Here is a 144,179-nt window from a genome sequence, read left to right on the forward strand (position 1 = left end):
TGTTTTGCTAGTACTTAAATTTACTTACAACTATTCTTAATTGTTCTTAGCCCAAAAGGCAAGGCCATAGAGTAAAGACAAGTGTGAAGACATGTGTCACACAAGCTTTGAAGTGTCTCACCACTTGTTGCTCTTTGCACTAAGTCTCTCTTTCATGAATAAAAACATCTCATTTTCTCTCATTCTATATGAGTTTTTCTTACTGTAGACTATGACTCCCATATTTGTATATGCATGTGTGTATGTACATTTTCTACATTATCTTGTGAGAGTAAGAAATTCATCTCACTTTCAAATTGATTATAATTGATCTCATTCCCTAACGGACTAGGGTTGAGTAGATATACATTCCTTTCGGAGGTTGTTCCAATCTTTAGCCTTAAACTTATCTCCATTTCTTGTATATTTCAAGGGCTATTGATCATCTTATCATACTCAACTTCAAGTATTCTTTTCTTTTAATTTTTCTAGATGGTTAAGCATAAAAAATAAGAGTCTTATAATTGTAAGCATAGTACATTGTTTGGGGTGCTTACAATGGTATTAGAGCTTTGGTGTGATCCTCACCCAATATTGGTCATGCTTAAACTCTATATTTACTTGTTTTTAACCCTTGCATTGAGTATTTAAGCATGTTTTTCTTAAATTTTGAATGGAAGAGTCGAGTATTATCCTTCAAGCCATTCAAAGTTTTAAAGAGAAGAATTAGCATATTCTTGAGCAATTTCTTGAACTAGAAAGAGTTTAGAAGCCCAAAGAATTCAAAGAAAGAAACCCATCTACTTCAAGGAGACAAAGCCATAGCAATAAAACGAGTGGATCAAAAAGCTGAGGGGTGTGTGTGTGTGTGTGTGTGTGTGTGTGTGTGTGTGTGTGTGTGTGTGTGTGTGTGTGTGTGTGTGTGTGTGTGTGTGTGTGTGTGTGTGTGTGTGTGTGTGTGTGTGTCCATACATACATATGTGTACATGTACATAGACACATACATACATACATGTGTGTATGTGATTATTTATTGTTATGGATTAAATAAAAAATCTCATTCTACTTCAAGATAAAGAAAGAGGTTGTATCAAATCCCATCATCTTCTTCAAAGTTGTCCAATGCCTTTTATGATGGACCCTCATCAAGTGATGAAGGGTCACACCCTTCTCATGGGAGACCCCATCATCAACAAAGGCATCGCCATTCTTCACCCTTGTCTCCATCTTCATCCCCATCAACCACTTCAGTATCTTCAACCTCAAGGGTGTGGATGAAGACATAAGATAAAAGACCAAGTCATTAACTTCTCTTTAAATAGGAAAAATTAAACATTTCATGAAATCATGATCATCTTTTTAAGTTTATTCATCAATTGCAACACTTGTATGATCATTACAAGTATAAAGGAAAAAAAAACATTAAGTTTGTAGCTTTACATTTGATTGACCTAACCCACACTTGATGGATGAAGCTGGAATATGATCATGCTACCCCAAAATTGTGGAGGTCCCTTGGTTGCATGATAGAAGGCCAACTGCTTCCTATTCATTTCAAAAGAAATGTGAAAATGGAATGAATTAGCTCTAGCAACAAAGAAATGAGTCATTTGATGACTACACATAGAGGTTTTGGGAGTTAACTTTAAAGGTTTGACATTCCAAGAGAATGAGTAGCTCTTAAAATTTAAGAAAGTTCCAAGATAGGTTGGATTTTAAACTTTGTTGTACTCTTAATCATTACCATTTTTCTACTCAAGGAACTCATCGACCATGCTAAGACATAGGAAATTAAGCATATTGGCTACAAATCATTCCAAAAGAATGATAAGAAGAGAGTGGCTAATCATGAAGAATATTCAGTCTCAAAAAGAAGGATAAAATAAATGAAGTTTCCTACTGAATTGATCTTCTTGATCATTAAAATATATATAGCACTTTCTATGTAAGTTTTCTTAAGCATTAGATCCTTAGAAGTTGAAAAAAGAGAACAACTATTGGAATTTGGATAGATTTTGTTTCACAAGGATTGAACAACAAAAAGTGGCATTGTGAAATGAACATTGCTTCCAAAGTTCAAAGATCTATCCACAATTGATGCATAATGGATTGACAAAAAATTTCTGGATGATTACCCAAACATTCTTTAGCCATATTAAGAAGATGTTCAGCTAAGGATATCTAAATAAAAGATAGAGTGTTGAGTAGTCCTCACAGGTTATACATGCAGTGGATTAGAAGAAAGATAGTACACGCTTTCACCTACATGAGCCGACTAGGGGCATGTGAGTAGAATCAAGCATAGCACGTGCAGAAAGGATTCAAGCCCTAAAATGTTGGCTAGATCCGACAAATAGATCATCACAATTAGCAAGATGGTATGATTATGAAAAGTTCATATAATGTACATATGTAGGAGAAAGTTTAAAATGCACACGAGTTTGCATGGAAAACCCATCTAAGGATTCTAATACTATTTTTTTAATGCACTTGAAACCCATATTGGGGGCCCTAAATTTTAGGGGATTCTTAAATTTTGGGTGCCTCAAATTGGCCTAAAAATGTTAGTCCTAAAAAATAGGAATGACATTCTAAAAGTAGCATCTCTTCTAGTAGTACTTACTAAATTTGGTTGTTTCTATTTTTTATAATTATTAGTTCAAAAATGAAGGCCATAGAGATGGATATATGTGATCTAAACTCAAGCATATAGGGTCAAACTCACATGTGGAAAGGATTAATGCCTTGAAATTTGTGGGCTAGATTTGCCAAATAAATAGTCAAAATTTTAGCAAGATGCTATGATCATGAAAATTTTATACAATGTGCATATGTAGGTCAAAAATTCAACATGCGCATAACATTGCATGAAAAGCTCATATGAGGATTCTACCGCTCCTTTTTAATGTACTCAAAAAGTACTTTCATATGATATGTTGTGAGATCCCTAACATTAGGAGCCTCAAATTAGTCTAAAAATGTTAGTCTTAAAGAATATGAATGAAAATCAAAAACTAGTATGTGTTCTGGTAGTGCTTGTTGAATTTGATTGTTTCTATCATTGATGATTCTGAGCAAAAAACGAGGGTCATAAATAAGAGACTTGTCTTGTCTACTCCACTTTTTCTCTTTACAATAAGTATCCCTTCCTCCTATAAAAATATCTCACTTCTTAAAATTCTACATCAATTTTCCTTGCTATAAACTCATATATAGTAGCTTAAGATAGTCGAAAGTTGGTCCCAGCCATCTCCATCATCATCCTCTACTCCCTCATTGTCAAGTTTCTCAATTTACCCCTTTCACTCACTATTGTATTAAAGATGATGGTCTTGTAAATTCATCATACATCATGCTTTTCCAAAGTTCGTCTTCCATTACAAGATCAAGAAGTCATATCAATGTACTATTGACCAATAATGGAGAAAGGCTAATTTTTTCTCTTCTCCTACTTTCATCTTTTAAGGAAAACCATATTTTATTTCATGGTGAGTATATGCATGTGATACATGTGTGCAAACACATATTCTACATGACCTTCTAAAAGTAAGAAATACTTCTTACTCTCAAGCTAATTATAATTGAGCTCGTTTCCTTTGGTTTAGCAAAAATATGCAAATACATCCCTCCATGCCCATCTTCAAACCTCACCTTTTGTTCATTTCTTGTATGTTTCAATGGGCTATAGTCATCTAAATCATCTTTGTATTCAACTTCAAGCACTCCCTCTTTCAATTTTCTTGAATCATTAAGCCTAAAAAATAAGATAATATTAACATTGCAAGAATATTGTGTTATTTTGGGAAGTTTTATGTTTACTTACATATTTTTGGTTGCTTGTCTCAAGAGGAAGTGGTGGGGCTTACTGGTCCAAGCTCTAAGAGACACCACAAAAAACAGAATTATGGATACGAGAGCAGGAGTTAGTGTACGCAGTACTCCAAGACAAGGGTAAACCACCTATTGAGAATGTTAGGTTCCTGTCACCCTAGACAATGGAATGAAAGTGCGTCCATTTGGAGTATTAAAGAACTGGTCATCGAAGATAGTAGGAATCCAATTCTATGTGACTTTATAGTCATGTTGAAGGGAGTGGACTATGACATCTTGTTAGACTGGCCTTGGATGCGCAACGCAAGGGTCGCAGAAGACTAGGGTAACTATCTAATCTTCTTAGACAATCGAACAGAGGCAGTAAAGTAAGCCTATGTAATGTGAGGTTATCTTAGTGAATAGGGTGCTCTTTGAGTCAAAGTCTCAAATCTTGGGTTATGGCCATACATGTAGCTACCATAGCATATATCAATCCATCAATCTTATAAATGCATAAGGTTTCATAGTCATTTCAACCTTTTTCTTGTCTTATAGATGCATAAGGTATCATTGTCATTTCAACCTTTTTTTTCAACTCTAGCCTTCCCCCTCTCCATATTGAAAGCTTATAAACCCATTTTCATGGTAATGCATTCTTAACTTTGGGCAACTGAACCAAACCCCAAGTGGCATTCTTGATCAAGCAATCCATCTATGATTGCATATCCTTTTTCCACCTATGACTATCACCCCTAGACATAGCATAATAACAACATGAATGCTTTTCACAATGTATTACCATGACATAATCTAGAGATGGAGTATAGCAGATTGTAGATCTCACAAACAATATCCTATCTCTCTTGAATCATCATATCCAAGAAAAATGCATTTCCTTGATGTACAATCAAGCTTGTTCCTCTTATCCTTAGAAATGTGCATATAGGTTCAAAGTCAAACACATATAAGCTGTCATAAAAGGGTTTCTTTCCAAACCACACCTCTTTATGAATCTTTCTATCTAATGGTTGGCTATGTGATCTATTGATGAATTGTTATTTTAGCAACTTTGGTCCAAAAACCATATGTCAGAACAACATTAGATATCATGCTCTGAAACCTTTCTTGTATGGCCTATTCATCTTTTTTATATACCATTTTGAGCTGAGTTTTTAGGAATAGTCAACTTCCTCTTGACACCTTGCATCTCATAAAATTTCTAAACGGAGAAGTATACTTTCCACAACTACCAATGCACAAGCATTTGAGTTTCTAGTCTAAGTGATTCCCTACATAATCTAAAAATGTCACAAGTGCATCAAATGTATCACTTTTTTGCAAATAGGATAAGCCCAAACTTTTCTTGTAGCATCATCCGTAGCAGTGATAAAGCATGATTTTTTTTCCAATGACAATGTAGGCATAGGCCCGCACACATCACTGTGAACTAACTACATGGGTTAAGACGTCTTATGACCAACAATTAGGACAACTTAGTTTGCTTCCCATATGTCAAAGCCATATTTTTGCTTATGACATTCCTTGCAAGTTGGGATATTTTTAGAAGTGCTATTAGCAATCAACACTTATTGTGTCTAATTTCAGATGTTGAGAGGAGCTTTCTTACTAAAGATATCAATAAAAAATTTAGGTACTAAAGATTCTAGTGCACTTATGCAAGAGGGAGGTATATACAAGAAGAAAATCTCTAGAAAGAGGAAGCTTTAGAAGTAGATCTTGTATAAGGATGGATGCAATGATGGTGATACCTTATATGTATCTACTCTTAGTAATGCATTTCTTGTTGCTACTATTGATTGTTTATCATAGAATTGGATCCTTGACACAAGAGCATTCTTTTATGTTACTTCACATAGGAAGTGGTTTGCTTCTTATGATGTAGGCAGAAAAGGATGTGCTTGTTTGGGCAATGACCATGCATGTAACATTGTTGGAGTGGGAGATGTGCATCTATCACTTGTTGATGGTTCTTCCTTTTTGCACAAGAATGTGTGATATGTGCTGGATCTAAAAAATAGCTTGATCAACATTGGGACAATTACATGAATATAGATACCATCTTCTCTTTTATAGTCATTCGTGGAAGATTTGCAAAGAGTCTCTTATTAGTGTATGAGGGACAAAGTCTAGCACTTTATAATCCTTGCATGTGTCTAGTGTAAAGGATCATATTACAGCTATGACTAAGCAACCATCTATATCTCTTTGGCATCATTGTTTAGGTCACATATCTATGACAAGAATGAGAAATCTTTCTTGTTTGTAGTACGTTCCTTCTTTTAACCTTTTAGAATTTGAGATGTGTTAGCATTATATTCTCAAAAGCAATATTTTGAGCTAACTACTTTTTGGAAATAATTTTATACTCATTTGAGTGGTTAGATAGATGTCACATCTTCTAGACAAAGCTCAATGAGCTTTTTCAACCAATGAACTTCTGCACAAAATTTAATGAGCTTTTTCAGCCAATACACTTGAGATGCAACACCTTCTTTTTCATAGAGGTTATAGAGCTTTTCTATACTATATGCACCACCATCTATTTCATTTACATTAAAATGCATTGCTTAGTGAGCTACAAATGAAAGTAGCACACAAAAGCTCATCCATTTCATCCTACACATCTCTACCTATGCCTTTAGGCTTTATGGCTTCACATTTAATGGGCTTAACATGTTTATTTTGCAACAAAACATTATACATATGTTCCTTCTAATAGAAGAAGCTAGTATTATCCAACTTCTCAATGCTAAATAGTATATTTTTCAAAGCCAGCCACGATAACCAATAAAGAAACCAAGAAGCAACCAAAGTAATATCAATTGCACCAACAAGAAGACCAACAAAGCTTTAGGCTTAGTGCCACAACAATAGCCAACCAATGGAAAACACAATGGCAAATAGTCAAATTCTGATACCCAAAAAGTGGTCCAAACAATATGGAGAACATCCTCTCATACCACTCAATCAAAATTGGGAGGCACTAAAGCTTCATACCAAGCCATAACAATCCAAGATTCTATTTCTTCTTCTTCTCCCTACCTATTTCAAATTAAATCAAGCCATGTGCTTAAACAAGAAGCAATCCCCAATTTCATCACGGAAGTTGATCCCCTAGTTCTAAAAGACAAGTTGCCCCTGTGCTTAAGAAGCCCTCATGCTTGCATACATCAATACATGAACCAACTCTCTTCTCGAGAAATGCCAAACCCCAATAAATTTTCATTTTTTCTAGCTACTATTAATTATCAATACACTTCTAAATCGGACTATGGAAGTCCCAAAATTTAGCCTCAATGGCTCCTTAATTAAAGCATCTATTTTACGCAAATCAGGGAGCTTGGTTGATGGGATGTATATCTCATTTGAATTTGGAGAACAAGCATTTATGTTGTGGTAAACCCTTATGCATCATGCTCGTAGCTAAAACCATGAGCTACCACACATGATGCTTTGATACCAATTAAGGAAGCAATAGGTTGTAAAGTCACAAGAGAGAGAGAGAGAGAGAGAGAGAGAGAGAGAGAGAGAGAGAGAGAGAGAGAGAACATGTGAGCTTTTTTTGGATACTCAATTACCATTTTCTTCATCATATTCACTTATATAGGAATGTACATTGTGCATACATACAAGGGGTGCCATCCCAAACGTTGGCTATTGGTCTTTTCTCCAACATGATATGTGCATAGTATTTATGTAACATCACTAAAAATAAGATGGCAAGGTTATGAAATGTGTATTTATTTATCGTAGTCTTGAAAGCAAAGGTTACATGTTATATCATCCAAATTAAGCATACTTTTTTAGTCAAATGTGATGTCATCTTTGTGGAATGCCCACCCAACCTTTAGCCCCATTGGCCTTTACCTCGACATGGCTTATGCATAGTACTTGTGCAATATTACCAAAATGAGGATGACAAGGTTGTGAAATGTAAGTTTGTTGGTTGCAATTTTCAAAGGTTACATGTTATGTCATCCAAATTAAATGTATTGTGGTCAATTATGATGTCATCTTTGTGGAACACATTATGCAACCTTTACTTTCATGTACAAAGGATATCCATATACACTTACATAAAAAATATGATACATTTTTGCCTCTTTTGAGTGGTGGATAGTCAAATTTAGCACCAAATAAGGCAATTTATAATCATATTTAGGTTTCTAATAAGTCCCTAGATTAGACTATTTTTTTAAACGTATTGTGGTCAATTATGATGCCAGTGGAACACATTATTCAACCTTTACTTTCATGTACAAAGGATATCCATATACACTTACACAAAAAATATGACACATTTTTGCCTCTTTTGAGTGGTGGATAGTCAAATGTAGCACCAAATAAGGCAAGTTATAATAATATTTAAGTTTCTAATAAGTCCCTAGATTATTCTATTTTTTAGGCACATGTAGATTATGTGCTCCTTAATGGGAAAGTAAAGATTGAAGGCTCAAGACCATGCCAAAATGGTTTGATACAAACATTACATGATAGTAAATTGGATGCAACTTAGTCTAATCATACCCATTGTTGCTTTCAATACATGTGATAAGGATGGGCCCACTCCTTTTGAAAAGACATTAAATTTAGAATATTCAACTACTACTATGCAATCTAAGTATGATGTATTGTCAAGAATGGCACTTAGTTATTGTGTGATTTTCCTTGTGGCAAAGAGACCATTGTTACTAAGTAGCTTTATAAGGTGAAATATAAGCTAAATATTTGTGTTTATCACTATAAGGCTAAAATGTGACAAAAGCTATGCTTGACTTTAATGAGACATTTTCTCCCACGTGTTGTATGATAACAATTCATAGTATTTTATGCATTAGCAGCTCAAAAGTCATATTGGTTCAAGTTACCGGTTCGAGTTACATCGTCTTAGCTTGGATAGATTGCCACCCTTAGAATTCCCTTGATGCAACTCACTCTATGCCACTCAAAGATTGGCAAATCAAACATGATCTCAATGAGATGATATGAGTGCATGGTTGATAGTGGTATATTAGTTGGGTATCAATATGGCCTTCCGTCAAGAGCATCTTTCATATACTACAGCCACCATTGACTTTACTATTTTTACAAGACATGGACACCCACTTTTCTCATGGGATCTAATGTGCCATTCGTCAACTCCACACCTCTTCATACCAAGTGAATTTGAGGCTAGCAAATATAGATTTGCACCTCTCGAGGAGAGCATATATGGGATTTGTCAACTTGAGCCAAAAACAAATGCATTACATTTACTGACATCCAACATATTACAATTTTCAAAGATGTCTTCATTCTCTTTAGTACCAAATTTGAGCCATTGTCAAGGATATTGTAGCTACACTAATCAATGATACCTACGTCGCTCTCTCCTTGATAGTACCAAGGTGTCTTCAAAGTAATCTCAACCTACATTTGAAAAAAATACTAAAGAGACCCTAGCACAACACCATTCTGCGTCTATAGAAGGGATGTTAATTGATCAAGCAATCTAGCTTAGCCAATCCATATCTCCTCAATTATTTTAACCCATGTGCTACCAATACATGCATAGGAGAATACATAAGACTGATGCAAAAGAGGGTAAGCTAACTTTTACATTATGAATCTTCAACATCTTAATCCTCACATGAAAAGAAGAATTACTAGCATTTAATCAACAAAGCATCATAATTATGTTTGTGTAAGGTGCCAATAAGACCACATAAATGCTCAACCCATAATGAATTAAGTTTTCATGTTTTATTGATAGCATATCTCAAACTCCTTAAATTCCACTACTCAAATAAACCTTCCTCTCCACTATCACAAGGATTATTCCACATTATATAGACTTTGGCATACATATGTAAACATACATAGCCATAGAGCCTAGTTCCAATATAAACTTAAGCGTTGCTATAAAGTAATGCTTTAGAAAGGCTTGGAGGGTTGTTTCAATGTCAAAATTAATTTTCAAAATTGACTTGATAACAATTCATGGCTCAACAAAATAAGCTAACAAGCCAACAATTAAATTGATTGGGCCAATCCATCACCCAAGTGATCATCAACCAAAACTTATTAATTTTTAATTAATGTCAAATTTCGAGCTAATGAATGCTCAAGTTGAATTAATTAATCAATACTAATTCTAAGGGAATGCATATTAATTTTTAATTAATATCAATTCCAAGCTAATGAGTGCTCAAGATTAATTAATTCATTCATGTCAATTCAAAGCTAATGCATGCTCAAGATCACTTAGATGATAAACTAGCTAATGAGTACTCAAGATCATTTGGATTGTAAGTTGCAATAAGCAATAAGCAATCATGCAATTGCGTATTGATTTATCCAAAATCGAACTTCACTCATAAAATATTTATAGCAGAAAAGAAATAAACCAGGGGTATCAAGAAAATCCTGGAGACATTGGTCCTTAAATCACTGAAATAAAATTACATTTCATTCTCATGCTGATGGAGGTTTCCTTCAAAAAAACTAAGCTTACCTCTTTAAATTTATAACATACATGAAATATGTGCAGGTCTACTTTCAATCTTTGATTTTCCTTTTAAAAGCACATGAGATCATTTAGGCACACATTGTTGTAACCCCTGATATAAGGCTTACAGCAGTCTCCAGCAGAAATGTAAACCTTGTACAGCCCTTAATGGCAGACCCGAACCTGAAGTCGGTGTATGTACTTTCCACATTTGGGGTGCAACAGAGAGCATCCAAGAAATAGTATGCATAGCCAACTATTGATGTAAATGATATTTCGCATTTGAAGATGTGTTGAGCTTGTCAAATACCTCCCAGTGGGAACTACCTCAATTATGCTCGAGACAGTACACCCTTTGAGCTGTCACAGAATAGCAGTGTACGTATTGTTATTAGAACCTATGAAGTTTTTACAAGTTGGATATTCAAATGCAACAGAAATTATCAGTGATCACCAACTACCTTGGAACACTTCCCTTCCTTCGCAGATCATATTCTGTAGCCTTGCGCAAAGCTCTTGCAAATGCTTTGAAGCAAGCCTCAATGATATGGTGTGAATTTTTTCCTGACAACTATTAACAAATTCAAAACAAGAGATTCAGGACTATATGGACCATTCTCACCTGGCATGCCTTGTAGAAAAGAATTATCACAAGCATTGCCTTACAAGTACCTTTCTTATGTGGAGTGTCATTCCAGAAGTGTTAACTAGTGACTGAAAGAAATGTTCAACAAGCTGAAAAACAAGAAACCAACTGGGTCATGACCTTGGTAAACCTTGCACGATATTGCAACCTTTAAGTATCTTGTTTTTTTATGTTCAAGTGTTGCTGACCATAAGTTAAGAGGAACTATTAAAGCAGCAAGCTCTCTGGACCCCACAATGAAGGATTCTTAAAGAAGTTTATCCTTGCTTACTTGTGTGTCATAGGTGCCAACTCTTTCTGTTGGGATATCCAAATCACATGCAAGATAGGGACGCCCTGACAAATCCTGCACCCAAAACGTTGATTAGGGGCAATGCCAATGAGCTTTTCTTTCTTTCTTTTTAAAGTATTATCTATCAACTGTTGTATTTTGCAGATAGAACATGAAAGTACCAGAATATTTCCATATACACTCCACAGGACGAAAAAGAACAGCTTCAACATTAAAAGAAAAGAACTTCCAGCTTGATCAAAAAGACTTTCATTAATCAAATCCAGAAAAAGGACCCAAACTCACAAGTGCAACTCTCAGCAGTGCAAATGTGTAGCTCAACATTGTTATGGAAAGCACTGTGTTCAAGAGAAGTAACAAGAAAACTACAAGCTCTCCACTCGCCATTCACTCCAAAAATGTGGACAAAGCCAGCCAAAGTTCTCTTCCCCTTGACCTTCAGAATATCAAGGCAATTAATCAATAAATATGGAACCCTGTGGACAACACTACTTGATAACAAAAGACAGACATCGCATTTGTACTCAAGCTGTAAGAATCAGGTATATATTTACTAGGTTCAAAGTTCCACTTGTATTTCATATTCAGGATGATTAGGTGTGTACTTCTGTTCAAGCTATATATCTGACGTGTATTTGTGTTCAAGTTACAAGAAACAGCCAGAAATTGAGTAGATTAAAAGCTCCCAGTTGCATTTCATATCCAGAATGAACTCTCAACAGGCAGGAAAGGCTTTAGGTATAACCATGTGCCTTGAACTTGCATGGAAGGCCTAAGGTAACTGAACAATCCCATGTGTACCACAGTTTTAAATCTTTATCAAGGAGATGCAAAACATTCAGCACATAGCATTCAAAATGTGAAATGAGAGCACCTTATTACAACAAAAAGCTCGAAACACACAATATTACAAATACATACACACTCGCCCTTCACTTTTTATCCAAAAAATTTACTCTATACGGGGCAACACTAGGTGTGAAATGTTAGAATTTACCAATTCTATGGGGAGTGCCCAATGTTTTAGTTGTTTAGTTTGCAGCGTGAACACAACTAGAGTAATAAGTTGTGTCACTATACTGAGTTGGTTGACTCCATTTGAGTTGCAGGTCAGGCCTACCTTAGACCCAAGTTGTACCTTCATTCCATCACTTTTCAGTTCTACAAGTACACTCTCCATTTTCAGCTCTCACACACTCTACCGTTCACTCCCTCATTTCTCTCTCCTCCATAGCTGGCGGATTCCAAACAAGTGCCATCAGCCAGTGCCACTTCGCCAAGGTCGTACTACTGCCAGCCAGCTCGTCAGCCCGGGGAGGAGTGAGAAGGTTCCACCAGATCCGCCCAAGAAGTAGCTGTTGTAGCACAGCCAGCTCTTGAGAAGGATAGGGAGGAGCTGCCCAGTGCCAGCCCCGCCAGGCTTTCGCACCTGTGTAGGCTCTTGCCTGCACTGCCACCTGGCACACCTCTTGTCCACCACCACCTGTGCTGTCCACAGCACCGCTTGCACCCAGCTGCACCCCCGCCAACTGCTGTACAGCGCCTCCATCAGCTGCACCAGCTCCACCCGCATCCTGCCCTTGCTGCCAGCTTTGCCACCTTGCACTACCCTATCCAGCCAGCCACCACCTCTAACAGTGCACCCACCTCACCACCACACTCCTCAAGGAGGAATCACCATCCAAAAATTTTGGGCTTTTGCCCAATTGGAGCTCAGGAGGACAAGTTAAATGGCACCAACTACCCCTTGTGGAGTTTCATGGTATGAAACCTTCTTGTTACAAAGGATCTTTGGGATCGAGTCGACGGTGATTTTCAAAGATCGGGAGAGCTTGCACCTAAAATACCTCAGCGCAGTGCTAGAGGACAGCCAACTGCCCTTGCTACTGGCTCTGCTCCTCCTACAGTTGATCAAAGGAGATGGGATTCAAAGGATGCACATCCTTTGTCATTGATTGCTTTGTCAATCAGGAGAGCGATTATACCTCATATTCAGTCATACAAGACCCCTAAAACAGCTTGGGATGTCTTGAAGAGCATGTTTGCAGCTCAAAATGAAGCCAAAATCTCTTACTTGCAAAGAGAATCGGCTAATGTACATATTGGATGAGGGTGACAGCATGAAAAATCACCTTACACACTTCCACGGCTTAGGTGAGCAGATGCTGAATATTGATGAGGTTATTTTGGATGCAAAAATGATAAATATCACTCTAAATTCACTTCCAGAGTCTTTATCTTCAGTTCCACACCTCGCTGAATTTATCTTCTTTTTTTTGTGGTGGTTGTCATGGGGAAGCGGAAGGAGCAACTTGGGGGGGGGAGGACCCCTTACATTCGTGAAGTTAGAGGACTTCTTGTTACAAGAGGAACTGTCCCAATAGGCAGCAAGCTGGAAAATCAGAAAACTGGGGAGATTATAAAGGAAAGAAGCTCAAAACATCAATGGGATTGGTGCCCCATGTTGTTAGTGATCAACCCAATGATGATGCTACTAAGTTGTGCAAAGCATGGGGCAAAATTAGGGATCAGCATGCATTGATTTTCTTTGATAATGGTGCACGAGCCAACTTCATCTCTGTTGACATGGCCACCTGTCTAGACATCAGAGAGGATGAGATGGGACCCATGGGGGAAGTTGGAATGGCATGTAAAGGCCATGCAGAGCCTGTCACACCGCTCATTGAAAAGCTTCGGTTGCACATACAAGGATATGTGGACAGCAAAGAGTTCTTCATTGCTCCAGTTGAGGGTTGTGATATATTACTTGGTAAGCCATGGTATCACCGTATGCATGCAGTGATTGATTCTCGTTTTAAAAAAATCACTATTCAGCATAAGGGAAAGGTACTCACACTAGATGTAAAGTTGAAAGGTGAATCTATCCCTATTATATCTGTAGCTATCATTTCTAAAGTAATGAAAAATCATCTTTCAGCATACTTGGTTTTTACAAAGGATAAAGATGATAGTGAGAATGTTGGAAACATGTCTAAGTTAAAGAAGGATCGCATTCATTTCTGAAAATGTATGTTGATTGCTTCTCTCAGTCACTTCTCGAACTACCGCGTGAAAGACACGAATATCATGGCATAGATCTTATCCCTGGATGTAGCCCACCTAATAAGCCACCCTACAGAGTCAATGCAGCCCAACAGGAGGAGATTATGACCCAGGTAAATGAGCTACTAGAAAAAGGGTTGATTCAGCCCAGCTCGTCTCCTTTTTATTCTCTAGTGCTTTTGGTGCAGAAAAAGGATGGTTCATGGCATATGTGCATTGATTATTGTGCTCTGAACAAGATCACAATAAAGAATCGCTTTCCAATTCCTCGTATCAATAATGTTATAGATAGATTGCAAGGGGTAGCCATATTTAGTTGTATAGATTTGAAAAGTGGGTATCATCATATACGCATTAGACCAAAAGATGTGCCTAAGACAGCTTTTAGGACATCTTTTGGATTGTATGAGCTTCTTGTTATACATTTGGACTTACGAATGCTCCTATCACTTTTAATCGGATGATGGATCGTATCTTCATGCCACATAGAGGATTTATGGGCACTTTCTTTGATGACATGATTGTCTATTCAAAGAACGAGGCGGAGCATAGAAAACACTTGGATATTGTGTTCAATGAGTTGTGTGACCATAGGTTGGTTATCAATGACAAGAAAAGTGAATTCTTCTTGCATGAAATCCACTTTTTGGGACATATTGTATCGGCTGATGGTATTCGCATGGACCCTGCAAAGGTTGAAGCAATACGATCATGGTCACCTTTGAGAAATGTGCATGCGATCCGTAGCTTCTTGGGTTTATGTTTCTACGACATGAAGTATATACGTGGGTTTCCTGACATTGCATCTCCATTGCATGCCTTGCAGAAGAAGGATATGCCATTTAGATGGATAGCAGTGGAAATTTCAGCATTTGAAAAGTTGAAGGAAAAGATGACTTCAGATCATGTACTTATGTTGCCCGATCTAAGAAAGTCATTCATAGTTCAATATGATGCATGTGGTAACAGCATTGGGGCTGTTCTTATGCAGGACAGCCGAGTTGTGGCTTATGAGAGCCGAATTCTCCATGGTGCAGAAAAAGAATTTGCAGGTCTATGAGAAAGAGCTCTTGGCTATAAATCATGAACTGTCTACCTGGAAACATTATTTGTTGGGGGCTGATTTTACAGTGCGGATTGACCATCAAACTTTGAGGTACTTTTTGACACAGACAAAGTTGTCAAAGAAGCATATGAGATGGGAGTTGGGAATAAAGGCCTTGTACCTTTTAAATATGCTCGAGTGTGAACACACCCTTAGAACTTGTACTTACACATATATATCTATCTAAAAACCTAAAGGTACACACTCATCATTGTACCTACAAACGGGCTCACTCTCTACTATGCTCTCTCTCACTCTCTCTATCTCGATCTTCGTGCCTAAACGGTCCCTACAAACTGCAATTATAATGTGATCCTTTTGTATGCTGATGTAGAGAGTGCTCTAGTTATGAAAGAGATGAATCAGCACAACAATGCATCCAATAAGTCTTCTAGTGCTTTGCATACTAGGGGTAGATCATAGCAAAAGGGAAAATATGATGGCAAGGGACGCAATAAATCACGTGGCAAAGATGTTGAATGCTATCATTGTGGCAAGAAGGATCACTTTAAACGTGACTGCTACAAATGGAAGAAAGAGAAAGGAAAAGGCAAGAAGACACATGATAGCAAGGAAGAGAAGAAGAACAATCAACCTAAGAAGAGCAATGTAAAAATTGAAGAGATGAATGTAGTCACTCATAACAGTGACAATGGGAGTGATGTACTCTTTGTCTCTTCACACTTTGATGCACATGCTTTACTTGCAGATACAGATGATGACATGCATACCTGGATTCTCGATTCAGGTGCTTCCTTTCATGTCACCCCTCGTCGTGAGTGGTTCTCCGCTTATACAGAGGGTCGACATGGTGTTGTCCATCTTGGGGACAACTATGCATGTAAGATTGCAGGTATTGACAGTGTGCAGTTACAGTTTCAACATGGCTCTGTCTTTACACTTCAACATGTACGGCATGTACCTTAGATCAAGAAGAGCTTGATTAGCACAAGGAGACTAGATTATGATGGTTTTCATACCACCTTTGGTGATGGAAAATGAAAGATCTGTAAGGGATCTAGGGTTATTGCCAGAGGTTGCAAGAGTGATACTTTGTATCCACTTCATGTATCTAGTGTGTGTGACCATGTTGTTGCCATGACCGAGCAGCCAACCGTTTCATTGTGGCATGGCCGGTTGGGACACATGAATCAAACAGGAATGAAAGTGCTTTCTCGTTTGGGTTACTTACCTTGTCTTCATTATGCTGATTTTGAGCATTGTGATCATTGTATTTATGGCAAAAATGCACAAGCATCTCACAAAAAGTTTCTTTCTTTGAAATCTTCTTCTCTAGAGTTAGTACATTTGGATGTATATCAAATGCCAAGATTATCTTTAGGGGGAAAGAAATATTTTGTCACCTTTGTCAATGATGCTACACGAAAAGTATGGGTTTACCCTATTCATAGCAAGAATGAAGTGCTTGACAAGTTTAAAAATTTCTTGGCATTGGCTGAAAATCAGACAAATAAGACATTTAAGTGTCTTCGCTCTGACAATGGTGGGTAATATGTGTCTAAGGCCTTTCACGCATTTTGTGACAACAAAGGGATAAAGAGGGAGCTCACTGCCCCTCATAATCCGCCCCAAAATGGAGTTGCAAAGCGTGTGAATTGGACCATACAGGATAAGGTCCATACGATGTTGTCTCATGCTGCATTACCCCATGATTTTTTTGCAGAGGCTGTTGTGACAGCCATTCACTTCATTGATTGGTCACCAAACAGGTCTTTTTGGTTTGGGGGGGGGGGGGGGGGGTTGGGGTGGAGCCAAAGTCATGTAAATGCATTTTCCGATGATATTGTGATGAGCATGAAATGGGGTATAGATTGTGGGATCCCGAGAAAAGGAAAGTAGTACGTAGCAATGACGTTATCTTCTAGGAAGATCGCATACACAAACAGCCCGAGAAGACTGAGGAGGTCCGTAGGGTTGTATTTCGAGAAGAAATACATTTTGGACAACAAAATGTGCCCGTTGTACAACAGCAAATACCTGCTGTAAATGAACCTGTAAATGCAGAAAATGATGCTGGAAATGATCAGCCAGCTATTGCCCATGAAAATGAGCCATTACATGTGCAAGAACAACCAAGACAGCAAGCTGTTAATGCTAATTTGCAGGCTGAAATGCCAGGACAGCATGCTGAAAATGAAAATTTGTAGGAACAACCAGCAAACAATGACCATTGGGTTAGAAGATCGTCTAGGGCTACTAGACAACCTGACAGATTTATTCTTGGTGCAATTAATGTGCCTGATTATGTCATATTGACATATTGTGATAAACAGTCTTGCTTCAAGGAAGCAATGGATTGACAAAACAGCAAGAAATGGTATAAAGCCATGTTGTCAGAGATGGAATCTCTTTTAAAAAATGGTACTTGGGACTTGGTGCAATTGCCTAAAGGGCAAAAAACCCTTCCATGCAAATGGGTTTACAAGATGAAGGTCACTTCTGGTTCCTCACCAAAGTACAAAGTAAGATTGGTTGCAAAGGGGTACAAGCAGGAGCATGGAATTGACTTTGATGAGATTCTCTCTCCTCTAGTCAAGATGACTACATTGAGAACCATTTTGGGCTTGGTTGCAGTTGAGGATATGGAGCTTATACAGATGGATGTAAAGACTGCGTTGTTACATGGTGATCTGCATGAAGACATATATATGTAGCAACTTTAAGAGTTTGTTGAACAAGGGAAGGAAAAAATTGTATGTAAACTCAAAAAGAGTTTGTATGGGCTGAAATAAGCACCAAGAGATCACTGCTTGTACACCAAGAAGGCAGAAAATGGCAGTCTGATTATCTTGGTTTTGTATGTTGATGACATGCTGATTGCTGGCAAGGATACTCATGCCTTGGATTCATTGAAGCAAATTCTTCATGGCAGCTTTAACATGAAGGATCTTGGTGATGCAAGTCACATTCTTGGCATGCGAATACTTAGAGATAGATCGAAAGGCTTTATCTATCGCAGCACGAGTATATCTCCAAAGTTTTGCAGTGTTTCAATATGGAAAGGGGAAAACAATTGGGGTTCCATTGCCTCCATATGTAAAACTCGGTGCAGATGACAGCCCTACATGTGATGATGAGAAGGATGAAATGGCCAAGATACCATATGCTTCAACTGTTGGCAGTTTGATGTATGCTATGGTTGCTACACGTCCTAACATTGCCTTTGCAATGGGAGTGGTTAGCAGATACATGGCAACCCCTAGCAAGAAGCATTGGGATGCAATGTAAGGTATTCTGAGATACCTCAAAGGCACAAAGGAGTTATGCATCTGCTTTGGAAAGCATAAGGCGGACTATGCTGGTCATGCGGACTGCAAGAAGTCCACTTCTGGGTATGTGTTTACTTTCACAAGAGGAGCAATCTCTTGGATCTCTAGGCTACAAAAGTGTGTTGCATTGTCTACTACAGAGGCAAAGTATGTGGTTGCCACTGAGGCATGCAAGGAGACTTTATGGCTTTCACGTCCGGTGGGAGAGCTTGGCATCACAGAGTTACCTGTTCTCCATTGTGAAAGTTAGAGTGCTATCATGCTAGCACAAAATCCTGCATTTCATGCAAAGACAAAGCACATACAGGTGAAGTACCACTTCATTAGAGATGTACTTGACAGCAAGAGTATTGAGCTTGTCAAAGTGCATACAGATGATAACCCTACAGACGACCTCACAAAGGGTCTTCCAGCAAAGCGGTTTGCTCATTGCCAAAACAGACGATGGGAGTTGGATAGATATATGCATTTCAACTTTGTACATACCTAGACTTAGCTGATTCTTTTCTCCTCTTAAGGCACATTGCCTTTAGGTGGGAGGTTGTTGGGAATAAAAACCTCGTGCCTTTTAAATGTGCTCAAGTGTGAACACACCCTTAGCACTTGTACTTACACAAATATATCTATCTAAAAACCTAAAGGTACACACTCGTCATTGTACCTACAAATGGGCTCACTCTCTACTCTACTCTCTCTCACTCACTCTCTCTTGATCTCCGTGCCTAACCGGTCCCTACACTGGGCAAATTTTCTCTCTATGTTTCATTTTCAAATTGTACATATTGATGGTAAAAATAATGTTGTGGCTGATGCACTGTCAAGTAAGACACAAATTTCAACTGTCAGCATGGTTTATCACACTGAGTTGGATACCATGAAAGAGTAATATGTTGCTGATTCGGGCTTTGCTAATGTTTATGATCAGCTTTGCAATGGCCAAAGGCACGAACGCTTTGTGCTAAGAGATAAATTTCTGATAATGCATGGATGACTATGTGTCACAAAGCAGTTAAGGCCTAGAGTTATTACGGAAAGTCATGTTGCTCCATATACAGGACTCAGAGGTATTGATGCCACGGTCAAGACAGTGGAGTATTTCTTTTATTAGCCACCTTTGAGGCATGATATAGAACAGTTTGTTAAGACATGCATCGTATACCAAAAGATAAAGCATGATAGACAAAAGATGCCAGGTTTATTGTAGCCCTTGCCTATTCCAGATAGGCCTTGGTAGAGCATTGCAATGGACTTTATTTTTTAGCTTCCTAAGACACCTATAGGGAATGATGGGATATGGACCATCATCTACAAGTTTAACAAACAAACCCATTTCATTCCGGTGAGGAAGAAAATAAAGGATGATCATATGGCACGATTGTTTTTGCAGTTCATCTTTAAGTATCATGGTATGCCAGAGTCGATCATTAAAGTCTTGTTTGAGAATATGGGTATCATGCTGAAATTCTCATCATCCTTCCATCCGCAGATAGATAGTCAATCTAAGGAAGCAAATTCCAGAGTATTAGATCTTTTGAGGTGCTATGTTTTAGACCACAAGACTCAGTGGAAGTAGTATTTGCCCTTGGTTGAGTTTGCTTACAACAACATAGTGCATAGTTCGACGGGCAAAGCTCTATTTGAGGTGGTTGAGGGTGGCAAGAAGGTACCACCTATTATGCACACTAAGGATAAGATCTTTAAGGCCGATCGTTATGTGTACAAAGATAAAATATGCACTTCAAAGATTGCAAGAAAAGCAAAAGAGGACAGCTGATCGCCATAGACGTGCTTTGCAGTTTGCAGAGGGTGATTATGTATTGCTGCGTTTTGAAAAGGCAAGACTGAAAAAGATGAAAGGAAGAGAAAGATTGTATCCGAAGTTGAGTATGAGATACTATGGGCCCTTCCACATATTGGAGAAGATCAGTGATGTGGCATATCGGCTGAAATTACCTCCACATTAGCGAATACACAATGCCTTTCATGTCAATTTGTTGAGACCTTTACATGGTGATGTGCCAGAGGATATGTCTGCTGAAATTCAGCCTGAGGTTGAGAAGCTAGATGAGATTTTGATACTTGAGCAGATTTTGGCACATAAGGAAAGAAAGGTCAAAGGTAAAGTTTCCAGGAGATACTTGGTAAAATTTCAAAATTATTTACCAATGGATGCCAAATGGATGGAAGAGGATGACTTTAGTTCGAGCTTCGTCACGTTCAACAGAGCAAGTGTCCGGAGTATTGCTTGATGCTCAAGGGGGAGGTAGCAATTCCCCTCCTCTTGTTATGGACAGCTCTTGTATGTAGTGGATCTGGGATGTATTCAGCATGCATCCAAGGTATTGCGCTGACAATATGTTTGCCGTGAGATCACTACTTAGTGTACTAGTCACTGTGAGATGTATGCAGATGAGTATGAGTTTCACCCAGGCACTGGAAATATACTTTTGCATTAACTTATGATCAGTTTAGCATAAATTTTGCCTCAATTTTGAGACAAAAAATTCTGATCAGTTTCAGCTTAATTTTTTATCAGCTTGAGAACCATTTATGGTCGCTTTTTGGATCAGCTGTGCATCAGTTTTTGCACTAATTGCTTGTCAGTTTTTGCAATGAGTTTGTGATCAGTTTGGGGTCACATTTGCAGCAGTTTGTGATCGGTTCTCAGATCAACAGGTGATCAGTTTATGATCAAATTATGCTTAGTTTTTAATGGTTTATATCTAGTTCCATGGACAACAATACATGTTATGATGCCATTGATGTTTTAGCCATGGTTTATGCTTGGTTACGCTATGCTATGGGTTGGTTTTGCCAGATGAGTTAAGCTCATGAGAAATTAGACATGTCACATGATAATCTGACAATGTTTTTGAGATTCTTTGTGAGTCTTATGCTATGTTATGTTGGCTGGTAATCTTCAGCATATGTTGGGCATAGAAATGGTTGAAGAACAGTGCGCAATGTTGTGTTGACTATGATGCCCTATGGAAATTCCAGTGTAGTACTTTGCTTTTAATGCATTTGGCAGTGCAATCGAGGACGATTGCAAGGATTTCAATAGGGAGGGCTGTCATGAGGACATGTATTTTTGAAACCTCACTTAATATGTGGATTAATTTTTAATCAAATGATTAAGTAAATATTGCACATATAAGGTGCAGCTAGGGTTAAAGTAAATTAAGCCTCGGACCCAAAGAAATTACAGGATGTCAAAGGCAAAAGTTGCTATAAGTTATGTCGCATAGGTACTTGGTGGTATCCGGTGCCAATGGTTGGCCTAGGTCATCCATTTGGCCATAAGTGTCAGTTGGTGACACTAGAGAAGTGGTGTTTAATGGTACCTAACACCAATCTAATGGTCAAAGATGACGTAGAGACACTAAGGAATGGAAATTGCCTAGCCAATTTAATTACTGGTCAGTCAGATTATTTTTCAAGGCACCGAAATAATTATTAGATTAATTTTCAGTATTTAAAGGATGAAAATTAATATTTAATTATGAAAAATGCTGGAAAAACCATTTGAAAAGGTTTCCATTTGTCAAAAATGCCCATACAAGATTGAAAGACGTCCTTAGAGATTGGAGAGAGGCATTTCTATAAATTCAGCCTGCAAGAGAGAGGGAGGGGAGACATTGGAGGATCTTCTGAGGCAGCCAGGGGCAGAAGAAGACCAATCAACAACAGGAGACAACATCCATAGGCTGTTGAGGCACGACAGCAACAATAAATGACTGATTTTCTTCAATTCTTTGCATCTACATGCTGTTGTGTGACAGAGCAACAGCTGCACTTGACTGATTTTTAGTCATTCTTCATGACAAAACTCTAAATTTTCTCTCTCTATAGCTTTCCCTCTCATCTCCCAGCCATTTCTTAGTCTTGCTCTCCGAAGATCTCAGCATTTGGACCCTTGGAGGCTGAGAAATTGCAAATTTCTCTACTATAAACCCTAATTTACAATAGAAATTAGGGTTTACCAACAACTTTGGGAAGCATGCCAGAAATTAGAAGCTGCAAGACTTGGATTCAACAAGACTAAAGATGAATTTCAGTTGAATTCAGGTGGAGGACTAGCCAACCATTGAATTTGGGGCATTTCCATCGCCTATCAAGTGGGTGAAGGCCAATTGAGTGTCCAAATCAAGGGGAAAAATAGATTGAAGACTTGCTAGTCACTTTGGACAACAAAGGGAGTTGAAATACCGAAAGGGATTGGGAGAATCCCATTGTAAGTCAACTTTTTCTTCAATAAAGCTAAAGAAATACCGAAAGGGGCGCCAATTTTGGGGCCAATCAAGTGTGCATTGTCTAAGATCAGTAGGTAAATTTGTATTTTCAGATTTGCATTATATTGTTTGCTGCTGTAATTAAGTTGTAATCAAGGATTTACCACCCTATTCGAGGAAAAATGCTGGTTTCATAGAGCCTCTGCCACTATAGGTGGTGCTCCCAATTCGACCCTCACGATCTCGTGTAGTGTTGATGGTTTACTCATGAACAGCCGAGAGATCATCATCACCAGGGGATGTTCAAACTGCTCCTATCCTTCGTATCTCTCCTCCCCTTCGGGCAATGGCTGATCTTGTGTGGTTCGCCATGTATGGTAGAGGCTAGACCCCCATATAGAAGTGCCAATGTGACCAAGGTATCAAAGAGTCATAGCTTCGTCCGAGGTTCCTAAAATTGTAGACGTGCACATTGGCTTTCCATAGATCCCAGGGCAACGTAGCCACGTGCCAGTCTTCCGCCGTGGCCTTCCTTAGGGTGAATCTCGGCCCTGAGAATGTGATCCCCAGGTAAACATATTTTTGAACCACCTCGACTATATCCTCTTCGTATTTGAAGTGGAGAACTGATCGGGGGATCCATTGGGTGGATGTAGTGAATACCATGATCTTGGTTTTCCCCAGGTTCAATGTGAGATCCCTAACCTAGCAAAAGGTCCGTAATGCGTTTAGGTGGCGCTGCAGTCCCTCCAGCGTGCTAGAGAGGATAACTATATCATCTGCATATAGTAGCATGGATATCAGTGTCCACCCCATGCAGGACCCCTCCCCTCCTGTAGTGACATATTAGGCACGAAGATCGAGATAGCAGGTGTTCGTTGTGCGCAGAGAGACAGAGAGAGTGAGAGAGAGCACAACAGAGTGTAAGCACATTTGTAGGTACAATGACGAGAGTGTACCTTTAGGTTTTTAGATAGATATATATGTGTAAGTACAAGTGTTAAGGATGTGTTCACACGCAAGCACATTTAAAGGCATGAGGCCTTTATTCCCAACAACCTCCCACCTAAAGGCAATGTGCCTTAAGAGCAGAAAAGAATCAGCTAAGTCTAGTATGTACAAAGCTGAAATGCATATATCTATCCAACTCCCATCATCTGTCGGCAATGAGCAAACCGCTCTGCTAAAAGACCCTTCGTGAGAAGGTCTACAGGATTATCATCTGTATGCACTTTGACAAGCTCAATGCTCTTGCTATCAAGTACATCTCTAATGAAGTGATACTTCACCTGTATCTGCTTTGTCTTTGCATGAAAGGCAGGATTCCGTGCTAGCATGATAGCACTTTGACTTTCACAATGGAGAACAAGTAACTTTGTGATGCCAAGCTCTCCCACCGGACATGAAAGCCATAAAGCCTCCTTGCATGCCTCAGTGGCAGCCACATACTTTGCCTCTCTAGTAGACAATGCAACACACTTTTGTAGCCTGGAGATCCAAGAGACTGCTCCTCTTGTGAAAGTAAACACATACCCAGAAGTGGACTTCTTGCAGTCCGCGTGACCAGCATAGTCTGCATCCGTAAAGCCAACAACAGATGCCTTATGCTTTCCAAAGCAGATGCACAACTCCTTTGTGCCTTTGAGGTATCTCATAATACCTTACACTGCATCCCAATGCTTGTTGCCAGGGGTTGCCATGTATCTGCTAACCACTCTCACTGCAAAGGTAATGTCAGGACGTGTAGCAACCATAGCATACATCAAACTGCCAACAGCTGAAGCATATGGTATCTTGGCCATTTCATTCTTCTCATCATCACATGTAGGGCTGTCATCTGCACTGAGTTTTACATATGGAGGCAATGGAACCCCAATTGTTTTCCCCTTTCCATATTGAAACACTGCAAAACTTTGGAGATATACTCGTGCTGCGATAGATAAAGCCTTTCGATCTATCTCTAAGTATTCGCATGCCAAGAATGTGACTTGCATCACCAAGATCCTTCATGTCAAAGCTGCCATGAAGAATTTGCTTCAATGAATCCAAGGCATGAGTATCCTTGCCAGCAATCAGCATGTCATCAACATACAAAACCAAGATAATCAGACTGTCATTTTCTACTTTCTTGTGTACAAGCAGTGATCTCTTGGTGCTTATTTCAGCCCATACAAACTCTTTTTGAGTTTACATACAATTTTTTCCTTCCCTTGTTCAACAAACTCTTAAAGTTGCTGCATATATATGTCTTCATTCAGTTCACCATGTAAAAACGCAGTCTTTACATCCATCTGTATAAGCTCCATATCCTCAACTGCAACCAAGCCCAAAATGGTTCTCAATGTAGTCATCTTGACTAGAGGAGAGAGAATCTCATCAAAGTCAATTCCATGCTCCTGCTTGTACCCCTTTGCAAACAATCTTACTTTGTACTTTGGTGAGAAACCAAAAGTGACCTTCGTCTTGTAAACCCATTTGCATGGAAGTGTTTTCTGCCCTTTAGGCAACTGCACCAAGTCCCAAGTGTCATTTTTCTCAAGAGATTCCATCTCTGAGAACATGGCTTTATACCATTTCTTGCTGTCCTGTCTGTCCATTGCTTCCTTGAAGCAAGATGGTTTACCACAGTTTGTCAACATGACATATTGAGCCACATTATTTGCACCAGAAACAAATCTATCAGGTTGTCTAGTAGCCCTAGACCATCTCCTAACCCAATGATCATTGTTTGATGGCTGTTCCTACAAATTTCCATTTTCAGCATGTTGTCCTGGCATTTCAGCCTACAAATCAGCATTAATAGCTTGCTCTCCTGGCTGTTCCTGCGTATGTAGTGGCTCATTATCATGGGCAATAGCTGGCTGATCATTTACAGCATCATTTTCTGCATTTACAGGTTCATTTACAGCAGGTATTTGCTGCTGTACAACGGGCACATTTTGTTGTCCAAAAGGTATTTCTTCCCGGAATACAACCCTACGGACCACCTCAGTCTTTTCGAGTTGTTTGTGCATGTGATCTTCCCGGAAGATAACATCATTGCCGCATACTACTTTCCTTTTCTCGGGATCCCACAATTTATACCCCATTTCACCCTCGTCACCATATCCTAGGAAAATGCATTTACAGGACTTTGGCTCAAGTTTGCTGCGTTTTTCTTTATGAATGTGCACAAAAGCCTCGCAGTCAAACACCTTCAGGTGAGCATATGAAGGTGGCTTGCGCGACCACGCTTCCTGGGAAACTCCCCCCCCCCCAAAAGACCTATTTGGTGACCAATTAATTAAGTAAACGGCTGTCATAACAGCCTCTCCCCAAAAACCATGGGGTAATGCAACATGAGACAACATCGTACGGACCTTATCCTGTATTGTCCGATTCATATGCTCTGCAACTCCATTTTGGGGTGGATTATGAGGGGTAGTGAGCATCGTACGGACCTTATCCTGTATTGTCCGATTCATATGCTCTGCAACTCCATTTTGGGGTGGATTATGAGGGGCAGTGAGCTCTCTCTTTATCCCTTTGCTGTCACAAAATGCCTTAAAGCCCTTGGACACACATTCCCCACCATTGTCAGAGCGAAGACACTTAAATGTCTTATCTGTTTGATTTTTAACCAATGCTAAGAATATTTTGAGCTTCTCAAGCACTTCATCCTTACTACGAATAGGATAAACCCATACCTTTTGTGTAGCATCGTCGACAAAGGTGACAAAATATTTCTTTCCTCCTAAAGATAATCCTGGCATCTGACATACATCTGAATATACAACTCTAGAGGAGAAGATTTCAAAAAAATAGACATTTTATGAGACGTCTGTGCATGTTTACCATAAATACAATGATCACAATGATCAAAATCAGCATAACGAAGACAAGGCAAGTAACCTAAACAACAAAGCACTTTCATTCATGTTTGACTCATGTGTCCCAACCGGCCATGCCACAAAGAAACGCTTGGCTGCTCGGTTACGGCAACAACATAGTCATGCACACTAGATACATGAAGTGGATACAAAGTCTCACGCTTGCAACCTCTTGCAATCACTCTAGATCCCCTACAGATCTTCCATTTTCCATCACCAAAGGTGGTATGAAAACCATCATCATCTAGCTACCCTGTGCTAATTAAGCTCTTCCAATCATTCTTGAGGGCATGAGCTGAGGTACATGCCATACATGCTGAAGTGTAAAGACAGAGCCATGCTGAAACTGTAACTGCACACTGCCAATACCTGCAATCTCACATGCATAGTTATCCCCAAGATGGACAACACCATGTCGACTCCCTATATAGGCAGAGAACCACTCACGATGAGGGGTGACATGAAAGGAAGCACCTAAATCGAGAATCCATGTATGCATGTCATCATTTGTATCTGCAAGTAAAGCATGTGCACCAAAGTGCCAAGAGACAAAGAGTACGTCACTCCCACTATCACTATCATGAGTGACTACATTTACCTCTTCAATTTTTACGCTACTCGTCTTAGGCTGACTGTCCTTTTTCACTTCCTTGCTATCATCTATCTTCTTGTCCTTTCCTTTCTCTTTCTTCCATTTATAGCAATCACGTTTAAAGTGACCCTTCTTGCCACAATGATAGCATTCAACATCTTTGCCACGAGATTTACTGTGTCCCTTGCTATCAGATTTGCCTTTCTGTTGTGATCTACCCCTAGTATGCAAAGCACTGGAAGACTGACTGGATGCATTGTTCTGTCGATTCATTTCTTCCATAAGTAGAGCACTCTCTACATCAACATACAAAAGGATCACATTAGAATTGCTCATAGCAGTCCTGAATGTATCCCAACTCTCTAGTAGAGTGCAAAGCAAGAGGTAGCCTTAAATTCCTCATCAATCATGAACTTCAAGGCAATCAGCTAGCTGAAAATGGAATTAAACTCACTCAAGTGAGTAGACATTGCTGTACCCTCTTTCATACGCAAATCGATAAGCTTTTTCAGCCAATACACTTTGCTTGTAACACTCTTCTGTGCATACAGTTCTTCCAGTCTAGTCCATATAGCATATGCAAAATCCAAACCTTCAATGTTGAACAGCAAAGCATCAGAAATCAATCACTCTATGGTTGAGCGTGCAAGCTCGTTTTACTCGTCCCAATTGTCCTATTCCATATCTGCGGGCTTTGCCCCTTGTGTTTTGATCGGCTTTGCCTGCTTCTTTTGCAGCAGGATATTATAGCGCTACTTTTGCCAAACTGCAAAGTTATGTGCTCCTGGTATAAAATTTGACATGAACAGTCAAAAGCCCCAAAATTTTTGTGCTCAAAGCATCAACCACACATCTACATTTTCTCTGTCATGCATAAAACATGCCAATTTTGCCAAAATAGAGCAATTTCAACAAAGCCCCCGAATTTTACCAAGTGTTGATGTCCAAATTGCATGGAATTCAACCTGCATGTACATAAAATGACCAAATGCTACACAGATTTTGCCCAAACTGCAAAACCCCCAAATTACACGGGGTCCAATGTGCATCAATGTCGAGAAATTGGGTAAATTTCAGGCCAATTTGTACATGTACATGAAAAGCCCCAAATGTCGAGGACAAAATGTCACAAAATTCCTGCAATTTTGAGACAAATGACCTTGCTCTGCATCACAATCCCCAAAAAAAAGCCCCAAATTTTCGGGCCAAAACATGCACAAATCTGAATTTTGTGCTTATGCACGTGAATCCCTGTCAAGCCAAGGGAAAATTCAAGAAGAATTGTAAAGAAAAAAAAACAAACTTGTGGCCCCGTTGACCTGCCTGCGACATGATTGAAGCCCCACCAACTGCCCGTCAAACTTGCATTACCTGGAAAAACCCCCGTTGACTGTCGCAATAACTGGAGTTTGTGACCCCGTTGACCTGCCTACGACGTGACTGGAGCTTGCCATCGCGTTGCAAAAAAGGCGCTGCCCGATGCCATGCCTACAGCTCTCGCCAGTCCACGTAGGTCCAATGCGTGGTTGCCGGGGGAGGGCCCGCCTTTTGTCGGAAGCTACTGCCAATCAGTCACTAACCTGTCACGCACTTAAAAGCTGTCGCCTAGTTCACGCCTGCTTGCCAGGTCAGGAAACGACCTGTCGTCTGTCTGGAGAAGACGTTTTTAACCTACACCTGCACCTTGGAACTATTGGCTAACAAAAAACGTGACCTATTGACCTGCACGAACTCCGGGAAGTACAAATGCCCCAACCATAGCTCTGATACCAATTTGTAGTGACGGGTTAGGCACGAAGATCAAGACAACAAGTGTTCGTTGTGCACGGAGAGACAAAGAGAGTGAGAGAGAGCAAAGCAGAGAGTGAGCATGTATGTAGGTACAATGAAGAGAGTGTACCTTTAGGTTTTTAGATAGATATATATGTATAAGTACAAGTGCTAAGGGTGTGTTCATACCCGAGCACATTTAAAGGCACAAGGGCTTTATTCCCAACACCTCCAAGTTTGTCTACATAATATGATATCTTGTCGATGTGGAGCCCGAACAGGGTGGGGGAGAGGGGGCATCCCTGCTTTACCCCAATAGTGCTAATAATCTCCTCTGACAGCCCTCCCGGTGCTCGAACCCATCCAGTGACAGACTTGTATAGAGCCAGGATTCCCCATCTCATCTCTGCCAGGACTTCGAGCGCCTACAGTCTCTGCATGAGTCGACTCGGGAAACTGTATCAAAGGCCTTGCGGGAGTCCACAAAGGAGTAGTACACCCGCTTTCCCTATGCCCTATTCTCTTCAATGATGGCTCAGAGTGTAAGGATGTGGTCAAGTGTAGAGTAGCCTCTCCTAAAGCCGGCTTGCCCCTGTGCCCGATGTTGGTGTGTCTCCGCCTATTTGCTTAGCTCATGCTCCAGGATGGATCCGCCCTAGGAATAGCTCGTAAAACTCGTGCTCTAGCCTGGATAGATATGCCCGCTTCTTCCTTCACACTAGGCGACGAAAGATCATGAGAGCTTGGCAGTGTGTGTATTTCCCTTCAGCTTCCCCCTGTTGGAGGCGGAGGCAGGTTTCCCTGCATTCCTCGTCGTACAAGCTATTCCGCGCGGCATTCTTGCTAGGAGGGGTGGAGTGGAGGTGTGTGTGGGGGAAGTACGCAACGGCTAATGTGTGGAGGGTCCTGGCCAGTTGTGTAGTGAAACCCTCCAAGGGTGTGTGTGGATCCATCTCTTGTAGGCTCCAATACATATGATCTGAGTAGGCACCTGCCGTCGTCCTGTTGAAGTGGTATCTGGGACTCTTTGAGGATTGCTCACTAGGGAAGTTCCCTCGTAATCACATCTTATGCTAAATTGGAGGTATGTGTGATCTACGGCTACCGCCAGTGGACGTGGTGAGATGCTGAAGGCCTGTATATCCGATATCAAGGCAAGCGGCCCTAACAGGTAGTCCACTGTGCTACCTCCTCCTCCCGAGCCTCTAGATACATGCTTATGTGAAAAGCATGTGAGTGCATCAGATCTAGGCCATCTGGCCAGGTCGTTAAGGATGGCTAGTCCGTATGCCCCTCCTAGTGCTAGTAAATAGTCTCTATACTCTGTACAATCCGCTGTGTCCTGTAATGTCCCGTCTGATCCCCAACTCCTCTAGTGCCAGCTCTTTGTACATGTGGTCTTCGCTCTCAAAGAAGGGGACTTAGCTCTGCGCTATGCAGGCATTGAAGTCCCCTGTCAGCAAGACGTCTCCTATGCTCAAGTAGTGCATGATATCCTCATATAGTGGTAGGTACGGGGACAGCCCTCCTGGTATCCCATACAGGGAATTTGCCAGGGTGAAGTAGCATACTGCGACATATATGTCCCGTGGGCGGTTTTTATGTATCCTGATCCACATGAAACAGGCTTCATTGTTCCTCTTCATGACTTGTACGATGTGCTGGAGAGAGAGAGAGAGAGAGAGAGAGAGAGAGAAGAGTTGACACCATGTTGAGAGGGGAACCCGCCTCTCCCCCTTTACAGGAATTAATTGAAACAAACCACAACACTAAGTGTCTGAACTACATACAAAAGGGCTAATTTGCTACAATTCTAAAAATTAGAGTTTTGAAATCCTAATTTCCACATACTCTGAGCAATAAGCCGTTTTTCTTCTTTAGTGCTTGGATTAGATCAAGCTAAGTAGAAAGTGCTTCTTAGGTGAGAGATAGATAGGAGAGTACAAAGCATGTGGCTAAAATTTTAGCATGAGAGCTTATTCAAAATGAAAGAGAAACCTCCAATATATAGGTGCACGACTTGGATGCTCAAAAGAGGAAAATAGAGACTACAAATGACAAGTGTTATTGAAAATGACAAGTGTAGGGACACTTGTCTCTTCAAAATGACACGTCCTATTCTAGATGCCACATGTCACTTTTCTAGAGAAAAAAGATTCTAAATCTCTCAAATGGTTAAGAATTTGAGATTGCCATTGAAGACAATATTGTTCCTTGCGAAATTCTATATCCTTTGGTGCAAACAGAATTTCCACTTGAATAACTTTCAAAAATAGTAACCTCCTAAATTTTAGGAGTTACTAAATTCAAATTCTAGAGAGCTTAATCATATAAGTTCACCAATTCATGGTTATTTCTTTGATCATGAGCATTTGATTTCACTTTCTGAAACCATATTACTGATGGCCCACGAGAAGGTTGCATAGCCACTAATCCTAGTGGTCTTCTGCATGAAGCACCATGCCTTGCTGGCCTTGGAGTCCATGTTGTTGGATCCACTGTTGTATTTGGCATCCTCCTGGCATGTGAAGTGGCTATGCGGTCAAGTAACTCCTACCTTATCTCAATTGATACATTGGTGCAAAAACGCACCTCTTTTCCCTCATGTAGAAGATGGGCTCTCACTTTATTAGCCCCACTAGTGCGAGTATAAGAGCAAAGTTTGCATTTCCAAGGGCGAGCCCCTCCACCTCTCAATGGCGCACCCCTGCATCTACCTCATCCCACCATGACCAAGTAGTGCTTCGACTTCGTCCAATTGTTGACGAAGTACCTGCTGAGGATGATGAAGACCCCATAGATGTCAATGCTGCCATCTATATAAAAGTGGCAAATAATCAGTAATGTTCAATGAAATTGCAGAAATTTGCAGCCAAAATTTCAACATGCATGTATTAAATGTTTGCTGAAAATGCCCGAACTTTGGTGCTACTTCAGCCTGCGTTCCTTTTACTGAAAATGCCACAAATTTAGGGCATTCCGGCCTACATTCCCTTATTGAAAATGCCCCAAAATTTGGCATATTTTCAGCTCCCAAATTTGGGGCAATGACTAATTCAAAATGCCACCAATTTGGGGCATTCCATTCCCTTGCTGAAAATGCCCCAAAATTTGGTGCATTTTCAGCTCCCAAATTTGGGGCAATGACTGATTCAAAATGCCCCAAATTTGGGGGCTCTTTTAGATCTTGGGATGATGGATCCCAATGCCCCAAATTTGGGGACATTGCAGCCAAATTTGGGCACCAATCCTTGAGAAAGCCCCAAATTTTGGGGCAACTGCCAACAATTGATCCAAAATGCCGCAAATTTGGGGAGATAATGGTCCTACTGAACAAAAATCAGTGCTAAGTAGACAAACACTTTGGTTGGTGCTTTATACGAGATTCCTCACCTAAACGCGGGAGTCGAGAGCCAAGCAGGAAGGGCAGGCGGGACACGCGGGAGCAGGCGAGGTAGGCAGGAGCAGCATGCGAGGCAAGTGGGACAGGTGGGAGAGGCGAGGCAAGTGAGAGACAGGAGAGGCGGGAATCGTCGGGCCACCAACGAATCGCGACCCTAAACAGCCCCCAGCCAATGACTTTTTTTTTTATGTCCATTGTTGGAATGGCCGTTCCAAACAAGGAATGGCCCTGGAATGGCCAGGAAACAACCCAGAACGGGAGGGAATGGGACATGGAACGGGCTGGGACGTTGCGCCAACATTTCTTGGGCTCGGACCTCCCGGAACGAGTTAATCCGTTCCTATGTGCCAGAATGGCCGTTCCCTATCTCTATGGTTTACTTGCTTAAGCAAAAAAGTGAGGCATTGGACATCTTTAAAAGGTTTTATGCATTTGTTAGTACTCAAAAGGGCTTAAAATTAAAATGCATAAGATCAGACAATGGGGGAGAGTATGTATCTAAAGATTTCAATAAGTTTTGCAATGTCAATGGGATTAAACGAGAGCTAACACCTCCTTATAATCTATCATCTAATGGTGTGGCTGAGCGAATGAATGAGGTCATTGATATTCCTTTGGATGTGGATCCATTGCCTAATAACACAGATCATTGGGTGAGAAGGTCTACACGTGTCAGGAGACCTATACAGAGGTTTGATCCCTCTTTGGACTACATTTTACTCACAGATGAGGGTGACTCACATATAAAGAGGCATTATCATGTGAGTTAAAGAAAAAATGGGAGCTAGCTATGCACAAAGAAATAAAGTCATTGTATCAAAATGATAATTGGAATTTGGTTCCATTGCCCAAAGAGGAGAAAGCTATTCCTAACAAATGGGTCTATAAAATCAAGTGTGAGGATGGCAAATCCAAATACAAAGCCAGGCTAATGGCTAAGGGCTATACACAGAAAGAGGAGATTGGCTTTCAAGAAGTCTTTTCACCTGTTGTCATAATGACCACTCGTCGGGTGTTATTTGCTATCGTAGCATCTATGGATCTTGAACTTGATCAGATGAATGTTAGAACTGCATTGCTGCATGGTGATTTAGAAGATGAGATGTACATGAAACAGCCAGAAGGCTTTGTTATGCCAAGAAAGGAGCACTTGGTATGTAGGCTTAAGAGAAGCTTGTATGGTTTAAAACAGGCTCCTAGACAGTGGTATAAAAAGTTTGATGCTTTCATGCTCACATGGGTTTATATATAAAGAAGGCTGATGATGGAAGTCTTATTATACTTGTGCTTTATGTGGATGATATGCTTATTGCTGGTAAGCATTAAAGCCAGGTTAAAGCACTAAAAGACAGTTGAATTCCGGCTTTTTCCATGAAGGACTTGGGTTCAGCTGAAGACATTTTGGGCATGCGTGTAGCAAGATATAGAAAGCAAAGGCCCTTATTTCTCTCACAAGAAAAGTAAATCGGCAAAGTTCTTGATCGTCAAATCCTAGCAAAGCACATTGGGAAGCAGTGAAATGCATCGTCCGGTACCTTGAGGGCACACAAAGAAAATGTATTTACGGAAAGGGTACGTTAGATCTACACAAGTATTGTGATGCAGACATGGCAGGTGACTTGGATACTCGCAAGTCTACTAGTAGATATATTTTTACTTTGACTAGTGGGACCATTTCTCAATGCCCTAGATTGCAAAAGATAGTAGCACTTTCTACCACTCAGGCTGAATATATTTCAGCAACTAAAGCTTCAAAAGAAGCTATTAGGCTTGGTCATTTGATCAAGGATTTTGAGCTGCCCACCAAAACACACATACTTGGAAATGATAGCCAGAGTGATGTATGCCTCACTAAGAATGTCATGTTTCATGCACGTACCAAACATATTGATGTGCAGTATCACTTTATCAGATAAGTTCTGGATAATGGCCTAATAACACTGACTAAGATCAAAACACAGGATAAACCTATAGATGCTCTCACTAAAAGTCTTGCAAAGGCTCAACATGAGCATTCCATTCGGCTAGTGGGAGTTGGTTAAAGGTTCGTTTAAGGGGGAGGTTATTGGGTATAAAGGCCCTTACACTACTCCTGTGTATATTTTATTTACACATGTGAACAAACCCTTGCGGATGTAAGTGTACCATACCCTAAGTATAAATACATTATTTTATTCTATGTACCACACTGATATACCCCCATCTCTTGACTCTTCACTCTCTCATTACGCTGCACAACTGAACACACCTCGATTGTGCACACTACCTAAGTGCTTCCTCCCGCACCCTTCATGAAAGGCAAATGATCACTAGTTGTTGCGGGAGCTAAGCACAGTCCTTGGATGCCAAGAGGTGGACCAAGGCTGCAAATGCAAATGCCTCAGGCATGTGAGCTAACGACTAATGAGATAGAGCTCAGCAGGTGAAGGAGCAGCCACTAAGAGGGTAAACACAGCTTGCGAAGGCCTGTCAATCCAAAAATGCAAGTACCTGGGGCTACAAAAACTGACTCCAAGTGTGGAGGTGACACCAAGCAAGAAGATGATGGTGCCTTGCTAGGGAAGGTGACACCACATGTGGAGGTCTCCAAGCTACCAAATGCAAATGCTAATGGCGCTAGAAGAGAGAGAGCTGACACCTTTGGTGGAGATGATGACACTAGGTAGGGGTAGGGGAAGCTTAGAACGCAAAGGCTTGATAATGTGGAACAGGATGCTTGGAGCAAAGGGTAAAGATGGAGTAGGCAACCACAAAACTTTAACTGCAATGTCCTCCAAAAGGGGTGTGAGCAGTAGGGGAGAGGCTAGAGAGAGAAGGGAAGGGATCCGATGATGAAAGAAGAGTCATGAAGAGTGCATTGGTGGTGGAGAATGAATGAAAAGGTGACCTATTTATAGCCCTCAACTATCTAGGGTGGCACACCACTAAGTGGGGCCCCACTGATAAAATGTCCTCCAGAAGGGTGTGAGCAGCACAAGAGAGACTAGAGAGAGAAGGAAAGGATATTTCATGACCGAAGAAGAGTCGCGAAGAGTGTGGGTGGTGGTGGTGAATGAATGAAGCAGCAGCCTACTTATAGGCCTCAACTATCTAGGGTGGTGCACCACTAAGTGGGTGCCCACTAATAAAATGCCCAAAATGAGAGTGCTAGCACTTTTTGGGGCTATTAGTGTGAAACACTAACTGAAGTGAAGAAACAAAAGTAGTTTCTCAACAAGTGGGCACCGAACTTGCGTCCCAATCAAAGGGCCTAACAAGCCCATCCTCAAGCCTAGGAGCCAGCAACATGGCAAGGCACAACCACGTCCCAAGAATTCATGTCCCATACTACCAGCCTATACCGTCCCCCCATTGCGCAAATACATCAACCTATGGGCCAAGAGTCCGAGAGGTAGTGATCACACAATGATGTGTATAATTGTGTCCTATACATAGGACTCAACTTCCATGATCCTAAAGTACCCGTAGTGCATTTGCTTTAGGTTACTTTAATAAACATTGTGACCATCACTACTAATGCCCATTCAGATATCCAAGGATGTTGCAAGTGTCAAAGTGAAGCAATGCAGAAGCGAATGACCGAGACACAGAGTGAACAGAGAGAGAAGAGAGAGAGAGAAAGAGACAGTGAAACGCAGAAATCTACAGTGAAGAATGTTGTATAAGGATACAGAATTATACATGGGTGTAGAGAGAATATCTACGTATGTCTCCACCTTGAAGATCTCAGTCTCCGTCAGCCCCAAGAGCAATCTCCACAATCTGCAGCCTGAAATCTGTGAGAGACAACTGACCAAGACTACTGAAAACACAGCCTGTTTATAGGCTGAAAATAATGCTTGAAAATGATCAGGTCGGGGACTGCTGCAGCACTCCAACTTCTGCCACGTGACAGCTGGCCGACTGCCTGCCACCTGGCACCTGCCTGCATGGTCCTGTGTGCCTGTCCAGGTGATGACTCATTGGATGCGTAATGCAAGGGAAAAAGAGAAGAATATGGAGAGTGAAGGAAGGCACACGCATGAACTATGTAAAATGATGAATGTACATAGGGGAAATATAGAATAGTGAATTTATGTATGACTGAGGAAGCATATAGGCAAAAGTGATACTCGAAGGACTACATTTCACTCCCTTTATAGTGCAGATCCCTTCTAGGTGCTACTGCTTGATCAGCCAGGATAGTGAAGTCATCCCCGAGCTCTACACCATTGTATCAGCATGATGATTCATTCAACATGATTCAATGTTCATCATTCTTCATTCATCATTTTCTTCACTGTTTCTGAGTTTCTCTGTCTTGATGCTTGTTTTACTCTCTGTGTTTCTCCTCACAAATCCTACAATTTCTCAATATGGTATTAGAGCATACCATTTCGTCTCTAGACACACCAAGCCTCTATTGTCCCTCTAGCTCATACTTGGTTTACTACTATCCTTTCGATTTAGTAGAGCAGCCATAGTACTATTACGCAAAGTTGCTCCTACCAGGTGTGATGAGGGAATACTCCAAAATTTAGTTGCCATTTTAAGCAATGTATTTGGCAAGATCTAGGGATATGTGTAGCCTAGAACCTTTGAAGATGGTGTCCTAGGTTTCATAAAGAGTCCTTTGGTATTGGTGAGATTGTGTGTCTAGCTACATATTGGGGCAAGCCACCCATATCGAGGGTGGACCACATAATACATTTTCCATTATTTTTGTATTTTCTCTTATTGACCATATTTGTAGCCACTGGAAGATGAAGGACAACAGTAGAGGGAGTAAAACATTGTCTTCAGGAGTTGTTAGAGATGAAGGATATGCTGAAATCACTCCGGATGACAGCTGATGTCAAGACGGCTGACAGGCAGCCAGCTTGAGAAGAAAACGCAAGAATCTTAGTGAAGATCTCTCCGGTGCCTGTTATGCAACCGTTTAGGAGCGAAGAAGACTCAAAATCGTAAGTATCTTATGTAGGGCTGATAAAGAGCATGCAACTTGCTGTAGATGGCCTAAATCTGCTGCAAATGGAGCATCTATAAAGTGGATGATGGCTAGGAACTATTGCCTGAGTGTTGGGGTGGCAGCAAGAGCTGAAAACACACAATAACAATGAAGATGTTCTGCTGTACCAGTCAACGGAGGAGTGAAACCAGCAAACACAGCAATGAAAAAATGATGAAGAACAGGTTGCAAAGTTATGTGGACTCAAACCACAGCAATCTGGAATATGTCTAGAGCTGATGGCGACGTGAAGAAGACCTCCAAAACAAAGCCACCTTACTGGTAAGGCATCACGATCAGCTAGACAACATCACAAACTGAAATTAGACTGCTAAGGCTGAAGGTGTGATGGGGGAATGAGGAAAAATGAATGACAGTAAGTGTAGGGGTTCCATGCCCTATTTATAGGTAGATGAAATGTCTAGGATGGTGCCCTATTCTCTCAGATGATGCCCAAAAAGTAATAAATGATACAAATAAAGCCTTTTTGGAGCTGTAAATGGAAACCAGAATAGGAAGTAATGGAATAAAATGAAATTAATGACCACTAATCTCAACAATATAGCCCACAAATCAAACCCTCTGAAAGGGTAGAGGCTAAGAGACAAATGGAGGAGGCAAACAGGATTGAAAAACAATATATTGGGATAATGGGGGATGAGAGCAAAGGAAAGGAAGGAACTTCAGAGGGGCAAAGCAGGTAAGGAGAAGGCTGAAGGTATAGAGAAAGGCAGGCAAACAGGAACAGCAAAGAGAAAGAGATGAATGGCAAACAGGAACACCTTTTATAATTTAAATTTCGCAAATACAGGAATCAACCTCAAACTTGAAATTGTGTAATGTGTTATCATGGGTTTGTGTCTCAATTCCTGATGTTTTCCTCCAAATAGCAAAAATTTTATTATTGTATCAGAATCTGTTTTCATATCAATGCGATAAATGTCCTGTCAATCTGCAGAGCAACTCTTAATTTTATAGAAGCAGCCTAGTTCTACACTGTAATTCTATAATAAATAAGAATAATGCCAGTCTAAAGATTTATAATTGAAGTACAGTCTTACTATTTACATTCTGTACATGCAGTCACAACTTGAAGACAACTGCAAGGAAGAAAGAATCAAGGAAGATAGTGTACTTACCAGTACAACATGAACCAGAGCTTCATCAAGTGGTGCAGCAAAATCTCCAAACCTTGAAATTCCCTTTCTGTCTCCAAGAGCTTGCAAGAGGGCCTACAATCTCTGACTAATCAGCTTACGAAGAAAATTACAAAAATGAACTTCAAAAACTTAGCAAGGGCTTACTGTTCCAAGAGCCAATGCAACATCTTCATTTGTATGATGATCATCTATATGCAAATCACCTTTTGCCCTCACAGTTAGATCAAAAAGTCCATGTGATGCAAGTTGCTGTAAAATGTTAGGAATGAATTAGCTCTCTCTCTCTCTCTCTCTCTCTCTCTCTTTGTGGGCACATGCTTGTGATATCCCTGTACCAACGTTGACTCATTTTCAATAGAGCAGTTTGTGAGCAATTTCCAACTAGCTGGTCAGACCATACAATGGTACCGCTATTTAAGAGCAGCGATCCTATGGTACCCAATAATTGCATGACCATCATGATTGGCCACATGCTGGCTAAGATATACGGATCTTTTGTTGAGCAAGCCCTAAGCAACTGAGCTGAGATGCATGCATGAAATCAACAAGTCGATATGGTTTCACAAGGAAACAATATATTGCTGTTTTTTGGATTTCTGAAAGGCATTTGATATAGTGCCACGTGCCAGCCTCATGAGGAGGCTACAGAATATCAGTGTCCCCAAGGAGATACAATGGATTAACTATGCTCCATAGAGGACAGTGATAGGTATAGTATGAACCGGAGGCATAGCCACAAGGGACGCAAGCCCGGAACACAGGGACACCATCCCACTAGAAATGCGCCTTTGGTGGCTAGGAAAGAACCAAGTGGTGCAAACAATGCAGCATCCTATTTTTTGAGAGAGCTAGGCCATCAAGTAACCTTTTGTGAGAATCTCATCCAAGAGAAGAAGCAATTTCTTGAGCAAAAGACTATAGAGCATGATGCCATTTCAACACAGAGAGGATCATGACCAATGGCATTAGATCCATATTCATGGCACTCACATTGTTGATGCATCTAGCAAACTAAGCTCAGCTAGGACATCATGCCTTGCAACTCCCACTACAAGCAACATAGGTGGTGGTTCTTTTGAGATACCTAGCAACTCTACAACACCCACAATGACACGTACTAAGCAGACCACTCTTGATGCACATATAGATGTCACAAAAAGTAGAATGCAAACATGGCAATGGCAAGTTTTTTTTTTACCATGATCATATTTCTTTTAATGCAGCCAGGTTTGAATACTTTAATAAATTAAAAACTGCAAAAATAGAACTAAAAACAAACCTTCATTTTGGGAAAGGGTGGTAATGACTTGATTTAACACTAATTACAGCAAGTAAAAAATTCACAAAAACTGAATTTGAAATGTTACCAATCAATCTTGGATAGCCAACACCCAATTGGCCCCTCTTGCAATATTTCATTAACTTGTATTGCAAATGGTCCGAAGTACACAGAGATTCTTCAATCTCCTTTGCTGTCCAAATGCCCCTTGTTGTCAATAATGACCACCAAATCTTCAAACCAATTGGCCCCTTGGTTTGCTCAAGGACTAGCCTTCAAAACACTCCTTGGATGGCAAACTTAGCCAAAAATCTGAAGTTGGCTAGCCGGCCTCTTGGGTTCTAGTGAAATCGCCCAATTTCAACCTCTGAAATTCAAGTACTAGGCCTACAAACCCAAGCACACTTCCTAGGGTGGCTGTCAAACTGTAATCCTTGCTATAAATTAGGGGTTACAACAAAGATTCTTCAAAATCTCCAACTCCAATGGTTGAAACTACTAGAATTTGCTTGGTTGGAGGATATGAAAGAATGATGAAGAGAGAGAAATGTCAGACTTCCATTACAAGAAATGAAAGAAATCATTTGTCGTCTTATCTAGACAACCAAGAAAGCTATCACAAACTGCTAGAACACACCAAAAAAGTTGTCATTGCTCTCCTCTGGCTATTGCTTGCTGCCATTTGGTCTCTCGCGATTGTTCCCTGCTCCAATAGCTGCTCTAGATGGTCAAGGTCTGTCCCAAACTGCTGGTGACCAGCTACATCAGCTTTGTCTCTCCCCCTCAACTTCACCAAGCCAAAATAAGCTCTTCCCACAACCTTCTCCTGACTTGCATGGGCAAGTTTAGCCAAGTGGCAGCCTTCCTAATCCAATTTCTAAAAATTTCCAGCTTCATTAAATTAAATTTCAGAATTTTAATGCTGAAAGTTACTTTAATAATTAATTATTGCCCAAAAAAATAATTAGACCAACAAACAATTAAATTAGCTAGGCCAATTTGCATCCAAGTATTCCTGATATTCATTACGCCTTGAACTAGAATTAATTAGTTATTTGCTGCGGAGTTCCTAATGTCACTTCACACCTATTGGCATTACTAGCTAATAAATTGGTCTAGACCAAAATCTATCAACAAGTACCTCTTAGAATCTATCCAAGACTATTTGTTATAGCTTTTGCCTTTGGTACCAACCAATATCTCAAGGTCCCTGGCCTAATATCATGAAAGCATACATATTTATAGAAAGTTTTAGGCACCCAAATTAGGGTTTTGCAACTCGGACACAGTAACTCTCTATAATCGCGTTTTCTTTTTTAATAAGAAATGTTATTCATTAATTAAGCATCTTTGGGATTGTTTAAGTCAAGCTAATGCATTTTTAGCTTAACACCCCCTCTCAAGCCCGAAACTAAGCCATGAGAAAATAAGTGTTTGATATATATTTTTTCTTTTACCCCAAGGCATCTCACCCCAAAGCAGCGGGGGCATCAAGTAAAGAGTGCACATCGGTTGCCCAGTGACCTACCAAGACTACAAAGGCAATGGTTGTCTTACCAAGGGAGCCTAAGTGATCACCCCAAAGAGACCAAGGCATTGGACCAAGGGTCCACGTCCATTGCCCAAGGACCTACTAAGTCCTGCAAAGGTGGATAGAGTCAACAATGGACATTTTGACTTTTTTTTTTTTAAGGGCTCCTGGTGTGATTGGTTTAAAAGATTTAGCAACACAATCCCACACACTACTAGGATAAGTATCAAGGGATTCCTAAGTGTGTACTTTTGTGCCAATCATATAGAGAATATATAGAGAGAAAACCAAGATGGAAAAGCAAGCAAGACAAGCAAAGCCACCATACAAGCATAGAAAAAGATTGCCTTTGGAGACTGCCATGTGCAATGCCACTATTATGGTAGATCCAGAGTTAACCACTCCAAGGGTAACTGAAAAGGGATAAATGCACACAAATGCATGTTTATATGAACAAAATGCAAATGCAAATATTCATGCTAGTGCAAAATGCAATGCAACGTTGTCACTACAACAGTGCCCTCGCTGGGAAATTATTCACTTGCCCGAGCTCCCTTGTACAATCATATCATCCCGATAGTAGGAATGAAGTTACAAACGTCTATAATATACAATACATAATAAATAAATCTCCAAACGTAAAAAGTTGTAAATATCATCACTATCACTATCAAGAGAAGGAAACGGTGCCCTCTCAAACTGGAAGGAAAAGTAAGAGGAAGTATCATCTCCCCGTCAATCGGAAGAAGTAGAGGAGAATGTACCCAAGCTGATTCATGGTAGAAGTCACTATAGAACCGACTGGTTGACCGCCTCAATCAAAATATCTACAAAATTATCGCTTGACGGCACAAATTCTAGGCAAATGGTACCTAGCTCAACCTGCTCTTTGGTGAAATGATAATGAACCACCACATGCTGTGTCCAAGGGGTGATAATAGAATTGATCTCAAGGGCAATGGCACTCTGGTTATCACAGTAGACAACTGTAAGCAACTCGTATGGAAACTGTAATGCAGCCAACAAGTGCTCAAATAGATGGCCTTCATAGTACCATCGAAAAGAGCTCAATACTCTTCCTCGGCCATGGAAGTTACCACCGTCTCCTACTTACGGCTGGCCCAAGATATGGGTACCATGCCCAAGGTGTAGAGGTAGGCGCTATGGGAACGTTGGGATCAAGATCTCCTACCCAATCAGAATCAATATACCCCTACAAGCATAAACCATGACTAGTCCAAATTAATTGGTACGCCGCAAATATCTTAACACACCAAGACAAGCAATCCAATGAGATATTCTAAGTGCATTAAAATATTGACTAAGCAAACTAACTAAGAATGCAAGATCTGGCCTAGTATGAATTAACCAGAGTAATTTCCCTACAATAGAATAATAGATATGAGTATCAAAAGACTTACCCAAGGTATCCTTGTGCAAATAGATAAGTGGAATCTAGAGACGTGGCCATTGGTTCTCTTTGGTCAATGCAATATTGTTCCACGAGCTATAGGGCGTACTTTTTCTGTGACAGAAAGATGCTTTCCTCGGATCTAACAATCTCCATCCCTAAGAAATAAGATAGCAATCCTAAGTGTATCACCTCGAAGGTAGCACAAAGTTGTGCCTTAATTTCTACCTCCATCCCTAAGAAATAAGATAGCAATCCTAAGTGTATCACCTCGAAGGTAGCGCAAAGTTGTGCCTTAATTTCTACTAGAGCCTCAAAATCTGAGCCAATGAGTAGTATATTATCAACATATAGCAAGATATAGTTGACCCCACGCTACTGGTATGCACATACAGATTTGGATCATAGGGGATAGAATGGTATCCATGAGTCCATAAGAACACATCCATCCTATGGTACCAAGACCTCAGCGCTTGCTTCAATCCATAAAGAGCTTTCTGCAAGCAGAATACCTTATCAATCCGATCAGCGGAAAAAAAGCCAAGAGGTTGCTCCACATAAACTTCCTCCTCCAAATAACCATTGAGAAATGCACGTTTGATGTCCATCTGATAGTTCGGTCAACCGTAGTGATGGCAAGCACAACCAACAGACAAAAGAATGTCAACCGAGCAATATTAAACTGTAGCTTGTAACTTGGATCCTTACTCTTTTTCTTTCCATGCTATTTCACATCCTACTTTTCTCGAGATATATCCTCCAGTACATGCTCGCACTTGAATTGAAGCTTTAGGCTACTTTGAGGCTTTCTAGGTGTTACCCTTTTTTAAGTCCCTATATTATCTTCATCTCTCTTTCTTATATCCTCCACAATTACATCTATATTTTGCAACTTAGTCAAATAAGCATAAACTATGAAAAGAGATCCAAGAGATTCTCTTAAAGAACTCAAATACACACTTTGTTTATAATTTCTTGATGCTTATCACTTTAGCACATACATTACTGCTTTGAGATGGATCATCAATAGTGAAGAGTATCACATACATGCATTGTCCTTCACTACTACTGAAATGAAATGCATTGCACGCACAAAAGATACCTATTTTTGGAATGATGTGCGTCAGATTGATGCCATGGAGCAACATGTGATAGATTTGGTAAGACTTGGTGATAGCATACAGCCATATATTGGAAAGGTCTATGACCTAATGGATAGAATGATTGAGTAGCATAAACCTTTTTTCCTTTTGATGATAATGATCAGAATGGTTTGATGGTAGAGAGAGATGAGGAGATACGTCATGGTCACCGAGTACAGGGGACGAGAAACAGGGGATGTAAGGTGGAGGGTAGAGGTAGGGAGGGCTAGAATCTAAAAACTATATGTTTTCAGATATATTAAAATACTCTACAAAGAAACTAAACAAACATGATACCACAATTCAAAAACCTTCTTAAAATGTCACATAAAAGTTAAAACAATACATGAGTCATGAAACTTGAAATTTAAATGAACAGTGAATATTTAGATTGAAGAGTAGAAATAACAATGCCAAATGATGAGACTGAGAAATGCTATTTGATATAAAGGCTACAACTAAACAATAAACAACGAATAATGAGTACTCAAATTGAAGACTGGAAAATTTTGTACAAACTAAGAAACAGTGCATTTAGTGGACTGAAGACTATAAGAAACAATGCAAACCCTATGACGTGGTATCCCCCATATCTCATTGCTCTCCTCCCGTGCCGTGTCTCCTTGTGTGACCAACCATTGCATGGAAACACACCCTTTTCAAGTCGTATTGGAGATGGGTCCCACGTTTTGGGACAGCATCCCTATGATTCACACCTACATCCCCTAGGACTATGACATACATATATTATGTGTAACACGGTGGAGTGGTTATTATTCTCCTATGCATACAAATGCATTGTGTTGAATCCGGAGTTTCAAGTTTGCCATCAAAATAGAGATATTGAGGCAGTAGCCAGCTGGATGGCAAATCTTAAACAAGTAAATCCTTGACTTATACAACAGACACAAAATCAAAGATAGTCTTTCAAAGTACAAAATTCAACTTACAAAATTCAACATAGCATGTATGGTTGTGTGAATACAGAGCATGACAAACGTAGAGTCGAGATTGCCTTATGGTGGGAGTGTTATGAATCCGAAGGACCTAAGTTGCAAATATTGGCTTCCAATATTTTGAGTTCTGTTGTGAGCTCCTCTTGTTTGCGACAATTATGGAGCTCTTCTTCACGCATTGCTTCAAAAAAGCAGAATTGTTTGGGTGTACATAAAGCAACTGACTTGGTATTTATCAGTGTCAATTTACGCATATTGAAAAAGAGCATGATATGCACATACATATCCATTTGTGGCATGGAAGAAGCAACAACAAAAGAAGTAATAACAAGCTAAGTATGGCTAGCAAGAAGATCCTAAGGATGATGTTTATTTAAGACATGAGATGTGTGACAAATCTTTTGTATATCAATTGTTACAAAGACATATTGGCTCAATGATTCCAAATTAATTTGATGCTCATGTACTTTGAAAGGCAATTTGTATTATTTAAGTGTTTAAAATATGATTGCATATTCATCTTTCTATCTAAGGGTGGTCAATGGCCAAAACGCCCTATAATTATACTTGGGTCGTCATTGACAAGATGTCCAAGAGAAATTAAAAGTTTAGTCGAGTAGTCAAATTGACCAAAAAGCTCAAATGACTAAGACTTTTACGCTCAAATAGTCACATTGACTAGAAGCCCATATAATGAGTGGTTTCAGAAAGTGAAACCAAATGTATTGAAGATAGAAATGGCAGCTCCAAACTCAGCACACAGAGTGAATAGTGGAGAGAGAGAGAGAGAGAGAGAGAATGTGTGTGTATGTGTGTAGACTCAGCTCGACACACGATTCATTCACTAGTATGTAAGACAAGTACAAAGTACAACCCTTAGACCTTAGGGTTGTATAAGTGCCTTAAGGTGCGTTCACACCCAAAAGTGCGGTAAGTGACAGAGCTATGTAATATAAACACACAAATAGAGAATGATGTAATTGGGAGAAAACACCTCTCTTAATAGAGAGTAAAAAGTGCCCCAGTTCCTACTATGGATCACCAACACTCCTATGTAAGCATAGGCGTGAGTCAAACACAACAAATCCCCCTAGAGTGAAAAGTGATCAGTATACAAGGATCATCCACCAAAGGAGATCAAATTTAAAGCATTGCGAAATGCTTCAAATTTATTGTGAGAAAGAGCCTTGGTGAAGATGTCTGCCACATTGTTGTTGGTAGGATGATAGACAAGGCAGATATCCCCTACACGTAGTCTCTCTCTGACAAAGTGATAGTGGATCTCTATGTGTTTCATGCATGCATGAAACACTTGTCGGAAAATTACACCCAGCTATGGAGGAGAGAAAAGAGAGACAATGAGAGTGTGCTGAAGCAAAAGAGTAGAGTATACTTGTTGAGCTGAAACAATGAGAATGAAAGGTACAAGATAGGTCTAAGATAGACCTAAGCTCTAACTCAATTAGAGTTAATCGACTCTAACTCTAACTCTTAAGAGTGGTGACACAACTTATAACTTTAGTTGTGTTCACACTAAGAACTAAAAAAGAACCTAAGACTAAAACATTAAGCATTGCCCATAGAATTAGCAATTTCTAACACTCCCCTACAATGTCAATGTGGTAAAGTACAGGAATGATCAATCACCAAAGGGTAGGTAAGTTTAAGGACTTGCGAAAAGCCTCAAACTTCTCACGAGGTTGTGCCTTGGTGAAAATGTCTACAACATTTTCATATGTAGAAACATACATCAAGCTGATCTCTCCTACATAGCATCTCTCTCTGACATAATGGTAATGCACCTCAATATGTTTCATGCTAGCATGAAACATAGGATTCCGTGCCACTACAATAGCACTCTGACTATCAGAAAGAATAAGTATAGGACCCTCCAATGGTAAATGTCGATCAGTCAACAATCTACGCATACACACTCCATTGTTGCCGAGAAGGCTTCCCTATACTCAACCTCACAGGACAAGATAGCCACTGTAGGCTGTTTCTTGCTTAGCTATGAGATGCATGAACGGCCTTTAAAAAAACAATGTCCATTACTAGACTGCCTAGTGTCTGCATCACCATCCCAATCTGAATCACTCTAAGCCTGTAATTACAAGTCTCCCGCCCCCCAGGAAATAATAATGCATCTGACTGTGTACCTTGCAAATATCTGAAGATCTACTTAACAGCTTGTCAATGTATAGTCCATGCCACATGGGCTATGTATATACCTACTCCCCTGAGATACTACATACTAAATGTCACGGCATATGTTGCAAAGATAAATAAGACAGCCAACAGCCTAGTTGTAAATTGCAATATCGAATATCTCTTCAATATCATGCATAGACAGCTTTAAGCTTGGCTCCGTAGGAGTGCACATAGGTTTGCAATCTTGCATGTTAAACCTATGTAACAGCTTATCCACATATTGTGACTGTGACATGACGATACCATGCTGATCTTGGGTGAACTGAATCCCCAAATAATAGTGTAGCCAACCCATATCTAACATAGTAAATGCATATTTTAATTCAACCTTAAAATCTGCAGTTTTTGCTTCTGAAGGTCCAATGACCAGCATATCACCTACATAAAAAATGATAATCAACAAGTCTCCCCCTTCATTCTTAATGTATAGTGGGAGCAGTTGGACTGTTTTTGAACCCCTTGTTGGCCAAATATGCATCAATTTTAGAGTGTCATGCACGAGAAGCCTGTTTGAGACCATGAAGAGCTTTGTTTAGCTCGCATACCATGTGTCCTTTCTCCTTCACCACAAACCCTGGAGGTTGTGACACATAAACAGCCTCATGCAAATCCCCATTCAAAAATGGTGTCTTAATGTCCAACTGATGTACCTTCCAACCATAATTTGCAGCCATAACAATTACACATCTCATTGTACTCATACCGGATGCAAGAGCAAAAGCCTCTTCATAATCTATGCCCTTCTTCTGCGCATAGCCTTTTGCTACCAACTGTGCTTTTGTATACCTGTCAATGGTACCATCAGCCTTGCATTTGAGTTTAAAAATCCATTTTGTGCCTGTGGCCTTCTTGCCAAGTGGTAAATCCACAAGATCCCATGTAGAGTTAGTAGCAATAGAGTGTAACTCATCTTGCATGGCCTACATCCAATGTACATCTTGCTGAGCTTTGCCCAAGGAAGTAGACTTTGTAAAGAAATACTCTGATACAAAAACACAAATAACAATCGTACGACAAAGCAAAGACTAATAAAATAACACAATTAGGGATAGGGTAACTTAGAGACAATGAGCACAAAAAATAACTGAAGTGATATAATTGCTAAAAATACAATGCCCATGCAGTAAACACACTATGCAGTGAATGAATACTCAACCTCGAACTCCTATATCTCAAGGATCAAGGCAAGGGTGTGAGCTAGAGAGTGTCGTACTTTGAACAAATCCCGAATTGCAACAAGGCAACCTCTGGATGTCGAACACCAACAAACGCAGCAGTGAGAAGCTGGATTTGATACAGAGGGTAGTCAAGAGAGAGAATATCCAGTAAACGCGGGCTGATGAGAGAAAAAATAGCCAAACGCAAGCTACAAAAAACTGGCGACAGTAGAAGAGAGAGAACATCTGTCAAATGCACATTGCATAGCCTGCGACAGCCTGCAGGAGCTGGGCGACAACTGGAGGAGAGGGAAAACTACCAAACGACAACTACAACAACTAGGTGACAGCTTGCAGGAAGCAAATGCAGGGCTGTGATGACGTGGCAGGCTTTACGGCAACAAGTCTGTGCAAAAACAACAATCGCCTAGCTAGGATCAACTCCAAACCATGTGAAGAGGACTAGAAATCAAGCGCCAACTGATGGAGACAACTATGGACAGCTTCGGCTGAGATGTCCTCCGCGAATGGGGTGTGGGCAGCAAGCTAAAACACTTGAAATCTGCAAAAACGAGATTGAGGGCTAAATGGAGGGTAGCATACTTATTTATAGAAAGTTTGGCATAGTTGCGGAAAACGTCGGAACAAGAACGGAAACAAGAACAGAAACGGAAACGGGAATGTTAATTTTTAGAAGGGGTGAAACGGGAACGGGAACACCACGTCATCAATGAGATACGAGGGGTTCATATTGCATAGTATTCTACTTAAAAAGATTCTAAGACTTGCAAGAAAACTTAATTTATCAATACTGACATATTGAAGAACTTAAAGCTGAAGGTTGAAACTTGGAATATATAGAATGGAAACATCTTTCTAAATTTATAATGAAGGGAAGGCCAAACTTACAAAAGATCAAAGATAAAAAGGCTGAGTTTAAACATCAAGAACTAAAAGCGAAATACAAATGACATGTCAAGAAGAAGCAAAAAGAAAATACAAATACATCAAACATCTATCTCATCTAGAATCTCTTCCTCTTCGTCATCCTCATTAATTTCATTATCTTGATTCTCTTCATCAGCATCCTCCTCCTCTTCATCTTCAACTTCTTGCATGGAGCCTGGATTGTTTTCATCTTTATGAAATCCAATATAAAGATCACGAGTATACTCGGATTTCATCTTTGTTAGCAAACGCAAGTTTGCATTAACAAAGACTAAATCATCAGCCTTCTGAGTGCCTAGCCTGTTTCTCTTCTTGGTGTGTATATGACTAAATGTGCTCCAAAGTCTTTCAAGTGCAGAATATGCACAAACTTGGCTTAAGATTTTGATAGCCAAGTTTTACAGCTTTGGAGAATCAACTCCATAGTTCTCCCACCATGTAACTGCACCTACATGGAATCTACAACAGTCCAAAATAATGTATAGTTAGAAAAGTTGTATTAAAACTTTATATAAATTGAAAATCTAAGCAATTTTGTGAATTACCTGTCTCATTGCGCATCAGGCCAGCCAAACATGCCTTCTTTGTTGCAGTAGTTAGCGAGTTGAAATTTGATTTTTCCACGTTCCTCAAGACTTGCCACCAATTTCTGAAGCGTGGTATTCCGGCCTCAAGTTACTTCAGCATCCGACTGGAGTTGCTTTCCCTTGTGTTGGAACTCACGATCCAAATTGTAAGTAGCACAATGAAGTGTTGAGTAGTATTGGTTCCATCTGCTGACTGCAAGCTCCTCAATTTCTTGTTTCTTGGGTGGAGCAAGATTAAGAGCACGGATGTTTTCAATGAGACGATCCATTGCTTCATGCACTTTACCGATATACGATACATCACCATCCACTTGCCACAAGAGATTTACCATGGGTAAGCATAGAAGAAGCAATTGCTTTGCTTCCTCCCAATACTCATCTTGGGTTACCGTTGTCTTGGGTTACCGTTGTGTAGCACAACTGGCCCAAAGCTGACTTTGAAGTAGACCATGATGCCCAAGATGGACTAGCGACCAGTTGTTTTAAAGCTGGCCTCATGTTGTATACCCGACGAAGCATAAGGAAATTATAGGCAAACCTGATCTCTGAATATTTTAGTAGCTCCTTTTTGGCAAATTGCCTATATAAGGCTAGACAAAAATGATGGCGGGTGACAAAAGAAATGATTTCCTTGCCTGTAACAATTGTACTCTTGATCCATGCTAATGCTCCAATGTCTTTCAATAAATTATTAAGACAATGGGCCATAAATGGACTCCATGCGATATGGGGATACTGTTGCTCTAGTAAGGCACCTGCAGCCCTATTTGTCGCCTCTCCATTAGAGACAAATTGAACTACATTCTTGGGTCCAACATACTCAACAACCTCAGCCCACATCTCACATAAGACAGGAGCTGTCTTTTGCCGAGTACCACACTCCATGGATTTTATAAATAGAGGCTTGCCACGACATGCAGCAAGGACACCTTCCAAGGAATGGTTGTGTATGTCAGACCAACCATCACCTATGAGACTCACCCCATAGGTATCCCACTGTTGTTTAATTGGTGTGATGGCAGCCTTTACACTGGTTACTTCCTCTTGTAGAAGTTTCTCACGTAGTGCATCATAAAAGGGAGATTGGTAGGAAGGGCCAAACTAGGCTATTTCAGAAACCATCTCCTTAAAAAAAGGAGATCGTGCCACATTAAAAAATATTTCAAATGAGTAAAAATAACGTGTGACAACTGCATCTACTTAAGTTTTTCTTTATGGGTGCCATGCAGTGAACAAATTGCCTTGTTTTCCACGAGGGATGGATAATGTTCCTTGTGTTCCGCTGCTTGTCGCAATCGTAGGAAAAGTGGCAGACTGATTTGCTTCGCTCTCACGAGCTCAACTTTCGCTAGTGTCAGTTGTAGTTGAAGGCATTGATGCTCAAATGACGAGAGTGTCCTTTGGAGACCTAGTTTCAAGATACATCTTGACATCCCTTGCCATGTGAGCACAATCCTCTGGTGGTATCTTGTCGCAACCTTTGATACCATGGCCGTGGACATTAAGGAGATGCGCCATCACTCGAACAGCACCTCCACCTCTTTTGATGCCACAAAAGCAACACTCAAAGCATCTTACTCCACCCGCCTTGCTATTGTAGGACCCAACGATGCTAACTTATTGCCACCAATAGTCACTTTGGGTCATCTCTTTCTCTCTCAGGGTTTCATTTAGTTAAGCTTCCATGGTTTGAGGCCTCATTATTGTTGGAAGAGAGGGGAAGAGACAAAGTGGAGCGAAAGATGAGCCTCAACTCATTGTTATTCTTCTTTCATTATTCTTCCATACTACTAACTAAAAGAGACTTACACACGTAGGTATGACTAACCAAGACTAACTGTGGTTAAGTCAGTGACTACACCGACTTATTGAATATCACACATGTGTACAGCTGTATCCAGCTAATGTCGGTCACACACATAAAGATAGACTAACTGAAGAGTAACGGGAGCTTGATATTCTAACACTCCAAATGTCGGTTACACACATAAAGATAGACTAACTGAAGAGTAACGGGAGCTTGATATTCTAACACTCCCCCTCAAGCTCAAACCATCTGATAAACTCCAAATAGCTGTCTGAAATATATGAACTTTTCTTTTACAAGAGACTTGGTAAATATGTCTACTACCTGGTCTTTAGTCTTCACATGAATCAAGTCAATCTGCCCTGTAAGAACCATTTCTCTGATGAAATAGAAGTGAACCTCAATATGTTTGGACCTAGCATGGTAGACAGGATTGCTAGCCAACATAACTCTACCGAGGTTATCACAATGCAATCTCACTCTACTTTTCAGCTGTATTCCCAAGTCTTTCAGCAGTTTCATCAACCAAACTGCTTCGCAAGCCGCTAAGGCAGCTCCTCTATTCTCAACTTCTGTACTAAACAATGCAACAGTAGGTTGTTTCTTACTCTGCCAACTAATCATACTGCTGCCCAATCCAAAAACATAACCACTGGTTGATCTCTTGTCATAGACACAACTAACCCAATCAGCATCAGTAAACCCTATTAAATCAAGGGATTTTACATATGCATAAAACAGCCCATAATCTATAGTACCCTTCATATATCTCATGATCCTCCTGACTCCATCTAAATGTGGTTTGCGAGGCTTTTGCATGAACTGACTAATCAGCCCCACTACATAACATAAGTCAGAACGGATAATAGTCAAGTATATCACGCTGCCCACCATCTGTCGATACATGGTCACATTGTCTATGTCATTCCCAACATCAATCTGTAGCTTGACATTCTGATCAAGAGGTGTCTCCATAGGCTTGCATTCAGCCATACCATCCTTCTGTAACATGTCACGAGCATACTACTTCTGTAGCAGCCATATACCTTGAGGCATTGAGACTACCTCAATCCCAAGAAAATACTTTAGTTCACCAAGATCTTTGACTTCGAATTCAGGCTGTAAACATTATTTAATTTCAGCAATGCCCTCTTCATCATCTCCAGTGATGATAAGATCATCTACATAAACCACTAGAAACACATATCCATTGGCTGCGAATGGGTGTACAAGGTTCTTTGTAACCTGCCACACTAGCCATATATGCATAATGGCGGGCTGAATAACCAGTGTATGTAAACCTGTCAACTGGTTTTCTGACTCTCTCAGATCTCTGTAACTATGGCTCACTCTGAGCTTGCCTCTCATGAGGCGGTACATAACGACTTTGCCTTGCTCCAGGCGTCATAATAGACAGAACGCCCAACTCACTATCCAAATTGTCGTTGTTAGATGACTCATAACCTACTATAAGTGGACCTGTCACATCCTCAAGCATCTTTTCTTTTCCCTTATCCAATCTCCCCCTCACTGATATATCCATATCAGTGGATGTAGGAGTACGACTCCGCAAGCGTCCTAACCAAGGACTTACTGTAAGTGACCCATCACCTGTAGGACCACTCATAGATGTACTCATTGTAGATGTATTTTCAGCATTACTAGTGTTGGTTGATCCATCAGTAGCCACTGCAACAAGAATACCATACCACAATGCCAGCTCATCAAAAAAAACATCTCTGCTAATCAATGTCTCATGTGTAGACGGTACATAACACTTATAAGCCTTCTGGACTTGTGCATAGCCAAGGAACATACTCTTGACAGCTTTAGGATCCAATTTCTTCCTCTTTTCATCAAGAATATGCACATATGCAATGCTGCCAAATACCTTCAACTGTGAAATGTCAGGCTTATGACCATATAACCTCTCATATGGAGTTACATCATGAATCCCTGCTATACAGCATATAAACAGCAGTCACTACTACTTCAGCCCAATAACCATTTGGTAAACTCTTCTATCAATACCCTATTTTTCCTTTCTACTACACCATTTTGCTGCGGTATATAGCTGCAAGTTAACTGACCTTTGATCCTATGTTTAGCAAGGTACATGTCAAAGTAATTAGAGACATATTCTCTACCTCCATCTGATCTAAGACATGAAATTTCACAGCTTAACTCATTTTCAGCATGCTTCTTGAAGTCCTTGAATGCATCAAGCGCATCATCCTTATGTTTCAGTATGTGAAGCCAAGTATACTCACTGAAATCATCAATGAAGGATACACAATAACGAGCACCACCATACGAAGCATTATGAGACGGATCCCATACATCTAAATGTACCAACTGCAAGGGTCGTGAGCTATTCCGTACATGTCTCATAAATGGAAATCTTGCTTGCTTTTCAAACTGACATGCATCACATACATGTCCAAAGTCATGATACTTGAACTTAGGCATTCCAAGCACAATCTCCTTCTGTTGCATAGATTTCAGCTTTTGAACATTCACATGGCCAATCCGCTTATGTCATACCTCAGCATCCCGTATAGCACCATCATCATGTGCAAACATGGCTTCTTTCAATTCTGGAGTTGACACATTAAGAGTAAACATTCTGCCATCTCTTCGACCTCTAGCAATCAATTTGCAATCATTATCATATTCTTCAACAAAGCATCAATCTCTATTAAATCTCACTTGCAGATTCTATTTTGTCATTTGTCCAACTGACAAAAGATTCTTGGCTATCGTAGATACATGTAGTACATCATGCAGGCTTTTTTTCTTCCCATCAGGCATCAACAAAGATACAACTTATTTATGTTGAATAGTATGTTGAGTGTCATCCCCAGTACAAACATGTCCATGTGAACCGGCAACCATCTCATCAAACCATTCTCCATGGAGTGTCATATAATTTGAAGCCCCTAAATCAATGTACCATCTCTCATCTCTATTATGCCTAGATGCATTCTTAGACACATGCTGCATGGCAAACAATCTGTAAACTTCCTTATCATGAGCAACACTAAAAGATACATAGTGCTCATATTGTTTGCCCTTTACCTTCATATCTTCCTGCTTCTTATAACAATCCTTTACAATGTGTCCATATCTACCGCAATAATGACAGTCCTTATCTTTGTTTGAGAGATCATTTGACTGCCATGAACCAAATCCACCACCTCTACCATGGGGTGATCTCCCCCTACCTCTAAAGCCACCAAATCCACGCTAGCCCTGTGTATTTGTGCCATGCCAGGCATTCTACTGATGCTATCCATAAGTATTTCAAGTGTCTCCTCGACCTCGAAAAGAGCCTCTGCTGCCTCTGCCACGCTGGCTAGAGTAAAGAACAGTGTCTTTGCTTTGAGACGTACTAGAAGTTGTATTCAGCCCAAGCGTAACTTCCTCATGCAGCAACAAAACAATCAGCTCATCCCAATCAAGGGATTCAACTCTCACAAACATAGACGTATCAAATGCTTTATACTCTTTGCCAAGTCCATTCAATATCACTGCAATCATATCATCCTCAAACACAGAAGATCCAATGGTGATAAGTAGATCCCCTATGTTCTTGATCTCTGTAGTGTAGGTCTGAATGTTTATGTCATTCTTACACATATTTGAAATGTTGCTTTAGTTGAATCTTTCTTGCATGTGTTACATTTCCATAATTCTTCATGAGTATGTCTCATGTATCCTTTCAGGAACTGCATCCAGTAATTTGTATAACCATAGCATCTGATATACATAAGGAAAACCAATGTAACACCTTGCATGCTCTCTCAATCCATAGCTTATGAGCCCTTTTCTGATCATTTGTTGGATTCCTTTCATGTATTTCAGGTTCAACCTCATCACCTGTACATAAGTCCCAATAACCTCTACCAACCAAAAAAATCTTCATACAGAACTTCCATAAAGCAAAATTTTTGTTGTCCAGCTTTTCTCCCACAATTTGAGTGATATTGTCAGTGCCTTGAGCATTTGTCATAGTTACAACTTAGATATTCGGTGATGTATACAACCTGTAAGTATCTGACTCCTTTTCCTACAATTCAGAACTAGTTTCCTGCTATTCATGACAGTTTCTTGCTATTCAGGACAATTTTCCTGACAACCTGCTTACTGTAAACTGTATTCCAACAATGAAAAAAACACAGTCAACTGAGCATAAACCAAGCTCAAATCAGTTCAAAACATTCTATGGTAGTGACAAAACATCCCAACAACAAATTATGTCCATACAAGTATCAATGTTTGTATTGTATGCAAGTAGCAGTACCAAATACAGCAAGCCCACTGCTATAACCAGCAAAATTTTCTCTGTTAAAACAAGAGTATTCAGACCTCAAAACAGCCCCAAAACATCTCATTCAGTTGTTACTCTATGCAGGAGTTGATAGTGTTAGCAGAGTATTTGTCAACTCACGTGTGAGTCTGAGCTTGATCTGGGCTAGGCATTTTTATTAGGTATTTTAGGTATTTTTCTGGTGTGGCATTTTATGCCAGTGGAGCATTTTTATGCACCAGTCGGCCAGCATTAATGTTGTCCGACCAGCATTATTGCTCCCCACTTTTTCAGCCTATTTATACTCAGTGGCTCCTCCTCAGTCAGTCACTTCATCACTTCACCATCTGCAGACTCTGTGGAGAGAGGAGCCAGTGCCAGTGCCCACGCAGCCAGTGACTCACTGTTGTATGTGACTGTCTCGTGTTCAGATATATGGATTCCATTTCCCATGCATACATCTGAGTTCTCATCTGTATCGTGTTCTTTTCTTTTCTCTTTTTGTCTTGTGTTTCAGCAATTTATTTCAGCACATGTTTATGCTTCCACCGCTGCTCCACTTCTGACATGGTATCAGTTTTCAGGATTTGTGTTTCTGCTGTGTTTTCTTGCTGATTTCAGGATTGTTTTGTACCCCTGCTGATCAGACGACTGCTGTCGCAGCCAGGCGACCTGTTTTGGGGCTGTTTTCAGCCTGCGTTTTTTGCAGTTTTGCCATCGCCTGCTGCCTCCGCACCCTCTGCTGCCTACGCAGCCTTTGCTGCCTGCGTTTTTCATCTGCAGCTGCTGGCGACAGTTTTCTACCTGTTTTTCTCCAGTTTACTGCCTGCGTTTTGCTGATTCAGCATCTCTCGTGGCTGGGTGATTGTTACTTCAGGTCGTTTTCTCTGTTTTTGGCAGTTTTTGACTGATTTTTTGACTTTCTGCAGCAGATTTTGTCTTCTATTGATCAGATTTTGGGTTCTATTGCATGTGAACTCTCATTTTCTGTAGTATGTGCTTGTGTTTTGGCTGTGTTTCCTCTCTAAATTCCATCTCTTCTCTACTTCTCTTCTTATCCTCTCCATATGGCTCCTCCGTGCACTTCCACTGATGATAAGTTACATGGACCTGATTATCTCACATGGAGTGCTGTCATGAAAGCTTGGTTTGTGCAGAAGCGGCTATGGTACATCGTCTGTGGAGCTATTGCTCGACCTCTCCGTCCTTTTCCTCTTCCTGAAGACTTTGATGAGGACAACCATGAGGAAGTGGTGCTCACTTGGAACTCGGACGATGCCCGTGCTTACTCGGCGTTGCTTCGCTGTATTTCTAAAGCGGTCTTACCGGCGGTTACCTCCTGTAGGACGTCTCCTGAAGTATGGCAGAAGTTGCAGCAGATGTACGAGGCACCTTCCACCATGCGGGCCGTCACACTTTATGGCCAGCTCCAACAGATGACGTTTGAGCCGAAAGATACTATTCAGTCTTTTCTTCTTCATGTTACGCAGGTACAAGACCAGCTTCGGCACATGCAATCTGCTCTTCCCGAGACGCATCTTGTCGGGACGGTCCTCTACAAGCTCCCCCCGGAGTTTGATGGAGTGGCCAATGCTTTGCGGGCGCAGACATCATCGACTCCTGTCAGTTTTACACATATGACCTCGATGCTTCTTGAGCATGAGGCATCCTTGAGATTACAGGGGCGGCTTCCGGCACATTACGGAGGTGAGGCTTATGTAGCTTCAGAGAGGGGTGACGGGAAGAAGAAGTCAAAGGCCCAGTGTTACCACTGTGGCAAGAAGGGACATTTGCGGAAGGACTGCAAGACGTTAGCGGCTTCCAAGAAGAAGGAGCAGAAGAAGAAGCGGGATGTTGACTCTACCGATGAGTCCTCTCCTTCATCAGACTCCGACTCCGATCCTCCGACCAAGGTGAAGTCCAAGGCGCGGAAGGGATCCTCTTCTTCGGATTGCGGGAAGGGCTTGGTGGCCCCTTCCTCGGCTGCTTTCTAGTGGTGGTGATGAGGTCATCCCTCACGACTCTCTTGTGCCAGAGAGGGAGTGTGAGCGGGTATTCAGATGGGGCAGCCGCGCCTCATCTATATTTTTATACAGGTGCACAGGTTCCAGAGAGGGACGTCCTTGACGCATCGACTTCAGTCTGGCGGAATCAAATCCTGGAGCTGGGATTGACATCCAGGTTCATGATGAGTTGATTATCTGACAGAGAGCGGGAGGCTTTCGTCTGGCGCTCACATGAGGCGACACTTTGGCGGTCTGGCCAAAGCCGGGGAATCCATGGTCACATATGTTCAACGGCATTTTTGACAGGATGGTCTTGTATGCTACTGCAAGATATTGGTGATGGACATAGAGACATGCTATGATCTTTTCTATTTTCAGGTGTTTGGTACGATCGACATCGACATCAGGTTCTCTCCGAGGCACCTTGGTGGTGGCTTGATCACCCACTGCTTGGGTATCCATGGTTCTACTTGGTGGTTCTATGTTGTATAGTTTCTGATCCCTTTTTATTGTACTCTTGTATTGTATCAGATCACCCATGATCTAAGAGAGGGTGTTAGCAGAGTATTTGTCAACTCACGTGTGAGTCTGAGCTTGATCTGGGCTAGGCATTTTTATTAGGTATTTTAGGTATTTTTCTGGTGTGGCATTTTATGCCAGTGGAGCATTTTTATGCACCAGTCGGCCAGCATTAATGTTGTCCGACCAGCATTATTGCTCCCCACTTTTTCAGCCTATTTATACTCAGTGGCTCCTCCTCAGTCAGTCACTTCATCACTTCACCATCTGCAGACTCTGTGGAGAGAGGAGCCAGTGCCAGTGCCCACGCAGCCAGTGACTCACTGTTGTATGCGACTGTCTCGTGTTCAGATATATGGATTCCATTTCCCATGCATACATCTGAGTTCTCATCTGTATCGTGTTCTTTTCTTTTCTCTTTTTGTCTTGTGTTTCAGCAATTTATTTCAGCACATGTTTATGCTTCCACCGCTGCTCCACTTCTGACAGATAGATGTCCAACCGGTCAGAATATATTGCATGTATATCAAGTGAAGATGATAGGTATCTTTTCTACAGACAATAACCAGCACTTTTTAGGGTTTGCAGAGAATCGCAGACAGGGCTGAGAATATGGTGGATAGAGATGAGAAAATAAGGGACAAAGCTGAAAACAACAGCACCTCCTCGGGTTGCGTACGGGACTGCACGTAGGACTACACACAAGCTGAAAACAACAGCAGCTCGCCCTTCTCTTCCTCGGGTAGAGAGCTGATTGACAACAACAGGACCTTAGTCAAGGCAGTACCAATTGACGGTGGTTGAACTAAATCCACACGTAGAACCTTGCTCTAATACCAAATGTTGGAAAATGACAATCGACCTGGAGAGAAAAGAGAGACGATGAAAGTGTGCTGAAGCAAAAGAATAGAGTATACTTGCTGAACTGAAAGAATGAGAATGAAAGGTACAAGATAGGTCTAAGATAGACCTAGCTCTAACTCAACTAGAGTTAACTAACTCTAACTCTAACTCTAAGAGTCGTGACACAACTTATAAGTTTAGTTTTGTTCACACTAGGAATTAAAAAAGAACTAAAGACTAAAAGATTGGGCACTACCCATAGAATTGGCAATTTCTAACAACACTGAGTTCCGTGCCACTACAATGGCACTCTGACTAGTAGTAAACAAAGGAGTAGACTCCATGATAGATACATCAAGATCAGCCACCAACAAACCTCTCAACTATACACATTCAACCGTAATAGTGAGAGCTGCCTTGTGTTTAGCTTCACAAGACGATGTGGCAACAATGGATTGTTTCTTGGTAAGCCAAGAAATGCAAGATGAGCCAAGAAAGAAACAATTTCCACTCGTAGAGTGACGTGAATCAAAATCACCAACCCAATTTGAATCATTGTAAGCATGTAATTGCAGCGGTCCCCCTTGGCATAAAGTAATCCAAGAGTCCTAGTATCCTACAAGTAACGAAAAACACGCTCACAGCTTGCCAATGTGTCATGCGTGGGCTATGCATATATCTGTGAAACTGCAAACTAAATATCTAGCCTTGTGTTGCATAAATAAATGAGGCATCCTACTGTTGGAGCATATGTATGAATGTCAAACAAATCATTATCATCATGCAAAGACAACTTGAGTCCAGTCTCCATCTATCCTGGAAGCCAAATCTCTGGAGTTTACCAATATATCTAAACTGTGACAATTCAATGCCTCTAGCATTATGAATAAACCGAATGCCCAAATAGTAATGCAAAGGCACCAAATTTGACATTTCAAAAGTTTGCTACAAATTTTTATTGAATGCTGAAATTTGATCAATGTGTGTCCCTATGAGTAGAAGATCGTCCACATAAAGACAAATGAGCAACAAGGATCCCCCCACTTTGCATACGTAAAGAGTAGACTCTAATGAGCTGTTAATGAACCCTTGGCTGAGTAAAAAGGCATTTATTTTGCATACCAAGCTCATGGAGCTTGCTTCAAACCATACAAAGCCTTTTTCAGCTTGCATACTAAGTGTTCGGATCCTTCAACTGCAAAACCGATGGGTTGCTGAACATACACTTCTTCTTGAAGTTCCCCATGTAAAAATGCAGTTTTAATATCAAGACGGGGCACAATCCAACTATAATGGGCAGCCAAAGCAACCGTACACCTAATGGTGGTCATAGGGCCCAGGGGATGTAGGAGCAAATGTCTCCTCATAATCAATACCCTTCTTTTGAGCATAGCCTTTGGCCACAAGCCTAGCTTTGTACTTATCAATGGATCTATCTACTTTTCTTTTTAGCTTATAGACCCATTTAGTACCAATGGCTTTCTTTCCAACAGGCAATGTAACTAAATCCCATATTTGATTCTTCATGATAGAATCAAATTCAGCTTACATTCCTGCCATCCAATGCACTCTGTTGTGCATTCTCAAAAGAATCAAGCTCCTCATCATCAAGTGTATTTACTACCATAACAAACTCAAATGTATTAGCATGATCATGCAAATGTGCTTATCTTCGAGTATGACCACCAAGAGGAGCATCCAAATGACTGTCTTTTGAGGTCTGCAAGTACCATCTAGACATTTGACTAGCCTCCTGATTATGTACATGCTCATGATGGACCTCAAATTCAGCATCTTGCTGAATATTCAGATCAGCCATAGGCTGAATTTCTGCATTGTTTAATGGAGCAGCTGGCTGAACATTTTGTTCATTTAATGAAGCTCCAACCATATCACCAAAAGAAATAGGTAGCAGCCCTTCAAACACATCATTTACAGCCTGATATGTGTCAAAACCAGCAAGAGAGAATTCTGATTTTTCATCAAAAATCACATCCTTACTGACAAAGACTTTCTTGGAAATAGGATCATACAATCTATACCCTTTGCTTTCACTACTGTACCCCACAAATATGCACTTGACAACCTTATTGTCCAACTTCTTTCTCAATACTTTGGGAATATGAGCATGTGCAAGACACCCAAAAGTACAAAAGTGACCAACTAAAGGTTTATGGTTGTTCCAAGCCTCAAAAGGCATAACCAAGGTTGTCTCCATATGTAGTACGGACTGATCCATACAGTACAATCCATACGGTACAATACGGTACATATCCATACGATTTAGTATGAAAAAATAGGCACTTTTTGGCCACTCTTCTTCAAGCCTACAACTTTCTTTTTTTCTTTCTCCTTTCTTTTTTTTCTTCTTTCTTTCTTATTCTCTCCCCCAAGCCTCTCTCTCTCTCTCTCTCAAGCTTCCCACACCCTCTTTTTCTCTCAAGCCTCTCCTCTCTCTCTCTCTCTCTCTCTCTCTCTCTCTCTCTCTCTCAACCATAGTTGCACTAGTACCACGTACAAAAGGTTTCATACTATACCATACTTTAGGTACCGTACATTACGTATTAGTACCATAAGGTACCAACTTAATGTATACATCTTTCCCATTCGAACTTGACTTTGGGACTAGCTAAATGCTCCTTATTTAGGTTATTTGAGATGTTAGAATTTGCCGATTCTATGGGCAGTGCCCAATGTAATTTGTGTAGTGTGGACACTTATTAAAGTGTCAATGTAAGGTGTGTACACCTAGTGTCTTAGAAACTTAAAGTAATGACACTAGGCTCCATCCTCTCTCTCTCCATAGCTGGCTGCCATTTTCCAATATTTGGTATTAGAGCATCTCGTATGCGCGGATTCCATTCAGCCACCATCAGCCGGTGCCATCCCGCCCAAGGCCCTACTACTACCAGCTTGGTTCTCAGCTCAAGGAAGAGTTTTCAGCTGCTGTGAGGTGCTGCTGAAGTGGAGGAGCTGTAGCAAAGCTGTCTCTTATCTACTCCAGATCTGTCCAGCTCAGCCATCAGCTCCAAATCTGATGATTTGCTCCAGATCTGTCCAGCTCGGTCACCTGCTCCAGATCTGCTGTTTTCAGCCTGCACACAGCCCTACACGCAGTCCAACGCGCAGTCCCACATGCAGCCCTGCATGCAACCCGAGGAGCTGTTGTTTTGGAAGAGCTGCTGCTGTTTTCAGCTCTGCCCGCCATTTTCTCAATCCTGCCCGCCAACTTCTGCAAACCCTAAAAAGTGCAAAAACCGTAATTTTCAAATTTGGGGTTTTCTTGAAATTTCTGGAATTTCCAATCTATTTCAACCATCATTTTGGTAAGAATCAACATTAAGTTGCTGTATTTTGTACTTTTGTGGGCACACATTTCGAGGCAGGTGTGGTACAGCAGTATAGTGTTGTAATTTACTCAATGTGAGTACTAATTTGGGTGGCATTGTGCACACTTTGGCATTTGAGTGACAGTTTGGTACTTGTTTCTTAATCCCGTGGGGGATTTTGATACTCTAAGGAGTATACTCTATATACTTCAGCATTGAAGTATTTAACTACAGATTTTTGTCTATCATTGACAGCATGGCACGTCAGGGGAATGATCAAAGCAACATCTCTCGTGTCCTCACTCAGGAGAACAAACTTGATGGCCCACTGTGGAGTTTTATGGTTCGTAACCTTCTTGTGGCGAAGGACTTATGGGACTATATTACAGGTGATTTGCAACGACCACGAGGTCTTGCACCTCAAACACCTCAGCGTAACGCTCGAGGATAGGTTGTTGGTGCTGCTGCTGCTGGTATCGGTGCTGCTACTGCTTCTGCCCCTCCTCTCCCACCTACCGAGGATCAGAGGAAATGGGACTCAAAAGATGCACAGGCACTTTCTTTGATTGCCTTGTAAGTGAAAAGACCAATTATTCCGCACATTCAGTCTTGTAAGACCTTAAAATCAGCATGGGATGTACTTGAGCGTATGTTAGCAGCACGCAATGAGTCTAGGATATCCTATCTCCGCAGAGAGTTGGCCAATGTGACCATGGATGAAGGTGATAGCATGACAGAGCACCTTACTTACATACAGGATTTGTGTGAGTAGCTACTCAATGTTGATGAGGTCATTCAGGATGCTAAATTGGTAAACATCAAACTGAACTCTCTTCCAAAGTCATATCTTGGTTTCCACACCTCTTTGATGTTGTCTTTGAGGAGGGGGTAACAACCCCTTACATTTGTGGAGTTGGAAGGCCTCTTGTTGCAAGAGGAACAGACTCGGAAGAATGTGGCGTGGTGTGGTGATGTGGCTATGCTTTCCAAGTTCAAAGGCAAAGGAAAAGTCAAGCAAAATGTAAAAAATTAGTGAAAGGGTAATGCTGGACAGCAATCAAATAAGGTTGTCCAAGACACAGAAAAGACTAAAAAGAAGGGGAAATGCCAATATTGCAAGAAGCCCGGTCACTATATCGATGAATGCAGAAAGAGATTGCCCAAAGAGAAGAAAAAGAACTCCGGTTTGGCTGTCCAAGAAACATCAGCCAACAAATCTACTCATGATGATACTTCAGCCAACTTTGTAGAGGAGGACTATGCATTTCTCACATGCAGTTATGATTCTTCAATGGCCAATTCAGCATTTAATGCTGCTGAAACGCAACAAACATGATATTTTAACAGTGGGGTGTCAAAGCACATCACTTCTAGGAAGTATTTGTTTACCTCTTTGCATTCAGCCCCTGCAGCTAAGCGTGTTACATGTGCGAACAGCAGCCGTTATAATGTATGTGGCATTGGGACAGTCACTATTACTGCTACAGATGGTTGTGATTTCATACTTCTAGATGTCTTGTTTGTACCTCGCATTACAAAGAACTTGTTGTCTATCTCTGCTTTTAATAAGCATAGCTTTCAAGTCATCTTTGAGGATGACAAATGCATTGTTAGAGACAAAGAGATGGATTATGCACTTAGGCTGTCCGGCACATTGCATAAGGGTCTATTTTTGTTGGATACATATGATAGACAATCTCATGATGCTTTAGCAATCACTACTCTTTCGCCCACTATGCAAAATGCGGAGCTATGGCATGCCCGCTATGGACACATGAGCTTTGGGAGTTTTATGACCCTTCAGAGGTGTCATATGGTAAATGCATTGCCTCCAGTGGAGACTCCACCTCCTCATACATGTGACGGATGTATTTTGGGCAAGATGCATAGGTTTTCCTTCAAAAAGCATGGTGCAATGCATGCTGTCTGAAAAATGCAGCTTATTCACTATGATGTTTGTGGTCCCATGAGGACACGTGCACTCGGAGGTCATCAGTACTTTGTTACATTTATTGATGACTACTCTCGATATACATGGGTGTATGGGCTCAAGGCAAAATCCGATGTGTTCATGCATTTCAAACATCTTGTTGCAAAGCCGATGTGTTCATGTGTTCATGCATTTCAAAATCCGATGTGTTCATATGTTGAATCATGCACCCACTAAGGCACTAAAGACAATCACACCGTTCGAAGCTTGGAATGGCAAGAAACCCAAAGTAGACTACTTTCGGGTGTTTGGTTGCATAGCCTATGCACATGTTCCGAAAGAGCTTCATGGGAAGCTTGACAACAAGGCTATAAAAAGCATATGTATTGGCTACAATTCGAAGAGCAAGGGCTATCGCTTGTATGAACCACGCACGAAGAAAGTCTTTGTCAGTAGGGATGTCCTATTTGCTGAAAAGGTTGCATTTTCACATGATCAATTTCAAATGCTAGTCACCCATGACATTGGTGATGTCTTTGAGGGTCTTTTGCCACTTACTTTGGAGTCTGTGCCTATTGTAAATGGCAGGACAGACTTAATACAATAGTTGTTGTTGCACCATATGCTCCCGAACAGCAAGGTATCGATGATGGTTTGCCACGTGAAATGGAAGAAGCAGTAAAGCATGAAAGGGTTGTTGTAAATGCAGCCAAAACAGTCCCAAGATACTTGTTACAGACTCTCCATGAGAGTAAAATGGATGCTCCTATACCTCAACACACTAGGAAGGGCTGCCAGAAATGCAGCAAATGATTTTTTTTTTTTTGGGGGGGGGGGGGGGGGGGGGGGTGTGTGGTGGTGGTGGTGTGCACATTCGATTGATTTTAGGGAAGTAGATGATTGTGATGAGCATGTGTTTATGAGCTCACTATTGGATGATGATTAGTCTACTTCCTTGGACGAAGCTCAGCAAGATGTACATTGGATGAAGGCCATGCAGGATGAGTTAGACTCTATTGCCACTAACTCTACATGGTATCTTATGGATTTACCACCTCGCAAGAAGGCCATTGGCACACAAATGGATTTTGAACTCAAACATAAGATTGATGGTACAATTGACACGTACAAAGCACGGTTGGTAGCAAAAGGCTATGCACAGAAGAAGGGCACAGATTATGAAGAAAATTTTGCTCCTACATCCTGTATAAGTACAGTGAGATATGTGATTGCTATGGCTGCAAATTATGGCTAGAAAGTACATCAGTTGGACATTAAGACAACATTCTTGAATGGGGATTTGCATGAGGATGTTTATGTGTCACAACCTCCAAGGTTTGTGGTTAAAGGGAAAGAGCACATGGTATGCATGCTGCATAAAGCTCTTTATGGTCTCAAACAAGCTCCTCATGCATTGTACTCCAAAATTGATGCTTATTTGGCTAGCAAAAGGTTCAAAATTGATGCTTATTTGGTACTCCAAAAATGATACTTAAAAGATGCATTTGCTATGTCAGAGATGGGCTGCCTACACTATTATTTGGGGATTCAATTCACTCAAAATCAGCATGGTATCATCATGTCATAGTCACAATATGTGGATAAGCTGTTACATAGGTTTAGTATGCAAGATTGCAAACCTATGTGCACTCCTATGGAGCCGGCTTAAAGCTATCTATGCATGATGGTGAAGAGATGTCTGATATTGCAATTTACAGCCATACTATTGGCTGTCTTATTTATCTTTGCAACACACGCCTTGACATTCCATATATAGCATATCAAGTGAGCAGGTATATGCATAGCCCACAGACCATACATTGGTAAGCTGTTAAGCGGATTCAAATATTTGCAAGGTACTCAGTCACATGCATTTTTATTTCCTAGGGGGAGAGACTTGCACTTATACGCTTACAATGATTCAAATTGGGTTGGTGATGCAGACACTAGGCAATCTACTACTGGACATTGTTTCTTTCAAGGCCATTCGTGCATTTCATGGCTAAGCAAGAAACAGCCTACAATGGCTACCTCATCTTGTGAGGCCGAGTACAAGACATAACTATTTCCATCCAAAAACCATGCGGTAAATGTTTAGCTTTCAGTATACATTTAGCCATCTCCATGAGTGACCGATTCTTCCTTTCTGCAACCCCATTCTACTGTGGAGTATATATAAGAGTGGCCTTTTTGCTTCAAACAATTATTCAGCAAAGAAGACATGTATTCCCCTCCTTGGTCCAAACAGAGAGTCTTAATCTGATATCCAAATTGCTTTTTGACAAGTGCAATAAAAGCCAAAAATGCATAATACACTTCTAACTTTTTCACCAATGAATAAACCCAACAAAAGTAAGTAAAGTCATCAATGAAGGTGACAAAATAATAGTATCCACCCAACAACTTTGTCTGCATGGGTCCACATATATCTAAATGTGGATTGACATCTAAATGCACAATCTACAACCTGGTCGTTGCCTTATAAGCAACATTACGAGGAAAAGAGAACCAATGCATTTTTCCCAAAATGCATCTCTCACAAATACACTCAAGAGGTCTCTCCAAGAGAGAGAAACCATCTAACATCTAAGTGCTTTGCATAAGCATTAAACTGCCATAGTTAACATGCCCCATGCAAGCATGCCGTAACTCTACTTGTGACATAGCAGAAGTAATAGTACATGCCAAATAGACTGATTGATCAATCGAATGAGCATCTAACTCATAGAGTCCATGACATAATTTGCTAGTAAGTACCAAAGTCAAGAATTCTTTATCTCTGACCATGCATTTGTCATCATCAAATGTGACTTGCATTCCACATTTTGCTAAAGAAGAAATTGACAACAAATTCTTCTTTATTCCTGGCACATATAATGCATCCTGCAAATGGAGAGTAGAGCCATCAATGGCTTTCAAGCCAATCTCTCCAACACCTCTAACTGAATAAAATGCATTGTTAGCACATTCCACAAATTTGCCAACGGGAGCTACGAACGGGGGTAAACAAATCCCTAAAAGATGTAACGTGCCTAGAAGCACCAATGTCAAAGAACCAACTGCTAGCATTCTCCCTAGAGCTGAATGCTCTATCTGCCCAAGAAGAATCATAGCTACAAGTGTAAAAACAATAGTCACGGTTAACAACAAATGATGCGGACTCTGTAGCAGTAGCTATAAAGGTGCATCGAAATTAGCAAGGCATTTCTTGCATTCTATGATGTAGTGACCTGGCTTTTCACAATAGTGGCCCTTGTCCTACTTGACTTGCGTATCCCCCTACTTCTTGTTGTTCTGTGAAGTGCTTGAACTTCCAGAACTCTATGCAGCATTCCTAGATTGACTGCCCTTACCCTTCTTTCTTGCCATAAAAGCCTATTCAGAGGCTACAACATCCACCCCACTGTTCTTCCTTGTTTGTTCTTCTTCCAACAACAAACTAACCAACTGAAGAAAGGTGAGTAGCTGCGGAGAAATTCTCATTGTGAGATTCAATGCCGTGCAAAAGGCCAAATAAGAAGGTGGTAAGAAATTCGAAGTAGTAGAGATCATCTGTGCGTCAGAATAGTACTCGTCTACATTCATCAAGTGCTCACGCAAGTCTTAAATTTTATTAAGATGATCCTACATAGCATCATCTTCGTCCATCTTCACATTTTCAAGCTCCTTTTTCAAGAAATAAATGTGTGTTTCATTTTTCCCAGCAAACGTTTACTCACGTGTAAGCCATGCTACTCGTGAAGAAGTAGCAAACCGTATATGCGGACTTATGGGCCCTACTGCCAATGCAAAAAGTAACAATGCTTGGGCGTCTTGAATGTCCCAAGCCTTCTATGTAGCTATTCTTTGGGGTAGTGTTGAGCTAGAGCTAGCCTCTGACCAAGTCCTCCTTAGGGAGGAGTTGTAGGAGCCACCACTCCATGATGGACTTCTTCATCACTAACATACTCCCAAAGATTTTTACCAGCGAGCAGATTCTTCATTGAAGGACCACAAAGAATAGTTATTGCCATCCAATCTCTCCTCTTTAGATACATAAGTGAATACATTACTCTATCCTTAATTGGCCATGATAAATGTCACTCTTCCAAAAGGCACAAGAGCAATAATCAAAGCTGGATTAACCTAGAAATCTGCAAATTTCCAGAAATTACAGCAAACACCAAGCTGTAATTAACAAAACTGTATTACACTTGATCACTACTATCCCAATGTGCTGAAATTTTTACAGATTGCAACAAGTAACATGCTGTCCAATGCAAAAACAGTGCTCAGCAGCACTAAAAACACAAAAGCCTCGAAATTTGACTATCCAATGTGCACAATTTCAGCCAACTTCTGACTGAGCTTTCAGTACATGTGCCAATGTCTACCAAACATGCAAAAGCCCCAAATGTTTAACCCGAATTCCACGAAATTTTTGTGATTTGTGTCCAAAAGCACTTGCTGAAGTAAAAATGCGCCTTTCCTTGTAGAAGCCCTTTGCTGTACCTCTGTTTTTTCAAATGAAATAATAAAATATACCTATGACAGCCGAAAACAGGCCAAAGACAAGCCGAACATAAGCTGTGATTACCGGGAGTACAAGCAGGACTGCCTAGGCTGGCTGGCGGTGGCCTAGTCAAGCTAGAGAACCTCGAGGCAGCTAATGGCAACTAGAGGAGGAACTGGCGGAGCTAGCAATGCACATGCGGTGCTGGAGGAGTAGCTGCACAAGTGGCACAGATGGAGCAAGAGGCAGCGACAGCTGCACAAGGAGGTGGTGGCGGCTGCTAGGACAGGCGCCACTGGTGGACAGACTAGTGATGCAAGCACTATAAGACGATTGGAGAAGCTAGACCAGGTGAGCCTCGAGCTATGATACCAAATGTTGAAGATGGAAATGGCAGCTCCAAGCTCAATACACAGAGTGAACAATAGAGAGAGTGTGTGTGAGTGGGAGTCTAGACTCAACTCGACACACGATTCATTCACTAGCGTGTAAGACATGTACAAAGTACAACCGACCTTAGGGTTGTGTAAGTGCCTTAAGGTGTGTTTACATCCAAAAGTGCGGTAAGTGACCAAACTATGTAACATAAACACACAAATAGAGAATGATGTATCTAGGGGAAAAAACCTTTCTTACAGAGAGTAAAAAGTGCCCAAGTGTCCTACTACAAATCATCGACACTCCTATGTAAGCGTAGGCGTAAGTCAAACCCAACAAGATGCTCATGATCAAATAAACAAACCATGAACTAGCGAACCTATATAATGAAGCTCTCCAAAAGCTAAATTTGACGACTCCTAAAATTTACGAAGTTACTATTTTTTGAAGTTGCTCGAATGGAAATTCTGTTTGCGCCAAACGCTCTAGAATTTCACAAGAAACAAATTTGTCTTCAACAGCTATCTCAAATTCTTAACCATTTGAGAGATTTTGAGTATAAATTTGGAAGCTTCTTTCTCTAGAAAAGTGACATGTGGCATCTAGTGAAACTAGCCTTCTTTCCATAGATCGGTGGTAATTGCCTAATTACAACTTAGTTACAGTAGTAATATTTATTACAAGACTGAGAAATGCAAATTAACTTACAATCTTGGATAATGGACATCTTATTAACCCCAAAACTGGCATCTCTTTCGGTATTTATTTAACTTAGTTAAAAAAGAAGTTGATATACAATGGGATTCTCCCAATACCTTTCAGTATTCCAACTCCCCTTGTTGTCCAAAATGACTAACAAGTCTTCAATCTAATTTGCCCCTTGATTTGGGCAGTCAATTGGCATTCACTTGCTTTAATGGAGATGAAAAATGCCCCAAATTCATTGATTTGTTAGTCCCTCCACTTGAATTTGACTAAAACAGCTTCAACCACCCTATTGAATCCAAGTCTTGGAGACTCCAATTTTTAGCACGTTTCTCGAGATTGCTGCTAAACCCCAATTTCTGCTACAAATTAGAGTATACAACAAAGAGGTCTTGAATTTCTTAGCCTCTGGTGATCTCAATGCTGTAATCTTTGGAGCAAGGCTATAGAAAGGCTAGAAGAGGAGAGAAAATACTGAGAAGAGAGAAATTTTAAACTTTCTTCACGAAGAACTAAAAAAATCTATCATTTACTGCTGTTGCCCTGTCTCAACAGCTTGTAGATCTAAAGAATTGAAAAAAATCGGTCATTTACTATTGCTGCTCTATCTCAACAACCTGTAGACTACTGTTGATTGATCTTCTCGTGCCCTTGGCTGCCTCAAAAGGTCCTCCAATGGCTGCAAATCAGACCAGCAATATCTTCTCTCTCTCTCTTACAGCAAGCTGAATACACTAAAAGGCCTCTCTAGCCTCTATAGACGTTTTTCAATCTTGCATGGGCAATTTTGACAAGTGGCAACCTTTTCAAATGGTTTTTTCAACATTATCCATATTTAAATATTAATTTTCAGTCTTTAAATACTAAAAATTAATCTAATAATTATTTTGGTGCCCTGAAAAATAATCTAACTAGCCAATAATTAAATTAGCTAGGCAACTTCCATTTTCGAATGTCTTTGCATCATCTTTGACCATCAAATCGGTGTTAGGTACCATTAAACGCCACTTCTCTAGTGTCACCCAACTGTAACTTATGGCCAAATAAATGACCTAGCCCAATAACTGACACCAAATACCACCAAGTACCTGTGCGGCATAACTTATAGCAGCTTTTGCTTTTGACATCATGTGATTTCCTGGAGTTTCGAACTCATAAATTTACTCTAACCCTAATTACACCTCACATGTGCAACATTTACTTAACCATGTGATTAAAAATTAATACACATGTTAAGTGAGGTTTCAAAAATACATGTCCTCATGATATCTAAAAGAGAACATGTATCATTTTGAAGAGACAAGTATCCCTACACTTATCATTTTCTACAAACACTTGTCATTTGTAACCTCTACTTTTCACTTTTAAGCACCCAAGCCCCACACCTATATATTGAAGGTCTCTCTCTTCATTTGAAACAAGCTCTCATGCTAAAATTTCAGCCACATGCTTTGCACTCTCCTATCTATCTCCCATCCAAGAAGCACTTTCTACTTAGCTTAATCTAATCCAAACACTAAAGAAGAGAATCAACTTACTCCTCGAAGTTTGTAAAAATTAGGGTTTCAAAATCCTAAATTTCAAAAGTGTAACAAATCAATCCTGTTGTATATGGTTCAAGCACTTGATGCCCGTGGTTTGGTTTCAGTAAATTCATCTCTCTCTCTCTCTCTCTCTCTCTCTCTCTCTCTCTCTCTCTCTCTCTCTCTCTCTCTCATGGTGATAATTAATAGAGTTGGTTAAGTTTAAAGTATTGTCATTTTCACGTTACCAATACTTACAAGATAAAGCATCGTGCTATAGGTTGATCATCAAATGATGCTATCATGTGTCGAGCTCTGAGCATGAGCACGTGCCATTAAGCCTTTAGAATATATGGGTTCTTCAACTGATACTTGACTATTCAATGTACAATATAGACTCCTTTTGACATTTTGCACTTCTCAATTCCCAATCCACTAGTTTTACTATATTTCTCAATTTGTATTGTTTCCTATATGCTTCAATCCGAGTATGTAATAAGTAAGTCCAACGACGATGGAAGCATGTAATTTGATCTAAGAACTGCACAACACAAGAAACAAGAAAGAAACTACAATAAAAAGATAAATACTGAAAAAAAACTCAATGAAAGAATGCTTGGGAAATGGAATCCATAAGCGTGACAAGGGACAATTAGATATAACACTAAGCCATTGGTTGTAGGCACTGACTCCTCCTCACCAAGATATCTTGCAAGTATGGTGAATAATGAGATGAAAGTAGGAAGAAGCAATCAGCCTATAAATAGACTCCCCATTAGAAAAAGTTAGCCAATATTTAAGATTTCAAATAAGTCAAATCGGCTAGTAAAAATGCTAGTCAACCACATAAAACTAGCACCTAAAATACATGGAATAAAATAATGATAAATGAGCAGACCACTAAATGCTCACACTCACTCATGGCCTGACTAATCTACTGACACTCTCTTAGATCATGGGTAATCTTGTACAAAAATCTATTATAAAACAACCCATCATGAACCTGGATGTCAATCCTAGCTCCAAGATTTCAAAAGTTGCCAAAGTTCCTCTCTAGATCCTTTGCACCTATGTACCTAAATAGATAGAGATTCAATAACGCCACCTTACCACCCTCTCACATTCTCTTTGGCACTAAAGAGTCGTGGGGATAACCGCATCATCAACACTAGAAAGCGGCAAAGGGACAATAGTCATACCCCTTCTCTTCTCAAAAAAAGATGTCTCCTTCCGCACCTTTTCCTTCGCCTTTGCAGGAGGATCTAAATTAGAGTCAAAGGTGGAGCAAGATGATGACTCCTCAAATAAGTCTGTATATTCTTCTTCTTCTTCTTCTTCTTCTTAGATGTTGCTAGCTCATTGCAATCCTTGCATAGGTGTCCCTTCTTCCCATAGTGGTAACACTAGGTCTTCAGCTTCTTCAGATCGCCCCTCTCTAAACCTACAAATGCCTCATCATGGCCATCATAACATGATGGAAGCCTCCTCTACAACCTAAAGGATGCCTCATGCTCAAGCAACATAGAGAACAAATATCTAAAGTTCACTAGTGCCAATGATATCTAGGCCCGTAGAGTATTGGCTACTTCATCAAACTCCAAAGAAACCCTATAGAGTACACTCCCTACTCGATGAGCCCTTGGAAGGGTAAACTACATGTGTCGAAGTTTCTAATCCTACATTTGTGTAACACGAAGTAGAAATTGTTGGAGGATAATCCTTCGCCTCGGACTTCATTTGCTAAAGCCAACCATAGAGTGTCACAATTCTCATGGTCGATAGAGCCTTGTACAACATATATAGCTTCTCCCACACCTCTAAGGCTATCTACAAGAGGTAACTGCCAGAAGGACCTCTTTAGAAATACACCTAAAAAGAGTAGTAAACGCACGAGCATAATCTACATCCCAAGTAAGGACTACTTTCTTGTAGTTGTCATGGTTCTAATCATCTAGAGGAGGAGTCAAAATTCAGGGATACACAATAGCTTTTGAAACATGTACAATAGACACTTCTACACAAACCAAGCTTTCATAACAAGCACTCAAGGTCAACTAATCAAGACTATTAAGCTTATCATAAGTACACACTAGGGAAGTGCCATTGGAGACGATAAGAAGTGAAGATGAAGAAAAGAAGATAGGTAGAGAAAGAGTATAACCAAAACACAGCACAAACTGCACTTGACACGAGTTCACACGCAGTAAATAGGACAGCTGATCACAAAACGACTGCTAGAGAGATGTAAAATCAGGTTAGACAGGCGAAAATCATCGAGATCAGTAGATGAAACCAAAGGCAGCAAGATTAGCTTGAAAACATTGTTGCCCAGCCACCAGATGATACAAAATCCTGAAAATGCAGATGTTGGGAATCAAAAGGCAGGCAGTCACTGCATTAAATGCAGTTAACGCAGCCTGAGAACTGGTCATCACAGCAAAACGCAGGTGCAGCCAATCAAAACGCAGAATTCTGGGGCAGTTGACAAGCAGCAGTAGACAGGGATTGCCCAGGCTGGAAACAGTTCACATCAGTCAGCGAAGATCAGCACCAGCAGTAGATGTGGATTGCGGACCTGCAGCAGCAGAAAACAGCACCTCAAGGCCTAACATGGATGTCTGGTTACCATGTCAAAAGTGGGTGCAGCGATGGAACTGTGAGAATCTGCTATAAGAGACTACACAACACAAGAAAGAAGAGAGAAACTGCAAAAGACTGAGTCATCTCTTCACCTTCCTCGCTCTCCCTTCTTTGGGCCTGAGAGGGTTGAGCTACCAAAATGTGCCTCCTAAATTATCTTTTCTCGGCCTTTTTTTTGGCTCATTAAACAGCCCCAGAAAATTAATTTTTGCTTTTCTGTATGGCATTCTAGACCATGTGCCTACCTCCAACATGTTCTATAGAACAGACTCACTATGCACCCCACTCTCCATCCCTCTATCCCACAATTGCCGCCGTCGTCATTATATGATCATCAATACCTCATCTGCCATCATGGAAGGCCGCCGCCCACATTTTGGAGGTGCTGCCCCTTGCTGAATCATCAACTAGCCCTCGACTACTGCATCCATGTCATGAGACCTCAGCCTTCTGCATCATCAACTAGCCCTCAACTACTGCATGACATGACCCACGGCTTCAGTCTACTTTGTCTACCTCATCTTGGTGGTATTGCTGCACCTGAGATCCATACACAGAGGACCACACTCTTGCTTAGCCCACTCCAACGAGAGTTAACAGTTGTTGGACATCTCGACGCCTTAAGCACCCACATTTCTATCTTCTTCACTCAAATTTTCAGCATTCATTCATTCACCAGATACATCTTCTCTCCCTTTCCATTTTGTACTTCTTGTCTGAGTTCATTGTGTTTTAGTCTTGTTCATACACTGTGTGGTTTCTCTACACAAACCCTAGCATATCTTCACATGTGCTTCTGAATTTCTATAATCATACATCAAAATAATTCGCTACATAAAAAGTAACGGATAGCCCTAGACCATTATCAATATCTAGTGAACCAACACAAATACTTATGATATAGAAATGGGATCCTTGTTTCTTAAAAACTAATGGATAAGCCTAGATCATTTTATATCAATATCAATTTTAACATCACCTACTTACATCAATCATGTGATCGAGGAAGGGGATCCCAGTATCACTTTCACATAATCCTGTTCCATCAAGGTTTATGCTGACTTTCACATCCGTTTCTTTGGTCTTTCTGATCACTTCTCCAATACGAACTGCCAAATGGGAAAAAGATCAATATAAATGCTTAATACATTTGTTTTGTTTATACAAAACTGTATGAGTAATGCATGTAGCTAGCTTATAATTGACAAGAAACCACATCAAGATTTGAAATTTTGGTTATGCTTCCCTCCCCTCCTGCTCCCTCTCCCTCTTCTTCTCCCTTTCCCCTTTTGTCTTGTACTCTAGACATTCAAAAGCATTTTTTTCTTGCAATTTCATCCAATCATGTATCACTTAATGAGAGCACAATTCATGAATATGTAATGTTTTGGGTCTCTCTTTCTCTCTCTCTCTCTCTCTCTCTCTCTCTCTCTCTCATCAAGTGGCTACCCTAGTGGTAAGCCACTTGCTTTATTAACCCATTGACCCAAGTTCAAATCTCCCTTTTTAAAACACATGTACTAAATGACCATGCAGAATGTAGGAGTTGAACCCAAGACCTTTTGATCACCACACATTCAACTTAACCAACTAAGCTACACCCCTTTGGTTCTCTCTCTCTCTCTCTCTCTCTCTCTCTCTCTCTCTCTCATTAGTAAATCTTTGGGATGTCATTAAAGTCCAAAACCTAGGCATAAGATCCCACATCTGTCTAGCAACAGGGCATAAAACAAACATAGGAGATGCAATTTCCACACACATACTACAAAATACACAATGGACACCAACAATTTTGCATTGCTGCATCATATCACCAAAAAGGACACCTCAATAAAAGCTCTATAGACAAAAACCTTGCTGATATGGCAACTTTGAATTCCATAGCTGTGCAATCTATCACACCATCTCTACATAACTTTATTAGCCTTTTGGTGACCCATCTTTTATCATCTATCATCTTGCGCACATTGCATTTGCTAAAAGCTACTCTATGTGTTTGTGCACACACCCACGCGCATGTGCATGTATGCCATTTCCATAGCAAAGAAGAGAAGAATGACTGTCTCCAAATTGTATAGCTCAAATGAGAGAAAAAGAGACCCCGGATAGCCAAGATCAACTCTCTACATAAGTAACAAGCTGCTCTTTAATTAAAATTTAAATTTGATTAAAAGCTAATTAATCAAAGGCCAATTAATCATAAGTGAGTTGCCCACTGGACCAAACTTAAGCATAGGCCAATTAATCATAAGTGAGTTGCTCACTAGACCAAACTTAAGCATTGAGCTTCCTTCATATAGGCTACTTACTAAGAAAAACTTAAATGGTCATTAAACCTCAGAAAAACTACACATTTTCTAGAATTACATATTTTTCAAGATCCTTTTACTTTGCCTTTATACTACATAGCTTGTACACTATAGCGTATAGTTGTCCATGTCATCATGCCATTGATGTACCCTATGGCCTCCCAAATCCATATTCTCTGCAAACATGAATCTGTCGACAACACAAATGCAAACAATTCTTGAAGTGCATTTCTAAAGGCATAGCAATGGATCCACAAGCAAAGATACCTCATATGACGAAAGTGTCACGTCACAATGATTGTAGCGAATCTTTTGTATATCAATTGTTACCAAGACATATTGACTCAATGATTCCAAATTAATTTTATGCTCATGTACTTTGAAAGGCAATTTGTATTATTTAAGCATTTCAAAATATGATTAAATGTTCATCTTTCTATTTAAGGGCAGCCAATGGCCAGAACACCCTATAATTATACTTGGGTCGTCATTGACGAGATACCCAAGAGAAATTAAAAGTTTAGTTGGGGAATCAAATGGACCAAAAAGCTCAAGTGACTAAAACTTTTACATTGAAATAGTAACATTGACTAGAAGCCCATATAATGAGTAGTTTTAGAAGGTGAAACTAGATGCTCATGATCAAAGAAATAAACCATGACCAGTGAATCTATATAATGAAGCTCTCTAGAAGCTAAATTCGACAACTCCTAAAATTTAGGAGGTTACTATTTTTGAAAGTTGCTCGAATGGAAATCCTATTCGCATCAAAAACTCCAAAATTTCATAAGGAACAATTTTTACTTTAGTAGCTATCTCAAATTCTTAATCATTTGAGAGATTTTTAGAGTAGAAGGTTTGGAAGTTTCTTCCTCTAGAAAAGTAACATGTGGCATCTAAAAGAGGATATATGACATCTAAAAGAGGAAATGTGTCATTTTGAAAGAACAAATGTCCCTACACTTCTCATTTGTAGCCTCTACTTTCCACTTTTGAGTATCCAAGCCCCACACCTAAATATTAGAGGTCTCTCTCTTCATTTGAAACAATCTCTCATGTTGAAATTTCAACTACATGCTTTGTACTCTCCTATCTGTCTCTCATCCAAAAAGTACTTTCTACTTAGCTTAATCTAATCCAAGCACTAAAGAAGAAAATTAACTTATTGCTAGTTCAAAACCCTAATTTTCAGAATTGCAGCAAATTAGCCATTTGTATATGGTTTAGACACTTGGTGCCCGTGGTTTGATTTCAGTAAATTCCTGTCAAGGGAAAGAGGCCAACGGTTCCCCTCTCAACATGGTGTCGACTCTCTCTCTCTCTCTCTCTGACTCTCTCTCTCTCTCTCTCTCTCTCTCTCTCTCTCTCTCTCTCTCTTCTAATTTTCATGGTGATAATTAATAAAGTTGGTTTCCAAGTATTGTCATTCTCACCTTCTTTTCCGCGCTTACATTGGTATCAGAGCGAGGACTTCTTTGTAAGAACTTTTTTGGGTGACGATCTTTGGGCCCAACTTTCTCACCATGTCAAGAGACAAAGAGGAGAATTTTAGTGAACTATCACAAGCTCCCGACACTCTGTATCTCTATGCTTTTCTGATTATGAGAAGATACAAAGATACAAGGAGCTGAAAGCCAATCCAAAAATTCAAGCTTTGATGGAGAGAAGGGCTAAAGCACTGGCTGAAGCAAAGGTCTTTGAAGATTTTCTTACCAAGAAGGCTCTTGAGACAGATGATATTACGACTGCAAAGGCCTATCTCAATATAAAAGGTATCGATATTATTGAAACAACTAAGATAACATATCGCCTATCATTCGAGGATCCACCCAAAAGGTAATTTCAAAGTCTCATCAAACACAAGCCGACTTCTTTTTTTCCAAGAATCCTTCCGTGGAGAAGGGCACGGAGAAAATCAAAGAATCGCCGATTTCCATGGTAGCTGAATCTCCAAAGATGCTTTTAGCAAAGAAAATCGATGCTAAAAGAGACTTCAAGCCTGAAGAGAATAGCATCAAGTTTGGCGTTTTCTATGGTAAGAGAGATTCTTAGAAAGCTGTGTCTTTCACTAGAGAGTTTTATCTGCTTTTGGTAGTAAAGATTATACAGAAAAATCAAATATTAGAATGGTTAAAATGCCTCTAAAAGATGTCACTGGTGGCTTTAAGTTATTCAAGAAGAAAAGGAGCCTAAGTCTTGGAAAAATAGTTTAAGGAGATGTTCAACAAAAAGTTTCTACCTTCATCCTTTAAAGTCAATGTGCAACAAGAATGGGATGAGCTAAAGCAAAGCCACGGAGACAATGTTGAAAAATATATCAACAAGTTTGCAATTGTTTCTCTTAAATTTACTCTTAATGAAGTTTCTTCCAATATGGAGATAAGAAAGTTTATCCATGGATTACATCTGACAGTACAGTGAGCTGTCAAGATGACAAAGCCTAAGACTTTGGAAGCAGCCCAAGATGCGGCCTTAAACGCTAAAGGACTACATATACCATGGATGCTTGGTAAAGCCTCAAAAGAAGAATCACAAAGCAAAAAGACCAAGATGTTTGACCAAAAGAAGTCGAATAAACGAGAACCAAAGCATAAGGATAGAGGTAGACCACCTTTGCCATCCAAAAGAAGCTAACATATCAGCAATTAGCAGAATATACAAGAGAATGACAATGTTTCTCTCTTGTGGACAAAAGGATACATGGCTGGTCAATGTCCTCATAAGGCAAAGAAGGAAAACCAGCCCCAAAAGACACCTCAAGAAAATGTTGTACCTAAGGAATCCTTGCAACAAGATGAAACTCCATCAAATAAAAGAAAGCTTTTTATAGCTTAGGGTAAGATTGCTAATCAGCCTATTCTCATTTATTTTGATACAGGCGCTACATATCATTATATCCATCCTTGGATTATTGAAGCTATACATCTACCAAAGGAGAGCTTTGGAACACCAGAAATGTCCGGTAATGCTTTTCAAGAAATGGAGTCTGAAGTTACTCCCATTCTTGGGAAACTACGAATTAAGATAGGAGATTATGTGGATCATGAGAGTTTTGTCATGGAAGATCATGGTCATTGTGATGATGTATTAGTAATACCTTAGCATAGAAAAACAGATCCAACCATCGATTAGAATCAAAATAAGTTTAGATTCCCTTTCAAGGGTAAAAGTGTATTTTTTAATGCAGGAGTGGAAGGAAACTCTATTCCCATCTTATCCCATATACAAATTTGTAAAGTAATGAAAAAGTCTATTTTCTAGTACTTGATTTTTGTCAAAGATTCTAACAAAGAGTCTAGAATTGAAGAGTCCATCCGAGATATGAACGAGAGCCGAATAAGTTTCTCAAAGGAGTACGAAGATTATTTAGCAGACACTTTACCTGACGAGTTACCACGAAAGAGGTAAAAAGATCATCACATTGATCTCATTCCTCGAAGCTCACCTCCAAATAGACCACCCTATCATGTGAGTCCAATACAACAAGAGGAGATCATGAACCAAGTGAATGACCTCTTGGAGAAGGGTCTAATAAGAACCAGTTCCTCACATTTTTGCTCTGAAGTCCTCATAGTGCAAAAGAAAGATGGATCTTGGGGTGCGTTTGTGGACTACACAGCCCTCAACAAAATTGCAATTCAGAAAAGGTTTCCCATTCCAAGAATTGATGATATCTTGGATAGATTGGATGGATCCAACGTATTCAGCCGAATTGACTTGAAGAGTAGCTACCATTAGATAAGAATTGCTCCTCAAGATATTCATAAAACAACATTCAAGACAACTTTTAGTTTGTATGAGTTTTTTGTGCTATTATTTAGTCTCACCAATGCTCCTACAACCTTTAATAGAATGATGGAAAGAATCTTTAGAGCACATCGGAAGTTTACAAGTACTTTCTTTGATGATATTTTGGTTCATTCAAAAGATGAATAAGAGCATAAGCAACACCTCAAAATAGTGTTTCAAAAATTCCGCAAACACAAACTTTATATAAATGGTAAAAAGAGTAAATTTTTCCTAGAAGAGATTTACTACTTGGTCCATATTGTATCCAAAGATGAAATTTGAATGGATTTAGAAAAAGTCAAGGCTATTGTAGAATGGACAGAATTGACTAGTGTTCATGAAAATCGAAGTTTCTTAGGATTATGCTCTTATTACAGGAGATGCATTAAATGGTTTGCAGTGGTTGATGAACCATTGCATAATTTGACCAAGAAAGCAGTGGCATTCCAATGAACCTAACTAGAGAAGGAAGCTTTTGAATATCTAAAGTTCTATATCAGCAAAGGACCTATTTGGATTATACCTAATTTGTCGAAATCTTTCTTTGTGGAATGTGATGCTTCAAGAGATTGCATTGATGCAGTCTTAAACCAAGAAGACATGCAATTACTTATGTGAGCAAAAAGTTGCAAAATGCAAAAAAAAATGCTACTACCTATGAAAAGGAGTTAATGGTCATCATTCAAGCTTTAAAAGATTGGAAACACTATCTTTTAGGTGGAGAATTTCTCATCAAGACAAACCATGACAATTTGAGACATTTTCTCAACCAACCAAAGATATCTGAAAAACATATTCGATGGGCCAATTATTTAGCTCAATTTAGCTTTCAAATACTGCATATTCTTGGGAAAAAGACCTCAGATTCATGTAGTATCCATGATTTATCATACAGATTTCACTAATATGAGAAATATCCATGCTTCTGATGAAGAAAAATCATCTGGGAGAGTTTACAACTTGGTAAAAAAAATGAACTCCTATATTATCAAAGCTATACCTTACAAAAATTTTATGCCTAAAGTAATGGAAGAATGTCACGCGGCTCCTTACATGACTCATTGTGGTATTTTGGCCATAACCAAGACACTTGAAATGTATTTCTTTTGGCCAAGTCTTCGACGAGACATTGAACAATTTATCAAAGAATGGATTGTGTGCCAAAAGATTAAGTTTGATTGCCAAAAGCCTACAGGGCTTTTGCAACCATTACCAATTCCAAGCCAACCTTAGAAAAGCATTCCTATGGATTTTATTTTTGGCTTGCTAAAATTAGCAAATGGCAATGATAGCATATAGACTATTATTGACACGTTTAGCAAACAAGCTCATTTTATTCCAATCAAGAAGACTATCAAGTCTCAACATATGGCTAGATTATTTATTCAATAAATCTATCAAAGGTTACCACAATCCATCGTGGATTATAGAGATCCATAAACCGCTAGTCTCTTTTGGCGAGCTATTTTTGAAAATTTGGCTACAAGGCTTATGATGCTCAAGTGCTATTGCCATGAAGCCAACTAACAATGGGAAAAGTATTTGCCTTTGGTAGAATATACCTATAAGGACTATGTATGCCTATAACATCACAGTTCATACTTCTACAAGTAAAGCACGATTTAAGATCATATATGAAAAATCACTCTTATTATCTATTCTCAAAACCAAGGAGAAGATATTTCATGCCGATGAGTTTGAGCATAATATGGATACAACTTTTGCTGAAGTTAGACAAGCTATCCAAAGATCTTTAAAAAAACAAAAAAAAAGTAGTAGATAAGCATCGAAGGCAATTGATTTCACAAAAAGAAAATTGGGTGTGGCTGAAATTCGACAATGCTCATCTAAGAAGCTCTAACATGCCTTCATCCCAAGTCATTTAAGCTCGCAACAAGAAATTATGGGTCATTTTAAGTCACTGAACAAATTAATGATGTTTATTACAAGTTACAACTTCCAGAGCTTTGGAGAATTTACAATGTTTTTCATATCCATCTTCTAAAGCCTTATGAAGGGCCTCCACCATTGAAATTTGCAATACAGGATCCATCTGAAGTAGATGAACAAGAGGATATACTTCAACTAAAGCAAATAGTCTTTCATATGATCAAAAACGAGGAAAAAACTTTTTTTTTTATTTCTTTTGAAAAATTGCTCTCATTTAGATTCTAAATGAATGTCAAAAGAGTATTTGACTATCTAAAAATACTTACAGTTTATGAAAAAGTTGTAGAGTTCGAAATACTTCAAGCAATGGCTTGAGAACAAGATGGAAAGAGAGGAATATAATAAACCTTTTGTATATAAATTGTTACCAAGATAATTGGCTCAATGATTCCAAATTAATTTTATGCTCATGTACTTTGAAATGCAATTTGTATTATTTAACTATTTTAAAACATGATTAAATGTTCATTTTTCTATTTAAAAGTAACCAATGGTCAGAACGCCCTATAATTATACTTGGATTGTCATTGATGAGATGCCCAAGAGAAATTAAAAGTTTAGTCGAACGATCAAATTGGCTAGAAAGCTTAGATAACTAAGACTTTTATACTCAAATAGTCACATTAACTAGAAGCCTATATAATGAGTAGTTTAAAAAAGTGAAACCAAATGCTCATGATCAAAGAAACAAATCATGAACTTGTGAACCTATATAATGAAGCTCTCCAAAAGGTAAATTTGGCAACTCTTAAAATTTAGAAGGTTACTATTTTTGTAAGTTACTCAAATGGAAATTATGTCCACATCAAAGGCTCTAGAATTTCGCAAGGGACAATTTTGTCTCAGCGGCTATCTCAAATTCTTAACCATTTGAGAGATTTTTAGAGTACAAGGTTTGGAAGCTTCTTTCTCTAGAAAAGTGGCATGTGACATCTAGAAGAGGACATGTGTCATTTTGAAGAGAGAAGTCTCCCTACACTTATCATTTTCAACAAATACTTGTCATATGTAACCTCTGCTTTCCACTTTTGAGCACCCAAGCCTCCAACCTAGATATTGGAGATCTCTCTCTTCATTTGAAACAAGCTCTCATGCTAAAATTTCAACTGCATACTTTCCACTATGCTTTCTCTCTCTCATCCAAGAAGCACTTTTTACTTAGCTTGATCTAATCCAAGCACTAAAAAAGAGAATTAACTTGATACTTAAAGTTTGTAGAAATTAGGATTTCAAAACTCTAATTTTCAAAATTACAACAAAACAATCCTTTTATATATGATTCAAGCACTTGATGCCCGTGGTTTTGTTTAGGAGTCGGTTTTACTTTCACCGTAATGTTGACTCTCTGTCTCCCTCCTACTCCTAATTTTCATGGTAATGATTGATCGAGTTTGTTAAGTTCAAAGTATTGTCATTCTCATGTTCTTCCCTACACTCACAATGGCCCGCATCTCTTGCTTCAAGAACCAAAGAGAATACCCCACATCCACATGCCACATAAAAACTTTCACAACACTATGTTCCAATAGATACCTTAATCATCCATGACGGCTGCTTCACAAGACTTATGCCCATAGCATTCACTACTTCATAAGACTTATGGCCATATCTATCTATAGAGATCCACGCCGATTCACAAGACTTACACTTATGACCATCCCAAGAGATCCGCATAAGTGACAAATCTTAAGTACAAAACCATTCACAATAAGCATATATGCATTGAGCACCCTAAACTTTCTGTCCCTACACATATTCACAATTTTTCAAAAAGTACAATATTCAATGCTTCAGTAATAAGCATCTTTACCTAAGTTGATGAATTTTATAAAGCATATCAAAAGACCACTAGATATATGAACCTATCTATATTATAAGAGTAAAAGTACTTACCCTCCTTGAGTATCAAAAAAGGTTCCATATATGCTCTGGTAAACCTGTAACTAAGCCTTGACCAAGGTCGGCTCCAAATGAAAAGCCTTAAGATGAAGCTACATCAACTTTTCAATAGCAGCAATTGTAGCTGCAATTCTATCCTCTTGTTCCATATTAGAATGATCTTCCATAGACCTTGCACTATGCAATGTGTGTCTCTACTAAGGATTAAACCATTCCTCATCCCTTGCAGCTTTTTCTTTTAATGACATCTTGCTGCAATTTCTGAAAACTCCTTCTTCTTCATTGATTACAAGACTCGAAAAAATACGCACTCATATTTAGACAACCATGAGCTCAACTCCTTAGAGAAGATCTTGTATGTGCTAGGCATAAAGAAAAACTTGCTTTCAATTTCAGCCATTGCATATGCTGGTTTTATGGTTAAATTCTATATGATTCGATACAATATCTATGACTGTAGAGATCGGGATGACCTTGTTGTCAAAGCACATTGTACAATGTGCCTATATCAGCTTGACTTCTAAAAGAGGAGGGCATCAAAGGATGCATTATGGATTCATATGCCACTACTATGGATGACACTGAGTTGCAACATGCTCGATTTCTCCATCTAAATTATGCCAGTTTGCTTCATTGGAGGAGCAAAAATACAGTACTTAATCTTCCTCCATTGAAAGCACCTATTTATAATGTATGTGCAAGATGCCTATTTGGCGAAATGCACTGAGCCTCGTTTTCCAAAGGTGGATCTATACAAGCTGATCGAAAACTAAAGCTTGTGCATAGTGATGTTTGTGAACCCATACACATCAAACCCATTGAGAGATATTTGTATTTTGTGACCTTCATTGATAACATGACTCGTATGGTTTGATATATGCATTGAAACACAAATTAGAGGTGTTTGCATGTCTTAAAATCTTGGCCTTGGCTGAAAATGGTAGTGGTTGCAAGCTAATTATGGTCCTTATTGATCAAGAGGGGAATGCATGTCACATAAATTTAATACATTTTTGGCTGAAAGGGGTATATACGTCACCATACTACACCCTATTCACCTCAACAAAACAATGTGACCAAAACAAAGAATCAAACTCTTATGGAAATGGCACATTGCATGCTTTCACACAATATACTACCCCCAAAATTTTAACTTGATGCTATTCTATTTGCAACATATGTGCTGAACTGAAGCCCCACCAAGGCATTGCGTGATTGTATGCCTTATGAGACTTGTCATGGCCATAAATCAACGGTCACCCATATACGCGTCTTTGATTGTTTAGCATATGCTTTGACACAATAGCCAAAAGGACATAAGCTTCAAAATAAAGCTATCAAATACATTTTCATTGGTTATAGTACAAGCATTGCGTGATTGTATGCCTTATGAGGCTTGTCATGGCCATAAATCAATGGTCGCCCATATATGCGTCTTTGGTTGTTTAGCATATGCTTTGACACAATAGCCAAAAGGACATAAGCTTCAAAATGAAGCTATCAAATACATTTTCATTGGTTATAGTACAATAAGCAAAGGAGACCATTTGTATCGGCCTTCTAGAACCAATACTTTTTTAGCAAAGATGTGGTATTATTTAAAATGCAAGGTAGCCCTTTCTTGACTACAAAAATTTACCACTTGTTGGGTCCAATGGATATGTTTCACAACTTATTGCCTCTATTTCAACAAGATGTGTCACAAGGACATGTATCTGCACATATGAAATGCAAGTCGGTTGATTCAAGCTGACAGCCTAAGCACCCTAAGTATGTAGTGGGTGACATTGGCAAATTTTGTATTAAGTCATGTTGGACAAGTACTTGTGGGTGCCTAGTGTCAATTTGGTCTTGGACATTAATTGGGCCTTTAAAATGTCCTGTGGTGGCATTAGGAGGAAAAGGAGGATCGTGTCTACGAATTACAAAAGGCTTTCTATGGCCTGAAGCAAGCTCCTAGGGCTTAGTACCACTAGATTGATTGATTCTTCTTACATAGTAAGGGACAAATCAAATCATGACCCCAACCTTTATTATAAGGTTGTGGGTGACAAGTGTATCTTGGTCATCTTGTATATGGATGACTTGATTATCATGAGAGTGATTCACAGGAGGTTGATCAAACTCGATATCTTGTGGTAAGAGTTCGATGTGATGAACCTTGGTATCCTTTTCTTACTTGGTCTAGAGATCTATCAAACAGCATAGGGCATTTTTATCTCCCAACACAAATATATCTCCAAGCTTCTTTTGGAGATTGGTATGGCCAAGTATCGGTCTATTTCTTGTCCCATGGACCCTGAGTCCAAGTTGGTTACTACCAGAGATCCCCTTCCTGATGCTACCAAGTATAGGTGTCTTGTTGGCTCATCCATACTCAGCCAAATATCTCCTTTCTAGTGGCATTGTTGTCTTCTTTCATGAAGCCTCCTACTTAGTCTCACTAGTAAGCTATTTTGCGCACATTGCACTACTTACAAAAGACTAGATCCTATGGGGTCATGTATGGAGAAGGCGCCACTCTTGCTAGATGGAGCGACTTAGATTGGGCAAATGATGTGGAGTCAAGATGGTCCGCTACAACTTTTGTTTCTTCCTTAGCTCGAGAGCTATCTCATGGAGCAACAAGAAGCCGCCTACCATAGCCTTATCTTCTACGGAGGCCAAGTATTGGGTACTTTGTTCTACAACTCAGGAGCAAATTTAGCTGCATCGCTTATTGGCAAAGATTGGCTTTTCCATAGATAGGACCCACACAGTTGCATGTAGATAACTAGTGTGCCTTAGCTCTAGTGAAAAACCCTGTGTTTCATACTCACACAAAGCACATCCACGCTCAATACCACTTCATTATTTAGGGAGTGGATTGCGGATTCTTAATTATCGATGGCCTATTTTGTCCCACAACAAACAATGTTGTGGATCTCTTCACGAAGGCTCTTCCACAAGCTTCTATGCTTTCATCATCTGATGATTGTTGGAACTTCAGATACTCCCAGGATTTGAGAGGGGGTGTTAGCCTACCATTTTATTATGTTAGTCTATCATCTCTTGGTTGTAAGCTTCATCAAAATCTAACAAAGAAATTGGAGCTCTAACTATCATTTCTACTCAGTTTAGTATGCATTCCCTTGATTTGCCAGGTGTTGATCAATCTGGGCGGCTCCTATAGTCTGCAACCACCCCCTATGTATTGCGATTTCCCCTATGGCTGCCACATCAGCATTTTTCACTACATTTATTACAGTTGGCCAACTTTCCTGCAATTGGACTGCAATTTTTTGCCTATTCTGGCAAGTTGTCCAATTTTTGGAGATGTTAGCTATTTATAGCCCACTTGGCAGCAGACAAATCATCTTCTTCTTTTGCAAGTTGTTGCCTGCATACTCCGTCTCTATCTCTAGTGCCATCATCATTTCCAACCTGATCTTGTGCCTTCACTGACCCTTTAGGCTGCATACAAGGACAGATCAGTCCATCATTGTATTCAACATTCTTTCCAAATTCAATGCAGACTTCTCTTCTACTCCTGCTATCATTTCTCTTCCATTCTTGCTATAATGCTCAGTTGAATACAATTTCAGCACTAGAGCAAAGCTTTTGACCTTCGATTAGGTGCTTTGAGCCCACCAAGTCAAGGAAATTGATGGCATCCAAGCAATGGAACCATAAAAGTAACCTTCCCAGAGAGGGTGATAATAACCTCATTAATCAACAACTTCAGCAACAATAAAATTCACATAAATTGAAAATGCAAATGTTACCACTTAACCTTAGACGATGGACAGCCCATTGCCCCCTTGTGATGTTTCTTTATCTTTTATTACAAATGGGTGGAGTATACTGAGATTCTTCAATCTTCTCTACTCTTCAAGTGCCTCTTGCTATCATACATGACCAGCAAACCTTGCAACCCAATTTACCCCTTGGTTTCCTTGGAGATTTGGCTTTCAATTGTGCTCCTTGGGTGACAAATTCAACCCCAAATGTTTGCTAGCTGAATGGCCAATTGAATCTCATGAAATCGCCCCAATTTCATTGATGAAATTTTGAGTCTCTAAGCATTCAATTTTCTAGGCACACTTCCCTAGGTTGCTATCAAAACCTAATTTCTACTATAAATTACGGTTTACAATAGAGTTTCACAAAAATCTCCACCTCCAATGGCTAAATTTGTTGACGATTGCAAAGGATGAGAATAGGCTAGAGGATGAGAGGGAATGTCGAGGAAAGAGAAATTTCAGACTTTCATTTCGCAAGAAAATGGAAGATACCAACTCTTATCTTGTCTAGACAGTCAAAAAGATGTCTTCATTGATGGAACAGCCCGAACATGATATTGCTTGGCTGAAACAGCTCTCAAACTACTGTTAACTACTCTTGTACTCTCTTCTGGGCATGTCACCAGCTCCTACAGAGTCTCCTACTGGTTGGAAATGGCCTATCAACTGTTGTGAAAGCAATGACAACCTTTTTTTTTTCCATAATGAAGTGGCTACCCTAGTGGTAAGCCACCTATTTTATTAACCCACCGACCCGGGTTTAAATCTCCCTTTTTCTATACCTATACTAAATGACTATGCGAAATGAAGGAGTTGAATCCAATACCTTCTAGTCACCACACCTTCAACTCAACCAACTAAGCTACACCTGTTTGGTCAAAAATGACATGCTTCTCTCCTCTAACCCAAAAATGTTTTTTCCGCTTACATGGGCAAGTTTTGCCAAGTGCAACCTTCCAAGACAATTTCCAGTATTATTCAACATTATTAAATTAATTTTCAGAATACTAATTGTGAAATATAGTTTAATCATTATTTATGGCTCAAAAAAATAATCTAACTAGCCAACAACTAAAATGGCTAGACCAATTTATCACCCAAGTGATCCTGAGTGCTTATAGTAGACAAGAAACGGCATTAATTAATTAATAATGTCACCACTGACATTAATGGCTAACTAAATGTTTCAAGCCAAATTCTAACAACGAGTCTCACCTAGTACTTATGAAGCATAACTTATTATAACTTTTGCCTTTGGCACCAACAGATATCTTGGAGTCCTAGGTCCCACATTATGAAATAATTAACTTACACCACACATATGCAAGTCACATTTATACATTTGATTAACTTTTAATCAAATGCCAAGTAAAGCATTAAAATTTCACGTCCTTGTGACATAATCCTACATTATTCCTCTCACAAACAAAGAATTTTCTCAGAAGATAAAACTAAAAGAAAGTCACTTCATTTGCAATCAAGTTGTCCACAAGGCTTGACTTCTTACAAGAGAAAAGACAATCACAACCCATTGAGCTATAATAACTTATTTTAATGATAATTAGATTAGAAACAGCAACAACTGGTCACTGGATTTTCCATGCCAAGAAAAGATAGTGAAATACAATGTTGGGAATTTCATGTCCCATGGGTATCGATAAAATTTATTACTTGTTTTAGGCCTTCTAATGGGTATGTACATGCACATTTTGAAGGAAGAGAAGCTAAAGTTTGACCATAAGTCCAAATACCACATCTTCATTGACCACAACCAGCCTACTCAAGAATGCCAGGCAAGTTACCATTCGTAGGAATACCTTTTTTCTAAGGGATGCTATGCAATGTACCACTTCACCAATGGCCCTTTCTCATCAATTGTTGGTTCTTATAGGATCCATTCCTTGCTAAATAAAAGCTGTAATCTTTCTTCACACACAAAAAAAACCACTCTTGCTTCCTAATCAACAAAGTATTCCCAACTTCACCACAATTTCAGCCATCCTCACCACAAGTGCCCATTGCAAATTTGCAAAAGCTAATATGAGGAATCTCAAACAGCTAAATGACTTTCTTTAAATTTGTGCTCATATGCTTAAACTTGGTGTTCGGCAAAGCTCACATGAATCACAAGTTACCCGCCATTACAAAAACCAATACTCTCTTAATACCAATGATTCCCATGTGACTTCCTCTTGAATCATCCAAGATTGTCTCCTTGTCCTTAGTTGCTCGAGGCTCAAAAACTTTGACCAAATGCAAAACAAATCTATCCATTTATATCTAACAAGTGTAATGCATATAAATGTATGCTATCCTCAATCTAATCAACCTTCAAATGTAACATTGGAGGTACAAACTTAGTCCCATACTATTGCACACTATAAACAATATGTAATTACATGCAAATCTCAGCATTACTAATCTAATCTTCTAGATGAAGCCTCAACCATGTTCATGTATCAATCCCCATGCTTTGCCCTGACCTTTGAACACCCAATTCACTCTCAAACTGAGTAAATTCAAACTTGCACTTCAGAATTGTGTTGTTGCTATAGCAACTCAGCATTCAACTCATGCCCAATTCTTATCCCTTCTATATGCATTTCATTATGTCTTACCTTGCATTTCCCTAATTTTTCTATGCCTTCCCTCTCCCCATAAAAGAGCTGTAATTCCACTTCTATATGCTCCAAATTAGTTACAAATGGCTATATTTTCAATGCTTTCATGCAAGACAATGATCTGCAGGTGCTCAATGACCTTGTTACTATCAATGTTGCTGGTTGGTCTCCAACCAACTTTAAAGTGTTCAAAAGTGCATATTAACACTTCAGTCTACTAAACCCTAAAGATGACAGGGAATATTTGAGCACAAAGCATTTGCTTTAATAATTGTCTTACATAGTCCACATGCAATCTTATACATTCCTCTCACAAACAGATGGATTTCTCATGAGATGAACTATAAGAAAGTCACTTTATTTGCAACCAAGTCGTCCACACAAGGCTTGACTTCTCACAAGATTAAAGAGGATCACAACCCATTCAGTTGTAATAACCTGTTTTAATGATATTTAGATTAAAAACAGCAACAGCTGGCCAATGGATTTCCCATACAAGGAAAGATAATTAGAGCAAATACAAGGTGGTGAATTTCATGTCCCATGGGTATCAACAAAATTGTGCATCCCATGGCATTTCAGTGAAATATGCTTAATTATAGCCCAACATCAAAGAATGTTTTGATACAAAGACAAAACACAACTATAATGGAGTTTTTGGTCCACTCCATGCTTAACCACTACAGGCTACCTCAATCCATTTAGGTTGAGATATTTTGCCACAATGGCTCATATATACACCCAATCTTCAGCAACTATTCTTCTAGGTACAGCGTAAGCCATCTATTGCTTGTTTTAGGTCTTTGAATGGGTATGTACATGCATATTCCGAAATAACAAAAGTTTAAGTTTGGCCACAAAGTCTAAATACCACATCTTCATTGACTACAGCCAGCCTACTCAAGAATACAAGACAAGGTACCATTAGCCGAGATATCTTCTTCCTTAAGGATGCTATGCAATACACCACTCTACCAATGGCCCTTCCTCATCGATTGTCGGTGCTTCTTACAAGATCCATTCCTTGCTAAACAAGAGCCATAACCTCTCCCCCCCCAAAAACAAAAAACAAAAAAAAGGGGGCTTTTGGGAAAGAAGAAGGTGGGGGGGGGGGGGGGGGCGCGCACAGAGAGAGAGAGAGAGAGAGAGTTCCACTCTTGCTTCCTAATTGAGAAAGGATTCCCAGCTTCACCATACATTCAGCCACCTTCACCACAGGTGCCCATTTTCAACTAAGGTGTAATTCAATGAAATGCTACTTAGTGCCTTTGCAGACATGTTGTTCGATTTAATTGGACAAAGGACAGAAGGGCACAAGGCGCAAGATTGGAGAACTGCACTATGAACTATTTCGACGTAATTCAATTCAATCCAACAGATTCGACTCCATGTCATTCAACAAAAACGACCACTAACAGATGGAACGGCAGAACACGTAAGATTGGAGAACTCCAGGCTGACCTCTTTCGATGTAATTTGCAATATAATGCAACAAATCCAACCATAATCAGAAAGAGGGAACTACACATTGACCACCTACCTCTTTCGTCCATAAGAAGGGGGGATCCATTGGGGGAGCAATGGGCGATGAGACGAGCCGTGGAGCGTGCGGAAGAGAGAAGCAGCGGAGGAAAATGCGCGATCATGCCCTGCGAGGCAGGGCTCTCTGCACGCCTGAAAGCAAGACTCGGCCGGTACGAGTAGAGAGGGCAGTACGGCCCGACGATGCAGTCCTCGTTCAAAGGGGAGCGAGAAGAAGATGATGGTTTTGATGATGATGATGATGATGAAAGGGAAGAAGATGAAGAAAAGGAGGTCGATGATGACGACGACGACGAGGCGAAAATGGAGGAGGATATGGCCGAGGCGAGCTTGAGAGCAAGGCACCCGTGGAAAATCTCTGATGATGATGATGGAGAGGGAGAGGGAAATGAAAGCTTGCTATTTGCGGGAAGAGCCACCTGGGAGAGAGGAGCAAGACCTGCCATTGCGGCGATTGCAGAAGATGGATACAGTCTTCGCCAGAATCTGTCAGTAGAGGCGATGCTCAAGTATTCACTCTCAGGAAGGTCTCGTAGTATGTCGGACCTCTACTCATGGCCCTCGGAAACCGCCTACAGGTTGCGGGCGGGTTCGGGGTCGCCAGTTTTTGGTCCAACCCTAGGACACGACAGTGGGTTCACTACACACTCTCTTTACATCTCTCGGAGACCATGGGATGTATACAGTCTCCCATTGTATTTTTCTTTTTTCTTTTTATTTTTTTCGTATGCCCAAGAGAACTGTCTCAAAGCACTCATCCCCTTGTATTTTTCTTTTTTCTTTTTATTTTTTTCGTATGCCCAAGAGAACTGTCTCAAAGCACTCATCCCCTACTGCATAGGCGCGACGCGGGGCTACAACAACAACATGCTTGAATTTTTGGAGCTCGTTTTGAAAGTCGTTTGGTCCCTCAAATCACCTCATGAAGGTGGTTGTGCTATGAAACAAGGCCTGTTATAAGTGAGTTTGAGATCGTCTCTCTGTGCAAATAGACTTTGGAGGGGCTTTAACATTCAACTCTTGTAAAAAGTGATTTAAAAAATGCTTCCAAGCAAGCCTCAAATTTAAAGGGTTGTCCAACTTTAGCTTGAATGGGCTTTGAGCAATTGCTCTTTTCTTTTTTTGAAGAGATTAGAAGGGTAAAATGCTCTTTGAAAGGTGTTGCAGTCTTCAAATACTAAGTCTAGTTTCAAGTTGCAGCCAAAACATTTTATGTGACTTTCTTTATAACAAATATATTGGTTTAAATAGTCATTTGGTAAACCCTTACATAAATACACATTGGCTAAACCTTAATTGCAAATTTCCTCATGTGAGCCATAGTTTAGTACCTAAACTTACACATATTAGCATAACCAAACACACACACACACACACAAAAGTCAAACATACCCATTTGCAATTAACTTAGATGGACTTTAAGTCAATAACCCTTGTCAAACGAAGCAAGAAGTTGTTAAGTACATTACATGAATACCTAAATATAATACATATGTACATGCACGCATGTAAAGACACACAACATGAATGTGTTACAAATTGGAGCCCGAAGAGAAACACTAAGAAAATGGGAAAACTACTGCAAAAAAATCTATCTTGTTACACTAATAAGCATGTTCTTCATACTTTAACCTTCCACGATTAAAAAAAGAACACCAAGAACAATCAATCTTCACACAAGATCATGTAGTGAATTTCCCACGGATTTATCACAATAAATCTTCAATATATTCTTTATATTCTTCATAGAAAGTATCAAAGAACTAAAAGAACATAAAGGAATGATCACCTTTGAATGCAATTCATCACATAAGATTCATATATCATCATCGTCATAGTCTTCATAGTCTTTCTCTTAATCTCTCTCATATAGATACAATGTTTCTTCATAAAAATTGACTATCTCTCATGCATTATCTCTCTCAAGCATACATTAAAATAACAAAGAATAACACTCAATAATCCTCTCTTGGTCATGGATACCCCTCTTAAGAGGTATGCTTGATATAAAAGGTCACCAAAGACACTATAATGACCTTTGAGAGCTCACTACTGTCACTTCACTTTAGTTTTCACTTATAGTCTTCATCAGTTACTTCTTTTGCTTCTTTGAGCTACTAAGAGCTTTCATTCTTCTCTTTCTAAGATTAGAAAATATTCCCAAACTAAACATCCATTAAACAAAACACTCATAGAAGCATAAAGCACAAAATAGAAGATTTATAGAAGCTCTACATAACACTTTACAGAAGATTAACAGAAGGCATAAAAACCATATAGCTTAAACCAAAACCAATTCAAACCATCCAACACACTCTCAAACTTTTCTCAAATCATTCATCTATAATCATAACCTCTCAAACAAAAAGAAAACATATCAAAACAGAAGCAAAATAGACCTATCATCACATCTTAACTCAATCAAAAACCATTTTGAGATTCTCAATCATAATTAAACCATCCCAAAATACTCCAAAACACTTCCAAACCATCCAAAAACCAATCAATCAACCATTTAGCTTATAAAAACAACAAAAATCAACTAAAAAGACAAGTCAATTCAACCCTGATATATCCCCACACTTAATTAGGGAGTGTCTTTGTGAACTTGGAAAAAGAGAATAAAAGCTCTAAAATAATCATCTTCAATCATCAACTCTAGCTCGAATAAATCCAGGACCTAAAAATCATTAAACAAATAAACTCAAACCATTCAAGGATATAAGAGTTTGCTATGCATCTCAATACATATTCTTCAAAGAAATCTTTACATTTAACCACCGTCCACCTTTGATCATCTTTAGCTTCAACTTCATCTCCACGTGACAATAATAAAAAACACATACCTCACACAGACATCATAGAACACAGAATTTACATATACACAACAATGATATAGTTTGAATGACACATGCTCTCACAAAATTGAAGAGCAAAAAGAAGGAGATATTTCATTAAAAAGAAAGATATAACCAAAAGCTTACTCAACTACTATGTAGGCACTCTGAATTGGTCTCACCTTCTCATTCTTTCTAGATTAAGTATAGCTGATGAGAATAACGTGAATGTTTATGTGGGTGGTGTGATCTTACAGGTTGTCATGTATGTACATTCTGTTGAGCTGACTTTGGCAGATGGCTCGAGAAATTACCACCATCATTAGGCATACATCTTAGTGTAGAGGACATTCTTAGCATCCTCCTTTGGAGGATGCTATCATGGATTCACATTGTTAACATAGTTATTTTCATAAATTTGATATCCAATCCTTACACTCTCAAATATTAACTTTCAAATTCCGTTGTTCTATTTATCTTTATGATCCCAATGATCTCATTTTCTATTTCCTACCTTTGTATATTTCCATTATCAATTCTAATCTAGATACCATTCCTATCTTATCTTTCAATCCAACAAATTCTTATTGGACACAATTCATGCATTGTTAAAGGCATTCTACCTTAGCAGAGAAACCATATCATAACTTAGCCTTTTGATGTAACTGGTCAAGCTTCTCATTAGAAAATAGGATAGAAGATACCACAAAAGCTAGAGGAGAAATAGAAATGGTATCTACTTTGTTGTGGAGTTCTTTAACAAGTGGGAGTATGCCGGCATGCACAATTGATGGTGTATCAGTGCGTCCCAGTCCATCTAACATAAGTGCAAGTAAGAAGGTCAGGGAGCCTTATAGTCTAGTGTATAGAATAGAGTGACATGTCCTGATATGTTTTAACGGCCTATTTTGTGTGTGTATAGGAAAACGAAAATGTATATGATCACCAAATGTCGTGGCATCCCTCTATTCTCACCTCTCTATTAAATGAAGGAATAACTAGTTACACTCGGGCTTCCCTCGGTCACATACTCTATTGATAGGTATAAGAGAGCAACTCGGTTCCTCACATCTATTGATATAATCCTCACTCCCAATTGTGTAAAGATTTATATGCCTTGTGTGCAATTAATATGGTGTAATCGTGTATTTTGCCCTATGCCGACATACAGCGGGAGAAGGAAGGCCAGGGAGCATTATAGTGCCGCACACAGGAATAGATCGTGCTTTATGCATTGAGAGGCCCAATCCATGCATGCAATGCTCCATTCACACATCTCACCCCTCATTCGAATTCAAAGGAAGAAGACTAGTCACTCACCCCACCCTTTATCTAATGCTCTATTGATGAATATCGAGGACATCCCATAATCACATCCCCATCCGATTAGGATGAATGCTTGCACCACTTAAGGGGTTGTCGATAAAGATCAAGTTTGTCTGGTTGATGATGATGCCAAATAGTGTCTACTAAGATGAAGAGGCATACCAAGGGAGGTAGTCGATATATCAGGAACTTGGTTTGAATATGTAGGTGCTTTTGTATGTTGGAGGAGTTAAGACGCTTGCAGAGATACAAGACATAGCACACCAAGGGAAGCAGCTTTGAAACTGGATCCTAAAATTTTCAACTAATGAATTAGTTAATCTGGATTGTGGGGTGTCTCTACCTTTTCCACGACTAGCTTCCTGCCCATGGATATTTAGCACCTTTTCTTGGAGTGAGGCTTGTTATGATAGAAAATTTCTTCATTTTCTCCCATAACAGTTTATTAGTTTTTTTTTGTTCGTCCTACTCCCAAGGGTGTTTCCACCTTTTCTCAAAGAGTAGGTTGGTATGGCAAGGACCAAAGTCCTCTCCCATAACCTTTTTTCTCTCTCTCTCTCTCTTATTTTTTTTAATAACAAAAATCTCAGTGTTCAAAACCAATCCTACCATATCTATTGGATTGGAAGAAAACGAAACAGAATAGGGGCAAGAGCTAGAATAGAGGGTATAGAAGAATTTATTCGCTTAATCAATAGAATTCTCACGATGGTGACTATCAAAAGCAGCATAAGAAGCATTAGGAAGCAACACTAAAAGGGGGAAAGGGACTATCAATTGTTGTGATTGTCAAGATCACCAGGGTATGTAATACTTCTTCAAATGATAGCCATTGATCAAGAATGGATCATTAGAAGTATCTACAACCTGGATCAGAGCCGTTAGGGTTGATAGCAAGTACCTTGTAAGGGCCCATCCATAGCATTGTTAGAGCTTTTTAGGGAGCTTTCCAAAGTGTGAATCATAGGCAAAGATGAGATCATCTTTTTTGAAACTTTCTATTTCATGAAGTTGTCATGGTAGACTTCACATCAATGAGCTTGTATGGCTTTCATGCACTATAAGGCCATCCTCCAAGTCTTGTCCTAACATTTTAAGTGCATGATATGTCATTGCAAGGGCTATGCATCTCCCAACCATTTGGTGATAGCCACTCTCAAAGAGGGCAATTCTAACTCAATTGAAAAGATGGTTTCTATATCATAGACCAATTGGAAATATGTATGTCCTGTTGTGGCCTTATGGGAGGTTCTATATACCAAGAGGGCTTGTGTAAGTCGATCATCCCAATCACGACAATGTGTGAAAATTATCCATGTCAGGATCGAACAGAGGATGCGATTGGTAACTTATGATGGCAAATCTTGTAGACTGTGCTATCTTTCCCATGATCTGATTCAGAAAGTGAGTGTCTCTATCTCACTAACAAGCTCTAAGGGCTGCCAAAGTGGGTGATAATGTTCTTGTATAGGAATAAATTCATGCTATTATTGTCATCTCATTTGAGAGCTTTGGATTTACACCACTTTGTCACATAATTAGTACATACTTTATTTTGGTTGGAGGGTCAATAGGACCCATGAAGTCAATGCTCCACTTCTCAAACAACTTTAAGGGAATGATGGTGGGTTATAGTGGCATGGCATTGCTTTTTGTAGGTTTTCCCATTCGTCGGTATGCATCATAGCAATCACAGTAATCATAGGCATCTTTATGGAGGGTTGGCCACCATCAGTATTTTGCGATCAAAGCCTTCCTAGCTATTGCTTCTCCTACAAAGTGTCCACCGCATGGCTCATCATGGCATGCCTTCAACATGATCCCAATCTCATCTCCTACATCACATCTCTGCAGCACTTCATCTTTGCCTTTCTTGTACAAAGCACCACCTAGCAATATGTAGGGGACTAATTCCAATAATAGCTTCTTCTTCTCTCTGTAGGAGATACCAGGGGGGTATTGATATGTAGCCAAGAGGTTAGCGATGTCTACATACTAGGGAGTCACATTCTCTACTAGAAATAAAGTTGCATCAAGAAGTTCGGGTTCATATTGCTCCCCTTCATCACTCTGAGGGATTTGTGATAGATGATCAGCCAAGACATGGAAACGACTAGGTTTAGTGACGACTTCAAAATCAAACTCCTAGAATAGAAGTAACCATCTCATCATTCTGCCCTTGACATCTACCTTATTCAATCAAGAAAGATAGGGTTTCATGATCCACATAAAACTTGAAGTGCGTCGACACTAAGTAGTGTCAAAACTTTTCCAAGGCAAACACCATTGCAAGGCACTCTAACTCAGCCACTGTATAGTTTCTCCTCTATGTGACTTTTCGACTTGCATAATAAATGGATTGGTCTAGCTTTGAGGAGCCTTTCTAATAAAGAATTGTGCCTAGCCCTTAAATTGATGCATCAATGTACACATGGAATTCCTTTGTCTAATCAAGAGGTTGCAAGATGGGTGCTTTGATAAGATACTACTTTAGGGTATTAAAGGCTTCTTCACAGTCATTTGTCTAAATGAACTCTACATCTTTCCTTGGGAGCTTATGCAGGGGGGCTTCCTTTGTTGCAAAATGTGCGTGAACCTCCTATAGTAGCCCACATGGCCAAGAAATCCTCTCAACTACTTAGATTGGTGCTGCAGTTAAGGTCACAATATTCTCAATTTTGGTAGGGTTTGATGCTATTTCTTGTGCAGAGACAATGTGGCCCAATAGAACACTTGAGGAGACTCTAAATATGCATTGTCAGGTTGAAGAAGATCCTATACTCCTGCCATTGATCAAAGCACTATTCCAAGTGTCCCCAATGCTTATACAAAGCGGACTAGAGATACAAAAATCAACTAGATATACCTCAATGAAATCATGTAGGTGATTTTGGAATGCGGCCATCATGACTCACTGGAGTGCATTGCAAAGCCTAAAAAGCATCACCTTATAGGCATAGATACCCCATTCTATTATGAAGGTTGTCTTAGACAAGTCTTCTTCTGCAATTTGCACTTGATTGTATCCACTAAAACCATCCAACAAACAAGGAATAGAGTTCATGATGACCTACCATTGTGTTTAACAATTGGTCTGTGAAAGGGATAGGAAAGTCATATTTCTTTGTCTTGGAATTCAGCTTTCGAAAGTCCACACAGATCCATAACTTTCCATTCTTCTTAGGTACAACCACGATGGGCAAAAACCATTCACTATTGGCTACTAGATAGATTAACTCAACTTCTAAGAGCTTCAACAACTCTGCCTTCACTAGGGCAAAGTAATTTGGATTCACGCACCTTTGTCATTACAATATAGGCTTAGCATCAAGCTGTAGGTCAAAGTGATGTTGACACACAGTGGGATCAATCCCCTATAAGTATGTGTAAGACCAAGAAAAAACATCAATGTTCTCATTCAAAGGTTATGAAGAGTCAATAGCTCCTCTTCTAGAAGGTTGCTACCCACTTTGAGATGTCTTTTTGTGCTATCTGAATCAATCAAAGTCAACAAATTTTCACCTTCTACTTCTCGAACGAAGGTCCCATGGATTGCTTCTGGATACATATCCGACTCCTTCAAGGAAGTAGTATCCTCATTTGATGCCCTACTAGAACCAGCACGTCTAACTCCATGGAATGCTCAAATGGTATCAATGTTTTTTTTGTTTTTCTTGGAGAGTTAATTAATTTTTGACTTGAGAACTCATCTTTTGAGGATGCATCCAAGAATGTCACATAATAAGGACCATTTAAATTTTGTTCAGGCTGTAGTGTTGGTGTTTGTTGGCAAGGTGCATCATCGTCATCCTTTCTCAAGAAGGGTAGTTTAAGGCAACAAGAGCCGATGCTAAAGGAACGCTTATTTTCATTAATCCACTTCTTATAAATCTTTTGCACGTAATGAGGTCCATTTACCAAACCGAAGGATACTATAGTCATTCTTTCCAATAGCATGGGATCTTCAGCTTTTGTGGCCTCTGGGACATCCTCTTCATTTGTATCCTCTATTAACACAAGCTAGCTTAATCACTGTGGCCTATGGTTTGTTGCAAAAGATGGCTTGCCTTACAAGAATTTGCTGACTCACTAACTTGTTAACTCTTGGTTTTGCACATGGCTCTAAGAGTTCAAAACTAAAGACAGAATGGACTCCTTGTAGGTACTAGAGTTTCGCTATGTGCCTTATGGGGTTTCCTTGCTTCAAACTAGTGCTACTTGATCAATGGTGAGATTATTCACAATGCCCAACAAGTTGCCTTATATGATTGTGCTAGGGACCTAATCCTAAGAGATTAAACAATTGTCCTTCATGGGTTTGCTACAAGTCAATGCTTGTGGTTGTTTAGAGATTGATGGACTCCCATTCAAGTTATGTATATGAAGCATGAGTTATTTGAGATCCATCCCTATGTAAGAAGCAATTGTGCCACAAGTTGTGGAGGGTAGATCATAGTAGTCCCTCCCACATTCATGTGATAGCCCCTCAATGATAGTTCCCTCACCTACTTGTTGTGTCTAATAATACCAAAATTGATTATTCTTGCATCTCTAGCAGTAGTATAAGGTCTTCCAATCACAACTCTATGTTGTTTCACATCCTAGTGATTTGTTGGAAGATAGTTTCAATGGTTGAAATCCTTGTTTGATACCTTGTGTGGATGCATTGCTTAGTGCTAAGTTTCATTACATGCATAATTCTAGCTCCCAAGGCATGTGACCATTTGCAATTCTACAAAAGCTTAAACCCTCATCCATAAGGTATTAATTTACTAACATTCCCAAGGGTGGGTCCAATGAGAGCATAGTCTCAATGTTTAGCAGTTGAAGCATTCTCTTAGTACCCCACTGATCCCAAGGGGGTCCAATGAGAGCATAGTCTCAATGTTTAGTAGTTGAAGCATTCTCTTAGTACCCTATTGATCCCTATCCATAAGGAGTTAGGTTTTTTCCTCTCCAAGTAGTTCATGCACATAGTACTCCAATTCAATGTGTTGCTTGACTTGTCAAGAGCTTGAGACAAATTTTTAGGATTCTTTTGATTGCGATACTCATGTAAGGCTTGATCCACCCATGATGGCAAATCCTCAAGTTGGTGGCCTTAGGGCAAGGGTCCTTCCCTCTCAAGAGAGGTCAATTCCAAAGTAATTTATACTTATGTCCAAGAATCATATGAAGTCATAAGTTCTTTTGGTCGAAAGTGGTTCCATATCAAGCTATGGTTGCATTTGTGTCAAATATAGTGATAAGCTAAGCTCTTTAGCCTTTGGATAGGGTGATTAAGGTCTTAAGTAATGGAATCTACAAACACAAGGGTTCAAAGTGATTGTAATGGCTGGGATTGTTGCTCATGAATTGTTAGCTTGTTCAATACCTAAAGGGAAAGTTCACAAGAAAATGATGGCCTTCTATGTCAAGTAGAGTGGAAACTATGGTTAGATGGTGTAAGTCGAGTAAGGATAAGGGTGGCCAAGGATGCGGTATGTTCACTGAGGGGAAGGGATAGCATCCCCTTTGAAGGAGGAATCTACATAGGGTATGAATTGGAGGTTGATTTTTCAAATGGATAAGGTTAAGTGCCAAGACCCAAGCCAACCAATGCAGCCACATGGCTTGCAGTCAAAATGGGTTGATGACCTCCAAGTTTATGGCAATGTTGATGGGTTATGTATGAAGCACTTGGCTAGTGAAACCACTAAGAGTTGAGTGGTGATTTGGCAACTAAACTACCAATGTCCAAGTATTTCAAGCGACTAGATTACTCAGCATCCAAAATCCCATTTGAGCGGCTAAGGAGTAGTGTTTTAGGTGTTTGTGCTTCCACATTCTAGAGTGTGCAATGTGTGAAATTGGTATGAACTAAATTGAAGAGCATGTTTCTAAAAGTGTGAAATGTTGAGGACAAGTGCCAAGGGTCATTATATTGCACAACTCAAAACTTTGAGACAAGGTCTCTGAAGTATGAGCTCCCAAGCCAACAAAGTTCTGTGACTACTTTACTCCCATTAAGTCATTGTGACTTGTGGTAGGATTAGGCAAGTAAAGGGTTGTGTAGACGAGTGCCTTAGGGACATAATTGTAGTTTGTCATGGCTTGGGTCACTCAGGACATGAGTTATCGTATACTCCACATGATCATTGGGTGTTGATCCCTTACTTGATGCTACACAAACAACAGAAGCCCATGCCCCTAGCCACACCTTGTGAAGTAATGCTGCATGAGCCGTGTGTTCCCCTAGCCTAGCTGGACAAGGATGGTATGTCGAATAGCATGGTTGCTTGGTTGAATGATCATCCAAGTGTGGCCGTATAGCTCGATGTAATATTCACATAATGTTCCCAATGATCATCCAAGTGTGGCCGTATAGCCCGTGTCATGGCTTGGGTCACTCATGACATGAGTCATCGTATACTCCACATGATCATTGGGTGTTGATCCCTTACTTGATGCTACACAAACAACATAAGCCCATGCCCCTAGCCACACCTTGTGAAGTAATGCTGCATGAGCCGTGTGTTTCCCTAGCCTAGCTGGACAAGGATGGTATGTCAAATAGCATGGTTGCTTGGTTGAATGATCATCCAAGTGTGGCCGTATAGCTCAATGTAATATTCACATAATGTTCCCAATGCATCATTAGCCAAACAATACCAATTGTATGATTTAGCAACTACTCGTGTTGTAGTATTGCATATTGCATGAGTGTAGTGGCAACATGTCGATCATAATCGAGTTGACCATGTTGTAATAGGAGCTCATGGCAGTAGTAGTAGCTAGGATAATATGTAAATCTAGGAGATCATGATCATGGGAGGGTGTACCTATTGTGATGGTGGTGCTTCATGCTTGGGTTGTCTGTGTGGCAGTTGGAATTTGGCAAGTGTCGAAAGTGGCCAAGCACTTTGTGGTCATGGGCTATCGATTGTGTCGCCACAATGGTTGGCCATGGGCTACCACCTCGGCTGCTGCCAAGCTTTTACATTTAAAAATTAATAAAAATTAGTTGAGCCCAAGGCATTCAGCCCATCAAAAAATAGTTGGCCTTTGTTTTTAACAATCGATCTTATGACCAACTAGGTTGGCACGTGCATGCACATGGTTGATTTTAAGTGGTTTGGAGAAGGATGCTTACTATTTTGTTGCTAAGAAATGAAATGTGAACACAAGAAATTTGTTTTTGATTTGTGAATTGTCTGTAAAGAACAACATCAAATTAAGTTGAGGTAATCTATTTGTGTTTGGATTTCAAGGAATGATGAATATACTTGAAAAAAAAATGAAAGACATGGATCAAGTACAAAGTAGGATAATTGTATTTATTTATTAAGTGTTGAGAAGCATGGATTTGATAGATCATGTACAACGCATTGCTATTCTAAATTATGTTTCTTCTTTTCAAAAAGTAATATTTTTACATATTTCTAGGTGTTCGTATAGGTTGTTGTAGCAACCTACAATAGTTGCATTCTTTTTCAAAATCATATCTTACTCTAGGTTTTTGGCATTTTCTATGCTATTACCAATTGCCTCACTCCAAATCTTATTCAAACAATTGGTAAGTTTGGATATATATTTTTATTTTTTTGATGGGTAATGTTTGTCTTTGAAGTCTATAGATGAAGTGCATGCTCTTGTCTCCTTGCATTCTCACTTTTGGATTGGCTAATAGGTATTTCCTGGAGTTGGTGCTAGATGGTGTAGCTGTGCTTGAGCGGCAACAACATTTGTAGTGGTAGAGGTTGGTTTTCTAGCACGCTAGAAGTTTAATTTCTTATTGGTTTTCTAGAGTCTACTCTTTTGCTAGGAATGTTACTATTACTAGAGATGGTTTTTTTGTTTTGGGTTAAACATATTACTAGTTTTAAAGAAGCTATGTTTTGAGTACTTGGCTAGGAGGTATATGATAGCACTAAATGGATCACTTTGGGTGCCATGGGTAAGGTTGTAGATATCTCTATTGAGTAAGTATTATGTAACCTTTCCAATGGTTATGATAAGTTTTCCACAGTTGTGAGCATACTTGTTCTCAGTCATATATATATTGTTAGTGTTGCGTTAGCTTCTTTTTTAACTTCTACTAGGGCCTCAAGCAAGATGTTGAATCCATAATGCAGGATTTCAATTGTGTATAGGGAGATGTCATTTTTTCTGGTGTCTAGTAAGACTTGGGTAGAAACTATTCATAGTGGATTGTCATGTGTGTCTTCATACTATCATTCGAATTTGTCAAGTATGTGTTTTAGGAGTCATGCATATGATATGTATTTGTGTTAGTAGGGTTAGATCATTGAAAAAAAGAAAGTATTGAAGATGATAGTAGTGTTTTTGTTGTTTGCGATTCTGTTTTGTTATTTAAGATGATTCTTGTTGAGTATACACTTGGATGTGTCCATCAAGTTTTGGAGATCGATGTAGTTTGCCGTCAATGCATATTGATGGCCTATGGCTAGCGATGGTTGCCTTGCTTATCTAGTCTGTTGCTAGATACCTATAGTGTTGCATGTTAACAAGATAGTGCTCAATTTGTTGTTGGGTATTCCTACAGTTTTGAATGTATAACTTGAACATTTACATGCAAAGTTCGATGTTGTTACATGTATTATATTGTTGGTTTTTTATAGATTTACTAAGTAATACTGCAAGCATTGTGTGTATCTGATCTAGACTTATCTTTACATTTGCAAAGATTGTTTATCTTAAAAAAGAGCACAAAGTAATGATGCTAGTATATGTGAAAGGATTCTAATACAAGTGATAATCTATGGAAAAGAAACAAACAAAACTCTTTGTTTTTCATGCTTGTTGCAAGAAGTGTAAGCAACATTTTTGGGTTGTGTTGCGCTATAATAGTGTACATTAAACTCTACTAAGATGTGTTGTTCATGTGTATGAGTCATACTATTATGTATGATATTGGTACAAAGACATATGGATCTAGGAATCCAAATATATGTAAAAAATTTCTTTTGATTATGCAAGAGAACATGATGTAGACTAGTTTGGGCATGAATGCGGTCCTTATGTATCGAAGTGTTTTTTTGGGAGACTGTAGCTCCTTGAGATTTGTGGCCGGTGATTTCATACAAAAGTGTTAGCGAGAATGTTGATTTGTGGTACCACTTGTTGATGTTTAATGCCTTGCATTGATGCTTGCTAAATCACAGTGTTAGTCATTGGTTAGTAGATTAGATTGTGACTTGGATTCTAGAGATCATGCCACTGTTTGTTCTTTCGATACAGTCGATTTTACATGTGACATTGTTTGTGACACCTATTGTAAGACTGATATTCTCTATTATCATTGTGGTCGCTCCAATTGCTCTCTTCTATCTCGTGGAAGCTATTGTCTTGTAACTAGCTCTATAATGTTGGCTCTTCAATTGTATTTGTTTGAATTTTGATAGTGTAGATATGTTTGGATGTTTAGTATTTATGCAGAAGTTGCTTGTTGTACTTATGGACATCTCCCTTGTGTGTACATATGATTATTGTTGTTTGGTCTACAAAGTCCAGGACCTTGTCCTCATCAATGATGCACTCATCTAGGCACTATCGTATATCTGCCTTGGTTGGATACCAATACCTAATCACTTGTAGGAATTGTAAGAATGGTAAGTCTTGAGCACGTTGGAATGAAGTGTAGAGGGTGTGGCATTGTTCATGTGTCCAATATGTTGATAATGTGATGTCACATTATGGAAAAACTCAATTTGATGGTTGTGGATTAGTGGCAATTGAGCAAGGTCATTGAATAACATCATGAGCTTTTTGTTAAATTGATTGAATAGAGAGTCTTGGTAGATACTAACTATCTCACATACTATTATGTCAAATGTTGTTTGTATCAACATCAACATATCATCAATGATTATTGTATTTGCTTCCCTTAACGTGATGTATTGCTCATTTATCTATTGTAATGATACAAGATATTGTCTTGCACATACCAATATCTTAAATTTATAGTGGACGGTGGTGAACATGCTAGAAAGTCTAGCTATAGATGCTCCTATACTTGTTGTTAGTAGGACACTTTTATTCCTAGCAATGAGATTGTAATTGACGTAGCATACAAGGAGGCTTTTCCTACCGCCTAGTGTTCTAATAACAATGTGGATGTCGGATGTTGTATTAATTAGTTGGTTGTAGACTATTTGCTATTCTAGTATTAAAGTACTACCAGGTATTGTTGAACTCTTTTGTCAACTGCAACATCTTAGTTTGTGTTGATGCAATACTATTCCAATACTCAGATGATAATGGAGCTACTGTAAAAATTGTTAGGTTGTCTTTAATGAATGAGATATTTTGGATAACCATATTCATTAGCTAGTGGGTTTGGTATGATGCGAGTAAATTCATTTGTGTATACTCAATTATGTACATTTTGAGATATTCCTAGTTCATGATGAGATCACAAAGTTGGCACTGTGCATAGTATGATTGTGTTGTATTTTGATCGCTTATGAGCTTGTTCTTAAATCTAAACATTACTTGCTGCAATAATGTGTTGAAGAAAAAACCTTCAGTTTGGTGGCTTGAATGGAAATTGGTGAATTTTACTAGTCTTTTGTGAGGTTGGATGATGTTTCCATAAGCATCTCATAGATTGTCTGCAAGATTAGATGTAGATGTATGTTTTGGTGATGTTGTAGCTTTTCTGGTACTCGTAGAATGTCAGGTTGTCTAAGCATGATGGCCAAGTGCAATATAGATCGATGGGGTGCATGACGATATCCCTATCCTTGTGAGCTTTTGTTATCATATGCTAGCAATAGATGTGTGTTTCTTGTTAGTATCAGAATTTGCATGCAGTTCAAGATTGCCTTGATGGGGAGACCTTGGCTTGGAAGGTATTATGGTGGAGACTAATTTTTGTTTGTTTGAGTGCAAGTCTTGTAAGCCCATTCTTTTGGCATCTTCTATCTAAATGCTTAATCTACCCATTGCTTGCCCTATCGTGATGTATTTTTGGATATTTGGATTATGCATCATATTAAACACAAATACATTAGTGATGGTAGATGTTGTCAAGTTAATTCTGGTGGATGAATAAGTAAGCAACGTATCATTCCAACAAACCAAAGGATTGTTAAGAATTAATCATCGATCCAATGTTACATTTGCAATTGCCATTGCCATTTTGGAGACTACATGGAGACATCAATGATGCTTAGAAGCTATAGTTATAAGAGTTCAACATACATAATCATCTTTGTGTAGTGTGGCAATAGGGCCATTATGTGCTTGTTCTAGCCTTCGTTTGCACAAGATGGTACACATCTTGTTACTATGATATCAACTATGTGTTGTTGGCATGCAAGAATCAAGATAGTGCTTAACAAAGCCATCAAAACTTGCATTTGTTCTATTTATCTATTGCTTTTTTTTGAGACATTAGTTTGATGATACATTGTGACTACCCTACAAGTTGAACATATATTTAGTGTGCAAATGATGCTTACATATTTTGTTGCCAATAATTCGAGTTTTCACATACCATACCAAATAGTAGCATATGTTTTTAGTGTTGTTTTTCTAGAAGTCATAGTTTTCCTTTTCCAAGAAGATTGCAATGAGGTCCTAAGATTTGGTATCTGCATGGAGTCCATTACTATTGTGTATTCTATTAACATAAAAATGTGTGTGTGTGTGTGTGTGTTAAAATAGTATGATTCTATGCTTGAATGGACTCTCACATCTTAATTTGCACTCTTGAGAAAGCCAAAAAGTGTCTTTGAGTATGGCTAAGAAAAATAAAACGACATGTTTTTTAAAGTGTGCATCATATGAACAATACTTACGAGTTTTTGGAGCTAATTAGATTTGGTTAGAAACTTGTCGTATAGCTTACCATGTTCTATTGATCAAGAGCACCTTATAAAATATAAAATGGAAAACAAAAAATTTGCTTAATCAAAATCTGAGATGTGATGTTTTCTATGTTTATCTTTCTTTCAAAACACATTCTATTTTGGACTAAACTTATAACATTGTAAAAGCAAAGTAGTAAGAAAAAACAACACACAAATATAATCTACATGCAACATATAAAAAAGGTTGCATAGGTTTTTATGTTGTTTTATAATTATGGGGGAAGTTGCCATTTCCCCGTCTTTTGAGAAGGTGTGGACTAACTAATAATCTTTATTATTAATCATAACTCCTAACTAATAATATATAATCAAACTAACTATACAATACAATCAAATTAGTAGTCCTAATCCTAATACAATCGAACTAGCTATACAACAAAATCAAATCAATACCCAACTAACTATACAATCAAACTACAATATCCAACTAACTACATTAATAAATTCAACTATAATATAATCTTACTATAATTGATTATAATCTAGCTATACTATAATCTAATCTTCTTTCATTTTGAATCATTCGTTCTTATAATTTGATAAGTTAATTGAATACATTAATAATTAATTGGCTACTAATTAAAGATTACATAATATTAATAATTTATTGATATATAACAAATCATTAATTAATTACTCATTAGTATATTAATTAATTAATTAATACATAACTAATCTATTAATTGATTAATATATTACTAATCCCTAATTAAATACATTTTAACTACCTTAATAACCATCAATTAACTACTAATCATTAATTATTTATGTAATGCTACTAATTAATTTATATGCAATTATATATTTATTAATAATTAATTATAAACATAATATTTAGGTATTTAACAAATCATTAATTGTTAATGCAATGTTTATGTAATTAACTAATTATGTGTAACATAATATTTAGTTACTTAACTAATCACAACTAATCTAATCATTTATTATTAACACAATGTTTACATAATTATTACTTACATGACGTAACTAATCAAACATAACACAATTGAGGTAAATCATACGTAACATAATCGACGTAATGAATTGCACTAACCTGAAGCTCTGAGGCTTGTGACATGACGCTCATGAAGACATGAAACTCCTAAAGATGCTCTTGACGATGCTTGTGAAGATACACTTGAAGGTCATGATGCTATGGAAGCTTGCAATGACACAATGCTCTTGAAGCAAGAAGAAGGAACAAACAAAGGCTCACATGACAATGAAGGCAAGGCCATGAAAGTGTTTCAGGGCATAGAAGAAGGCGAGGTGAAGCCACAAAAACTAAAATAACTAAAAGCCCAAAGGCAAGGCATAGAAAGCCAAAAGTGAAAAAAACTAAACAACACTAAAATTGACGGACAAGCAAAAACCAAAAGCATGAGTGAGTGTTAATGGAAAATTGAGAAGGAAAAAAAAGAAGAAAATCACAAATAAACAAATAAACAAAAAAAATATAAATAAAATACTCCCTTTAGCTACACATGTAAAATTTCAGCCATGTTTTCATGGAATCAACCTACTTTTCAATTTTTGCCCAACTCAATGATGACGTGGCCCATTTTTCATTTGGCATTATCAAAATTTGGCCTATCACAAAGGACAATCAGCCCGCCAAAATTCATCACAATAATTGAACTTGACCCAGAAAGAACTATTCAACCCATCATAATGCATTGTCACTCCATCAATTACCCACAATTGTGATCATGATGGACAAAGACAAATCCAATTGAAGTCTATCCCAACTTGACATTAATCACTCTCCAACAATGTTGAGATCCCCAATCATCAAATCACATTATGTTTACAAGTGAAAACAATGACAAATGTTTTCAAGTCGAAACATTAATCAAATTGAAATGTGGTTGGGATTCGACCATGATTGCAATTCATTCAAGTCTTGATCAATCAAAGCAAGTAGTCGCAATTTAGTGAGAGAAAATTTAGGCTCACTAACATTGCGGCCTTTTCGCGGCACCTCATCCCACATTGTTTGGATTTGATGGTAGCATTCATTATGGGGTAGGATGGTGGGAGTCAACCAAATGGTCAACTGTCCAAGTGCGGAAAGGAATAGTCTAAGAGGTCAAATGATCATGTAGAATTAGTGATGAGACAAGTAGTAAACTTGTTGAGTAGGGGGATAGGAAGGATGGCCAAGTGAAGAGTACGGGTTGTAATGAGGGGTAGGAAGATGGTTGAGGGGGAAGGGCTATTTGGCCTATAGTGTGTTGAGCCAGAGTGTGGGGTGGAATGATTAGTGCATTTGCCTTTAGGCCTCGATTGAATCATGCTCAACTAGACAAATAACCACTAGGCCTATCGGCCTTGTTTTCTCTTTCTTTTTCCTTTTCTCCATGTTGGCCTTTTTAGTCACAATGCTACCGAATACAATTTCTTTTTCTATCTAGAACTAAAAAGGCAAGTCAAGCAAGTCCAATGATTTTCTTCCACAAAAAACCAAGCTCCAAAGAGCCCCTACCTTTGCAAGCCCCATGCTTCTTAGCACGTCCTTTGAGAAATCCCACTGGATGCAAAGTAGAGATCAATAAATTAGATATTTTAATGGTTCTTATTGTCTAAGGTTCCTTCCTTAGGCTACACTAACTTGCTAATCTACTCAATCCAAACTCATCTGCATGAAATTCATTGTCCCCCATACAAAGGCCATAGAGGAATGATTTTTACTTTGCGTACACTGATTGAAGATTTTTATTGGCCACACATGGAATCTGATGTATCTAACTTTGTATCTGAATGTTTAATTTGCCAAAGAGTTAAAAGACACCATGGTAAACAATATGGTTTATTAATGCCTTTACCAATTCCAGAATGACCATGGGAACAGATCTCAATGGATTTTATCATTGGTTTGCCTAACACTAAAGCTAATCATGATATGATTTGGACTATTGTTGATAGGTTTAGTAAACAAGCATATTTCATTCCATGCAAGAAAATGTTAACTGCATCTCAAGCTGCTCAATTGTTCTTGAAAACAGTTTTCACTAATCATAAAAGTTATTATTTCTGACCGTGATTCTAGATTCTGCAATAATTTTTGGATTACTTTGTTTGCTAATTTAGGAACAAAGATTGATTTTTCATCTACATTTCATCCTGAAATAAATGGGCAAACAGAAGCTACTAACAGTACTATTTTAGATCTTTGCGTGCATACACAATTTCAAAACCACAAACATGGGATACACATTTACATTTACTTCAGTTTGCATACAATAACACACCACATACACAGCTACACAAAAAGCACCATTTGAAATTATTAATGGATATAGATTACCTACACCTGTTACATCATTGTCAAATAAAGTTCAAGCTGTTGATGATATTGCTAACATGCATGCTACTATTTTTGATGAAGTTAAAGATATGATTGCCAAAGCCCAGCAATCATACACAAAACAAGCCAACAAGAAAAGAAAAGCTATGAGTTTCAAAGTTGATGATTATGTTTGGTTACGTATTGAAAAACGAAGATTACAAAGTGTTGACAAACACCCTGTTGTAAAGTTAGCCCCTAGATTTTATGGACCTTTCAAGATCATTCACAAAATCAATGACAATGCATTTAAACTAGAATTACCACAACACTGGAAAATTCACAACACTTTTCATATCAGTTTATTATGACCTCTTAGAGGCCAATTACATGTACACCCTGTTTATGAAAACCCTCCTTTGCTAAAAGAAGAAATTGAAATCCTTGAGCCTGAAACTATTCTAGATACTGACTTTATGACCACTAGAACTGGCCATAGATATTCTAGATATTTGGTTAAGTTTAAAAATCATCATGTTGAAGAGGCCCACTGGATGCACGCTCGAGACCTAAGTGCTTACCCCTCACTGCTGGCTCCACATTGAGCTAATAGCAATTGAGGACAATTGCTATCCCACCCCGGGGATATGATGCTAGGAGGCATATTCCACGATGGATTCCGTGAGGTTTTGTGGTGGATTCCGTAAAATTTTACTTATTGTCGGGGCTCATACACAAGGTGGATTCCTTGTGTAAAAATTCGATGGGGACGCCTGTCCTTTTCGGGCGTCTTGTTAATTTAATGTGCAAGTGGGCGATTCCATAGCGGGTAATTCCGCAAAATACATATTTAAATTAATGGATGTTTATGAGGTTAGAGTGCGCACTCGTAATAAATTAAGGTTAGGATTGAGTTCTAACCAATTTATTTATTTTGTAGCTGAAGACTGCTAGGTATTCACTTTTGTCAGTTTAATTTTATTATTTTCTAACAATTGTGAATGCTTCAGTTGATGTGTAGAGCAGGCAACGCTGGCGTTGGGAAGCACTGGGTGATAGTGTGTATTCAAGTTATTTAGAAGAAATTATCATTTTTTATGGGCGTGCATCTTAGGCATGGCGCCAATATTTATTTTGACGCGCTTATTTATTGAAGCACTTGACATTTATTTATTATTTTGTATGCGCATGGGTGCACGATTTAAATATTTATATTGGACATTATATTTGGGCACCGCCTGACTCTTTGGGCGCCCAATAGCTTTAATTCCTTCGTGGGACAAAAGCAAACACAAAAGCTAAAGAGTGCTAATTGTAAATTGGGCTATTTTTTTAGCTTGGAGATCAATAATATATCAAATGCATGCTTTGTGGAGCGCTCACACAAGGCATGGGGGGAGATTGTACCCAATTAGTCTTTTGCTTCATGTCGTGCAAGTCTTCTCTCTTGTTTTTTGTGCAAAAGTAGAATTCTTTTGTTCTTGGGGACCTTCCGGTGCTCACTATGCGCACATACATCATCCGATCTGTGCACCAATTTTAGAGCTCTTGAGGGAGGGGGATATCATATTATTGGGGGAACTTAATTCCAAGAGGGTTTTCCATCATGTATCTTTCTTTGATGCATTGAAGGAGATGCTATAGGAGCAAGTTCTAAATGAGGTAGGGATACAATCCAAGCCTCAAATGATGTGGGGAAATACAAAGTATGGTAGATATCATATGACATGGATTATCCATACTCAATAGTCTAGCCAAAACTCCTTTGTTAGGTGCATCAACACACTATCCTCATCCACATTGTGTATATCCATTGTGGTTGCAAGGGACCATGGTACTTATAATTCACTATAGACTTCTAGTTAAATCGTAGATAGATCCCTCATATGGCTTATTATGGACTTCCAATTAACTCATGTATAGATCCCTTATATGGCTTACTTATCACTTACTATGGAGTTCCATTTAACTCATGGATAGATCCCTCAAACAATTTACTTATCATTTATTGTGGACTTCCAATTGACTCAAGGTGGATAGATCCCTCGTATGGATTACTAGCACTCAATATACTATTTCCCTAGAGAGATAGAGAGTATCTCCTCAAAGGATATCTTTAGATTTTAATGTGATGAGAAACCCCACATTCTATTCTTTGAGCTCATATAACAATGTAGTGAGGCTTTACATGATGTAGCATGTGGAGATTTTCCACGCTCACATCCCAACATAGAGTTTGCTCTAGGTTGATGCCCTAGCATAGTTGGTATGATATTGAGTGTCACAATATTAGAATTCATCAAAGGAGAGGTGGCCATATGATCCAATACTAAAAAACAAGCATAGATACTCCTCAAACACCTCACAACAATAAAGAGCTTGTTTAGCCTAGCTAGAAGAAACTTATGCCATTTGTGCTTGAGCCAACAATTTATAGAGGCATGGCCACATTTTATAGAGCACTGTCCAACCATACCCATCACATCTCTTGATACATGGAGACAATATGCAACCAATCTTTACATAGTGGCAAGTTAGCCTCCTCTCCCTAATCCGTCGTGGAGGGTTTGCCTACAAACGTCTCATTTCTTCACATAGACCATGGTCCAAGATGCTACTGATGCTTTGCACATGTAAGTAACATTTTCACAATGGTTTTCTAGGAGAGCACTTGATACATGCTATAGATATGCTAGTTGGATTTCTAATATATGTGCTAAACACAACATGTATGAAGTCTTTTCTAAGAGCTAAAGAACTAACATGATTATGCATATACACAAGTTAGATTATCCTACCTTACCTACCAATCACATATTGGACAAATTATATACCTTGATTCTTGAGCATGAGTCTAGCTATTGGGTAGAGAGATAGGGTCTCAAAGCATATGGATGAGATGGATTTAAGAAAGACTTCTTCACATTGGATCACATCCTTCCATTGGATCATACCCTTACACCCAAATTGATTACTAAGGAATGTTGATGTTACTATATTTAAGTAGTGATATATGTGGACACACATAGGACTATCGAGGCACTTCTTTCTCTCACTAGGAGGTTTTTTCCCCAACTTTGTGTATATACTCATTCATTATAGGGCTATTCTATCCTTTTATGCATAATCTCTAACAATGTTCATTTCTATATGCAAAGTCTTGTAGAGTCTACTTTGTGTTGGCTATATATGGCAAGTTGGTTTTATGCCAAGTTGGATGAACCAACTACCCACTATAGGCTTATATGATGGGTCATGTATTGATTGCAAAAGGGTGGTGGAACATAATGCAAAGAATTAATATACTCTTGTCATGGTTATGGAGGCTACACATGTAGCACATGAGAATAGATCTCTTATGGAGATGGCACGATGTATAATCAAATGTCAAATTTTGTCATAAGCTTTTCGGCTTGAGACTATTGTGTGCGCAACTTATATACTAAACAACATCTCTCACTCCATGTGAGGTTTGGCATGGAAAAAACCATTAATGTCACAAAATAGAAAAAAAATTGTATCCTTTTATTAATTTTCATAATCAATTATCTATTATATTTATTTTTCTCACAATTACTAGATATCTAGAGAAGTGCATTAGATCTTGCTACTCATGAGTAGCCATAAGTTATGGTGGTCATAACTTATGACCACTCATGAGTGGTCATAAGTTATGGTGGATCTATGCAATGGGTTAGAAAAAAGATAGTGCCATAGTTTTACCTATATGACCCAATTAGGTGCTTATGAGACTGGTCTCAAGTATATCAAGGTCAAACTTGCAAACTTGCATATAAAAAGGATTAGCACCTTGAAATCTGTGCTAGATCTATCAAAATAGATAGTAATGATCAATATTATGGCATGACCATAAAAAATTTGTATAATGTCCATATGTGGCACAAAGTTTAGAATGCACAAAAGATTGCATAAAAAACTTATATGAAGTTTCCAACATTGTTTTTGTAATGTATTAAAAAAAAGCATTGTTTTTGTAATGTATTAAAAAAAAGCATTCACATGATATTCATATTAGGGATTTCTAAATTTTAGAAAACCCCTAAAATTTAGAAGATTCTTAGATTTTAGAAGCCTTGAATTGGTATAAAAATGCTAGTCTAAAAAAATAGAAATGACTTTGTAAAAACATTAAGTTTTTGTTTTAGTAGTACTTAAATTTAGTTACAACTTTTCTTAACTGTTACTATTCTTAGTCCAAAAAGTAAGGCCATAGACAAAAGACAAGTATGAAGACACGTGTCACACAAGCTTTGAAGTGTCCCACCACTTGTTACTCTTTGCACAATAATTGCATTGAGTCTCTCTTTCATGTACAAAAACAACTCATTTTCTCTCATTCTATATGAGTTTTTCTTTACTATAGATTGTGATTCCCATATCTGTATATGCATGTGTGTATGTATATCTTCTACATTATCTTGTGAGAGTAAGAAATTCTTCTCACTTTTAAATCGATTATAATTGATCTCATTCCCTAAAGGACTAGGGTTGAGCAAATATACATTACTTTTAGGGGTTGTTCCAATCTTTAGCCTTCAACTTATCTCCATTTCTTGTATATTTCAAAGCCTATGGATCATCTAAATAGTTATCATACTCCACTTTAAGTATTATTTTCTTTTAATTTTCCTAGAAGGTTAAGCGTAAAAAATAAGAGTCTTATAATTGTAAGCAGAGTACATTGTTTGGGGTGGTTGCAATGGTATCAAAGCTTTGGTGTGATCCTCACCCCAATATTGGTAGTGCTTAGAACTATATATTTGCTTGTTTTCAACCCTTGCATTGAGTATTTAAGCATGTTTTTCTTAAATTTTTAATGGAAGAGTCGAGTGCTATCCTTCAAGCCATTCAAAGCCTTAAAGAGAAGAATTAGCATATTCTTGAGCAATTTCTTGAACTAGAAAGAGTTTAGAAGCCCAAAGAATTAAAAGAAAGAAACCCATATACTTCAAGGAGACAAAGCCATAGCAATAAAAGGAGTTGATTAAGAAGCCCAAGTATTGTTGTGTGTGTGTGTGTACATACATACATACATACATACATACATACATACATACATACATACATACATACATATATACATACATGTACATAGATATATAGATACATACATGTGTATGTGATTATTTATTATATATTTTTATGGACTAAATAAAAATTTCCATTCTACTTCAAGACAAAAAAAGAGGTTGTATCAAAGCCCATCCTCTTCTTCACAGTTGCCCGATGCCTTTTATGATGGACCCTCATCAAGTGATGAAGAGTCACACTCTTCTAATGGGAGACCCCATCATCAACAAAGACATCAACATTCTTCACCCTCGTCTCCATCTTCACCCCCATCAACCACTTCAATATCTTCAACCTCAAGGGCATGGATAAAGGCATGAGATAGAAGACCAAGCCATTAACTCCTCTTTAAATAAGACAAATTCAATACCATGGTTCATGAAATCATGATCATCTTCTTACATTTATTAATTAATTCCAACTCTTGTATGATCATGACAAGTATAAAGAAAAACAAAACATTAAGTTTGTAGCTTTACATTCGATTGACCTAACCTACACTTGGTGGATGAAGTTGGAATATGATCATGCTATCCCAAAATTGTGGAGGTCCCTTGGTTGCGTGATAGAAGGCCAACTTCTTTCTATTCATTTGAGATGTGAAAATGGAATGAATTAGCTCTAGCAACAAAGAAATGAGTCATTTGATGACCACACAGAGAGATTTTGGAAGCTACTTTTAAAGGTTTGACATTCCAAGAGAATGAGTAGCTCTTAAAAACTAAGGAAGTTCCAAGATAGTTTGTATTTTATACTTTATTGTACTCTTAATCATTATCATTTTTCTAGTCTTAAGGAACTCATCGACCATGCTAAGACATAGGAAATTAAGCATACTGGCAACAAAGCATTCCAAAAGAATGATAAGAAGAGAGTGGCTAATCATGAAGAATATTTAGCCTCAAAAGAAGGATCAAATAAATGAACTTTCTTATTGACTTGATCATTAGAAAATATATAGCATTTTCTATGGAAGTTTTCTTAAGCATAATATCCCTTAGAAGTTGAAGAAAGAGAGCAACTCTTTGAATTCTAATAGATTTTGTTTCACAAGGATTGAACAATAAGAAGTGGCATTGTGAAATGAACATTGCTACCAAAGTTCAAAGATTTATCCACAATTGATGCATAGTGGATTGACAAAGTGTTTATGAAGGATTACTCAAACATTCTTTAGCCATATCAAGAAGATTTTCAGCTAATGATATTGAAATAAAAGCTAGAGTGATGTCACAACACAATAGAAAAAACATGTTTATCCTCTTTACATGATGAATTATCTATTCAATTCGTTTTCATTGTAATTACTAAATATCTAGAAAAGTGCATTAGTGTTGGCCATTAATGAATAGTCCTCACAGGTTATACATGCAATGAATTAGAAGAAAGATAGTAGACACTTTCACCTACATGAGCCGACCGAGGGGCATGTAAGTAGAATCAAGCATAGAATACACAAAAAGCATTCATACCTTGAAATGTTGGATAGATTCGACAAATATATAGTTACAATTAGCAATATGGCATGATCATGAAAAGTTTATACAATGTACATATGTAGGAGAAAGTTTAAAATGCACATGACTTTGCATGGCAAACTCATATGAGGATTCTAGTACCATTATTTTAATGCATTCTAAACCCATATTGGGGCCCCCTAAATTTTAGGAGATTCTTATATTTTAGAAGCCTCAAATTGGCCTAAAAATGCTAGTCTTAGAAAGTAGAAATGACATTCTAAAAATAGCATTTGTTCTAGTAGTACTTACAAAATTTGTTTGTTTCTATTCTTGATAATTATTAACCCAAAAACAAAGGCCATAGAGATGGGTGCATGTGATCAAAACTCAAGCATATAGGGTCAAATTCACATGTACAAAGGATCAATGCTTTGAAATGTGGGCTAGATTTTCCAAATAAATAGTTAAAATTTTAGCAAGATGCTATGATCATGAAAAGATTATACAATGTGCATATGTAGGTCAAAAGTTCAAAATGTGCATAATATTGCATGAAAAGCTCATATGAGGATTCTATGCTCCTTTTTAATGTACTCAAAAAGTGCTTTTTATATGATACTTATATTGTGGGATCCCTAAATTTGAGGGGATCCCTAACATTAGGAGACTCAAATTAGCCTAGAAATGCTAGTCTCAAAAAACATGAATGACAATAAAAAACTAGTATGTGTTCTAGTAATGCTTGTTGAATTTGGTTGTTTTTATTATTGACAATTCTGAGCAAAAAATGAGAGTCATAAAGAAGAGACTAGTGAAAGGACACTCATCTTGCAAGCTTCCAAGTGTCCAACCACTTGTCACACCTTGTGATATGTGCCTAGAGACTTGTCTATTGCTACTCCATTTTTCCTCTTTGAAGTAAGTCTCCCTTCCTCCTATAAAAAGAGTTCATTTCTTCAAATTATAAATCGATTTTCCTTGCTATAAACTCTTATATAGTAGCTCAAGATAGCCCAAAGTTGGTCCCAACCATCTCCATCATCATCCTCTACTCCCTCATTATCAAGTTTCTCAATTCACCCCTTTCTCTCACTATTGTGACAATAGTCTTGTAATTTCATCATACATCACATTTCTCCAAAGTTCTTCTTCCATTACAAGTTAAAGAAGGAATTCATATCAATGTACTGTTAACCAATACTGGAGAATGGCTAAATTTTACTCTTTCTACTCTCATATTTTAAAGAAATCCATATTTTATCGCATGGTGGGTATATGCATGTGATACATGTGTGCAAATATATCTTCTACATGATATTTTGAAAGTAAGAAATACTTTCATGTTCATATTCAAACCTCAACTTGTATCCATTTCTTATATGTTTTGATGGGCTATGATCATCTAAATAATTTTTGTATTTAACTTCAATTACTCTCTCTTTCAATTTCCTTGAATCGTTAAGCCTAAAACATAAGATAATATTAACATTGCAAGCATATTATGTTACTTGGGGTATAAGTTTTATATTTACTTACATATTTTTGGTTGCTTGGCTCAAGAGGAAGTGGTAAGCTACACACACACACACACGCACGCACACACACACACACATAGTTACAAAAAAGGAGAGAGAGAGAGAGAGAGAGAGAGAGAGAGAGAGAGAGAGAGAGAGAGAGAGAGAGAGAGAGAGAGAGAGAGAGAGAGAGAGAGAGAGAGAGAGAGAGAGAGAGAGAGAGAGATCAAATGTGAGGTCTTTGTGGGTACTCAATTCCCCTTATTCTTCACTAAATACACATATACAAGGGGTGCCCACCTAACCTTTAGCCATTGCTCTTGACCCCAATAACCTCCCACATAAAGGGAAAATTACCTTTTAAGGATAACAAACAATGAAAATACTATTCAATACCCATCGATACTTTATAGTATGCAAAGAGCTTGGAAGATAAACTCTTCTTAAGATCTATAGGGATGTCATCTATGTGAATTTTGATAAGATCAATCCACTTGTCCTCAAGCACCTCCCTAATGAAGTAATACTTTACCTCAACATGCTTTTCCTTTGCATGAAAGGTAGGATCCCAAGCCAAACGGATGGCACTTTGACTATCACTATTCAAAATGGACATCACTCTTGTAAAGTCAAGATCTTCCACTAGACGAGTATGTCATATAGCTTCCTTGCATTCGCGAATGGTAGTAGCATGTCTAGCCTCATTGGGGAGACAAGGACAAATCAATACATGGCTATAATTGAGAGACCTATGAAATTTCATCTCCTCTGAATGTGAAAAATTCTATAATTGAGAGATCCATGAAATTTCATCTTCTATGAATGTGAAAACAAATCATGTCATTGACATCCTAGAGTCTAGATTTCTTGCAAAAACTATATCTATGTAACCAAGGACACATGCATCCATCCTTGCAAAGCAAACATAACTCTTGTGCCATTCAAGTATCTCATGATACTCTTCATTACTTGCCAATGCTTTTTGCAAGGATTTTCCCATAACCTTGTTAACCACTTCCACTCCATAAGCAAAGGATTTGCCATAAAGTTGCTAATCACTCCTAGTGCACATAAGCAATGTCTAGATGTTTCCATGACACAAGCAACATCCAGGCACATAGCTACCATAGCATACATCAAGCCATCAATCTTATAGATGCATAAGGTATCATAGTCATTTCAACCTTTTGCTTGTTTTATAGATCCATAAGGTATCGTAGTCATTTCAATCTTTTGCTTGTCTTACAGATGCATAAGGTATCATTGTCATTTTAGCTTTTTGTTTCAACTCTAGCCTTTCCCCTCTCCATATTGAAATCTTATAAATCCATTTTGCAGGTAATGCATGCTTATACCTTTGGGTAATTGAACCGAACCCCAAGTGACATTCTTGATCAAGGAATCCATCTATGATTGCATAGCCCTTTTCCACCTATGACTATCACCCCTAGACATAACATCTTAACAAGATGAAGGTTTTTCACAATGTATTACCATGACATAATCTAGAGATGGAGCATAGCTATTTGGAGGTCCGAGGACTACTGTTGATCTTACAAACAATGTTCCATCTCTCTTGAATTATCATATCCAAGAAAAACGCATTTCCTTGATGTACGTTCAAGCTTGTTCTTCTTCTCCTTAGAAATGTGTATATAGGTTCAATGTCAAACAGACATAACTAGTCATAAAAGGGTTTCTCTCCCGACCACACCTCTTTAGGAATATTTCTATCGAATGGCTTGCTATGTGATCTATTGATGAATTGTTATTTTAGCAACTTTAGTCCAAAAATCATATGTCAGAATAACATTAGATATAATGCCTTGAAACCTTTCTTGTATGGCCTATTCATCTTTTCTACATGCCATTTTGAGTTGATTTTTTAGGAATAGTCAACTTCCTCTTGATACCTTACACCTCATAAAATTTCTAAAAGAAGAAGTATACTCTCCACAACTCCCGATGCACACGCATTTGAGTTTCTAGCCTTAGTGATTCCCTAGATAAGCTAAGAATGTCTCGAGTGCATCAAATGTATCACTTTTTGCAAATAGGATAAGCCCAAACTTTTCATGTATCATCATCCATAGCAGTGATAAAGCATGATTTTTTTCCCAATGACAATGTAGGCATAGGTCCACACACATCATTGTGAACTAACTCCATGGGTTTAGACTTCTTATGACCAACAATTTCTTCTATGACAACTTAGTATGCTTCCCATACATATAATGCTAACACATCTCAAAGTCTAAAAATTTCAAAGAAGGAACGTACTACAAACGAGTAATATTTCTCATTTTTGTCACAGATATGTGACCTAAACAATTGTTAGATATGCTCAATGCCCCACCCTCATAAGATGCCACCAATGATCCATGGTGCTCAATGTTGTAAGGCCCCCATTATGAGGAGAAGCCAAATGTGAGCCCAGACATTGGTTGAGTCCTGACTTGTATATTAGATGAGATCTATGTGACCGGATGGCAAAAAGGTGACCATTGTGGGTCTAATCTTTGGGTTGGATTGAGTAGTTAAGTTAGTAGTAACTCGAGGCACATTGCATCGAGTTGAGGGGTAAGGGAGTTAAAAGGGCTGGCTGGGGGGTCCTAGGGGGGCCCCGACGGTAAAGGGAATATTCCCTGGCCGACTAGTGGAGGCTCATATGGTAGGTCGGTCATGCCAACCTAACCGCCTTCACGGGCTATAAAAGCTAAACCCCTTCACATCCATCGATTATCTGTCTTTCACCCAATCAGAGTTGTTCCAGCTAGCCTTAAGCTCTTCACCTATCTTCTATCTAGATCGCCATCTAAGCTTCACTGTGGAAGCGCACGGGTGGATAGAGCCATCTCTCTATCAGTTGTTTGGAGCTAAAGAAATTTTCTAATTCTCCTCTTATCTGTTGTGTACTCTCTATCTCTATCTCTTTCTCAGATTTTGTTCCGCTGCACAGTGTAATTTTTACAACAATGATGTCAAAGAGATATAGATGGTTGCTTAGTCACATCTATAATATGATCCTTTACACTAGACACATGCAAGGATTATAAAGTGCTAGACTTTGACCCTCATACACCAATAAGAGACTCTTTGCAAATCTTCCAATAATGACTGTCAAAGAGTAGATGGTATCCACATTTATATAATTGTCCCAATGTTGATCAAGCTCTTTTTAAATCTAGTACATTATCACACATTCTCACACAAAGGAAGAATTGTCAGCAAGTGATAGATGCACACCTCCCACTCCAACAATGTTACATGCATGGTCATTGCCCAAACAAGCACATCCTTTTCTACCTACATCATAAGAGAAGCAAACCACCTCCTATGTGGAGTAACATGAAATAATGCTCTTGTGTCAAGGATCCAATCCTATGATAAATAATCACTAGCAGCAATAAGAAATACATCACTAAGAGTAGATACATATAAGATATCACCATCATCGCATCCTTCCTTGTGCAAGATCTACTTCTAAAATCTCCTCTTTCTAGAGATTTTCCTCTTGTATATACCTCCCTCTTGCATAAGTGCATTGGAATCTTTAGTACCTACATCACTCTTTTTATTAATCTCTTTAGTAATAAAGCTCCTCTCAACATCTAAATTAGACACAACAAGTGTTGATTGCTAATAGCACTTCTAAAAGTATCCTAGCTTGCAAGGAATGTCATAAGCGGCTTTGACAGAGCCCTCAAAAGCAATATTTTGAGCTAACAACTTTTTGGAAATAATGTTATACTCATTTGCATGGTTAGACAGATGTCACATCTTCTAGACAAAGCTCAATGAGCTTTTTAAACCAATGAACTTCTACATAAAGTTCAATGAGCTTTTTCAACCAAGACACTTAAGATGCAACACTTTCTTTTTCATAGAGGTTATAGAGCTTTTCCATATGCTACATGTACCACCATCTATTTCATTTACACTAAAGTGAATTGCTTAGTGAGCTTCAAATGAAGGTAGTACACAAAATCTCATCCATTTTATCCTACACATCTCTACCTACGCCTTTAAGCTTTATGGCTTGGCATTTAATGGGCTTAACATGTTTATTTTGCACCAAATATATATATATATGTTCCTTCTAATAGAAGAAGCTAGTACTATTGAACTTCTCAATGCTAAATAGTGTGATTTTCAAAGGAGGTCATAACCAATAAACAAACAAAGAAGAAACAAAAGTAATATCAATTGCACCAACAAAGAGACCAACAAATTTTAGGCAAAGTGCTACAACAATAGCCAACCAATGGAAAACAAAATGCCAAATAATCAAATTTTGATTCCCAAAAAGTGGTCCAAACACTATGGAGAACATCCTCTCATAACACGCGATCAAAATTGGGAGGCACTAAAGCTTCATACAAAGTCATAACAATCCAACACTCTATTTCTTCTTCTTCTTCTCCCTACTCGATTCAAACTAAATCAAGCCATGTGCTTAAACAAGAAGCAATCCCCAATTTCATCACATAAGTTGATCCCTTACTTCTAAAAGACAAGTTGCCCCTATGCTTAAGAAGCTCTCACACTTGCATACATCAATAAATTAACCAACTCTCTTACCAAGAAATGTAAAAACCCAATAGATTTGCCTTTTTTCTGGCCATTGTTAGTTATTCAAACACTTCTAAATTGGGCTATGGAAGTCCAAAAATTTAGCCTCAATGGCTCTTTAATCAAAGCACCTATTTTATGCAAATCAGAGAGCTTGGTTGATGGGAAGCATTTATGTTGCGGTAAAGCTTGACTCCTCATGCTCCTTGCTAAAAGCATGAGCTCCCACACATGATCCTCTGATACCAATTGAGAAAGTAATAGGTCACAAGATTGAGACATGATGTAATATTGAATACCATAATCTTGGTTTTATCGAGGCCAATTGATAGCCAAGAACCCTCTATGAGTGAAGTGTAGCACATCCAAATCCCTAAGTGACTTCTTATGGAGAATTAGCTATCAATACAATGTCATCTACATACAACAGGGGTGTCTAGGTATATATGAGCTCAGCTCCTCTATCCCTTACTCAAGTAATGTAGTCATAGATCTCATCATGTATAAGGATTGAGGAGATAAAACATATTTGTAAATGTTAAGAGAAGATCAAGTTATGCGGACTCTCTTATATATGGAGGATTATTATTCATGAGGCTCATCTTCTATATAAGAGAGGCAATAGAAACTAGATTGACGCGAGGGCACACAACATTATGTTCTTTGAAGTGGATGTGCTAACAAGTGCCCTTCCAAGATCCCACACTAAGTTGTGGCTACTTGATACATTGGCCACATCCATATTATTATATGGAGTTGGATATGGGGGCCTAGCCTTAACCATTGAAATCAATTGGGCAACATATATGATGCCAGGAGGCATATTCCACGGTGGATTCCGTGCCACAGTGGATTTCGTGAGGTTTTACGGTGGATTCCGTAAACTTTGATGACCGGGGCTCATACACAAAGAGGATTCTTTGTGCGAGAAGTTGATGGGGACGCCTGTCCTTTTCGGACGTTTCATTAATTTAGTGTGTATATGGGTGATTCCATAGTGGGTGATTCCACAAAATGCATATTAAATTAATAAACGTTTATGAGTTTAGAGTGCTGAATTAAGGTTAGGATTTATTTCTAACCAGTTGATTTATTTATGTAGCTGAAGACTACTAGGTATTCACTTTTGTTGGTTTAATTGTATTATTTTACTAACGATTGTGAATGCTTCAGTTGATGTCTAGAGATAGCAGCAGGGGCTGAGGAAAGCATTGGAGTCTAGCGAGTATTCGACCTATGGATTATATTTTGATAGGCGCCACGCCTATATTTTGTCATGTATATTGAGGCATCGATTATTTATCATTAATTTGTATGCGCCTATGCGCACGTATATGTTATTTCTATTTGGACATTGTGTTGGGCGTGCCAGACTCTATGGGCACCGTCCATTAGCTTTATTTCTATTTTTGTAAAAGCAAACTCAAAGCTAAAAGCTTGTTATATTTTTGTAAATTGGGCTATTATTGAGCATGAAGATGGAATATACATAAAATACATGCTTTGTGAAGCGCTCACACAAGGCATGGGGGGAGATTGAACCCAATTGGTCTCTTGCTCTTGTCGTTCATGCTTTTTACCTTGTAACTTGTGCAAAAAGTAGAGTTCATTGTTCTTGGGGACCTTCCGGGATTCACTATGTGAGCATATTGCGACCGATCTGCGCACCAGTGGTATCAGAGCAAAGCTGAGATCAAGAGCTTCCAATCGCTACCCATCTCGTGCGAAGATGGAGCTCTTGGAACGATCGGGCTCTACGGTCAATCTCGTCACGAACCGTCGATACAGGCAGACTTCTGGCGATCAAGAACCCCTGTTTCTGTCATCAGATCGCGAAGGACCGGGCTGTATAGACGGAGGACCACTCATTCATCTCCATCATCAAGTCGTCAACAGAGAGAGATAAGCTCTATTATTTTTATAATTATGTCTTTCAAAAAGCTTAAGAATAAGCTTAGAAGCTTGGTTAGAAGCTACAAATCGATCCGCCTAGTATCGGAGCACCTCCGATTTTTTCACGTGGCGGAAAAAACGGCCCCCCCCACGACTGCGCTGTTTTTCTGAAGTAAAGCCCCCCCATAAGCTTAAGCTATCAAGCTTAATCAAATTAAGCTTAACTCTGTAAGTCATCTCCTGCAAGTCAACAACTCCAGGTCTCGCACCTCAGAGATCAAGTTCTACAAGTCATCTGTGATCAAGTTCTGCAAGTTCACTAAGTCGGCTAAGTTCTGCAAGTTCACTAAGTCGGCTAAGTTCTGCAAGTCTGCAACTCTGCAAGTCACCTAAGTCTGCAACTCTGCAAGTCAGACTAGTTAATTGGAGTCAGAACTGACTTGTGCTCAAAACTCCTAGAAGGGCTATTCTTGCACAGAAACTTTGAACTGCAAAGTTGTTTGTTGGAAGGTATTCTACCCATACGCAGGTTTGCTGAAGCATTTTCAGCATACAAAGAAGAAAAAATCACAGATTTTCTGAAGATTGAGAAAGAAATACCTAAAAACACATAAGCCTTGTAACCCCGAATTTGAGCTACGCTCATCCCGCTAACCTGATTTTGAGTGAGAAAGGTCTTTTGAGTTTTATAGGATGACGGAACCACATATGGATGATCTTATGGCTGAAGACGACCTACCTGAGCCTACGATGGAGCAAAAGCTGGACCTAGTCATGATGCAATTGGAAGAAGAACGAAGGGCTAGGCAAGCATTGCAAGCGCAATTGGCAAAATTACAAAGAGCGTCTACCGACAAAGAAGAACCTCTAGCTGAAGATTTGATTCGACGTACCATCGACGCCACTCTTGAAGCTCAAACCATTCACAAGGAATCAAAGATAAGTAAATGAAGTTTCAAATTTCGTACTTTCAATGGCATACGAGAAGGAAAGATTGTTCTAGCATTCATTAGTCAGTTTGATGACTATTTCCATGAGGAAACCTATCCAGAAAAAGATAAAATCAAGTGTGTTACTAATCATTTGGTAGATAGAGCATCACTTTGGTGGACTGTAGTACGCAAGAGCATAGAATGTCTTTCTACTTGGGAAGATTTCAAGAAGAAGTTCATGCAGAATTTCCTTCCACCGCAATTTCATGAGAAGGCTATCAAGCAATGGGATCTACTCCAACAACGGGATCGTGAGCCTATTCCTCAGTATACAGAGCGTTTTTGGAATGCACTCCTCCAGCTACGCATGCTTGAAGACGTACCAGAGACGACACATAAGCGGAAGTATATGTCTGGACTTCTTGGGCATTACTACGCTGAAGTGAACATGTTCAAGCATGCTACTCTTGAAGATGCCATTTCACTAGCTCACGACACTGAAGATAAGCTACGCAGTAGAGACAGACGACCACATCAATTCCAAGCCAATGGTAATTATGGATCTAAACAATTCCATTCCAATTTTAGAAGATTTAATCGAGGTCGTTTCTCTTCATCATCTTTCCGCAAGAATTGGGCTAAACCACCTGCATTACCATCCAATGTCAATCCAAATTCTAAGCCTATTCCACAGCCAAATCCAAATGTACCTAGACTTCCCGCCATTGCAAATAATGTAACCAAAGCCAAGCCAATAGTATGCTATAAATGCCACCAGCTTGGACATCTCGCAGCAAATTGTCATTCAAAGAAGCCACCAGCTCATATCAACTATCTTGGAGCCATGGACGAAGACGAACATGAGGATATGCCTGATTTCACTGAAGATGAGGACGACACCACTACTACTTCTGATACTTTACCAGGTATGCCTACTCCACATTCATTATTGACTATGAAATGTTTGGTGCATGGAAAGAAAAATACTATTTTGCATGATGACGGTAGTATTACAGACTGTACCTACGCATTATCGCATAAAAGCTGCATTTTTAGGCACTAGGTATAATGGTACACAAGAAGTGCAAGACTTAGAGATTCAAATTGGTTCATACACTGAAAGAAGAAATTTCTTAGTTATTCCATTACAGTCGAGTGACATAATTCTAGGTATGCCTTGGCGACACCAGCATAATCCAGATATAGATTATTCCACACACACAATGAATATTAATTTTCAAGGAAAATCTATTACATTATATGGTATGCATGCATCTAATGTTTTTCCATTGCTTTCGCATACTCAAGCTAAACATGCATTACGCAAGAGTAGTAAATCCTATCTCATTTGGGTGAATGAATTGCAAGTAAAGGAAAATCATATGCACCCTAGGCATAAGGAATTTCTTGCATATTTTAAGGACTATTTTGCAGAAGACCTACCACCAGGTTTATCTCCTTCACGTCCAGAAGACCATAAGATAGATTTGATCCCTGGCACACAACCACCTTGCAAAGCACCATATAGGCACAACCAGATAGAGCAAAAAGAAATCCAGAGTCAAGTTGAGGAATTACTAAATAGAGGTTTGATTTGACCTAGCAGTTCTCCATTCGGTGCACCTGTATTATTAGTCAAGAAAAAGAATAATACCTATCGTATGTGTATTGACTATCGAGCTTTAAATAAGGTCACTGTAAAGAATAGGTATCCTATTCCTAGAGTTGATGACCTTATGGACAAACTACAAGGATCTTCTATATTTAGTAAAATTGACCTGAAGTCTGGTTATCATCAGGTGAGGCTAGATAAGTCTGACATATTCAAGATTGCATTCAGAACACAGTTTGGTCATTACGAATTTTTAGTCATGCCATTCAGATTGACTAATGCACTTGCTACCTTTAGTAGAATGATGAACCGTATCTTTTTGAAATATCAGTATTGTGTAATTGTTTTCTTTGATGATATTTTGGTGTTTAGTCAAAATGAGAAAGAACATTATGAGCATTTGTCATTAGTTTTTCAGTTATTGAAAGAAAATCAACTGTATGCAAATCCTGAAAAGAGTGAATTCTTTAAGACAGAAATTGAGTATTTAGGTCATATTGTATCATCTGAAGGAATTAAAGTTGATCCTAAGAAAATCGATGCAATATTGAATTGGCCTGTTCCTAAAAACGTGCATGAGTTACGCTCATTCCTTGGTCTTGCTAGTTTCTATAGGAAATTTGTACGTAATTTTTCATTACTTGCTTTACCATTAACCAAAATTTTGAAGAAAGGAATTGTTTATCAATGGACCGAAAATCAACAGAAATCCTTTGACTTACTGAAACATGCATTAACCAATGCCCCTGTTCTACAGTTGCCTGACTTTAATAGACCATTTTTTCTAGTAGTGACCGATGCTAGTGGATCAGGAATAGGAGCTGTACTTATGCAAAACAATCATCCTATAGCATATTCTAGTTGTAAGCTGAAACCTTGTGAGCAGAAATATTCCACATATGACAAATAACTATTAGCAGTTGTACAAGCATTAAGACAGTGGTAACACTACTTAATGGGTTCAGAATTCATGATAAAGACTGATCAGCAAAGTATTAGACATTTACTTAGCCAACCCCAAATTTCTGACCGTTATATCAAATGGGCCTCCTTTATTCAAAGTTTTCATCCTATCATTCAATACCAACCTGGAAAAGAAAATGTAGTGGCTAATGCATTGAGTAGAAGACCTGCCATTCATAATATTTTTGTCATATCTTTTGATTCTTTGATTGCTATGAAAGATACATATCACCAGGATATTACTTTTCATTCTGATTGGAATAAATTAGTTCAAAATAATTTCATTCCTGTTGATTCATTGTCATATAATGATGGATTTATGTTTTATGAAAAGAGACTGTGTGTTACTATTCCATTCCGATCTTTTGTTTTGAATGAAATTCATTGTCCCCCATATCAAGGGATGATGATGTTTGGATGGAAGTTGATGAGCTATGCAAGTCTATCATTATCTTGTCACTCTCAGAAGAGGTCCATCATAATGTTGTTGAAGATGAGAATCAGAGTGCATGGGATTTATGGGAGAAGATTCAGGAGCTCTATGTGCAACAGAGTCCTACGTCACAAATGTATTGGCTGAAGCAGTTAATGGACCTTCACATGAAGGAGGGGACCTCCGTATCATCTCATTTGAGTCAATTTCATGCTATCATGAAGAGTCTGTTACCACAGGGTATTGAGTTCAAAGACAACTTACACCCGTTGTTTGTCCTTGGCACCTTGCCTGAATCATGGGATGTCTTTCATACTACCATATGCACGAACAAGCTTGATGGGCTGAAAATCAAAGATGTTGAGAGTGCTTTATTGACTGAGGAAATCAACAAGAGAAACAATGATGCTTCCCGCTCCTCACATGCATTGACCGTTAGAGGTGGTAGACATGGCAGGCATGATAATGATCATAAGGGTAGGGACTCTCAGAAGTCAAGATCCAAGTCACATGGTCAAAGAAAGTGCACGAAAAGTCTTCTAAGTGCAATATTGTGCCTGCAAAGTCCAGTGTGAAGATAGAAGAGGTTAATGTCATGCAGGCCACTGATTCAAATGACGATTACATACTTATAGCTTCTTCATGCAATGCCTTACAGGCTTCCGAGATACATTCTATGTATGCACAGTATTAGCTCTTGGATTCGGGTGCGTCATTTCATGTGGCGCCCTATAGAGATTGGTTTCATATCTATTGTGCCATCTCTGGTTCTGTGCGTCTTGTTGATGACAGGTCTCTTGACATTGTGGGAATTAGAGATGTTAGGCTATAGTTTTCTTTAAGCAATTCCTTTGTTTTGCATGATGTACGCCATGTACATGCGTTGACTTGCAACCTTATGTCAGCTGGACAGCTTGATGATGCAGGGTATTTTGTGTCTTTTGGAGACTCTACATGGAAAATTACTCGTGGCAAGCTTGTGCTTGCAAGAGGTGCCAAGTCTGGCAGCCTCTATCCCTTACTTGTATGATCATGTTTTGTCGGTGGGTTCTATCCCCTATATATCCCGTTGGCATGCTCATTTGGGGCATATGTCCCTTAAAGGAATGAAAATGCTTCGTGCTTTGCAGTATCTTCCGCCTTTTGACTCTTCGCATTTTGATCCTTGTGATCATTATTTGTATGGCAGGCAAACTAGAAATATGCATAAAAAGTCTAGTAAGAAATGCATGGGTGAGCCCTTGGCTTTTATGCACTTAGATGTATGTGGGCCCACGCCCTGTCAATCACTCGATGGGACAAAGTAATTTTTTACTTTCATAGATGATTACTCATGTAAGGTTTGGGCTTATCCTATAAAGAGAAAATCCAATATCTTAGACACATTTCATTGCTAGCTTTCATTGGCAGAGAACCAATTTGGGAAAATGCTAAAATTCCTAAGGTCAAATAGTGGGGGTGAGTATGTATCACGTGCTTTTGAGCAGTTTTGTGATGAGTGGGGTATTAAGTGTTACTTGACCGCCCCTTACACCCCTCCCTAGAATGGTATGGCTGAATGCATGAATAGGACTATTCAGGAAAGGGTCTGTAGCATGCTTTGCCAGGCTGGCTTACCACAACACTTTTGGACTGAGTTAGTTACTACTGTAGTGCATCTCACTAACATGCCGTCTAGCAGTGGCATCGAATTTCAAGTTGTAAAAGAGGTATGGGTAGGCAAGCCCCCCTCTTATGATCATTTGCGTGTCTTTGGATGCGAGGCATTCTGCCATGTGCCCAAGGATAACCCCGTATCTAAGAACCAATGCATACACCAAGTAAATGAGCTTCAGGCCACTGTATTACAGTAGCATATTTACTGTTAAATGAAGCTCAAACGGTGCCCAAATCTGCTCCAAATCATTCCCAAATCATAGACATAGTATCCCATAACATCCGGGCATCATCAGGCATCAATATGCATCAAACAGTAAATGTCAAGTGCTGCCATGTTTTGACAGTCCTGGGACTGTGTATACAGCAAGGGCTGAAGGAAGAAGCACTCAAATCGATCACCGGGAGCCAAGCACTAATTCCGGGGAGTCCAATAATGATCGGAAAGGTTACCAAGAGTGCCAGGAAGCTGGGGAAGAGATGGGAAATGCCTGGAGTAGGTCAGCCTAGCCCCCTAAAAATGCGCCGCATTTTGTGATGGCTATTTCTAGGAGCTGGGGGGTCTTCAACAATGCTCGGGAGCACTTGGCAATGTTGAGGGGGCTCCGATGCAGCCTTGGAAGATGGCAATGAAGGTCTGGAAGCTTGGGGAGGAGGCGGGAGATCAAAACATACCTACAAAATGAAGGTGCCATAGCTGCCATTGAAGCTCGGGTTGAAGCTCTTCAAATCCGGACTGAAGAGAATGCCGGGCAAGCTCCAATGCCTTTGCTCTGATACCAGTTGAAAGGGAAGTGGAACCTAGGAGGAAGAAGCTTGGTGGTGTGAGCAATGGTGGATGGAGAGCATCCAATAACCACAATGTGTGGTCGGGCCTTCCTTTATTCAAATTATCACTAAAAGAATAAAGAATAAGTGACTGTGATGGTCGCTCACCACTTGCAGTGTGCAGTGGTAGGTATTGTCAGTGTAGTAATACACGGGCGGCTAGGCGGAGGTGCCTTTACCCCCAACACATCTATGAGTGGTCCTACAGGTGATGGGTCACCTATAGTAAGTCCTTGGCCATGACACTTGTGGAGTCATACTCCTATGTCCACTGACACGGATATGTCAGTGAGGGGGAGATGGATAAGGGAAAATAAAATATGCTTGAGGATGTGACAGGTCCACTTACAACAGGTTATGAGACATCTAACAGTGACAGTTTGGATAGTGAGTTGGGCATTCCGTCTGTTATGACGCCTGGAGCAAGGCAAAGTCATTATGTAGTACCACCTCATGAGAGGCAAGCTCAAAGTGAGCCATAGTTATGGAGATCTGAGAGAGTCACAAAACCAATTGACAGGTTTACATACATTGGTTATTTAGCTTGCCATTATGCATATATGACTAGTGTGACAGGTTACAAAGAACCTACAAAGTTTGATGATGCAGTTATAGATGATAACTGGTGTGTTGCCATGGATGAGGAGTATGCAGCCCTGGCTAAAAATGAGACATGGGAATTGGTTGAGTTGCCTAAAGGCAAAGTCCCCATTGGCTGAAAATGGGTGTACAAGGTTAAGTGCAAGTCAAATGGTTCGTTAGAACGCTATAAGGCCAAGCTGGTTGCAAAAGGGTATGCACAGCAATATGGCCTTGATTATGAGGAGACTTTCAATCTGATGGCTAAAATGGCAACAATCAGAATTGTCATTGCTTTGCCAGCATGCAAAGGCTGGAAATTATGGAAAATGGATGTCAAGTATGCTTTCTTGAATGGTGATTTGGTTGAGGAAGTATATATGGAGCAGCTTGAAGGCTATGTTCACCCGAACTTTCCTACACGTGTATGTAAGCTAAAAAAGGTTTTATGTGGACTGAAACAGGCACCTAGAGCATGGAATGCTTGGATCAATAGTTATTTACAACAACATGGATTTAGACTGGGTGATGCAGATCACAGTCTGTTCACGAAGAAGACAGATCATGGTGGATATGTATTTCTAGTGGTTTATGTAGATGATCTTATCATCAATGGAGATGATGAAGAGGGCATTGCTAAAATTAAATCATGTTTACATGCTGAATTCAGAGTCAAAGACCTTGGTGAATTAAAGTGTTTTCTTGGGATTGAGGTAGTCTCTACGCCTCAAGGTATATGGCTGCTACAAAAGCAATATGCTCATGACATGTTACAGAAGTATGGTATGACTGAATGCAAGCCTATGGAGACGCTTCTTGATCAAAATGTCAAGCTGCAGATTGATATTGGGAATGACATAGATAATGTGACCATGATAGACGGTGGGCAACTTGATATACTTGACTATTACCCATCCCGACTTATGTTATGTAGTGGGGCTAATTAGTCAGTTCATGCAGAAGCCTCACAAACCACATTTAGATGCAGTCAAGAGGATCATGAGATATGTAAAGGGTACTACAAATTATGGGTTGTTTTATGCATATGGAAAATCCCTTGACTTGACAAGGTTTATTGATGTTGTGATTGGGCTGGTTGTGCCTATGATAGGAGGTCAACCAATGGTTATGCATTTGGATTGGGCAGCAATATAATTAGTTGGCAGAGTAAGAAACAGCCTATTGTTGCATTGTCTAGTACAGAAGCTGAGTACAGAGGAGCTACCTTAGCGGCTTGCGAAGCAGTTTGGTTGATGAAACTGCTGAAAGACTTGGGAATACACCTAGAAAGCAGAATGAGATTGCATTGTGATAACCTCAGCAATGTTATGTTGGCTAGTAATCATGTCTACCATGCTAGGTCCAAACATATTGAGGTTCACTACCATTTCATCACAGAAATGGTTCTTATAGGGCACATTGACTTGATTCATATGAAGACTGAAGACCAAGTAGCAGATATATTTACCAAGTCTCTTAGTAAATAAAAGTTCATGTACTTCAAACAGCTACTTGGAGTTTATCAAATGGTTTGAGCTTGAGAGAGAGTGTTAGAATATCAAGCTCTCGTTACTCTTCAGTCAGTCTATCTTTATGTGTGTGACCGACATTAGCTGGATACAGATGTACACGTGTGTGACATTCAATAAATTGGTCTAGTTAGTGACTTGGTCTTGGTTACTCATACCTATATGTGTAAGTCTCTTTGAGTTTGTATGATGGAAGAATAATGGAAGAAGAACAACAATGAGCTAAGGCTCATCTTCCGCTCCACTCTGTCTCTCTCCCTCTCTTCCAACATGCATGAGGACTTAGGGGCGTGCCATGACACACAAGGGCCAAGGCCAAGAAAGCCTCGTTGAACTAAGCAGAAGGGGGACAAATCGGTGTGGGATGAATCTCAATGGATCATAGCAGCAAGGCTACTCTACCACTTACAATACCCATCCACATTTTAAGTCATCTGCAAAGGATTCATCTCCCTGATCATTCAAAATTTTGCATTTAAAGTCCTCAAGGCAACCACTTTCGGCACCTCAAGGGAGACTCTCGACACATGCTCTTGAGGATGCACAAGTGCCCCTACTATTAGTCAAGTAACAACCGAGGGGTAGAGAGCACTACATCCAGCATGGATTCTGAATATCATGTCCCAGCTTATATAAGCCTCTCTAGTAATAGGGTTGTAGCAATCATATGCATTATTTTCATTAGGATAACCAAAGAAGTTGCATTTGACTGCCTTTGGCTCCATCTTCCTTCTTAAATCATCAAGAACATGCTTATAGCATAAACAACCAAATACCCTAGAGTATGCAATTGTAGGTTTTCTATCATACATTTTCTCATAGTGTGACATATGTTGCATAAGTGGTGTAGGAATCTTGTTCATAATATGAAATCCAATATATACTGCCTTAGCCCAATAAGTTAATAGCATATGCATTTGATTCATCATCACTCTAGCAACTTTAGCAATAATCTTGTTCATAATATGAACTCCAATATATACTACCTCAGCCCATAGTGTGACATATGCTGCGTAAGTGCTGCAGGAATCTTGTTCATAATATGAACTCCCATATATACTGCCTCAGCCCAATAAGTTAATAGCATATGCATTTGATTCATCATCACTCTAGACTTTAGCCATAATCCAATTCTTCCTTTCTACTACATCATTCTACTATGGAGTTTTGGGAGTTGATTCAACTACCTAAAGGCAAGCATGCATTACCATGTAAGTGGGCATATAAGCTAAAGATATCATCATCGGATGCATTGCCTAAGTATAAGACAAGGTTAGTAACCAATGCCTGAGTTTCTCACTGATCCTTAGGAGGGCTGCTCGCTCTTTATGCAATGCTTGTATTGGTTGCCGAGTAGGACATGGAGGTTGTCTAGATGGATGTAAAGGCAGTTTTCTTGCATGGGGACTTGCATGAGGATGTCTACATGAAATCTTTTGCTTTGTAGCCTTCTAGTTTTTTATTCTCTATGTGGATGATATGCTTATTTTTGGAAAAATCACCTTGGATATCAATGTATTGAAAAAAAGGTTGCATTAAACCTTCAAATGAAGGATTTAAGAGATGCAAGTCATATTCTTGGAATAACAATTACCTAGGATAGATGCAAGAAAATTCTTCATATACTTCATCAGAATTATATTTGCAAAGTGCTTGGATGTCTCAATATGTAGAGGGGAAAGGCCATAAGTGTCTCATTGTCTCCATCTAGGAAAAGATAGCCAAGAGGATAGCCCCAGGTTGGATAAGCACATGGATGATATGGAAAATATACCTTATTCATCCATGGTTGGTAGATTGATGTATGCTATGGTGGCTACATGTCCAAACATTGCCTATGTAGTGGGATTGGTTAGTAGGTTTATGACAATAGATGTAGATCTTGTAGGGATTGGAAACTCTAAGAAGTTTTTGTTTCCACATTCACAAGAGATAAAACTTCATGGGTTTCTCAATTCTAGGGATGTGTCACCTTGTCTACCATTGAGGTAAAATAGGTTGCTACCACTAAGGCATAAAAGGAAGCTATATAGGTTATTAGCTAGTAGGAAACCTGGCATTGTAGGAGAGGCTGCAATTTTGCATAGTGATAGTGAGAGTGTCATAAAATTGGCACCTAATCATGTCTTTCATGACAAAGCATATGGTTGTTGAGTATCATCTCATTTGAGAAGTGCTTGGGGACAAGGATATTCAACTTGTCTAAATTCACACACATGACAATCGTATAGATCTTATGAAGAACTTACCCTCTTAGTGGTTTGCACATTGCAAACTTTTGATAGGCATTGCATAGGATCTTCATTGGTTATTCTCCCTTCAAGGCTCACTAGACTATAAGTAGGAGCTTGTTAGGGTAATTGTCAATGGCCCATAGTGGCATGGGTACGCAATGCATACTAATACATTGCACCATCCATATATAAGTGAAGATAATAGAAAGTATCTAGTATCCAAAAAACCTCTCTCTCTCTCTCTCTCTTTGTGATCCTTTATGATCATAGTCTTTCTCTAGCCTCTTATTTTTTAAGGTCCAATCCATTAAACTTTCCATTAAATTTTGACTTAATGCCCTGAAGGCTCCTACATTTGCTAAACTCTCATGATCTATTAATCTCCCTTCTAGTTGTAATCATGTGGTCCTAAGTTATTTATTGGGCTAGGTTTGCAAGGCCTCAAGGAACTGACCAATATGGTCTTTCACCATCTTGAGATGATCTTTCTAGTTTATGAGTTCCTTTATAAAGTCAATGATCAAGGGAAACATGGCTCCTTTGAGGAAGTGGCATCCAAATGAAGGTACGTTTAACATTTGTTTGCCTTGTGAAAAAAATGCAAGAGAAAATATATAATGGTAGAGATGGAGTAGGAATCATGATTAGTATGCTGACTTCTTCTTCCATTATTCTTCAGTTCATCTCACGGTCATTCAATGTCTACAATGGCTATTGAGACAGCTAGGGTCTTTGACTGTCATGTTGGGATAAGTATAACACTAGATAAGCTTGACTCTCAACACTCCCTCTCAAGCTTAAGAAATATACTTTACTCCAAGCATCTCTCTAAAGTGACTGAACTTATCTTTACCTAGTGACTTGCTAAAGATATCAGCTACTTGGTCTTGCATCTTAACATGCAGGAGGTAAACCTTTCTTGCAAGTAGAAGTGATAGTGTACCTCTATATGTTTTATTTTGGCATGATAAACAGGGTTTGCAACTAGAAGCACACTACTCATATTATCACAATACAATGCCACTAGAGCCTCTACCTACATACTCAAATTTGTCTCATCAACTTCAGCAACCAAGCAATCTCACAAGCTACTAATGTGGTGCCTTGTACTCTGCCTCAATACTACATAGTGCAACTGTCAGTTGCTTCTTGCTACTCCAGCTAATCATGCCATTGCCAAGGTTGAATGGATAACCACTAGTAGACTGACATAAGGACAACTTGCCCCAATCTACATTAGTGTATCCAATGAGCTTCAAGTCTTTATCTTTCTCATAAAAGAGTCCATAATCTATCGTTGCCTTGACATAACACATAATTATTCTTACTATGTCCAAATGAGGTTTCCTATGGGCACACCCTTGAAATGCAAGGGTTTAATATGCAATTTCTGCTCCAAAACCTGCCAGATCTAGGACTTCCAATACCCATAGTTGGTACCATCCAACTTGGCAATGTTAAAGAGAGTTGTGTCTTTTAGATGACCAGCCATACTATCCCAAATCAAAGCAAAAAAGTAAAATTGCATTACCCTCATAAAAGTGCTTGAAATTCGCAGATTTTAGCTTGCTGTAATAAATGACAGCAGTTTGTAAAATTGTCCCAAGATGAAGCAATCACTGATACATATGTCACTGCAAGTGCCAGGTAGCAAGATACATCCAACTGTGAGTGTCAAGGGGAAAGAAGGTACCAAGAACTGTCAAACCAATAACCTGTCAGGCAAGAGACATCTCATAGGTCTAGAAGTTATGTATATAATGGGTCTCAAGGTAAGAGAAGAGACCAAGCACAAGCACAACTGATAGAGCAAGAAGCTCAATACATAATCATCCAAGTTGCATACAAAACTGACAAACCTGTGATAGAGATAGGAGCTTGCCCCAATAGGCATATCAAATCAGCCCACTATAGACTAACTGCAGACATAAAGCTCTCAAGAGAGCAAATGCATGTAACCATCCCATAAACTCAAGCTCAAGTGTAAGTAAGACTATGTGTACATCCGAATATACCAAGAGGCTCCCACTGGAAGTAAAATAAGATGCAAAGAGAGCAAGAAACACTCTAATACATCGAATACATAGCATCAGACATGCCAAATCCTAGTAGGATACATCCAGAGCATAAATCCCAAGCTATCTCAGACCCTTAAAGCATAAGCCTAAAAACATTCAAAGAGCATGTAACTGTCAACCAAATGTAATACCCACTAGGTCCAAAATGCTCAAATACATCTGAAGATGAAGCTCCAAGTAATTGTCAAGCATGGGCAAACCAAGTGGCATCCATATTTGACCAAAGCATAAATGCAAGAAGCCTAAATGTCAAGGAGTGACAATAGGCATAAACCGGTCCAAAGCATGTCAACTGAAGCCAAATGCTAGTGAAGGATGACCAAGTTGGAGCCTAATTTTCCCAAATGTTAGACATGCTGATGTTAGACAGGATGTCAGTCAGGTAGCAGAGCCTAGGTTGAGGCATTTTACTAGAGATAGATGACCTCCTGACCGTTTTGCGTCCTCTATGGATTATGTACTGGTTACAAATGCAAGAGAGCCTCTCACTTATGATAAGAATATGCACAAGGGTGATTGTTACTCTTGGGAGAGTGCTATGCAGTCTAAGCTTGACTCATTGCATAAGAATCAAACTTGGGATTTGGTTTCCTTGCCTCAGGGTAAGAGGACTTTGCCATGCAAGTGGGTGCACAAGCTGAAAAGTATCCCTGGACACCTCAAGTCGGCATATAAGACTCGATTGGTTGCTAAGGGTTTTAAGTGGGAGCATGGTGTTGACTTTGATGAAGTCTTTTCTCCTGTGGTCAAGATGACTACCCTACACTTAGTCTTGGCCTTGGTTGCATAGCTTGACCTGGACTTGTACCAGATGGATGTCAAGATGACTTTTTTACATGGAGACTTGCATGATGATATTTACATGGAGCAGCCTAAGGGCTTTGTAGACCTTGGTAGGGAACACCTAGTATGCAAGCTAAAGAAGAGTCTATATGGCTTAAAGCAGGCACCTAGGGAATGGTACCATAAGTTTGATGCATTTGTGCAGACAGGGCTACAGCCGCAGTGCTATGGATCTGTGCTTGTACACGAAGAAAGCCCATGACGGTTCTTTACTGATTTTGGTACTCTATGTGGATGTCATGCTTTTAGCAAGGACAGCTCATGAGGAGCTAGATGCTATAAAGGCTAAGCTCAAGTAGAGCTTTGAGATGAAAGATCTGGGACAGGCCTCTCATATACTTGGTATGCGCATTATGCGCGATAGATCTTAGGGACTCCTCTATCTGTTCACAGAGGGAGTACATTCATAAAGTCCTCGAGCGCTTCCACATGCAAGATGTTAAGCCTATTGGCTATACATTACCTTCTCATGTGAAGGTTTCATAGGCCAATTGTTCGCAGAGACAAATGAGTAGAGATCCGAGATGGCCAACATTCCCTTTGCATCAGCCATGGGCGGTCTTATGTATACCATGATAGCCACCTATCCAAATATAGCTTTTGCAATTGGGGTTGTGGCATGTTATATGGCTACACCTGGCAAGAAACATTGGGTTGTCGTAAAGGGTATCATGAGGTACATGAAGGGCACATAAGATATGTGCCTTTCCTATGGCAGCCATGATACAAGAGTCGTGGGATACACTGACTCTGATTATGTAGGACATGCAAGTTGTAGGAAGTCCACTTCTAGCTATGTATTCACTTATGTTGCAGGGGCTATCTCTTGGATGTCCAGGGTGCAGAAGTGTATGGCTCTTTCTACTACAGGGGCCAAGTATATTGCAGCCATAGAGGCTTGCAAGGAGACTATCTAGTTAGGCTGTTTGATTGCAGACCTTGGTATGACAGATGCTATGCCTACACACTGCATTTGGATTCTATGAGTATCATTCAGTTGGCCAAGAATCTAGTCTTCCATGCGAAGACGAAACATATTGAGGTGAGGTATCACTTCATTCGCGATTGAGGACAGGTCTGTTGACCTTGTCAAGATTCTGACTAAACAAAATCCTGTAGACTTGCTCATGAAGAGTCTCACTATTGAGCGCTTTGCCTTCCTCAGGAGATTGATGGGCATTGGATGAGATGACATATTTTTCCTTATCCTATTGTACATGTGTATATGCTGTACTATCTTTTCTTTTTTCTCTCTCACTGGGGCAGATTCGCCTTTAAGTGGGAGGTTGTTGGGGGTAAAGGCGCCTTTGCCTAGCCGCCTGTGTATTACTACACTGATAGTCACTTATTCTTTATTCTTTTAGTGATAGTTTGAATAAAGGAAGGCCCGGCCACACATTGTGGTTGTTGGAGTTCCCACTTTGAGTTTCACTCTCTCTCTTGCTCTTGCTCTCCATTTGCCATAGCTCTCACTGGCAAGCTTCTTCCTCCTGGGTTCCACTTCCCTTTCAAGATGTACTCACTGTAGGTGTATTTTCAGCATTACTAGTGCTAGCTGATCCATTAGTAGCCACTGCAATAGGATTACCATACCACGATGCCAGCTCATAAAAAACAACATCTCTGCTAATCAATGTCTCATGTGTAGATGATATATAACACTTGTAAGCTTTCCGGTCTTGTGCATAACCAAGGAACAGACTCTTGACAACTTTAGAATCTAATTTCTTCCTCTTTTCGTCAGGAACATGCACATATGCAATGTTGCCAAATACCTTCAAGTGTGAGATGTTAGGTTTACGACCATACAACCTCTCATATGGAGTTACATCATGAATCCCTGTTGTAGGGGTTCTATTCAACACATACATAACGGTCACTACTGCTTCAACCCTATAACCATTTGGTAAACTTTTCTCATTTAGCATAGCTCTTGCCGATTGCATCAGTACCCTATTTTTCCTTTTTGCTACACCATTTTGTTGCGGTGTATAACTGCAAGTTAACTGTCTTCTGATCCCATGTTTAGCAAGGTACCTGTCAAAGTAATTAGAGACATATTCTCCACCTCCATTTGATCTAAGACATGAAAATTTACAGCTCAACTCATTTTTAGCATGCTTCTTGAAATCCTTGAATGCATCAAACACATCATCCTTATGTTTCAGTATGTAAAGCCAGGTGTACTTGCTGCTAAAATCATCAATGAAGGATACATAGTAACGAGCACCACCAAATGAAGCATTATGAGATGGACCCGTACATCTGAATGTACCAACTACAAGGGTCGTGAGCTATTCCATACATGTCTCGTAAATCGAAACCGTGCTTCCTTTCCAAACTCTAACATGCATCACATACATGTTCAAAGTCATGATATTGAACTTAGGCAATCCAAGCACAATCTCCTTCTGCTGCATAGATTTCAACTTTTGTACATTCACATGGCCAATTCACTTATGCCATATCTCAACATCCCGTATAGCACCATCATCATGTGCAAACATGGTTGCTCTCAATCTGGAATTGATGTATCAAGAGTAAACATTCTACCATCTCTTTTGCCTCTAGCAATCAATTTGCAGCCATTACCATATTCTTCAACAAAGCATCCATTTCTATTAAATCTCACCTGCAAATTCAGTTCTGCCATCTGTCCAACTGACAAAAGATTCTTAGTTATTGTAGGTACATATAGTGCATCATGCATGCTCTTTTTCTTGCCATCAGGCATTAACAACAGAACAATTCATGTGTGTTGAATGTCATGTTTGGTGTCATCCCCAGTACACACATAACCATGTGAACTTGCAACCATCTCATCAAAACCATTCTCCATGAGGTGTCATATGATTTGAAGCCCCTGAATCAATGTACCATCTCTCCTCTATTCTGCCTAGATGCATTCTTAGACACATGCTGCGTGGCAAACAATCTATCAAGTTGCTCATCATGAGCACCGCTAGAAGATGCATAGTGCCCATGTTGTTTGCCCTTTGCCTTCATATCTCTGTGCTTCTTGTAACGATCCTTTGTAATGTGTCCATATCTGTTGTAGTAATGACAGTCCTTATCTCTATTTGACTAATCATTTGATTGCCATGAACCAGATCCACCACCTCTATCATGGGGTGATCTCCCCCCACCTCTAAAGCCACCAGATCCACACTAGCCCTGTGTATTTGTGCCATGCCAGGCATTCTGCTGATGCTGTCCATAAGTGTTTCGAGTGTCTCCTCGACCTTGAAAAGAGCCACGGCCTCTATCACCTCTACCATGCTGGCTAGTGTAAAGAATAATGTCTCTACTCTGAGATGTACTAGAACTTGTATTCACCCCAAGCGTAACTTCCTCATGCATCAGCAAAGCAATTAGCTCATCCCAATCAAGGGATTCAGCTCTCACAGAAACAGACGTATCAAATGATTTATACTCTTTGCCAAGTCCATTCAATGTCATTCCAATCATATCATCCTCAAACACTGAAGATCCAATGGTAGCAAGCTGATCTGCTATGTTCTTGATCTCTGTAGTGTAGGCTTGAATGCTTTTGCCATTCCTAGACATGTTATTGAACTGTTGCTTCAGCTGAATCTTTCTTGCATGTGTTACATTTCCATAATTCTTCATGAGTATGTCAGATGCATCCTTTGGAGAATTGCATCCAGTAATCTGTATAACCATAGCATTTGATATACATAAGGAAAACCAATGTAACACCTTGCATGCTCTCTAAGTCCATAGCTTATGAGCCCTTTTCTCATCATTTGTCGGATTCCTTTCATGCATTTTAGGTTCGGCCTCATCACGTGTACATAAGTCCCAATAACCTCTGCCAACCAAAAAATTCTTCATATGGAACTTCCATAAAGTATAATTTTTGTTGTCCAGCTTTTCTTCCACAATTTGAGTGATATTGTCAGTGCCTTAAGGATTTGCCATAGTTGCAGCTTAAGTATTCAGTGATGTATACAACCTGTAAGTATCTGACTCCTTTTCCTATAGTTCAGGACTAGTTTCATGCTATTCGGGACATTTTCCTATAATTCACGACATTTTCCTGACAACCTGCTTGCTATAAATTGTATTCCAACAATGAACAAACACATTCAACTGAGCATAAACCAAGCTCAAATCAGTTCAAAACATTCTATGGTAGTGTCAAAACATCCCAACAACAAACTGTCCATACAAGTATCAATGTTTGTACTGTATGCAAGTAGTAGTACCAAATACAGCCAGCCCACTGCTACAATTAGTAGTATTTTCTCTATTAAAACAAGTGTATTCAAATCTCAAAATAGCCCCAAAACATCTCATTCAGTTTCCACTC

At 39.2% G+C, this 144,179-nt stretch overlaps 1 protein-coding gene and 1 pseudogene across 1 annotated transcript; both read right to left on the bottom strand.

The window, feature by feature from the left end:
* Positions 1-10,190: 10,190 nt before the first annotated feature.
* On the bottom strand, positions 10,191-92,972 carry LOC148029352 (uncharacterized). The gene is made up of 8 exons (XM_087688132.1): positions 92,303-92,972; positions 75,400-75,521; positions 38,854-38,958; positions 38,689-38,781; positions 11,218-11,292; positions 10,973-11,035; positions 10,762-10,871; positions 10,191-10,660 (listed from the first exon to the last, which is right to left on the bottom strand). The coding sequence occupies exons 1-8, from the start codon at positions 92,748-92,750 to the stop codon at positions 10,633-10,635; spliced, it is 1,044 nt and encodes a 347-aa protein (XP_087544258.1). The 5' UTR covers positions 92,751-92,972; the 3' UTR covers positions 10,191-10,632.
* Positions 49,895-51,068, bottom strand: LOC148029353 (uncharacterized; annotated as a pseudogene).
* Positions 92,973-144,179: the final 51,207 nt, after the last annotated feature.

Source organism: Lygodium microphyllum, chromosome 11 (assembly GCF_053477565.2).
Source record: "Lygodium microphyllum isolate KBCC chromosome 11, Lygodium_microphyllum_v1.1.10, whole genome shotgun sequence".
NCBI classification, from domain to species: Eukaryota; Viridiplantae; Streptophyta; class Polypodiopsida; order Schizaeales; family Lygodiaceae; genus Lygodium; species Lygodium microphyllum.

What these genes read in the sequence shown, in the direction of transcription:
- LOC148029352 (XM_087688132.1), bottom strand. Translation starts at nt 92,750, where the DNA reads ATGGCAGGTCTTGCTCCTCTCTCCCAGGTGGCTCTTCCCGCAAATAGC. An exon ending in CCTTCTTATGGACGAAAGAG is followed by an intron (nt 75,522 to 92,302) that starts GTAGGTGGTCAA and finishes CCCATTTGGCAG; the next exon opens with TTCGTATTGGAGAAGTGATC. An exon ending in TCCTCGATCACATGATTGAT is followed by an intron (nt 38,959 to 75,399) that starts GTAAGTAGGTGA and finishes AACATTTTACAG; the next exon opens with CAACTTGCATCACATGGACT.